The sequence below is a fragment of the Stegodyphus dumicola genome, chromosome 7 (assembly GCF_044657685.1).
Source record: "Stegodyphus dumicola isolate Sdum_Otavi_A_Nest chromosome 7, ASM4465768v1".
NCBI classification, from domain to species: Eukaryota; Metazoa; Arthropoda; class Arachnida; order Araneae; family Eresidae; genus Stegodyphus; species Stegodyphus dumicola.
In genome coordinates this window covers 1,777,007-1,914,996 of record NC_140774.1, presented here as the reverse complement: position 1 = coordinate 1,914,996, position 137,990 = coordinate 1,777,007, and the positions used below count along the sequence as shown (strand labels likewise).

Genomic DNA, 137,990 nt, shown 5'->3' with positions numbered 1-137,990 from the left:
CAACACGAGTTACACCACTTTAGTCTACAAATGGGTTGAAGGACTTCAGTTTTGATTTTGAAACTAATTCCTCGTTGTTCTTCAATGCCCGTATTTCATTTGTGAAATTTAATAAGTTTCTGCCATCTCCAATTCGGTAACCTGCAAACATCCTGATAATTTCGAGGTATTTTTAACATTGTAGATGAACCTTAAGCACTACGCAGTGATTCGGTAAATTCGATGTAAATTGCTGTAATTTTGGGTTTTAAATAAATCTTCGGACGGTTCGGTAACACACGAATTTACGAAAACTTCCTTTGATGTTTGTTTTCTTAGTTCCTTGTTGGAATCTTCAATGTTCTTTGTGGAACATAAATTCGGTTTTGGCCAGTGTTCTATTTCTTCCTTTAACAACGTGGGCCTTTCCAACCATATGCTATTCTGCTTCAGATGTTTGACATTTTCACCTCTAGTTAGCAAATCAGCTGGATTATGTTCACCAGGCGTATATTTCCAGTTCAAGACATCTGAATTCTTCTGTATTTCCTTCACTCTGTTCTGAACGAATGGCTTCCACCTTTTCACATCACTTCGAATCCAGTGTAACTAGAATCAGTCCACATATATACAATTAAATCAATGTCTGGAAGTTTCTTTTGGATGTATTTTGACAAGCGGGAGCCTATCACAGCACCCATTAATTCCAATCTGGGAAGTGATAATTTTTTCAAAGGTGCTACTCGTGATTTTGATGTAATAAAACTTGTATGAATGACTCCATTTTTCGAATAACGAAAATACAGAACAGCCCTATAGGCCTTCTGACTCGCATCTGCGAAACAGTGTAACTGTAAACCATCCTTTATATCCCTTTTCCTAGCACCTGCAAACTGATGTCTTGGTATTTTCAAACTAGAAATATGAGCTAATTCCTCACACCAGTTTTGCCAATTCTTTCTGAGATTTTCTGGTATTTCACTGTCCCATGCTATCTTTTGTTCCCATAAATCTTTCATTAAAATCCTAGCTCGAATGGTGTATGGATTTAAAAACCCCAGTGAATCAAAGAAACGTCCTACAAATCTCAAGATTTCCCTTTTAGTGGGTATGTTATCTATCCTTTTGGCATCTTTTACCAAATCTTCAATTTCTATCAAAAATGTATCATTTGACCTATTCCATATGTATCCCAATACTTTAGAACAAGTTGAATCTTGTAAAAAATCTTCTTCATTCCATACTTTTTGTAAATTCGTTTCATTTGTTTTCCACTTCCGCATGTTAAATCCACCTTCTTTTAGTATGCGTTTAATATGTTCCGATTCTTCGAATGCTTCTGATTCTTCATCTGCTCCAGCGATTAAGTCGTCAACATACATATTTTCAGTTAGCATGGAAAATACGCTCGGATACTGTGACTTGTATTTGTCAGCGTGTACATTAAGAGTTGTTCTGAGAAGAAACGGACTAGATGTTGCTCCAAAAATTACCCTTGTCATGCGCAGAGCCTTTATTTTGGTTCCATTTAATTCACCATCGTTCCATGGAAACTTTTCTGTCTTCATCAGCAACAGAAATCTGCAAGAATGCTTGTTCGATGTCAGCTGTAAACGCAATTCGATTTTGACGGAACGTAAGACGCAATTCCAGTATGTCTGGACACATCTTGGACCTGAATGTAAACAGTAATTTAATGACAAACAATTCTCCGCATGTGACGAAGCGTCAAAAACGACACGGAGTTTTGTAGTTTCCTTGTTTTCTCTAATAACGGCTTGATGTGGCATAAAATACGTTTTTGGTTCAATTTCAATGTTAGTCTCTTCGGCGATTCCTTCTTTTAAGTACTTATCGGTTACTTCGCAATATCTGTCGTAGAACTGTTGGTTATTCTGAAATTGTCGTAATGATTATTTCGTTGGTTGTGGTGGCAAAAGTTTATGTGACATGTTATGATAAACAGGAATATAGTGGCAACTTACCCCAGAACAAGATTCAGGTCTATAGCCCGCTGTGACAAGAGAGTGACAAACACGTGAAAACAGATTTAATTCTTGCTTTATTGGATACTAACAATACTGAAGAAATATTCCTTTTTTTTTAATCCGGTATGTCACATGACGATATGAGGCCTCCTCACTCAGAACAAAAAAAAAAAAAAAAAAAAAAAAAAAAAAAAGATAGATCAATCCTTCCAGACAGCCCTTCGAAGACTTGGTATATTTCAGCTCAAACACATGAAGATACTCTTCATCGTGATGCCGGGCGAAAATGCCAAGCCCAGAAAAAAAGTAGATTAGCTTAAATTTTGCAGCTACAACATCAAAGAGAAAGACACTCGCTTCCTTCATACACACTGGGAGACCAAAGAAAGCTTGCACGATAAACTCCCAAAAATTTGCATTTTTACCCCACTCTTACTGACTTTCTCTATGCAGCATCTCCATCTCGTACCTTCACAATCTCATCCTTCTCCTCCCTCCTCTTGGACAAAAAATACCGCCTTTTATAAAGTTCCACAGTTAAGTTTTGCCGCCAATGAAAAAAAGGATCCAACGTCAGAAGGCAACCAATCGCAAAATACCTTCAGCTACCCAGGCAAACAGAAGTGAAGACGCTAGTTGTCTGACGCAATACTTTCCTCCGCTTACAACAGTTGTCTGATGCAGTACTTTCCTCCGCTTACAACAGTTGTCTGATGAAATCTGTTCCTCACCTTACAACACAAGTTGGCGAACAAAATGAAACTGTCACCAAAGGAATCTGATGTAAATATCTAAATATTGCCATAACGTAGTAAATAATTAATTCAATGTGACCTCGTCACAGAAATCTACGATTTAAACTCTTAAATCTAATTTTAGCAAACTCCACATTATCTCCTAGCTCATTTGAATTATGATTCCAAGGAAGGCGCAAAATATAACGATTGTTTTCAAATTTCACAGATATTTTGAAATTATCGAAAACTCAATTATCTTCTAATTCGAGTTCCTTATCCGAATCATAATTTATCCCCATACATTCTTTAGCAAACTAGACAGTGATTCGTTCTGTGTATCTTTATTATTATGAACACAACTTTCATAGTATTCACATTAGTTGATGAAATTCCGTAAGCCATTTTTGTTCCACTAATGGTCCAACCCAATTTTGTTTCAACCGCTACTAAGGAATTAGACAGTCTGTGAACCTTACCCGTAACTATTTTCCAATAAAAATCCGCTCATATCAGTAAAGAGGAGGTTTACCGCTGGATCACGAAAGCTGGAGGCAGTGTCTAAACAGAGCTCCGAAATTTTTAAATAAGTGTTTCAGTAAAGGTTTTCAACTCTCTAAAAAAGTTTAATGCACCTTTCCTATGCAATGTCTCATTCATCAAATTGAAAAAGGAAACTTCACTTCTTCGAAACTTCAAACATCTTGTTCGCTGTTTACTATCAACACGAGAAATCCAAAAAAAAAACCCTGACACGGAATATTCAGATAAGTAACATTCTGTTCTCTATACAATATCTTATTCTCTATCACTAAAGTGCCATTAAATTTCTTTATTTATTATTTTCATAAGATTCTAACATTATACAATAGTTAGTAATAGTAGCAAGTCATGTGGTTCTTTTCTTCGTAACTATTCCGTAGAGACGCCACATTCCTTATCAGTAGTCCGTTCTTATCAGCAATTCACACCCTTCGGAGGCCCCCCCCTTCTTCCTGCTTAGGAACTTCTTGAGAGGGGAAAAAATGGGGATCTCTTGACCATCGATGAGTATAGATTGTGATTTTTGTAACTAAGATCCCCGACTTTTTTTTTTTTTTTTTCAGGTCTCTAACTTAGAATTATGAGCAAATATAAATACAGTGCGACGGAATTTGTTAAACTTGTACTATAATAAATTACAAAGGTTAAATTAATAAATTAATTTTATATTTAACTAATATTTAAGAAAAATAAACTGTATAATTTATTTTTGCTGATATGCTCTCACACTGTGTATGGATTTATGATTTTGTCAATTATTGTTTTTCTGAAATATACATGAATTTTTTGGGAACGGTAATAGTTAATGTTAGTATAGTTAAAATATTATGTACATCTCTGTGATGATATATATCTTTTCTAGTTAGGTCTCAAGATAAGGGCATACACATTAACATGTAGGAATTCATTATTATTATTTTTTTTAACTTAGCTAAAGTTTTCTTCTTAAAGACACTAATTTTTGCAAATTAACTCCTTTTAACTACACTCATGGACACAATCGTATTTTAGGATATTTTCTACTTCTTTTCCTTTTCTTTCTATAGGCCTTTTTCTTTTTTTTTTTTCCTTTATTATTTTTGGGCCATTTTTTTTTTAATTTTATTTTGTCCCATCTTTCTTTCTGGCATTTTGAACTCGTATAAAATGTACGAAGTTCCTTTTTACTCTCCTCAAATACGAAAAATTGCCCCGCTTTCTATATACGTTTCCTTCGCACCTATGCTTGATTTTTCGCCCATCGGTGCAGAAAGACTTAGCGGGTGCAAAACAAGACATCTGTCTACTTTGTCTGTCTGTCTATCAGCAAAGAAATTTTCGGCGGTTTTTTCCCTTGTCCCCATTCATCGGTAAGTTGTATGCCCTGCTTTTTTTAATAAGATTAACTATTTCATTTCTAGGGGAATGAATATGTGATCCATTAATGACAGGAATAATTAAAGCTTTTATTTTGATTTCCTATCGATACTTCGGATTACGCAAAATCGAAAGAGAATATTTTTATTTTTTCTTCTCCAATAACCGGAAGTTTTAATTTCTTACAGATGTCCTCACTAATAAATGTTTGCTGCGATCCTAAATCAAACAAGAGGCGAACGCTTTACTAGCGCCAATTGCCTGTGTTTATAATTTCAGTTCGTACTGTCAGCAGAAATGTATTATTTATTGTTGCGCAATCGGAAACAGAACAGACTACTGCACCTTGGACAGGACTCTTGTCTGACGCATTCGTTTCGTCAGAGTATGTCAATGTATGATGTCGTCGATCACATATACCACAAGTTAGTTTCGATTTGCCCTTCCTCGCTAAGTGATACCTTTTGAGACACACGAAACAAATTCCACTTCGCTTTAACGCTTCGTTTTTTTTTTCTGGCACAGTCTTTTGACATGATTCTGACGTATGATTTTCAGAACAGAATAAACAGCTATTAGAAAGTGATGTGTTTAACGCTGCCGCTAAAGGAATTCTACTATTATATTATTATTATCTCGATTTCTTTCGTTGTCTCGAAAACGTTCTCGAAACTGCCGCTTATTTTCTAAATGGGATTTCTTTTTAGTAACTTCAGAATCTGTTGGCTTAATTAAAAATCCTGTACAGTTCTCGACTTTCTATTTCTTTTCTTAGAAAATTTAGCAAATTTCTAATTTTTGTCTGGTTATCATCTTCATATTTCCTATTAAATTCCAGTGCTAAATCATTCGGAATCACCTTTATTAATATCGGATACAATAAGGTACTGTTACGAATCAGGTAAAATATTACACGATTCTAATCCACTAATTTGTACTTCACAACGATCACATAATTTTCGAAATCCTGTCACATCCCAAGACCTTTCAACCGGAGTCAGAGTTAATAATATGTTCATGTGGGTGTCGATTATTAGTTCTTTGCGTCCGAAGCGATCTTTTAATATTTTCACAGCCTTTTCGTAATTTTCCGCTGTTAACGTCAACCCTTGTATTGCAGTTTCTGCATCGGAAGTAAGAATTGACCTTAAATAGTTAAATTTATCTACTGCATGTAGACTTTCGTTTTCGTGTACAGTCGTCTCAAATCGTGGCCAAAACCCAACTGCACACATCCTTTCCCGAAAACGTTTGCTTTAAGCAAAATCTATTAAATTTCAGTTCAAATTCAACCCAATGGCCCCACGTTATGGCGCCACAATATTATTATTTATTTATTTCCTTATCGTTATCGTTACTTCTAACTAGTTCATCAAGGTAAAACAAAACTGCTTACCTGTTATCTAATCTACTCATACAAAAAGAAAATATCGGCTTATTTAAAAATTTCTGTCTTCGAAATGTGTGACGTACAGAATTCCGTAACAGCATGGAAAATCTATTTAAAATTGTCTAAATTAGAATCTGTATACTGCTGTCGCCACATTAAGTTTGTCGACAAATGTCTGCCTATTCTTTCAACATAAGGAAATTTAGCTGTATATTATCACACAAAAATAAATGCAGTGAAGTACTGAAATGACATATTTTATCATATTATTAATAATTATTTGCCGAATGTCACTTTTGTTTTTTTAGCGTTTTTTTCGATTAGTATCAATATTAAAAAAAAAGGGTGCCACAACTCCAATTTGGGCAGATAAGTCACTTTTCTTTTTTTTTGGGGGGGGGGAGCATTTAATTCTTCTGCATTAAAATGGTTAATTGTTTACCTCAGGAAACGAAGTAACATTTACAGATTCACCATGACACAAATCATTCATCAAAATGTTATTTCTACTGCACAAAATGTACACATACATCTATTACATTCAAGTACTTTGCAAACCTAAAGGTTTCGGTAACGTCATTGCACATTTTGCCAACTAGGAAACTTGGCGAATCTTTTCACGCCTGAGTGCCGTCTGCAGAGTTGAACAGGTTTTGTATGTAGATACCCCCTGTCTGAAGCAATTTAGGAGAAAACGTTGAATGTTCTCAGCCAATCAAGCCAATAAAACGTTGAATGTTCTCAGCCAATCAAGCCAATAAAACGTTGAATGCTTTTAATCTGTAGAGTCTGGAAATTATAACGAGTCAGTGGATTCAATGAAAAATTTCTCAAGCGCAATCTTTGGGTCTCCGATAAATATAATTCAAATGATAAATTAGTTGACAAATACTGTTAATAAATATTTAGCTAAAGGTTATGCGAGAACATGGAAAGATCATTCAATATTTTTTCAGAGAGCGCTAGGGATATCTTTAAAACTGCCTCAGTTACTAATTTTGAACCATTCTTCGTAAAATCTTGAATGCTGAAATGGTATTTACTTTGGTGTAATTTACAGAACTTAATTCATAGAAAAAGAATGCGTTCAAATTATACTTATATTTTTTGAATAATCTCATTATACACTGACTACCAATAAGTATTTGGACACCTATGCAAATGACAATATCGGCGGTTTTAAGTTACGTCACGGACTCCGCCGGTATATATCGTGTAGGAAACAGCATCGGCTTTAGTCGCATGCAAGATGCCTTGCAGTTCGGACCTCTCTGATTTCGAGAAAGGTATAATTATCGGGTATCACAAATGTGGCCGATCCTTAAGGGACATATCTAGCGATCTGAAGTACCCAAAATCGACAGTGGCCTATGTGATTAAGAAGTGGAAGGTGAGCGGTGGTGGTCGGAATGTGCCCCCGAGTCGGCAGACCAACGAAACTGGGAGATAGAGACCGATGAGTGCTGTCCAGAGAAATTTGGAAGAACCGCACCCAACCGATGGCCCACATCCGCGAGGAGTTTCAACAGGCATCCGGGAGTATTGTTTCAATGAATACCATCCGTAAGGAAGCACATCTGCTGGGTTTTCATGGTCATGCTGCTGCCCATAAGCCTTTGATCACAAAGTCCAACCGCGCTGCTCGGTTAATGTGGTGCAAAGCACATCGAAATTGGACCGTAGATCAGTGGAAACGGGTTCTTTGGAGTGACGAATCAAGGTTCACCCTTTAGGGTGCGGATGGCAGGGTCTGGGTCTGGCGTCTACCTGAAGAACGTCTCCTGCCTGAATGCATTGTGAAAACAGTCAAGTTCAGCGGAGGTGGAATTTTGGTCTGGGGGTGTTTCTCCTGGTATGAGCTGGGACCCTTGGTCCCCATTCATGGTAAGTTCAACTCCGATGCCTATTGCACTACTTTGGATGACAATGTGCTTCCTACGTTGTGGCAGTTTTACGGGTTGGACCCCTGTTACTTTCAGGACGACAATGCCAGTTGTCATGTGTTGACGTTAACCAAGGCTTGGTATGGTGCCAATAGAGTTCATCGAATGGACTGGCCTGCCCAGAGTCCAGACCTGAACCCTATCGAGAACCTCTGGGACGAGTTGCATCCCCGAATTCAGGGGTGCACTACCCGTGCAAAATCGGTGAAGGAACTTCTATGTCTTCTCCAAGCCGAGTGGAAGAAAATACCACTAGTTGTCATACAAAGACTTGTGGAAAGTATACCCCGGAGGTTCCACGCTGTAATTACCTCTTGTGGAGGCTCTACCAACTATTGATTTTGAATAAATTTAGTTTTTGTTTTCTATCACAGGTGTCCAAATACTTATTGGTAGTCAGTGTATATTAGGTCAGCACTTCATTGACTGCGTTGAAATTAGGCATAATTAAAACGGATTTAAAATAGTCTTCAAATATTAGGGATCATGTGTTATTTTATATAAAGATTCGTTAAAGTAAATTTTGCTTCTTCAATTATTCTTAGATTATGACGGTTCTTATTGAATATTTCAATATTATTTTATACATTACTTAGTGAGCGTCGCTTCAGTTCCGTCAAGTTTCTAATTAAGTTTAGTTAAAACGGAATGGCAACACTTTCTAGTCTCTGCGAAGAACGAAGTAAACAAAGTTTCGTATTATATCATGTGATTTAACGTGCACGTAAAATGTAAATAAATTTCATGAATAAAAGTATCTATAACTTCGCAAGGAATAAAATATTGATTCTATTGGAGTCAGAGAAGTGTTATTTTCCTATATTTGCATACGTGACACTTCATTTAGTATAAGTTATTTCTTCGCGGGAAGGATGCCATAATTAAAAAAAAATCTGATGTGTACACCACATGACTTCCTTGTAACGGAATATTAAATTATATGCATTTTTTCTTGCATTTCATTTAAACTTATTGGATTGAATTAAATCTACTTCGCCGACAGCGCATAAACCACAATAGAATAAATGCATTCTTTAAAATTCACTATATTTTTTTACTATAGCGACACTCTGGAGCTAGGTTCACTTAACAGTATTATATTTCATTCATATTATAACTATGTCTATGTCTATGTCTTATCACTTAGTAAGAGGCAATCGACCATTAACGGCCTTTACCAATAAATGATACTTAACTTTTAAATGCTTGAAGAATCGAGTAAGTTGTATCCAATAATATGGAAGTACTTGTACACATGCTGTGCTAGAACTCAGAGATTACTAGCGACGGAGGCTCCTGTGCCGCCGTCTGTAGATAAGCAAACTTTGAACAAATGAAACTCGTGTGGCGCCATCTATTAGTAGGGATCAAAAGCATTTTAGTTGACTGGAGCTCTGTTTGCGCCATCTCTTGCAGGATGTACTATAAGGGATTTTTAAAATTTCATAAAAAATATTCTTCTGATAAGCAATAATTGGTAAGTAAAATGATGAAAAACATAATTTGCAGTACATTGAAACGTTTCACTCATATTATAACTCAGAATGCACAAAATTTATATCATTTAAAGAATTATCTAATCGTTGCCACATGTTCTATTCAAATACTATAACAAAGCTAGAACGATGTATAAAAGAAATTAAGCAAACAAAACAAAAAAGGAAACAGTTTTTCACAGACGGTTGAGTACTTCTCATTCAATTAATTCAGTTCTCACTTCGCGACAAGGCAAAAATACATAAAGAGTCAAAATATCTGTATTAAAAATTACGAAGTAAATCTTATACATTTATTTCCTCGAAAACATTCCAGAAAGGATTCAGCATGATTTAATTCGCAATAATAAATGAAGGTGACAGGTGAATGCAGGGCCCGGACACCCGGACGGCTTAATATGACAAATCGGGTGTCGTCCGGTACCCGCACCTATTTAGAACAACACAACCCTGGCGACTTCCTGAAAGGGCTGCATCGGAAATATATTAATGGAGAATACGTGGTATTGATGTGGCCAAACAAGGGCGTGTGCATATATATGCTTCAGTATACAATTAATAAAAAGTTTCATACATAGGTACATTGGATACATATGTATATTGGTCTAAGGGGTTAATGAGATAGGCAAACAATAAACACTTATACATTAAAAGAAATGAAACACTGACGCAACTGGCGCAATAATGCAGAAGATGACAATTAATGAATACACGTAATCGTGTGTCATCCTATATGACTATACATAAACTACTAGAAATGATATGCATAAACACATACAAATGATGGCGATAAATGAAAACACATAATCATACATTATTCTACTGGACTATACACACATCAATAAAAATGATACATACACACCTATACGTTGACAGAAATGATACACTGAGAATGAAAATTGTGTATCAGTGTGAACGATGACAATTAAACGTTACACATATTCGTGTATTACCTTACTTGGCTATACATATATATTAGTACAAATGATACACTTAAAGACTTATACATTAATGGAAATGAAATACTGAAAATGGCACTTATACATTATACGATAGATGAAGAATAATGGTAACACGTAATCGTGTATCATCCTAAGTGTCTATACATACAGTAATAGAAATGATACACTTATATATTAATATACATTTACATAAAGGATAGGGTTGTGGTTAAGCCGAATCACACAAGTCCTGGCCTAATGCTTGCAGTCTGTCCATAATAATAAATGAAGGCGTTATCTCTGTTCTTGCGAAGCTAAGTTTCTCTAGATTGGCAACCAATACACTAGTCTCCTGTTTCAAATGTAAACATCAATGGCCGCCATTAAAAACAGGCTCAGCGGCAATTAAACAACTTTAAAATTGCTGTTAATTCTAAAAATATTGCACACAGATTTACTAAATTCATAAAATCCTTAACCGGAAGATAAAAACAACATAATTCAATCATTTTTTAAAGCAAAAAATGTACAATTTACAAACATATAAGAGTAAAGACACTGAGATCACTCAGCCGGCTAACAGAGTGGATATATATATTGTAAAGTTGCGTGCTTCCAACCTGCACGCAACAAAGTGGTGACTGCAGAAAACTGGAAATTAGACAGAGTCTTGAGAAGGGTTTAAGTCCCTTTTTATTCAACTTTAGAAATTACAATTGCGTGCTCTTGACGCTCACAAACTACGCCGACCCGGCGGTAAAATAAAAATAAGAAACTGAAAAGAGATAATAACGAGTGACAAACTACGAAGCTCTCTAAACGTAACTAACCTCACCGCGTTCTAAAATACCGCTGATACTTCAGAAAACTCTGAATATCACGTTGAAAGATTAACAATTTGCCGAGGCAAGCACACAGGCCGAAACGCGTGGTTCTTCAATTTCTGACTAACTACCTCCGCGCTCGTGAAGTAAGAAAAGCACACTTCGAACTCGTTTCCTTTCTATTTAACTCAGAATATTTAAGCTGATAATTTGAATCCTTGCGCGTTCTACTAAAATTTTTATACTCTGGCATTGGCAGTTCCAGGGAAAAGTAAGGCTTGACAGGAAAGATAGTTTAAACTTAAAATAAATGTTAGTTAAAATAAACATAAACCCTACATTTGCCGCTGCAAGAATTTGGAAAACTTGGAAGCAGGTCCTACAAACGACCTGTTGAAAGGTTTCTACAATTCTGAACTAAATTTTAAGTCTCGTTTACATAAAAAAAATCTTATCTCACAAAAGGTATAATAAAATTTCTGTGTATACTTAATTAAATCTCTCTTCTTACAGCAAATTTTCCTGGACTTCAGCAATCAATCTTGTTCTTTTCTTTCCAGCATCTGGAAGGAATAAGTATCAGTATCTTTCTAAATACATTATAATTTACACTTTCTTGAGACTGAATAAATTTTTGTTTTTAAACGATTTATTTTCCTTAGTTACTGCTTAATTCACATTCATTCAAGTATTCAAACATTAATTTAACTTTACCCTGGCTCTCCACCATTTGTGGTGTCAAACGGGAATATTCGTGTTTTAGTATTACAACACTTCCCCTAACCACAATGATTCAACGACCAAATAGACACACCTTACTCGACATTCTACAACTCGATGAGCTAATTTAACATTCTTAAAATTCAAATTTAGGTGGAGAACCCTACAAAACACATTCATTCTAACTTCCCCCTCATTCATCTTTAGACATGCAGGCTTTCGCTCTAAAGCATGATTTTATCTACAGTTTAATGCTTAAATTTGACTTCATTGCTTTTGAGCATTTACTTTTAGCATCTAAAATTTTATGCTTCTAGACTAAATTCTACTTTTACATAACTTTCAAGTATTTACGTATGTTTACAAAATTCTAATACATATGATTTTTACAATTTACCATAAAATGAATAAGAGAAAAATAAATTTTTACTTTACTCATTCTTCGCCAAGCTGGCGGCACTGAAACTAAAGTTCTTATTAATACAAGGATACGAAGTTATTTTTATCTTCGGCCAAATTTTGGCTTTACCTTAACAGAATTAGTCTTTCGTCCAACAGAAACTGCTTGTTCTTAGATTTTATACTGAAAGAAAATAATGCTTTTGCCTTAGCTAAATAAGTAAAACAAAACTAAGTCTCAACCGAGACGCATTGACTTCCGTCAAAACATAGAACTTCATATTTACGCATAACATTTCGGAACAAAAGAAAAAAAAATTATAGAAGATTTTAACTTATCTTTGAGTTTTCGATGATTGGAACTCCGTCATTCTTTTCTGGCAGAACTGTTCCCACGTTATAGGTTTCATGGACGTCAATCTTCTCCTTAATAACCTCCGAGTGTCGTCCATATTAATTTTTCTTTTTCGTCCTCTGCATGCTGGCCTCTTGGAGTAGTAGTCGTCTGGTTGCTGTCTTTTTCGTTTTTCCCCTGGACGGCTGGTCTTGGCGTCCTCCGGTCTGGAGTCATTCTTGAATTTCTTCTGTTGCTGCTGGTCTTTTCGTTTCTCCTGCTGTCTTTTTATTTTCGGGAACGGCGGCCTTGTTTGCAGCTGACTCTCTGGCCCTGGGAGCGTTCTCCTTGATGTAGAATTTATACTGCGGTGTAGGTAGTGTAGTTGGTTGTAGGTGGTGTTGTAGATGGTGTTTTCCTCTTTACCAAGGTTTCTTTACGCGGCGGCTTTGCGTTCTTGTTTTTCTTAAATGCTGGAGTCTGAAAGTTTTCGTTTTTTCTTTTCGGTACCGTCGCCTGGGTTGTAGAAGGGCTAGGTCTCTCTTCAGTTCTCTGCTTCTTGGGTGGTGGAACGGGTGACGTTATTTCTGGACCTTCTACTTCTTTTACGCTTGAGTCCTGCAAGAAACTTTTAAGGATTTCAAAACCATTTTGATTATAGTATTTTTTCACCTGGTCTGGACTTGCTTTACAGATTTCCCCTCTCTCGTTCTTAAGGTACAATACGACTCCTTTGATTTCCGGAATTACATAGGGGCCTTCAAATTTTGGAGCTAACTTTGCAGTAAAATTGTCTGGGGCACTTGATAAAGAAAATTCCGCTTCAATACTTTATCCCCAACTTTAAAATCTGTTTCACGGCGTTTTCTATCGTAATATATTTTTTGCCTATTTCTTGCCGTATCCGAGCTTTTAAGCGCCTGATCAATAAGTTTTCGCACATCTTTCTGTTTAAATTCTTGCTCTCTTTGTTGCACAAAAAATAATTTATCTAAAGGCGTAATTAACTTTCGGCCTAAAAATAATTCTGCTGGAGTTTTTCCCGTAGTATCGTGATTTGCCGTTCTTAAAGCATAAGCTAACTCATTTATGTAGCCATCCCAGCGCTTGTAATGTGTGCTAACGTAACTGCGAATTATTTTTACAATGTTTTTATTAACTCTTTCTGCTATGTTTGCCTGTGGTCTATACGGAACCATTTTGATATGGCGTATGCCAAGTCCAGTGCATATGTTTTCACATATTTGACTAATGAATTGTTTACCGTTATCGCTAATGACTTTTATCGGTGCACCGTATTTTAAAATGTATCTGTGTAAGAATGCATCTGCGACTGTTTTGGCTGACGCGCGTTTAAGTGGAACAATTTCTGTCCATTTTGAAAAATGATCTACAATTACTGAAAGAAAACGATTTTTATTTAACTCACTCTGGGGGAAAGGACCAAGAATGCCTAAAATTTCATTGGGAAATGTAGCGCGAATGCTATTTAAGTACCCGGCCGGGCTGTAATTAATATCATTTATTAACTGACATTGATTGCAGGACCTGACATACGCAGTTACTATTTTGTATAATTGCGGGAAATATACCGCCTCGCGTACCCTTTTTAAAGTCTTTCTCACCCCTAAATGACCCGCTGTTTTCGCGTCGTGTAATTCCTTCAAAATGCTTAATCGAAGCGAGGCTGGGATGACTGGTTTGTACTCGAGATTTTCGTTTGTTGTTTTCGTATAAAATAATAAATTATCTATTATTTCATAGTTTTCTGCTCTATTTCTTATCGCATCGATATCTGTATGTTCAAAGCTTTCGGGGTCTTTCAAATATGCATAGATACTTCCAAATTCAGGATTAGCTTTCAGTTCAGCGATAATTGTATCTCTAGAATCTAAAATTTTTGAAGTCAACACGGCGCATTCAAGTTCATTACCTTCATCGTCCAGTTTTATACGAGAAAGTGCGTCAGCTACATTGTTTTCCTTACCCGGTTTACATTTTATTATTAGATTATATTCTTGGAGTTTTAAAGCCCATCTTATTAACCTGGGCGTTAGGTTTTTCCCCGAGTAAAGTCTACCAACAGCCGCATGATCCGAAAAGACTGTTACTGGCGCTTTTCCGAAATTTGTGTACAGCCATTAATACGGCTAATATTTCTCTCTCTGTAGCTGTATAATTCCTTTGTGTATGATTCAACGTTTTTCTAAAAAATGCCAAAGGATGGCTATTTTGCATAAGAACCGCACCCACCGCATAGTCCGACGCATCTGCTGCAATTTCCAGGTTTTCGTCCCCCTCCGGGAATTTCAAAACAGGGGCATTGATGAGCGCTTCTTTTAATCTTTCAAATGCGGTATTTGCTTCCGCTGTCCACGTGAATTTACTTTTCTTTCTTTTAATTACTAACAGGTGTTCAACAATATTAGCGAAATCTTTTATGAATGACCGATAGCAAGAACATAACCCAAGGAAAGAAGAAAGTTTCTTGGCGGTGTTGGGAGGTGGGAAATTCTTGATTGCTTTTATTTTTGAATCTTGAGTTTCTATACCCTTTTGCGAAATTTTATAACCCAGATATTTAAGTTCTTTAGTTGCGAACTTGCATATTGAGGCGTTAATTGTAAAACCGGCCTCTTTTAATAATTTAAACACTTCTTCTAGATCTTTAATATGTTGTTCCAACGTACTACTCGTTATAATTATATCATCTAAATAGATTAAAGTTGATTTTTCTAGGACAGGCTTTAGAACAATGTCCATAGCTCTCTGGAATGTTGACGGGGCCCCACACATCCCAAAGGGCATGCGTAAAAATGCATAAGTGCCCGATTTTGTTATAAACGCGGTTTTATGTTTGTCTTCGGGTCTCATAGCTATTTGATAGTAGCCAGACGTTAAGTCCAAAGTAGTTATGTATCTAGTAGATTTAATGTTTCTAATAATTTCCTCTATAACCGGCAAAGGGTAAACTGGGAATTTAGTAATACTATTCAGTTTTCTGTAATGGATAGCAAACCTCCAAGCCCATATATCCAAAGGAGGAAACTCGTTCTTTTTCCTACATAGTACGACTGGACTCGCGTACTCACTATTTATGGGCGTTATTATTTTGTTCTTTAACATTTCCTGAATATGTTCTTCGATGATTAGGTCTTTTTGTTTATCATAGCGATACGGTTTAGTCCTACAAGGTTTGTCGGCAGTTAACTGTATCTGATGCGTAACTATTTGACAGCTACCAGGCCTTTCTGAAAACAAGTTTGAAAAAATACTCACCACTTGCTGGATAGCTTGACTTTCATGGTCATTCAAATGGCTAACGTCAACTTGCGGTTGTTCCACAGGTTCCAGCACCCTCTGGTCCATCTCCAGCACAATAGAACTGTTCTCAAAACTTCAATAGGAAACAGAAAAAGTCGTGATTTTTCTGTTTTCTATTCCAAGTTTTTAAGGCCCTCGCGTCCCTTAAAAACTCTATACCTGAAATAAGAGGATTTTGCAAATGCTTTACTACAAAAATTAATACTTTGAGGCTTTCCTCTTTTACCTGTATGTTTAATGATAAATTCCCGATGCAGTGACAGGTTTTTCCTTGCGCCGCTATAATTTCTGTGTTTTTGTTTTTAAATAATCGTAACGTATAAAAATTCTTTTTGAAGAATGTTTCGCTCATAAAATTACCTTCTGCTCCTGTATCGATGAGGGCTTCTACTGGTACATCGCCAACCAGGACTTGTATAATTGGTAGATGTGAGTTCTCTACGATGACCGTATTTAAGTGTCTTTTTGAGGGTTTTTTTAAAACTTCCGGGGTCTGGACCCTCGCTTTCACAGGCCCCTCTACTCGTTTAAAGCTTTCCTTTCAACTTCTGCCTTCTGGGTACACGGACGTTTGTTTTCAACATTCCTTTTTGGGCCTTGACCTTCGAGGTTCGATGAGTTAGCTTGATAGCTCTTTCCCCCATAAGAGCAGTTTGCATTTCTGGTCTGCTCATTTGAAGATTGCCTTCGGGTACTTTGAGAATACGATGCCCCTCTAGCTTTTTCCGCTATTCTGCGATTTGGAAACTTCACCGCCAATTCGAAGAGCTCCTGCAATGTGCTTGGGTTTCTAATTTCAAAGTAATCTTGAACAGCAGGTAACAATCTTGGTAAGATTATTTCAATAATCTCCGCGTCGGGTTTCTTCCCATACAGCATATCCGTCAGCTTAATTTTTCGCAGAATAAAGTCCGTTAATTCTTCTATATCCCGTTGATAGAAACTATATAGTTCGGCTTCTAGCCTTGCTCGATCTTTCACTATGGGGAAGGCCTTTAATAACGATTTTTTGGAAATCTTCAAATGTATATGTCTGGCCTCCAAATTCCCCTAATAAAAATTTGCCTATATTCTTCCACCATAGCGCGGCCTGTCCTCTTAGTGCAGATGTGGCGATGGCAACTTTTTGTCTTTCAGGCACAGGGTAGAGCTGAAAGTGATTGTCGAGGCTTTCTAGAAATATCGCCACCGAATTCTTTCCGTCGAAATTGACGTTTGGCTTGATTGACGCTCTCAACGTCTGGACCAGGTATCCAAATCCTTCCAATTGGCTTGCCATTTCTTGTTGTTGTCCCGCGCCTTCCACCCGATTTTCGGCCATTTGAGTTGGACAAGTGTTCGGGCGCCAATGTAAAGTTGCGTGCTTCCAACCAGCACGCAACAAAGTGGTGACTGCAGAAAACTGGAAATTAGGCAGAGTCTTGAGAAGGGTTTAAGTCCCTTTTTATTCAACTTTAGAAATTACAATTGTGTGCTCTTCACGCTCACAAACTACGCCGACCCGGCAGTAAAATAAAAATAAGAAACTAAAAAGAGATAATAACAAGTGACTAACTACGAGGCTCTCTAAACGTAACTAACCTCACCACGTTCTAAAATACCGCTGATACTTCAGCAAACTCTGAATATCACGTTGAAAGATTAACAATTTGCCGAGGCAAGCACACAGGCCGAAACGCGTGGTTCTTCAATTTCTGACTAACTACCTCCGCGCTCGTGAAGTAAGAAAAGCACACCTCGAACTCGTTTCCTTTCTATTTAACTCAGAATACTTCCGCTGATAATTTGAATCCTTGCGCGTTCTACTAAAATTTACATACTCTGGCATTGGCAGTTCCAGGGGAAAGTAAGGCTTGACAGGAAAGATAGTTTAAACTTAAAATAAATGTTAGTTAAAATAAATATAAACCCTACAATATAAATATATTTATATACGTTTGGTGCGGCCGATTGCAACCAAAATACGAGGTGCACATCTACATGTTATAGCAGTCCTATATACAAAAATTCAACGTTCTCAGGCTACTCGTTTTTGAGTTATGCGAGATACGTACGTACAGACGCCACGAAAAATTATCTTCAGAATTAATTTAAATACAGTTTTATATATATATTTTTTTTTTTTTTTTTTTTTTTTTTTGGGGAGGAAAAGAGTCTTTTATTCTGTCCTTACGTACAGATATCAGGCAAAAACATCGTTAAATTTCATTCGACAGCGGTCAAAATGTATATTTTCGTTGAAATATGCTGCCTGAAACTTTTCGCGATTACTTTTTACTTCGTACAAGGAAGTAATTAAGGAAGATCTCAAGAGATAAATCGTAAAATTCGGAGAATATTTCGCGCCCGAGGATTTTCACGTACACTTTCTTTCAAAGAACCTGTTAGATAATGACGCATTGAGTTAAATTTATTTTCAGACAGTCGAGCTTTGCCAGTGTTAACAAAACCGTTACAAGAGATCAAGATCTTGATTTAAGCTGATAGTATATAGTATAATTTAATACGTTATACGCCGAAAAGATGTTTTTTATTTAGTATCTGTTATCATCAGTGGTTTGGTTATTTATTTAATTACGGCAAAGAACACAAGGGCTATTTGCGTAAATGAGATGCCTTCTTTGAGGAATTTTTAAGTGAAACTGGCTTGTACCATGCTATACATGAGAAAAATCACGAAATAACCCATGCAACCAGACCATTTGTTGTTATTCGAACCGCGGTCGAACTAACAATGTTCAGTGATAACAGATGGCCCACCGGCACCCCTGGGTCGTAGGTGAGCTAAGCTGTTATTATGTAACGTGGTTTGTATTCGAAAATGGATTGTTCAAGATGCCGGCAAATATTAAAAGCATTTAAACATTGGAAACCATCTCAAAACTTCAATAGAAAACAGAAAAAGTCGTGATTTTTTTATTTATTATGTTGCAAAATTACGAAAAATCCTTAAAATTTGCGGAAGTTCGTCCCATAATAAAGTGGGTCTTGTGAAAGAATTCAAATAACGCGTAAAAACTTTACTTTGTAGGTATTTTGTCAGCTCCTTGATTGTAAATTATCAAATAATAATTAATCATAATGCAGATGTAAGATTCTTTACCTAGGTAAGCTAAATATCAATGATCATTTCGACTTGTCGCTGTACATATTAGATGTAAATACGTGTGAACAGTATTTTTAAGTATTATCATGAAATTTTTTAAGAGATTGTTGCATTTAACGGCTTCTTGGATTTGGATGTGTGTGTGTATTATGGCAAAGCCTCGAGGGCTATCTGCCTAAGAGGAGGGATGCCATCGTGGAGGACTTTCTAAGGGAAACTGGCTCGTATACACGTTACACATGGGGAAAACCACGAAAACACCCATGCAGCCAGCCCGTTCGCGGGATTCGAACCTCGGACCGAACTACCAGTGTTCAGCGACTTTACCGCTCGGCCGCTGGTGGGCTGGATTTGGATGACAACATGATGAAGGATGATGGTGGCATAATAACAAATAGCTAACAGAAGCAATTTGTAATAGTTTCAGAATAATGTTTTAAACTTCCTTAATGTTATTCCAAATAAAACCCTGGTATTTTTATTGAAACTGTTTCTTCTGTAGCTTTTAAACATTGCTTTGGACTGGATTATTCTGGTTACGGCAAAGCATACGAACGCTGTTTTTGCCTAAAGAAAGGAATTCCTGATAGGCTTTCTAAATGGAACTAGCTCGCACATTAGGCATGGAGAAAATCACGAAAACTCCCATGTAGGAACTTTGAAGATTTGAACAATGATCGATCAAACAATTTTCAGCTATTTAACCGTTTGGGCGCTAATGGGTCTTAAGCATTGCTTTAATTATTAAACAAATGCCAGGACATTGACCATCAGGCCATTATGCGACGAGCTCTCCAATACTTTTAACAGTGCAATAAAAATTATTTAATGCCGAATACTCGCCCAGATCAGCATCAGTTACGCCTTTTCTGAAGTCATACATCACGTATTCAGGTGAATTATTCAGTTAAAATCGAATCAAATAGGTGCTAAGGCAATTATATTCGTTCAAAAGTCCAAAGAGAACCACAGCGGCAGATCCGGAACACTGTAAGTACTACAAAACACGCTCCAGGGCCACCAGCAGCGATCACGGTTCCGATCCGATAATGAAGCGAGCATAAAAAAGGAGAAAATGATTTCAGAGTTCAAATCCTAGGCTATTTTCATTCTGTATGCTTCGCAGTGGATGGCAAGGGACTAAAGGCCTATCTAACACGAAGCGATTTTCTAGGCCGACTTTCTCGTAGAGCAACAATTTTAAGGATCTGCGCATGCGCCTAAAATCGGTCATGTTCTCTGCCGCGATTTCAGAACTGGTGTTCACTGCTCACTAGCGAACGATAAAATCGGAGTCTCTAGCCAATAAGATTGCTTTGAGTGATCACGTGCTTTTCTCTTCATTTGGAATAATAAACATGGCTGCATTTCGTTGAAGAGAAACTCAAATTTCTGAACTAATAGATTTCTATAGAGAAAATGTTGTATTGTGGGACACGAGTAATGTAAATTTTAAAAATAAAAAATTAAGGGATTCTCTTATTTTGGTAAGCTTTGTATTCCCCATTACTTTATATATTCAAATATTTTCTATTCGGGGTGATTACGATTAGAACATGTTAAATACGATGTTGCGGGATGTATTTGTTAGTGGGCTTAGAGATAAGCCTATTCTGGATAGAATTTTTGAGCAGGATAATATCAGTTTAGATGATACTTTAAAAATAGCTTTGGCAATGGAAAAAGCTTTAAAAGGTGCAAATGAAATAATTGGGAAACCAGTAGAAATTAAAAAATTTAGTGCCAGGAATAAAGGTAAATCTATGTCAGTCGCTCTGAAACAAAATGTTATGTCTGCAGGTGTGCGTTCAGTGAAGTGCATGACGCAACCAAAACAGACTAGTTCACGACACAAACATTTATTTCTAACTAACTCATAAGACAGCAGCGATCCGCTATTACGCAGTTACATTACATTCTCTTCTACTCTCGTTCACAGACGTTCTAGGGTATAAGAGTACTGATACTCTCGAAATCAGATGCTACATCCCTCCCCACTTATTTAGAGATTCAATCTCTGAGGAGCTTTGCGGATGCGCGAAGGTCGTCTAAGTCCAGGCTGGGGTTGCTGCAACTCTTTATCAGGATTCACTGGAATGACTGGCTCAGTTTTCCTAGGAACTGACGATGTTTCAAGTCCGGCTGAAGTTTGCACAGCTTCACTTCTTTGCTCGATGTCCTTGTCCGGAGCCTGTGGCTTCACGTTGCCATCTGAAGTAGCAGCCATACGAGGTTCATAGATTACCGGTGCACACGGAACCTCGCTCCCTATCGATCTGATCTGATCGACCTGCCGGCGTAGTAAAGTTCCCTGAACGTAAATGGTATAATGCAGCGCTCCATTATTATTTGTCACTCTGCCAATTTTCCATCGGGAATTTGCCGATCTATAATCCCGAATGGCAACCTTTTCTCCGATCTCAAAATTTCTGTCTTTGAAATCATAAGTATTCCTTCGGATGCGTTCTTCCCCTCTTCGTTAAGATTTGGAACAACTAAATCAATTCGAGTTCTAATTTCTCTTTTTAAGAATAACGTTGCTGGATTTAACAAGGTTGTCAAGTTCGGTGCTTTTCTATAATTCATGAGAAATATGGCCAGTTTTTGCTTAATATTTCCTGGATAACCTTGCATTGCACGTAATGCTTGTTTAACTGTGTAAACGTACCGCTTTGCTTGCCCGTTACTTGCCAGTTTAAGTGGAGCACACGTTTTGTGTTTAATTCCATTATTCTTATCAAAGCTTCAAATTCTCCCGATGTGAACTAAGGACTATTGTCACTCACTACTACTAAAGGCAGTCTGTATCTTGTAAAACAGTCTCTCAAACATTCAATTGTCTGAAAGGAATTTGTTGACTTTAAGGTATACACTTCTAGCCATTTAGAATGTGCTTCAATGATAATCAAGAACATTCGTTCAAAAATAGGGCCTGCAAAATCTATGAGAATGCGTTCCCAAGGCGCACTTGGATATTCTCAGTGATGGACCCTTGCCCTTACTGGATCTGATTTGAACTTAAAACAATCAACACAGTTCCTAAAAACTTCTTCAATATCATGATGAATTCCCTTCAAAAAAAAAAAAAAAAAAAGGGGGAAGGATCTGGCGATTGCCTTCATTTTAAAGATTCCTAAATGTCCTTGGTGTAACTCTTCGAGAATTTTAACTCGGAGTTTTTACGGAACAACTACCCTCTGACCACTCATTTTACAGTCATCTTGCAAGGTGTACTCGGCTTCCCTACCTTCCAAACTTTCTCCAGATTTTAATTTCCTATAAAGACTATTTAATTCTTCATCAGCTCGCGTTTCCCCAGCTACTCCTTAGCTGTTACCGGAAGAGTTTCAACTTGGGAGAGTTGGAATATTTTAACATCATCCTTAATGCTTAATTCTTCGGACTTAAAGAGGCAGACGCGACAGGCAGTCAGCATTACCGTGTTCCTTGGTATTTCGATACACAATATCAAACTGATATGCCTGCAATATCAGTGCATAATGTAAAAGTCGGGTTGCTGTGAGGATAGGAAGTCCTCTTTTCGATTTGAAAATAGCCACTAGAGGTTTATGATCTGTCACCAGAGAAAATCGTCTCCCCTTTAGATATAGATAAAACTTTTTGACAGCCCAAACAATTGACAGTGCTTCTTTATCGATTTGGGAGTATTCTCGCTTTGTGTTAGTCAGTGTCCTAGATCGAATGCTATAGGCCTTTCTGTTCCATCAGACAAAACATGCAAGCGCACTGCCGCAAGACCTACCGGAGATGCATCAGTAGCTAGCGTTAATGGTAATGTGGGATCGTAATGCATTAAAACTCTGTCTGAACAAATTTCCTTTTTAATTTTTTCAAAAGCGATTTGGCAGCTTTTTGCCCAACTCCATTTAACATCTTTTTTTGTTAAATTATTTAAGGGATGTGCCAAAGTTGCCAAATTAGGACAAATTTTGGCATAAAAATTCACTAATTCCAAAAAGCTTTTGATGTCTTGGACGCTTTTCAGCGTAGGGGCATTAGCAATTGCCGAAATCTTTTCATCCGTTTTATGCAATCCAGCGGCATCAATTTTATGCCCTAAAAATTTAATCTCATTTTGAAAAAATTTACTTTAAGTTTAATTTTAGGCCGTGCTGCTTGCATTTTTTGAAAAATATTTCCAATGCGTTTAAATGAGACTGATCATCCGGTCCTGTCACTCGAGCATCATGCATAAAAAATTTAATTCCTTCGATCCCCTGAAATAATCCCTCAACATAGCGCTGCCAAATAGCTGGGGCAGCATTTAATCCATACATTAAGCGTTTACAAATATACAACCCCTTAATGCGTGTTTATTGTTAATAATTGTTGGCTCTCCTGATGCACCTTCATTTGTAGATAAGCATGACTGAAATCAAGTTTCGAAAAATTTTTACCTCCATTAAGACATGAAAATATTTCTTCGAGTTTTGGTAATGGATGCTGTGGCACTTCCAAATTAGGATTCAGAGTCACAGAATAATCAGCACAAAGCCTAATGGAACCATCAAGATTTAACAATTGGCACAACTGGTGTTGCCCATTCTGAAGTCTCAACCCTCTCAATGATACCTTCTTTCTCAAGCCGATCAATTTCTGATTCAACTCTATTTTTTAATGCGAAAGGTACCGGTCGTGACCTACAAAATATTGGTTGAGTATTAGGTTTCAGATTTAGTTTTATTTCGTGATTGTTAATTTCACCTAATTTACCGTCAAAAATTTCCTTATACTCCTCAAGCAATTTTTAAAATTCAATTCACTAGAAGTTTTCAATGTTTTGATGGCATTCCAATTGAGATTGATTTTATACAGCCATTCTCAGCCTAAAAATGTATCCAAATTTTCCTTCACAATGTATAGATTTAAAACTAATTTTTGACCTTGGTATTCAACTTTAACAGGAACATATCCTAAAGGTACCATCTTATCACCCCTGTAAGTTTTAAAAACTAAATTTGTAGGCTGAATCTTTTATTGGAAATTTTTCTAAATTTATTTATAGACATTACTGAAACTGTTCCCCCAGTATCAAGTTCCATGCTAACTGGTTTGTTTTCAATTTTAACTTGAACCATTATTTTCGGTCTTTTTGGCTCTTCCTCTCTTAACATGTGCGTTCTGAAGTTAAATCTATTGATGGGGACCTCATTTTTCGAATCATAATCATTATTTGCCTCAACTTTCTTTTGCTTAACCTGTCGGTTTTTCCTAGACAAATAACACGCCTTTTAGATATGTCCAATTTTTTTTACAAAAGCGGCATTCACTTGTTGCAAATCTACAGTTGCTTTTATTGTGATTTGCTCCTAAGCAACGCGAACAAGTTTCATTTTTACCTTTATTACTCTTAGCAACAAAGTTTTGTTTCCGCGGTTTGGACTCATTTTTCTTGGTTTGAAGTACCTTCAGTTCTACGGAATGTCCTATAATCTCATTTGCACACTTAACCGCCTTTTCCATCGCCAAGGCTATCTTTAATGTTTTCTCTAAATCAATATCATCTTCCTGAAATAATCGATCTAAGATATTACGATCTCGTAGACCGCTAACGAAAACATTTCTTAACATTGTATTTAGCATAACCTCTTTATATTCATAAGGAATCGCTAACGAGCGTAATTCAGTGACATAACTACTAATTGATTCCCCCTCATGCTGTTTTCTATTAATAAACATGTGCCGACTAGGTATTATTAAAGCTTTAGGATTTAAATGATCCTTAAGAACCTTTTTTAGTTCGGTAAAATTTTTATCTGAAGGATTATCCGGAGAGAGTAAATTTTTCAACAAATTATACAATTTCGCATTCAAGCTTGAGATCAGAACTTTCCCACGCTTTGCCTCTGGAACATTTTGAATGTCCAAAAAAGCCTCAAATCGTTCTGTGAACGAATCAAAATTTTCTACCGTTTCATCACACTTATCAAAAGAAGCAGAAATTTTGTCTTGTTTATGTTTCGATTTCTCTTGCAATGCGACCATTAAAGCTTCATTTTGCTTTATTAATTCTTCAATTAACTTCTCCATTCTTTCAAAATAAAAATCAAATAACTTTCCTACTTGTTGTGTCTAGCGGTGTGGGTTCAGTGAAATGCATGACGCAACCAAAAGACACTAGTTCAGGGCACAAACATCTATTTCTAACTAACCCATAAGACAGCAGCGATGCGCCATTTACGCAGTTACATTACATTCTACTCTACTCTCGTTCACAGAGGTTCTCCGGTATAAGAGTACTGATACTCTCGAAATCAGATGCTACATTGCAGTTTCGGGGAATCCCCTAAATCCAAGTTTCGGTTTTGCTGCTACTTTACGCATGTAACCGAGTGCGCCGAGTCGGGAACGATTTTCTTCTTACACAGCCTCGTCGCCAATATATTATGTCTGCAGGTGTGGGTTCAGTGAAGTGCATGACGCAACCGAAACAGACTAGTTCACGGTACAAACATTTAGTATTTCTAACTCATAAGACAACAGCGATGCGCTATTTACGCAGTTACATTACATTCTCCTCTACTCTCGTTCCCAGAAATTTTCGGGTATAAGAGTACTGATACTCTCGAAATCAGATTCTACACAAAAGTTTAAAAAACAAACCTTCGCAGCTAAGAGTGCTAAAGTCAAATTGTGTTCGCGATGGTAAAAATGATAAAAATTCTTGTAAATTTAAGACAAGTATCTGCAGATTTTGTAAGAAAATCGGGCACATTGAAAGAGCATGCTACAACGCTAAAAACGCTGAAATAATGAAAGAGAAACAAAAACAATTAGATGTAGGAAATGAAAATACAGTTCCTATAAACAACATACCTTTCAGTGAGGTGAAAAATAGGAAACCGCCCATAATGGTCCAAGTAAACATAGAAGAAAAACCGGTAGCTATGGAATTGGATACAGAGGGTGCAGTATCGGTAATGAGTTTAAAAAAATTACGGCAAATTTCGAAAAACAAAATTAAAAATACAAGTCTGGTACTTAAAACATATAATGGAGAAAAACTAATACCTTTAGGATTTACTACAGTTAAGGTAGAATATAAAGGTTAAAATAAAAACTTAAATCTTTACATTGTTAAAGAAAACCTTGATAGAATATTCGGTAGAGAATGGCTTTCAGAAATAAATTTAGATTGGACCTCAATAAAGTCAATTTCTGTCTCTCAAAAGAATAGTTTAAATAAATTATTGGAACAATATAAAGAGATTTTTGACGGAAAATTAGGAGAGATAAAAAATTATTAGGTTCAACTTGAATTGAAGCCAAATGTTTCACCAAAATTTTGTAGAGCTAGTCAAGTACCATTTGCGTTAAAGGGCCGGATAGATGAAGAAATTGATTGCTTAGAAAAAGAGGGTATAAACGAAAAGGTTTGAAACGTCGGAATGAGCAACTCCGGTAGTACTAGTAGTTAAGCCGGACGGTTCAATACGACTGTGTGCCGACTACTCGGTGACAGTAAACCCAAATATTGTTACGCATCAACACCTTTTGCCGACCATAGAGGAAATATTTTCATGTTTGAGCGGGGAAAAGAATTTTTCAAAAATTGATTTTGAACATGCTTATTTACAAATGAAGGTATACCCTGAGACTCAAAAATTGCCAACAATAAACACACAGAAAGGATTATATAAGTGTAAGAGATTAATGTTCGGGTTAAATGCAGCGCCGGCAATCTGACAACGTTACGTAGACGGACTATTCTACAGAATAGAAGGGTTTAAGGTCTTTATGGATGATGCGCGGATAACAGGGATGGATGATGAGACACATTTAAATACTTTAAAAAATTTCTTCGAAAAATGTAAAACTAATGGACTGAAATTAAATTTAGAGAAAAGTAAATTTTTTCAGGATGAAATACAATTTTTAGGTCATAAAATTGATGCTAATGGTTTACATAAAACTGATGATAAAATATCAGCGATTGCAAAAGCCCCAAGACCCAGAAATGTCCAGGAAATTCAAAGCTTCTTGGGATTGGTTAATTTTTATGGAAAATTTTGCCCTAAATTAGCGATAATCGCAAATCCCTTATATCAATTAACTAAGAAAAACTCAAAATGCGTTTGGACGCAGGATTGTCAGGAGGCTTTTCTAAGCATTAAAAAGAATTGTGTTCACAAAACGTTTTGATGCATTATGATCCAAAATTGACCTTAACATTGGCAACTGATGCATCACCAGTAGGGTTAGGTGCGGTACTTTCTCACAAACTTCCTGATGGAACAGAAAGACCAACTGCATATGCTTCAAGAACACTGACTGAAACAGAGAAGAAATATTCTCAAGACGAAAAAGAAGCTTTATCAATCATTTTGGGAATAAAAAAAAAAAAAATTTGTACTTAAAAGGCAGAAAATTTACATTAATTACAGATCATAAACCTCTTGCTGCAATTTTGGGCTCAAAGAAAGGCATGCCAGTTTTGGTAGCAACAAGACTCCTACATTACGCTTTGGCTTTACAGTCATTCCAATTCGATATCATTTACGGGAAAACAAACGAGCATGGTAATGCTGACTTTCTATCACGATTGCTGACGAATTCAGAGCAACTATCTGTTCAGGATGATGTAACTATTTTTCAATTACAGCAGATTGAAATTCTTCCCATCACGGCCAGAGATTTGGATAAAGAAACTGAAAATGATGCAGAACTCAGTCCTCTGCTACGAATACTTCAAAGCGGCGGTGAATTAAAAGGAAGGGAGGTGGAGTACAGTCTCCAAGATGACTATATAATGTACGGTCAACGCGTTTGTATTCCAAAACGATACCGTGAGAATGTTTGAAAAAATTGCACCACGGACATTTAGGGACTGTAAAGATGAAAGCAATCTTACGTATTTTGGAATGGTATAGATAAAGATATCGAAAATACTTCCAAAAACTGTTCTGAATGTGTCTGAATGTTCTTTAAGAACAATGCAAAATTATCCAGGAACATCGAGACAAAAACTGAGTACATTTTTGATGCAGTATAGAAAAGCTCCGAATTTAACTACTCTGCAGAGCCCTGCAATGCTAATGCTGAAGAGGGAAATTCGAACAAGAATAGATTTATTGAAACCAGATCTCAAAAGGAGGGTGGAAGACAGAATTCGAAAAGGAACCTACGAGTTTGCAGACCGAGGATTTAGAGTTGGAGATAAAGTGGCAGTAAGAAATTATCGCCAAGGTGATAGACGATGGAGATTTGGTACCGTCCAATCCAAGGATGGACAGCTTCATTACACCATAAATGTAGACGGTCAACTCATGGCGACAACATATCGATCAGATGCGGTGATGAAGGAGCCATAACAGATGAGGTGTTTATACATCCACCTCCAGCTTCCGTGATTTCCAAAGAGCCTGATCAGAGTGGAGTTCCAGAACCATCCAAAAATAATAGCCACCAGGCAGATGAGTCTGTGTCGTCCTCCGAGTTCAAGGTTGTACCAGATGTTCCATAAACCGGACCTGTTGCTGATACAACCAGGTTACCAAAGAAACCTGCAGTGCCACAACCTTTGCGTCGGTCCAGTAGAATTCGACGTCCCCCAGATAGACTGCAGTTATGATAAAGGGGGAGGGATATAGTATATCGAGAATTATCAATGTGTATATCATAATCGGAATTTAAGCTGGCACAGTGCCAAGCATCGAAGCGCGCGCAGTAATTAGAAAAAGGACTGGAATGCGACTAGCTGTAATTATGAATAGCTGTTGTTCTTGCTGAAGATAGCTCGAACTTATTTAATGAAACTTAACTTCAGTAAGTGGACTGTAATATTAACAATAACAAATTTATTTTAACAAAAACAACGTTATTGAATACTAGCACACGCATGTGCTTATAGTTACCTATGTAACTTAGCTAAGATTGAGCAACCATATGCTCTTACATCAAGTCAGAAATCATGCATACTAATAAGACAAAAACGAAATAACTTTAGGGTTACACTAAAGCCAAACTCTGCTTGGCGTAAAACAATGCTGCCAAGCAATACTCTTTCAGATACCGAACATCCCGCCCGGCGTTGAAATATTAATTTCAATACAATACGTAAAATTCAAAAGAGTAATAAATGTTCATACAATACAAAATGATACAATGTAAATTAATGCACAAATTATAATACATCTAATTACAATGTGAAAAGAACAAATATGATGGATTACAATTCAAACCTTCAAATAAACATAAAAAATTCGTACATTATTTCTCAATTGGCAGTACAGCAATTTTAGTAACTGCTCGCTTATAAATATCATTTTTGGTTTTGAAGGATACAACTCGCACAAGGTTGTCCTTCCCATAAAACACATCTAGAATTCTCCCTAACAACCATTTGTAGGTAGGAAGATTTTCTTCCTTAATCACTACCATATCCCCTATTTTAATATTTTGTTTAGCAATCATCCATTTATTTCTTTGAATCAAAGTGCTCAAGTAATTATTAGTCCAGTTCTTCCATATATTTTGTACCATTTTTGTAGTTTTTTGCCATAAACTAAGTTTGTTATTATCTACTTCTGTTAAATTGGGTTCAATTATTGAATTGATCTGTCGACCTATAAGGAAATGACCAGGGGTCAAAGCATTTAAATCATCAATATTAGAAGTTAACGGTGTAAGAGGGCGAGAATTTAAGATTCCCTCTACTTGAACTGTTACTGTCAAAAATTATTCGTAGGTTAATACTGAATTTCCTACTGTTCGTTTAAAATGAAATTTAAAAGATTTTACTCCTGCTTCAGATAGGCCATTAAAATTTGGTGCTCTTGGGGGTATAAACTTCCATTGTACACCTTCCTCGGCTAGAAAATTAGCTAAAGTTCCATTGTGCTTTAGAAAAATACTCATTAATTTTTTAATTTCTGTATTTGCACTAACAAAGTTTTTTGCATTGTCACTAAATATTTTTTTGGTTTACCTCGTCGGGCAAAGAACCTCTTCAGACAAGCAATGAATGCTTCTGCGGTTAAGTCATTGACAATCTCTAGATGGATTGCTTTTGTCACCATACAAACAAAAATACAAACATATATCTTATGATAATTACCCTTGCGTTGCCCTTTGTACTTTATCAAAAATAGGCCGCAGTAATCAATAGCACAACAATTAAATGTAAAGTTAATATTAATTCTCTCTTTAGGTGTTAATTCTCCCATTAATGGTTGAGAAATTATTGGTTTTGCCTTAAAGCAAATTATGCAGTTTTGGACTACCTTCCTAGCTATATTCCTGCCATTAATGGGCCTATAAATTTGTCTAATCGAATTTAATAGTGATTGTGGACCATTATGAAAATCCTTTTTCATGAAAATAAATAAATATAAGTTCAGTTAACTTATTCTTGGCAGGCAAAATAATGGGATGTCTTTGACTATAACTTAAATTTGAATTCTTTATCCTACCACCTACCCTTATCAGACCTTCTTCATCTAAGAAGGTATCAAAATATTTTAACTTACTCCTTGATGTTATCTGTAGACCTTTCTGCAACAAAGAAATTTCTTCTGCAAAATACCTACCTTGGATATATTTAAGGAGTGTATTCCTTTACAGCTCCATTTCATCTATACTAATACTACCTGTTCGTTTCTCACTTGTGTTCCTAGAGTTGTAAATAAATCTGAAAAGTAAACTAAGAATTCGTATTAGTTTCAAGAAATCATTAGTTATTTTTAGGCAGTCATCAAAGAATGAATCAGTTTTTAAAGTCAACAAGGAAGTCGTAACTGGTTTCAGTTCTGAAGAATAAAGCTCATCATTAAGTCCATTTTTATCTTGAAAATTGTCATTGTTTAAAAAATCAGGACCTTTCCACCACAGCTTGTTAGACCCAAGAGTTGTAGCATCTGATCCTCTGGAAATGATGTCGGCTGGGTTAATTTCTGAAGACACATGTCCCCACTAATAGTTAGAAGTAAGTTGTTGAATTTGTGAGACTCTATTACTCACAAAGGTTTTCAAAAGACGTGGTGATGTATTGATCCAGGCTAAAGCAATGCTTGAATCTGACCAGAGCTTAACGTCATCAATTTTGAGTTTCAAAGCTTCTAAAACCTTTTGCATAAGTTTGGACAGGAGTAGACATGCTGATAGTTCTAATCTAGGAATAGTAACTTTATAGTGCAATGTAAAATCTTTTTGGAGTTTAATGCATTCCTTCAAATTCGAAGATCCAGTAAGACAGTTGTCTACGTAGAAATCTTCCAAGACCACTTTCGATGCTACAGGAAAATCCTTTTCTTCATCCTTCGCTAACTGTTGAAGAGTCCTTTGTGCCAAATATGGAGCGCATGCTGTGCCATAAGTTACCGTTTTGAGTCTGTATATTTCTATAGGCTTATCTTCATCTTCCTTCCAAAGTGTTTTTTTATATTTGGTCTGCGATGGCAATATTTCAATTTGTCGAAACATCTTTTCAATATCAGCAGTAAATGCATAAATGTGTTTTCTAAACCGTATCATGATGGAAAAAAGTTCCCCTTGAATCATTCCACCTTTACATATGTCGTTCAATGAACAACCGTTAGTAGTTTTGGCACTCGCGTCGAACACGACGCGTAACTTTGTTGTTTTACTATCAGGTTTCAGCACGCCATGATGAGGAAGAAAATATCCTCCTTCAGTTTCAGAATAGTCTTCCATCCTTTCCATATGATTTAACGTTTCATATTCCCTTAAAAATGAAACATAAAGTTCTTTCATTACAGAATCACTTGACAAACGTTTCCACAATTGATTCAGTCTTTTTTCAGCGATTTCCTTTGAATCCCCTAATTGTATGTTTTCACCAATATCTGGCTTGAACGGCATTTTAACCACATATCTTCCATCCGCATGTCGGTAAAATGAGTTTTCAAAAAGTTTATTGCAGTAATTTAATTCAGAATTAACTGTAGCTAATAAATTAACTGTAACAACTAATAACTCATTCATTAACTTCTTCAACTTCCCAGAATGATTTTACTAAGTTATTTAACAAATTAATCTCTGTTGACAAAAAAAAATAATTCAAGTCATAATTTTTTACATTTGGAATTCTAATGCTTCCGGAAACTAAAAAGTCGAAGCAGCTGTTTTGAAGAAGTAACTCATTATCTTCTAAACGTATTTTATCTGTTTTTAAAAATTCAAAAAATAATTCCGCTCCTAATAATAAATCTACCTTTTTGCTTTGAAAAATTCATCATCAGCTAACTGTATTCCTTTCGGAATATTTAATTTCGAAATATCAATAGATTTCGATGGTTTCATGTCAGTTATTTTTGGTAACAACTAATAACTCTTATCTCCCATTCATTTTCTTTTTCTGAGTTCGATAAACGTGTCTTTATTTGCGATTTAACATTCAAAGTAGTGTTGCCTATTCCACTAACTGGAATAAATGCTCGTTCTTTTTTTATTCCTAATGTGTTCATAACACCTACAGTACAAAAATTAGAAGTCGAAGCTGAATCAAGCACGACTCTAAAAGGAACTCATTCATCGTAAACATCGCGAAGATAAACAATCGCCGCATTTATTAACACAAATTTAGATTTATTCGCAGCTGCCATCAAAGTTGTGTGTGGGGAAAGAGGGGCAGTCCTCTTTCCCATTCACTGACGAAAGGTTCAAGGTCAATTCTTTTTCTTTCGATGATTCATTTTGTTTTTCGTTGTTTTTATGCAAAAGCGTATCATGTGTGTCTTTCTTACAGACATAACAATTGAATTTAGCCTTACACTGCGATGATGGAAAAAGGCATTTAATGCATAATTTATATTCCTTAACAAAATCATACCGCTCAGAAACAGAAATGCTCTTAAATTTCGAACAATGATAAATTGGGTGTGGTTCTTTACACATAATACACTTTCGAAAAGGGTTTGTTTTAGTTACTAAGGGTTTTGAATTTCTAGAGCGACTTAATTGATTTGATACTTTAGTACCATACCTCTCCTTAGGAAAACTAACTTTGTTTATTTCTTCAAGAATGCGAATTCTTTCTTCGAGAAATTCTAAAAATTCATCAAGTTTGGGAAATTCATTTGATTTTACGTTTAGTTCAAATGTTTTTCTAGATTCTCTATCTAATTTATGCAATAAAATATTTAATATCAAAACATCAGATAAATTATTTCTATCAAATTCTAATACACTTAAAGATCTCAAACATCTTTTAACATTATTTACTAGTGATTGCAACTGAGAAGGTGAGTCATTTATTCTTTCGAAGTTCAACAAATTATTAATAAAGGCATCAACTACTGCTCTTTTGTTTTCATATCTGCTTTCAAGTGCAGAAAATAGCGACTCAAATGTATCCTGACATGATTCTAACATTTTTGCTTCACATTTAAGTGATGCTTTCAAATAAAACAGTTTCTCAGTATCATTTAAATCATTATTATAACCAATCATAGACATAAATTGCACTTTAAATTTTTTTAAATCTTCATATTTACCATAAAACTGAGGAAGAGGTAAATCAGGCAGTTTAAAATTTGATTTAGAAACAGTTTTGGTTTCAAATTTATCTTTATTATTTGTTTCACAATTAGAAAGAAAAATTCTAAATCTTACTTCGAAATCTTCGATTCTTTCTTCCAATTCTTGCGTAATGCTTAGATCATCTTTCAAGTCAATTTCCTCTGGTAAATTGGTGTATTCCACTATGAGTTGTTTAACCCGAGATTTTAATTCCAACAAAGAATCCAATTTAGCCTTCATAATAACATCATTGGTTGAGTTTATTCTCCTCCATTTTATACTCATCAAGGAATTTTATCAAAGCTCCGAGTTTCGTTTTCACTACGCCGCGTTGGCGATTCAATGAAACAATATTAGTAGCCATTTTCTTCTCCGGCTAACTTGAGACCAAACTGTTCTTGCCGAAGATAGCTCGAACTTATTTAATGAAACTTAACTTCAGTAAGTGGACTGTAATATTAATAATAACAAATTTATTTTAACAAAAACAACGTTATTGAATACTAGCACACGCATGTGCTTATAGTTACCCATGTAACTTAGCTAAGATTGAGCAACCATATGCTCTTACATCAAGTCAGAAATCATACATACTAATAAGGCTAAAACGAAATAACTTTAGGGTTACACTAAAGCCAAACTCTGCTTGGCGTAAAACAATGCTGCCAAGCAATACGCTTTCAGACACCGAACAGCTGTAGATATAAGTGTGTATGCGAGTGATGATATATTTTGTATATATAATAAAAGTAGCATGTAGTTTAAAATAGTGTATCTTGTGAAATAATTACTCACTAAAGGATACACGTCACCTGGAAAATCACTTTATTGTGATGTTCAGGATTCAAGATTTCCACCTTATGTTCCCTCCAGGTTTCGCCATGCCATTTTTAGTCAGTTACATCGTCTGTCACATCCTGGCATCAAGGCTTCGAGGAAACTGATACAGCAACGTTTCGAATGGCCTAGCATGCAAAAAAACATAGCCAACTAGACACATTCGTGCTTGGAGTGCCAAAGATCTAAAATTGTCAGACACACCACCAGCCAACTTAAAAATTTTAATTTGCCCTCATCTCGCTTCAATCACGTGCACCTCGACTTGGTCGGGCACTTGTATTTATTAATAATAATATAATACATGAATACAATTAATTACTATGTATACATTTTTCTTACCTTGGATGAAGCAAATGTATCATTTACTTCACCAAAGTCGATCCTTTCAAATTTTTCTCTTTCCACACTTAAAAATGCTAGATCACTTAGGGGATCTTGTCCCATCACTGATTGTAAATATGTGAAAATTTATTTTAATTTGCTGAACGAACGTCCATAGCTAGCATTTGATAATGAAATAGTAAGTAGTATTTGAAATGCGACTCTTAGGTTTTGAAAAACATTTTCTCTATAGAGTTGTAGTGGAGTTTTAGGTTCGTTTTTTTTTTTTCTACTGCGGAGTAACATCATGCAGTCACATTCACTGCTCAAAACAGTTAGGGGATATTGTGGGTTCGGTATGAAATAACCATAACTTTTCTGAACAAAAGGAAATAGAAGAGATTATATAAAGAAAAATTATAACGTTTACAAAGTTGGGAATATGCAAATTTAGTCTGCGACGTCGAAAACTATGCGTTTTAGATAAGGAGTAAAGAGCGACCTGCAGTATTCCTTTTGTAATAGGAGATTAAAAACAATTGACATGCGTTGAATGTTTCGTAGCAGTGAATATACAATGTCTCAGCAAGATGACTTAGTTGAATCGGTAGCCAGGAAGGCCATCAGTCGTTTACAGGAGAGTCAAACGCAATACATTGTAGCGGAAAGTCGTGTTATCGTTTTAAAATAAAAAGCGGGAGATATACGTGCATTTCATTTTAAAAATTAAAAAAGATATCTCTACTTTGTAGAAATAAAGTGGTCAGAAAGAATGTTTTGGTTGACGTACTGCAAACATTTTATTACACATTTTATCAGACAAATCAAGAAAATAATTAATTATATTACAATAGTTATTAATTTTAAATATATTTTCCAGAAATCGATCAAAATAAAAACTGAAATTTTCCAGAAAATCTTGGAGACCATTTGGCGCCCCTCTACGAGCGGCACCTAGGGCATGATGCACCCCTCGCTACTCCACTGAGGTCTTTAACAACCGGCAGTAGGTTTTCTCAAGAAGAGGAAAAATTTAGTATTATGAACATCAAATACTATGTCACAGTACATATTTACCTCTTGCGAGAAAATCAGCGGTCATTGAAGTCATTGAAGCTCATACGAAGGACTCAATGTACAGCGCCGTGGCAGAAGAAAAAATAAATGGCAGAGAAACGCGGAGACAAAGATAATGATAACAGCTATAACTGATGGTGGATTGTGCAAGAGAAGTTATGGGCACGGATATAATGCTTCAGCAGGCATATCAGTTATTATCGGTATGGTCACTCAAAAAATATTATTTATAAATGTTAGAAATAAAGTGTGTTTTATCTGTAATTCAATTGTGTTTTATCTGTAATTCAATCGTGTTTCATCTGTAATTCAATCGAAATAAAAGCAAAAGAGCACTTTTGTTGGAAAAACTGGAACGGTCCTTCGACAGGAATGGAAAGTGATACGACACTAGAAGTACTTAGAAGTACTTGCAGTACTTAGAAGAAGTACATAATATTCGTTGTACTCGTTTAGTGGGTGATGAAGTTGCCAATACCATGAGGAAAGTGAGGGAGAAAGTGTCATATGAAGGCCGCGTTTTAAAAGTTGAAGGCGCAAATCATGCTGTGCGAAGATACGGACGAGCACTCGAAAAACTGCTGCTACGCAGCATCAGGTTTTCAGAGGCAAACGGTATTAAAGCCATAAAGATTCTTAAGAGCCGTATGTCAAGATTAATACGAGGTGGAAGGGCAACTATAAAAAATCATGCTATTTCAAACCATAAGCAACCAACTCAGGAAATAATAGATGCATTAGTACCGGAGTTGCGAAATTCACCAAACCATGTCTGTGGAAAGTACGATGCTTGTTGCGCAAACTTTCGGCAAATGAAAGTTTGCGAATCCAGATGAATCTGCTTTTGAGACAAAGGAGTCTTTAGGTATGCTGAAAACAACAGAAGTAGAAATTGGTCGTGTTTTAATAACATGTTCCAACACGCTAATCTGGAATGCTACAAATAACCCACAGAAAATTTTATGAGCCAGCTGTGCAAGACTTCTGGAGGAAAAAAGAATCGATTTTGCAAAAGCAGAAAGCATAAACAGAAGAGCAAACAAAGCTGTTATGGCATTTCAAACTCCTGCATAATAATGGCAGAGCGGTATTTATAAGGTAGTATCGAGCAGAAGTCTCCAAACCCCTTTATACAGATTTAATTTCCCGGGAAAAAAACGACATTTGGAGAGAATAAAAAGGCGCAGATTATTTGATATTGAAAAAAAGAAAAGAGTTCAGAGGAGATGTTTTCACTTTAAAAGTGGAGGAGATCATCATTACGTTATTTCTTCTCAAAAACCAGACATACCTTCAGAAGCACTGAATATTCTTAAAATGAGCCACATTTCATCTATTCAAGTTCTGCGTAAAGATGAATTAGAATTAGAAACTAGAGGGCAAACCTTATCAGAAACGTGAAGACAAGAAAGATCAAGACGAACATCTCCGTCTTTTTTCAAAAATATTAACCAGACGACAAACAACACGGAGTGCCAGCCTAGTGAAAAAAATTGTGTATGAAGACACGACGGCGAATGAGGCAATGCAGTGTGGTTTGGTTAATGAAGCTAAAGCTCGGGCGCAATATGGACATGACCAACAATTATATGTTCATAGATGCGGAATATTTATAGATCCCGTAAACCCTTTCCTTTACATTTCCCTGACGGTCTTAGTGGAGACATCGGATTAGTGGAAATACAATACCCCTACACAACTAGAGATTCCACTAATCTGCAGGAATTCTTCAGACAGAACAAAAAGCAGGGATTAAAATGGAATGCAGATAGCTCATTTTATCTTCCAAGTACACACAAATATTAAGTTCAAGGTCAATTGAATATTACTAATCGAAGTTGGTGCGATCTGTTTAATTGGTGTCAAGGAGATACATTAACAGTCAGAATCGAGAAGAACGAGAGATTTTGAGAAGATATTCTTCCCAAACTCGCTTCATTTTACTTGACTGTGTGTTACATTTTACTTGACGGTGTGCTACCCGAAATTTTAGATCCCCGGGCAACAAGGAATATGCCACTTCGGGAACCACAGTAAGTAATAGAAAAAATAAATAATAAAAAAAGACTGAGCTTGGAAAAGCTCAATATAGAAAAAAACTGAAACTAAACGCAAGCATAATGAAGAGCAGAAGAGTTGTCTGTACAGATGCACCTGAAAGTACTCAAACAAGTACATCCCGACCTAAGCGAATTAAATAAAAAAAAATTATATCTGATTTATAACAAAAAAAATGAAATTTAAAGATTAAAAAATAACTTTTGATTGAATATATTTTTTGTTTTGATTTCAATACATTAAATAACTAATGCACATCTCCTCTGCTTCTGAAAATGAAAGAATTCTGCGTTTTAAAAGAGGTGATGCCTTCTCCAGTATTCTCTGAAAATAAAGAATTTTATGCACTGAAAAACTTTTCATTTCTTCGAAAGTGCTAGAACGCAGTACTCTAAAGAAAGGATAGTTAATTTATTCTTTGAGACTTTTCTAATAAGAAAGGATATTAGTTCTTTTTAACTGTTCTTCACATTTTCATTACGAGCAAGAAAAATACTTATAATCTGACATTTTCAGTTTCTAAATCCTTACATCATGAGGTTTGATTGTATTAGGTAATGGGTGTATATATCATATGCTTCTGAAAATGAAGAAAACAACTCGGCGTTTCTTATAACAGCTGAAACTTTTTACAGTATGTGCTACAATAAAAAATATTGTGCTATGAAATACTTTGTACTAGAACTAGAACTACTAATGAAGTATTTTTACTAAAACTAGAATATATAAGTACTAAAGCGTATCTGTCAAATTGAGATATGGAAGATATCTGTTTTTGAAGTTTTTTCCACTGTTTCTTGTCACACGGAGGAAAATTGTTATGCGCCGTCTCATTATTTATTATTATGTCTTAACTGTTACAGACAGCAAACTTTGATTTAATGTTGAAGCAAATACATACAGAAAATATGTAAATTCCAGTGATCTGTTTGCCCTAACGCAGGGGTATTCAATCTTTTACACTTTGGGGAACCCCTTGAGCTTACTTTTTCTTGAAGGAAAAACAGAAAAAATAGGCTTTATCCTACTCAAATTTACAAAATTATTATCGCTTCTTTATTTTATCACAATACAAACATCTTAATAAGATAATGAATTGTAAGGTAGCTAATGGGTCTTTTTAATTTTCTAAAATAAATTATATGACTAATAAACAACAACAAAAAAAAAAAAATTAAACTATATTTATAAATTAAACTATTCCAGACATAAAAATACTTTGCAATAAAAAACAATCACAACCAAGTCATTAAAACGAAATTTTTTTAATGACTTGGTTGTGATTGTTTTTTTATTGCAAAGTATTTTTATGTCTGGAATAGTTGAAATCTGCAGCCTAATGCCATCTTCAGCATTCAATCTGTTTCTGTATTTTGTTACAGCATACAAAGAGAAAGATTTTTTTCATACATAAACAAACAAATGACACAAAAGACATTAGATGTTTAATGACATTAGAGGGTTCACAGCTCTTTGTCAATTTCAAGATATTCTTTTCTAATGTCAACACAAGAATGCATAATATCACCTTGACTCAATTTTAGTTTCAATTGAGTGTTGGTTAATATATCAATTTGTTGTTCTTTTTTACTTCCTTGTACGAAGTAAAAAGGAAGTATTGTAATCGCGAAAAGATTTAGGCAACATATTTCAACGAAAATATCCATTTTGACCGCTATCAAATTCAATTTAACGATGTTCTTGCGTGATATCTGTACGTAAGGACAGAATAATACTCTTTTCCCCCCCAAAAAATTATAAAACTGCTTTAAAATTAATTCTGAAGAGAATTTTTCGTGGCGTCTGTACGAACGTATGTACGTACGTGCGTACGTACCTACGTATCTCGCATAACTCAAAACGAGTAGCCTCAGAACGTTGAAATTTTGTATATAGGACTGCTATAACATGTAGATGTGCACCTCGTACTTTGGTTGCAATCGGCCGCACCTAACGTATATAAATATATATATATATATATCCACTCTGTTACCCGGCTCAGTGATCTGTTTCTTTACTGTTATATGTTTGTAAATTGTACATTTATTGCTTTAAAAATGATTGAATTGTGTTATTTTATCTTCCGGTTAAGGGTTTTATGCCTTTCGTAATTCTGGAAGCAATATTTGTACAATTATCAGCAATTTAAAAGCTGTTTAAGTGCGGTTAAGTTTTAAATAACATGGCAATCCCGGATCTCGCGGGGGGGGGGCAAGCCGGGTTTCTTGCCCCGGGCGGCAAATTCAAATATAACACTGGATCGTTTTGGTATGTTGTTGCCTAAAACAGCTCTCTAATTTTAGTACAATGTTAATAGTTTTAAGGCCAAGTTTAAAAACCTCTTTTAAGAAGATTTATAATTAAATACTAAGAACCCTTTTAAAGGAACATGAGTTAAAATAAAGTACAGCCGATTACAACTATATATACAAGATCAGAAAGAGGTCAAAAGAAGGACTCCAGGCGTTATTGATAGAATTAGACAGACCCTATCAGTAACATCTGAAGTCCCTGTATCATTTGCTCTCTGGGACCGAGTGTATTCAAATAAGAAATATAACAATAGCTTGTTGAAAAAGTCGCCTGTTTCCCATAGCAATGTCTGCTGGGAAATGGATAAGCATTGTAACTATTTTTTAAGAGCTAACCCCCCCAAAAAAAGAATAATAACCTTGGGCCATCCTGGACAAATGAAATAATTCAAATTAATATTCGTCGAGTATATACAAGACACAGCCATTATGTCTTCAAGATGAAGCAAGGAATTTAGATTTTTTTGCAGCCAGTCGGCAACTTAGGCTCATCTTTGGTTTGACTCGGAACAGTGGTGGAACGCATTTTGGATTTTAAAGCTAACTTTATGCATGCTTTTAATAGCCCGCACTATATTTAGCGAGATGCGACCATTTATTTAGGGCTGTTCAGTGTAATTATGTCAATTCTTTGTTATTTTTATTAAGGCAATTCATTTACATTAGTGAATTCATTTTGATAGTGAATTTCATTTAGATTAAAAGAAACCATCTGCGCGTCGAGGGGCAGAAAAGCGGAATACAGAAAACGAGTCAAAGAATAAGGCTAAACAGAGAAAACAAATTTTAGCTAAGATGAAAAAATAACTTCATGGAAGAAATAAACCGTCAGACCCTGCCGAAATTCCGATTATGCTGAGATTCTAGAGGGTATTAATATTGCTTGCAATTTGCACTAACAAACATGACTGCATATATCATCCTCAAACAATATACAAGTCAGCATTTGGAAAGAATAACCTTCTTCATCGACATCAAACCAATAGCTGGAGGACATGAAACCATAATATAAAAATCTCTTCATTTAGATGGGGGCGGGCAGCAGAAAGACGAAAAACTAAAAATTTTTGATTTGTTGGACGCATGCAATTGGCTGGTCATAGAAAAAAAATGAACGGTCATCAACAATCTTTCTTAAGCAGTCAGTCAGTATTATTAGCCGGTAAACATCCGGTAAAACATAAACCTCAATCCCATTAAATGTGATGGCAGACATTTGACATGTAATGCAGAACATTAGTAAATAATGAAAAGCTTAGATCTTAGTTTACATATTCTAAAAACAAGAATGCAATTTTTCGTACACCCTGCAAGATTTATCAGAAACATGGTGCTGCCGTTACACCATACAGCAGGATTCATTAATTGGAAAAACGTTTTATCAAGATTAACTGAGCGCGAAGCGTCTGGAATCCAAAGATGTTCATGATTAAGTAGAAAATTTGAGTACAACAAATAAAATCGTGACAAGGCATCGATCACGACACTGAGCAACTCATTTATACAGAGGAAGACAAATGAAGAAAAATTCTATATAGTCATGGATGCGGTACTATACAAACTGTAGTTCTTTTCTTGGGTCTGATGAAATCCCAAGTAGCCTGTTCACAAAGTGTCCTCGACCTAGCGAAGGAAATTTTTTGAATTTAATCTCTCCTCTTGCCAAACATAATTCAACTCTTAAGTACCAGTCAAAGAACATAACAAAGGGAAAGAAATCATATTTACCCCATATGTGTCTCATACAGAAAAAAAAAAAAAAAAAAAAAAAAAAAAGAACTAGGTGACTCAATACGTAAAAACGTATTGTAATTGTGTGAGATAACGGAAAATTTAATTGATTTCATAGAAGTTGGTGGAAAGATAGGAGAATGCATTTCTGAACGCATTGTAGAAAATTAGTGTCTCAATTGAGACTTGATGGTTTAGATAGTGGACAATGTCGGTGTCAGTCTTACGACAACGGGTCTAATATGGCTGGCATTTCTAAAACAGTACAGGCTAGAATCACAGAAATGAATAAGCTGGAGGAATTTGTGCCATGTTTGGCTCCCTCCTCGTATTTTGTCAGTATGCATTCTGCTTCTTCGTGCCTGGAAGCAGTTAATCTGTTTGGAATTAGTCAGAAAATACTTCGCTTTTTTGTCGGATGCACTACTCGACGGCATATTACGAAAAAATGTACAAAATACAACTTAAAAGGAAGCAGCCAGACGAGATGGTCGGAGAAATATGTGGCTGTGAAAGTCCTTCTGATGAATTTACCGGAAATATTCAAATATTTAAAAGAAATTAAAGATATTTCTCTTGATGCGGAATCAAAGCACGAGGTAGGTCATCTGGTACATACTGTGAAAATTTTGAATTTACTATCAACCTGAAAATTTGAGCTAATATTTTTCCAGAATTCAATCGAGTAAATATAGAAATTCAAAAGGAATTCCTCTTCCGCGTTCTGTGTAGTTAAAGAAAGAACTGACCAAAACTGAGGAATTATAAAGAGAATATCCTATGGAATATTGGATACAAGAGTTTAAAACAGTAGCCGAAAAACTTGCAGTTGAGTCTATTCTGACAAAGAAAGAATTCCGAAGCACAAAAAGCAATCTGCTGAACTGTATGAGGACATAATTCAACTCTTAAGTACCAGTCAAAGAACATAACAAAGGGAAAGAAATCATATTTACCCCATATGTGTCTCATACAGAAAAAAAAAAAAAAAAAAAATGAACTAGGTGACTCAATACGTAAAAACGTATTGTAATTGTGTGAGATAACGGAAAATTTAATTGATTTCAGAAACACTTCAACCTGTTCAGATCGAAGTTTCAGCAAATTAAAACATATTAAAAAATATCTACGATCATTGGTGAACCAGGAGCGTTTGTCAAGTCTCGCAATCCTGGCAACAGAAAATCAAACCGCAGATCAAATTATGACGATTCCACACACTTATTTACAGAATAAAAGCCTTACAGAGTAAAAGTTTAATTTTCGTTACTAATTCCGTGATATTTTAATAGCGTTAAGGCAGGTAAGAACTTAAAATTACTTATGAGATAGGGAGTATGAAAAACAAGACAGGAAGCACGAATACTCTCAGTAATAGCCCACGTTCTGTACAATCGTTTCAGAATACTTCCTTACGGCAATAGCCCATATTTTGTATGCAATAGTCCCATTAGTGGCTAAGCAATAAAAGCCGCTGAGCACTAGTAGTTCGGTCCTAGGGTCAAGCATAGGTTTAATGGGCTGGCTGTATGAGCATTTCCGTGATTTTTCCCGTGTGTAACATAAAGCCAGTTTCCCTTACATTATTTGTTTGTAAGTTGTTTTCACGGGATATTTCTCCTTTTCCATGTAAAGCCTAATGGCGAAACACATAGTAAATAATCAGACAAATGTCCTCAGCAGTGCCCGATTGAGTAAAACCACTGAATACTGGTAGCTCGACCTTGCCTGGGTTCAAATCTAAAAGAACGGGCTGGCTGTATGGTTTCTTTTGGTGGATTTTCTCACGTGTAATGTGAATACGAGCCAGTTTGCTTTAAAAAGTTCCTCCACGAAAGCACCTCTACTCTAAGCAGGTAGCCATCCTGTCTTTGCCATATTCATGTAATCTAACCCAACATAATTTAACTAGTAATGCAATAATACGGAATAGTGAGAAGCTTAGGGAATGTCCGTTGTCCCTAGAACAAAAACGAATGGTGGCAAGGACTGGAGGGCTAGAAGCACTCAGGATTAGAGTTAGGATTAGGCTTGAATCCGAAAGTAAGCTCAGCAGAAAGGCAATTCTCCTAGGAGGGGACGATTTTCTAATTATGTAAATTCGGTACGTATTTTTCATTTATAGTTAAAAAAAGGGGGGCACGTAAGGAATTTAGTATAAAATGGAGCTTAGGTTTTTACCTCAAACCCTACCCTATTTCTATATTTATTAAAGAAATTAAAACTTTTTAGAGAAACTTAAAGGATGATGAGTGAGGGAGGCAATTTTAGCTTTTGCCCCACATCAGAAAAATCAAAGATACGGCGCTGTAACATGGCGAACATATTTGTTTACATTTGAAACAGCAGAATTGTAGATTTGTTGCCAATCTAGAGAGACTAAGCTTCGCAACACAAAAATAACGCCTTCATTTATTATTGCGAATTAAATCATGCTATGTATTTTTGCCCTGTCGCGAAGTGAGAACTGAATTAATTGAATGAGAAATATTAAATCGTCTGTGAAAAACTGTTTCTTTTCTGTTTGCTTAATTTCTTTCATACATCGTTTTAGCTTTATTATAGTATTTGAATAGAACATGTCGCAACGATAATTCTTCAAATGATATAAATTTTGTGCATTCAGATTGTCGTTATGGTAAACAAATATAGTGAATTTTAAAGAGTGCATTTATTCTATTGTGGTTTATGCGCTGTCGACGAAGTAGATTTAATTCAATCCAATCAATTTAAATGAAATTCAAGAAAAAAATGTGTATAATTTAATATTCCGTACAAGGAAGTGATGTTGTGTACACATCAGATTATTTATTTATTTATTGGGAGTTCGGAGGTGTCACAGTCTTGAAGGGAATTTTGGATCTAAGATAATTTTTCGTTTTGAACAGGAAAATATTCAAGAAATGTTTTTTTGCAGATCTGATAAATGTTGAACCAAACTAATTTTTACATTTTTATCGAGGTTAGCATTACTGTCTACTAAAATATTGTGCAAATTAGGAAAGCATTCAGTATTATCTTTCAACATGAAATCTGCCCAAACTTTCAATTTTAAAAGAGTGGCGTGAATTTTACTTTGTACCTTGAAAATAGTGATATTTATTTTTTGCAGCGATGTGTTGAGCTTATTGAAATAAGTAGAAATATCTGTTAGATACACAACTGTATGACCCCAAACTGCATCATTTAATTTTTGAGCTATTGAGGTGCATGTTTAGATAAGAAAATTCTTATTTTATCTTTTAATTCGGAAAATCGCGCCAACACTTTTCCATAAAATAACCAACGGACTTTCGTCAGTAACAGTAGTTTTATGCAAACTTCCCATACTTTCACATAATTGAAAAGGCTAGAATTTAATAGCCTTGATTGGATGAAATCCATAATTTTAACACAATCATTAAATACTTCTTTGAAGCTCTGGTATTTTCTTCATTGCAAGAGCTTGTCCATACCGGCAAAAATTGTTTTTGTTATCGCAGGCCAGGAGTGGAGATAGATAGTAAAATCGTCAAACGTAAAACTGTCGTGGGTAAAATTCCATAGTATTGCCTAACTGGCATAGTTATCGCCAACGAAGCTTGTGAATAGTGAGTTAAAACGTCAACCCGGCGTAGTATTAATTTATTTTTTTGCCAAACTGGCAAAGGTGTTTAAATAATTCTCACCAATTGGTTAGAGTGAATTTCGTATTTGACACATTAAGCCTCGCCAAAATTTATATACTTTTAATGCAAGTTATATTTTTAAGATTCAATTTGAAAAGAAAGCCTATTAAAGGTAACTTGTTCAACATGTAATTCTCAGCAGCGTCGGATTTAGCACTTTTTTTAGGCGAGGCAAAAACTTAAAATTGCCGCCCTTACCCACCTTTCTTTAAGTTTCTGTAACAAATTTTAGTTTTTTTTAAATAAACACAGAAATAGGTAGTTTTCGAGATAAAATGTAAAATCCATTTTATAGTAAGAAATTCTTTATGTGCCGTTTTTGTTCTAAAAGAAATATACATAACAAATGGTTTAGTTTCTTTATTTATGGTAAAGCATAAGAGAGCTACCTGCCTAAGAGGGAAGATGTCTTCGCTGAGGTCTTTCTAAGAGCAATTGGCTCAGATACAAGTTACGCATGAACGAAACGGCGGAAACACCCATGCAGCCAGCTGATTCCCTTGATTCTAACCCCCCGACCGAACTACCAGAGTTCAGACTTTACATCTCAGCCGCTGGTGACTAAATATACATACCAAAAGTTACATAATTAAAAACCCGTGCGAACCTTCTTAATGCAGTTACTTCTCCAGTGCACTGAAATAATGAAATTTACATTTTCCCTGAAATGGGGATTTTTTTCAATATGTGCAATAGTACCTACTCACACTAATAAATGATTTTAATAGAAAACGATTCAGCACTAAATACTAAAATAGTTCAGCCAAGCGCAAAAATGGAAATCAGACATTACTAAATAATAAAAAATTTTATTTAAACAAATATAAGCAAATTACAAATTACTAATAGAATGGATTGAATAATTCTGAACCAATTTCTCGATACTGACAGTAACTTTAACCTAGCACGTTAAATATTCATTTCACAATAGCACCTTCATGTAGCCTTCTCAAGAACTCTACTATCGTCCTCACAAAGCCTGATAACATAATAAATATTTACATATTCATGCAAAAGACTATTTTTGTACTGTAATAATCATTTTCTCTGAAATACGCAATTTTGCAATATTTGCAACAATAATTAGCCAGACCATGGAGGTAACAAAGATAGGAGGGACCAACCCCGCACTGTGAGTGAAGCACTGCTCCGAGGGCTTCGGTCTCCAGATGGAGTGTTTTTGTTTACATTCAGAACCTCCTTTGACAACGCACTGATAGTAATTCGACACACGATACTTCCATACAAATTGAAAAACGGGACACTTCCGCATAAAAGAAACATTCATTGTGTGATGGATAATAGCAATTTGTATAGTTATGATTATACAAAATGTTAAGTTTAAAGAAGATTTTAGCAAAAATGTTACGTTTAAAGAATGAAAAATACCTTATGGTACCTTCAAAATTATATACGTCTTTCGATACACTTGATTATGCACTCGAAAAAAAAAATATCTTTAGTTACAAACAATAGATTACATAAGTTAGGACAATAGATGAGCTGATTAATTACGTAACTAACCTTAATTAGTTATACATAACAACAATACGGGTTACTGCTGAAAGGAAAAGGTTAGTATTTGTACTTCTTTTCATAATTTTTATTTCAATAATAATTTTAAGTTCTTACCTAACGCTCTTAAAATATTACAGAATTAAAATTTTACTCTGCGAGCCTTTTGTTCTGAAAATAAATCTATGGCATCGCATCGTCATAATCAACTTGATGTACTGTTGCGAGACTTGATAAACGCTCCTGGCTCATTGATGATCTCAGATAGTTTTCAATCTTCGCTTACAGCTTGCGGATGTAGTTGGAAGCATAGAGTAAATCCGCAGGGCAATACAAATATTGTGAAAGGCATCCTGAAAATCATAGGTGTAGATCTGTTGCAAGAGATAAAAAGCTCTAGCCTTTTTTTATGTCAACGAATAACACTGGTGTTTGTTCTTTAAAAACGGCAAGTTCCTGACAAAACTCAAATGTGTTTAGAGATCTCGCTCATATTTTCGTGCAAGATCTGCTCCATTCTTTTGCAGTTCTTCAGTTGACATATTCAATATTTCACAACCATTGAGAAATGGAAATTTGAATTTAGTGTAATAGCCCTGTTTACCCTCGTTTTAATTTCTGATAAGATTCGATTAAATACAACTTTCATTGCATTAGAAAGTAGCTGAACACAATGAAATGTTCGTGATTCGTCCTCGCACAATTCATCAAATTCCTTTTTGCGTTTTAGAATTAGTTTATTTGCCAGAATAGGTTCAAAGTGTATTTTTTTCGGCTGCTGCTTTAAATTCTTCTATCCAATATTCCTTATGAATTTCTCTCATTTTTTGAAAAGTTTTGGTCAGACCTTCCATTAATGCGAGGGAATGCGCAAGAATAATATCTTCCATTTGAATTTCAGTATTTATTCGATTGATTTCTCGAAGAATATTAGCCCAAATTGTCAGGCTGATAATAAATTCAAAATTTTTTACAACATGTAGCAGATGTCCTTTGATAGATAATTAATTTTGAAATAGTAATATAGTACTTTGAAAGATAATTAATTTCTTTCAAGGATTTTACGACTTCTGGTAAATTCGTTAGAAGGGCTTTGACAGCCACATATTTTGACGACCATCTCCGTCTGGCTGCTTCCTTTTCGGTTGGTTTTTGGACATCTTTTTTGTAATATCCCATCAAATAGTGAATCCCACAAAAAAGCTAAATATCTTCTGGATAATTCCAAAGAAGTTAACTTCCTCGGGGCAAGACGAGGCAGAAAGCACACAGACAAGATTCAAAGAGTGCGCCAAACATCGCACATATTCGGCCAGCTTATTCGTTTCTGTAATTCTGGCTTGTACTATAGGATCTAATATGGCCGGTAAGTACCGGCCATGTTAGATCCATTATCCTCAAATTGACCACGACATTGTCAATATCCAAACCATCAAGTGTCAGTTTTTCCACAATCCGTTGAGAAATTTGAATCACCTGTCTCATTTGTTCTGTATGCGACACATCTGGAATGCAATCGAACATTATTGTATAATATTTGGCTTCTTTAATATCATTTAAAATGTTATTGCGAACTGTTTTCGTCATTACATCAGTAATTTCATTTTGAATTATCATTGTTAAATATGATACTTGTTCAATTTTTAGGTATTCTAACTGGTACTTAAGAGTTATGTTTGGCTAGCAGAGTCATTAAATTAAAAAATTTGCCTTGACTAGGCCGAGGACACTTTGTGAGCAGACTGCCAGGGATTTTATCAGACACACGTAAAGAAAGACAGTTAGTTGAAAGATACAATACAGCATCCATACTCACTTGTAGGATCTTTTTCCCTTTTCCTTTTCTCTGTGTGAATTAGTCTCTTAATGTCATGATGCCTTGACACTATTTCATTTGTTGTAGTGGAATTTTCCACTTAATCATGCACTATCTGGGATTTCAGATATTTCATGTTCAGTTAACCTTTCTGAAGCTTTTTTCCAATTAGTGAATCATGTAGTACACAATGCTGCTGTAACGGCAGTGGCATGTTTCTGATAAATCTCACAGGGTGTAAAAAAATTGTATTTTTAGTTTTAGAATAAATAATCCAAGGTCTTTTAAGCCTTTCATTAGCTGCTAACGTTCTGTGCCACAATGAAGATGTCAAATGTCTTTCATCACGTTCAGTGTACCTAAGGTCTACGTTGTCTGGATATCTTTCGGCTAATAATACAGCTTGACTGCTAAGAAAGATCGTTGCTGATCGTTCATTTTTTCTGTGATTGGCCAACTACCTGGGTCCGACAAATCAAAAGATTTAAGTCTTCGTTCTGCTGCCCACACTCGCCTAAATGAGAAAATACTTTATATCCTAATTTCATGTGCTCTAGCTGTTAGTTTGGGGTATATAAAAAAGTTGTTCTCTCAGTTGCTGAAATAAAGTCTGTTTGAGGATGATAGATGAAGATTCTTCATCTTGGTCGTGCAAATTGCAAGAAATATCATTATCGTTTAGAATCTCGGCACCATCGGAAGTTGCGGCAGGGTCTGACGGTTCGTCTTTTCCGTGAAGCTATTTTTTTTTTTCATTTTAGCTGCAATTTTTTTTTTTTTTTTTTTTGTTCGGTCCTATCTTTTGGTCTGGTTCTATATTCTGCCCCTGAGAGTTTTTTCCTAAACCCTCTCATGATTTTTTGCACCGTAAATAATATACAGTATAATTTGCCTTAAAAAAAAGCTAAAAATTGACGTAATTATATTCCACAGTCTTAGGGCCGCGCAGCGGAAGCGCGTGCTAACTAAATGGTTGCGTCTCGCTAAATATGGTGAGGAATATTGGAAGCAGGCATATTAAAGAAAATGAGAGAACAAAAAAACCCTCCAAACTAAAATTTTAAAAAAAACTTTAAAAAACTAGAAAAATAATAAATCCATTTTTGAAACCTAAGTTGCCAACTGGCTGCCAAAAATCAAAATGCCTTACTTCATTTCTGTTGTATATTCTCGACGTACATTAATTTGAATTATGTCATTGGTTCAAGGTTAATTTGTATTGGGTGTTAGGAGAGTTACAACTTAAATGCTTCTCCATTTATTTCGCAAGAGGCGTTCGCAAGGCGCCTCTACGCTATCGTTCTGTTTTTCATTTGAATATTCCCGCCAGAAGAGAGGATAACAGAGGGACTCTAGGCAAAGAAGTTGAAAGGAAAGATATATAGATTCTTTGCTTTTGGCATCACTTGCAGGGACCAAAGACCAAGGCGTTTACGGAGTACCTTTGTAATAAAATTGCATGTTGGTTGGCAGAAAGACAGGGTACTTTGACTTTTTCAGCGACGCCTGGAGTTACTCTATTGTCCTCTCTCTGATCTTATTTTTAGAGTAGTGTTCGGCTGTACTTAGCTTACTTTTAAAACTGTTTGCTCCATTAAAAGGTTTCGAGTAATTAATTATAAATATTCATAAAAGAGGTTTTAAACCTGGCTTTGAAACTACTAATGTTGCATCAAAATTTGACAAAATTCCAAATACAATTCAGCGCCACTCTTGAATTTGCCGCTCTCAAAATTTCCCGCCCGGGGCACAGACAGCGGCTTACCCCCCCCCCTACATCCGGGACTGATTCTCAGATAGGAGTACGAAACAGGATTTAAAAGTATTAAAAGTACTGGCAGAAGAGTTAGGCTTAACCGTGAGACCTGAATTTAACATTGCTCAGTTGCATAAATTGATTACTGAAAGTCACAGTTATGATGAAGAATTTACTCGAGAATTACTGGCTGAAATTAGAGAAAAAAAGGAAGAATGAGAAAGAAAAGAACGCGAAAGAGCAGAAAGAGAAAAGGAACGCAAAAGGGAAAAGAGAGAAAAGAAGAACCAGAAAGAAAAAGAAAGGAAAAAACAACGTGAAAAAGAAGAGCGAATAAAAGCTTTTGGGCTACAGAAACTTCAATTGAAAGCAATGGCTGAAACAGAACAGCCCGTAGAAACTACGCAGCTATCTGAACAGCCTTTAAAAATCAAAATTCACGATGTCATGCTACGTTTTAACCCTCAGGAAGATGAAATAAGTTTATTTCTGGTGTTATTTGGGCGTGAAGCTAAAATTATGAATATACCTGCGGAAAATCAAGTGACTCAACTTATTTCATTGCTGTCTCCTGATACTGTTCAGCTTATTGCTACAGAGCCAGAAGAGCAGGCTTGCGGCGACAACAGGTGCAAGGTCGTGCGGCGCACGACGGCGCCAACTCAAAAAGGCGCCGGGCAATCATTAAAACAAGCAGTTCATCTCGCTGCCTGTCTGAACAGGAAAAGTCTTGTCTTATTTGACTCAGGTATTTGATCGGGGGTCGACTCAGGTAAAACCTGAGAAGCTACTGATTAGGATCTGTACTTAGGCAGTCTTGGCCACGAGTGTTTAAAATCATTCTCCACAGGACTGGAGTCACCACCGGCAACGCCTATTTCAGGCTCAGCAGGGACCATACCGTCTTGTCCGTTCCGTTGGTTGTGGTGGAACTATATAGTCAGATATTCATGAATCTCCAGGGTGAAACACCCCCGTCGATACAGTTGGCGAATTCAGCGAGCCTTTAAACTGCTTGGGGGCCACAAAACTGCATATTCATATCCTCCCTTGGTTCCCCCTGCCCACATCTGTATACGATGGCGTAGTGTTAGAAGGCCGGATTGGCGGCACGGTCAGTGTTTAAGTGACTTCGTTCTGCTGTCCGGAGTTGGGAGCCCTGTTTGACTGCAGATGTTTTTACCATCCCTCCAAAACAGGATCGTGGAATGCGAGTTGCTGAGTATTCCTGTCGTCTCAGCTCGTCTGCTCGACTGATAGGTTAGCGCCTCTTGGATCGGCTTTAAGAGTTGGGGCGTTTAACTGTGTTAAAGCAGCCTCGAGCTTGCCAGCTCTGAGTGCCTCTTCCTCCTAGCACACTATCTTATTTAACCGAAAGTTAAAACTAGGGCAGGAGTTCGTCTCTGGTGTTCTCTTATTTGAACGTGCAAATACTTGATGCCGATGCGTATGTAAAGGTAGACGCATTCGACAAATTGCTTAATCCTTATTTTGTGTCTATTGTTGCAAATGTAGTAATTTGTGCTATATTTATATTTTTTGTGATTGCTTTGTTCTAATTGTTTTTCCACATAAGAAAAGGTAAGTGCAGTTACATATTATGTTAAACTTAGGTTGACTTTTTAATTCGGAGAAGCAACGATTTGAGTATAATTACTCGAAAACTGTTTAACTCATGTTTGAACCATTGTCGTATTCTTGGCCGCGTAAATTACTAATATCCAAACTATTTTCCTATAAAGTCTTTAATAAGAACGTTGTACGTCTTCTACCGGTCGTATCTGTTGTAAAACAAAATACTAAAAATTATTCTTGAATACTCATGTCCCTATTTTCTAAATTAAGATACCTCATAGAAATCCATATCTGCTCTTGATGGCTGGCATCAGGGTTACAATCAAGTAAAATAGAAAAATACTTTGCCTGTTTGACCTTATCTAAAATGATTGCTTTGTATTATTCCCTAATAAGCTAATTATTTTATTTTGAATTTCATCTCCAAGGTAATAAAACATATTTTTTTAGTTTGAATTTTATTAATATATACAGATATGATAGGGTCAAATACTGTGATCATTTCCATACACTTTAAAAAATTATTCAATATAACAAATTATTGTATAATTATTTGTTACTGGACCTACGGAAGGCTAAGTTTTGTTTGGCTAAAACCTGCATTGCATAGATAATTCTTTCAATAACATCGCGCCAATGCTTAGTCTCTCTTTTTTTAAATAAAATTTTGAAATTCCGAATTAACAGGTTTATTCTTTTGTAATCGTTCTAAGAAATCGGATTAACTCTTTCGTTGTTTGGCAAGATTCGACATGGGTATATCTAAAAAAATTTACACCCGTTTTTGTCTTTTGGGAAACTGAAACTCGAAACCAAGTTTTGGTAATATCCAGGACCATTTTCTATTAAGGCTTGAAATTGAGATGGCGATGATGGACTTGGGCATAATCCGGAATCATCAGGCACAGGAAAATGCCTAGCTATTGCAGAAATGGTAGATTTCAATAGTATTTCTTCTGTTTTTTACGACTGCCTGCATTGAATTTAATGGTTATTCTCGGTTGAAAATGCTTTCTAAACTCTTCCTAATTATTAGGTTCTTTTGTAATTTCAATGGTAGCTGAGACGTTGATGGACAACTGGTGCTAGTAACGTGAGCGTGAGTATTCTTTGGGTTTTGGAAAAACTGAATAATTTTAAAGATCTAGTTTATTAAGTCTTTTTCTCACTTTTTTCTTCCTTATTACATTCTGATACTCAAACAGTTTTTTCTATTTTTCTTCCAACATCTGGGGGAAAATGAAAACAGAAAAAGTGGAAGTAACACTAAAATCAGAAAATAACTATTATAAGAAATATTGCGTAAAAACCTTCTTCTTAAAAATATTCGGAAAGCCACTGTTTGAAATAATTTACTATACTTCTGAAAAAGTAAGTATATCTTAAACCATTGCTTGGAAAATATATGAATTATTAGATCAATACCAAATAATTCAAGGAGGGGGTGGTACTCATTTGTTTAACAAAGTAAATAAATCAAATTTAAAGACGTAATGAAAATAACGAAACATTTTCCTTCGGTTTTCCGTACAGCTAAAAATCGTAAAATGGCCAATTTTTGATTTCAGAATACCTTGTATATTTTTACTTGACTTCATAAATTCAGTGATATTTCGTACATACGGCAATCCTTTCTTCTCGAAAGATAATAATTTTTAGTTCGATAAACAAATAGTTCATGTAAAAAAAAAATCGAGTAATTGCTCAAATCGCCGCTTTTTTGAATTAAAAAGCTAACCTAAGTTTAGTATACGTAACTGTACGTACCTTTTCTTACGTAGAATAACAATAACAACAAGTAATCACCAAAAATATTGCAAAAAAGATAGAGATTACTACGATTAAAAGAACAAAATAAGTAGTAGCAGTAGAACAAAATAAGGACAAAGCAATTTGTCGAATGCGTCTACGGCGCCCCTCTGTACTTTTACATACGCATCGGCATCACGTATTTTCGCTCACATATTAATGCAAAAAGCATTAACTGATAAAAATTTAAAGTGATTATAAATAACATAGATCTTATGCATGAACTGCAGTTTTTGCAAACTTTTGGAGGAAATGTAACATCGCCAGTCGAAACTCTAAGCTATATCGTTGTCAACAACATAGCAGTGTGCAGAAAAGAATTTTGGATATATCCTTAGAGCATTTTTTGTGCTCTGTTGTAATCACAGTTTGAATCTTGTCGTAAACTAAGCTGCGAACAACAATTTATTTAGTGCAAACGTATTAGATATGTATATTAATTTGTTTTTAATTTTAAGGTAATAAATAGTGTTCAGCAATATATTTGGTATGCAATGCGTTTAGTATATTATTTCGCTTCACTTGCAGTATTACTTTTCTATAACATGTTGTTGACTAAGGCTCACTTGTCTAGGCTATAGTCAGCCCAAGCCCACGAAATTTCTCGTGGCAAGGAGCGCAAGATACGGCTATCGTTGGCAACAGCCTTGAGCACCTTACAGGTGACAGTGCGATTTAGCTCAGTTTCACCCCCAACTTTGATGGAGAGCACCCTGTGGGAGCGGGTCCGAGCGTCTCCCACCCCTTTTCCCCTACCACCAACCTTTCAAAAGGGCTTTCGCCTTGCCTATTTAGAGTGCCCCCATGCCGCATGGACACTGCACATCTACAAACATCCATGTCTTTTCCGGGATTCACACCCGAGGCCTTCAGCACGGCAGTCATGAACGCTAAACAATGTACTGGTTGGACGGCTTTTTATAACGTAAATGAATGTACTATTCTTCAATGAATATGTTCGAGTGTGATTTTTAACAAAGCACAAAATGTTTGCATATTTAGACAAAAGAATATATATATATATATTGGTTTTTCATATTATTATGTTAATAATGCTTCATTTTAATCAGAAGCACCGTCCCTTTAATATCGTCACTATATAAAAGCGCTTGCTGGACATTTGCACGACGGCGCCGATTAGGCTTGGAGCGGGCCTACAGAAGAGGACGCGAAAAAGTATGAATATGTAAAAACTTTACTATTACAACATTTTAAATTGAGTGCAGAAAAATTTCGACAACTATTTAATAAACAGCAAAAATCTACTGAAAGTACTTGGTATGATTTCTACTATATGAATTACAGAATTACTATTTAGAAGGATGGCTTAACGGATTAGACATTAAAACTTTTGAAAAGTTAAAAGATCTCATGCTGGTTGATCAAACTGAAAAGTGTACTTCTCCTGAGTTCAAAGAACATTTTAAGGATGAATGGACTACCATCATTTCACCTATTGAGATGGTTAAAATTGATTCTGAAGACGTGAGAAAAACAATAACACCGAAATTTTCTGCCAAGCAAATTGACAGAATTAACAAAGGATCATTTAAACCTCATTACGAAAATTTTGTGAAAAAAATAGAGTCATTTTAAGCATTCTGATAAATGGGATGTTTCAAAATACCAGAAAGATCACAAAGATATTGACCACACGACAAGATGTCCGACAAAGAAATCAGTTCCAAAACAAGAACCAAGAAAATTTATATGACAAAAGATATCGACCACGTTGTTTCGAGTGCGGGTCATACGAACATTTTAAGCCTCAGTGCTCTCGCTTAAATCAAAATGAAAAGGTAAATTGCGTATCTTCGAATGATGATTTGTTAGAGACATATACAATTAACGGTTTAGTTAATGGGTATGAAATGCCTATTCTTCGAGACACAGAAGCCACAGTAGATGTTATTTCTCGAAAATACATAGATAACGCAAAAATGACTGGAAAACATGTCTGGGTACAACATACGCTGCTCAAAACAATTGAAGGATATTGTTTCAGGTGGATCTTGTGCCTGGGAAACTTTTTAGCTGATTGATACATGGTCGACAGACGTAGTAGGTTATATGTGAATAAATTACATATGTTTGGCGGAATAAAATGCATTTTATTGCGCATTTGTGTACAAAAGGAAAGAAACACAACTTGTGCATATGAGGAAAAAAAAAAAAAAGAAGAAGAAGAAGAAAAGGTGTTTTCTACAAAGGAAATCATTTTCAGTAAAGGGTATGGTTTCCACGGACGGTCAGCAACGCTAAACACCTTTGAGGCATGGAGTCAATGAGGCTATTAATCACAAGTTGGGGTATTCTGTCCCACTGTTCCAGAAAAGCTCTTTCCAGTCTTGGAGAGTTTGTGGGGGTGGTTGGCGGCCAGCAACTCGTCTTCCTAGAGCATCCCAAACGTGCTCTATTGGATTCATGTCTGGAGAACACGCTGGCCATTCCATTCGTACGATTCCTTCCTCGAAAAGGAAATCCTCCACCAGGTTAGCACGATGTGGCCTGCAGTTATCGTCCATTGAAATGAAGTCATCTCCGATTCCTGCAGCGTAAGGGACTACAATAGGTCTGAGGATCTCATCCCTATATCGGCGACCAGTCAGAGGTCCATCTCGAATGATGTAGAGGTCTGTGCGCCCGTCAATGGAGATGCCACCATACACCAACACTCTCCCACCGCCAAATCTGACACTTTCGTGCACGAACGCAGGATTATTCCTACTGCCACGGTCCCTCCAGATGAAAATACGCCTATTATCAGGATGAACAAAAAAACGGGACTCGTCAGAAAAAAGGACATTGCTCCATTCATTTCTCCTCCAGTTCACATACTCTGTTACCCACTCCCTGCGGTCGAGACGATGCCTTGATGTTAGTCTAACATCGGCGAGCATACAGACCTACACCATGGAGTCGGTTTCGGACAGTCTGAGTTGAAACCGTGGTGCCAGTAGCCGAGCGAAGGCGTTGTTGGAGAAGAGTAGCATTCATATTTCGGTGTCTCCAAGCCGTTAACACTAAATAACGATCTTCATTGGGCGTTGTTGCCCGTCTACGACCTTGCTCTGGTCTTCGGCCTGCACTTCCAGTTTTCAAAAAACGGTTCCAGATCCTGGAAATCACACTTTGTGACACTCCAATGGCTTGTGCTACTTCGGCTTGAGTTTGGCCCCCTTCTAACCTACCAACAACTCTCCAAGCTTCTGAATCGGTTAAATGACTTCGCTGAGACATCGTACTCATCGAAACAAAGCAGTCACTGAATGCCGATCATCCGTATCTTCATTGTCTTTTATTCAGTTGAAAGTCAAATTTCATTCGCTGCCGCTGAAGCGACGTTTTTGACGTTGAACTCAAAATTAGCATACTCCACAGTTTGAAAATCAGAAAAATTTGCATTTGTGATTCTCTTCTTCCATTTTCGGCAAACAAAATTTCACTTATATCTTTATTTTATATAAAACTTACAATATCCTTTAATTGTTTTGAGCAGTTTATTTTAAATGACTATTTAGTGTGTCTACCGTTAGCGGAAGTTGAACTTAATTGCAAACTTAGTCATATAAAGACAAAGGTAGCTGCTGTTACAAATGATCCCGGCAGATATGTATTTTGTAACAAAACTGCCCAATTGTTCAAGATATTTTACCACAAGCTGATGTGGAAGACAAGGAAATTAAGAACGTAATTAATGTTAATTCTAAATTAATTGAATCTCAACATCAAAGCGAAGGTCTAGCCTCATTGTTTTGTGAAGCTAAAAATGAAAATTCCAGCAAGACAAATGGTTTCGAAGTAAAAGAAAACGGGTTGTTGATGAAAAGGAAGATAGATAAAAATGAAAATGTAAGGGAATTGATTGTTATTCCTGAAAAATATAAGGATCAAATAAAATCCTCATGTCATGATAGCACATCTGGACATCTAGGCATCGTCAAAACTAAAGATAGATTAACAAGATACTTTTACTGGCCTAGTTGCTATAAAGAAATAGAAGAGTATGTTAAAACTTGCAAGCCATGTGAAAGAGTGGGAAAATCTAATGATAAAGGCAAAGCACCTTTAGCACCAATTATTGCAGAAGTATTTTCAAAAATTAACTTCGACGTATGCGGCCCTTTACCGATAACACCAAATGGCAATAGATATTTAATTACAGCTATTTGTTTAGCTTCAAAATATCTGGATGCTGTACCTGTTCCTAATATTTGCACAACATCAGTAACTGAAGCCATATTCCAAATATTTAGTAGAATAGGTTTCCCGAAAGAAATACAAACTGTTCAAGGTACTTCCTTCATGAGTAATCTAGCCGTTGAATTTGTAGAAAAATTTTGAATAAAAGTAATTAGAAGCTCAGTACACCATCCGCAAAGCAACCCTGCTGAAAGATTTCACCAACAATCAAACGAATTTTAAGTCTTACGTACCGAAGTAGCCCGAGTGGGAGAAGCAAGTTTCCGCAGCTCTATTTGCTTTCAGAACAATAAGGCACAAGAGTACGGGATTTACACTTGCAGAATTAGTGTAAGCCCGAAATCTTAGAATACCTGTAACATTATTATATGAACAATGGATGAATCCTGAAGACGATGGAAATAATGTTGAATGCGTTTTCCATTTGATAAATTTGTTAAAAAGATGCAAAGAGCTGGCTACATGTAAAACCAAAGGAAATGCAAACCAAAAGAAAAGTGTGGTACGATCGTAAAGCTATCAAATGAGAATTCTTTGAAGGAGATTTAGTATTAGTTATATCAATGAGTAAACCAAAGAGATAAGCATTTGAATGGAGAGGTCCTGGGAAAGATGAAAAGAAATTATCCGAAACGAATTATGTTGTGAATTTCGAAAGAAAAAAAAGACTATAATCAATTCTATCATGTTAACATGTTAAAACCTTATCATAGGCGAGCAGAATCGGTTAACCTTATGATTACAGAATATAAATCTGAAACTTATGATATGGAGGAAAATTTCCCAACAATTGACTCTGAACCAACATTGTTCGACTTTGAATAAATTAAAGAAAACAGTTCCTTGAATGATAAGCTAAATGAACAACAAATTCATGAACTGCATGATCTGCTGTTAAAATTTTCAAAAATCTTTTCTAATAAGCCTGGAAAAACGCATTTAATATCGCATGATATTCAATTGACATAAAACACACCGATCCACTGTAACTCATACAGAATTTCTCCTACACAAACAGATATATTAAAAACAGAAATTAGCAGGATATTATAAGCATTACATTCCCATATTCTCATCTATAGCAGCACCTTTAACCAAAACTTTGAAAGGAAATCTTAAGAAAGGGAAAATAAATTGGACAAAAGAGTGCATAAAAGCATTTGAAGAGCTAAAGGAAAAACTGTCTCAAAAGCCTATACTACATGCACCTGATTTCAATAAGGACTTTTATTTTGAAAACTGATGCTTCAAACTTTGGTATGGGTGTTATTTTAGCTCAGAAAGATGAACGAGACAATGAACATCCAGTATTATACCTCAGTAGTAAATTTACAGATACTGAAAAAAAGTACTCTACCACAGGAAAGGAAAGCGCCACCATAATATTCGGTGTAAAGAAACTATAATGTTGTTTAGACGGGCATACTAAATTCCTCATCATGACCGATCATAATCCCTTAGTTTCGCTAAAAAATAATGTCAGTCTAAATCCACAACTTATAAGATGGGCACTAGTATTACAACCCTACAATTACGCTGTCATTCATCGAAGTGAACCATAAAAATGTAGATGCATTAAGTCGTACTACCTGGTCTGATTAAAGAATTTGTTTCTTTATATAGTAGTAGATAAAAAAATTAATTTGTTCTTTCCTCTCTTCCTAACTGTATGTTATTATGTTATATGTTGTATATCAATTATGTATTGTGCTGATATTGTGTTGTTTCGGGAAAAAAATTGTACACTTTAATTTATAAAAATATATATTAAATAGATGTATGAAAAAATTATAGAGAAAGAAACTGTGATAGTAAGCTGGAGTGTGAAGTTGTAATGAATACAATTGTATTTAAATTATTTATCTTCATGAATTGAGAATAAAATTTATGTTTTACTAAGAAGCTCATCTGTTATTTCATTAAATACTACAGAAAAAGTTGATAATATTGAACTGTTGATGGGGTAACTGGTCTACTGTGGTTTTAACATGCTGGCTACTGAAGCTGAGATCGCTGTTGTTTAGTTTCTCCTAATTTTGAAGAAACCTCAGGGGATGGATCCAAGAACCTCCTATCCCCTTTCTCTACCATGAATTGAAAGAACTTTCGGCTCGACGGTATTCCAAGTGCCCCCATACCACAAAAACACTATATACTTACAAAAATTGATGTCTCCTCCTGAAATTGAATCCATGCTCAATGTTATGACAGCTGGCTAACTTACCAACATGTTAACAAGACAGTTGTTAAAGAGGTACTGAGGAAGTGATACTGATTTTCTAACTAGTGGGTTAGGTATGATGTTAGATGAAACACTTTCGAGAGACGAGCTTCTCTTACTTCTGGAGGGTTCTTAGCCAAAACAGACGTTGGCTGGAACTGATGTGTGGCCTATGTATGAGGAACATTTTGAAATTCAGGCAGAAATGTTTTGCTTGCAGCCGTGTATGCTACAAACATAATTTTTTAATCCAAAACAAAGAAAAATACATTGATTAAACACTGAGCGAATGACATTCAGAGACAATAAAACCAGGCCATAATGTCATCCTTGACAACTGCCACCTTGGCAGTCAAATCTCTAAGTTTGTGGTTATGAAAATTTTGATTAAATGTTGCTTCACCCTAAGCTCTAGCGAATTCAGTACTTTGTTTTGCTTAAGGACTTTCCAATTCTAACTGCTCTTTCTCACTTTCTTTATTTCACTGCAACATCTGAAATTCCCTCTCCTTGGCCTCTTATTCTAACTGTAATTCTCTCGCTTTAGTCTGTTTGTTTCTTTTTCTATCCAATCACTCATCATACTTTCTAGCAAATTTTTGACAAATTCTTCCTTATAATTTTTACTATTCTTTATTAGTTATTTTAAAATCTATTACTTTCATATCTTCTGAAAAATGCTTCCCCATGTTCTGTAGGGACAAGTTTTAGATTAGATTTTTTTTTTAGCACAGGAAAACTCAATACAGTCAAAAGTCGTTAATCCGAACTCGTCGGGACTTCGGCGATTCTGGATTATCGATTTTTCTGGATTATAGATCATCAGTTTAAATCTGGTAAGATAACATGCAGAAATTATAAAATTAAAAATATGAAACCGTAATTTAATAATACTTTCTTTTTAATTCTATATAAAGAGACATAATTTCTTGTTCAGTTACAAAGTTCCGCTTTTCAAGTCCTGTAATTGATGTGCCGAGACTACCGACTAACTTGTCAATCGAAATTTTTTCGTTTTCACTAACCTCTCTGTCACTTTCTTCATGCCTTTATCCATTTTTTGCAGCAATTCCACTTTTTGTTTGATGGACATCGAAACATACTTTCGCTTTGTAGATACTTTGGGAGCTCCAGAATCGGAAATTCTATTTGACATAATTGAAAGTTTAAGCTTACTTTTATAAAATTGCTCTAACAGTATGCAAAAAATAATATGCCGGATCCAATTCGAAGATTAAGGAACAACGCAATCTGCAACATCAACTGAAATAGAAAATTAGATAATTTTAGCTTATACCATTCGTTAAATGCGCATGCGTAAACGTATTATGCGCTTGCGCACACGCATATGAGCAGCTGTAAAGGTCTTACCCGCATGCAAAAACGGCTATGCGCACGCGTCAACGGGACACATGCGCAGAAAGTTTGTAGCTTTGAGGTCCAGATTATAGATTATTCCGGATCATGGGTGTCCGAATTAACGACTTTTGACTGTAAATAGAAACAGTTATTAACAAATAACACACAGATACACACAAAATAATAATTATAAAAGAGATTTATGAACAATTTTTTCTTTACAAAATTATGCACATTACAAATGAAAGATTACGAGAAATAGCAATTATTTTGCAATTTATTTCCACTTAACTAAACCGCAATGCATCCCAGAAAGAATAAACATAATTCACAGACATATTTACTATTAAATAATAATAATCAAAATAACAAATTCATCTCAACCAGTATCGTAAGCAAGACAAAATAAAATAAATAAATAAAATAAAAAGTTAACAAATAAATATAAATACTGCTTGTAATTTTCAATTTCACATGTATGCCATGGATTTACAAAATAACTACGATTCTTTCAAAATAATTTAAATTAGAACACTAAACTTTTTTATTTTCAAATTTTAAAATAAATGATAAAGTTACAATTTATATTACAGAATATGGCATCATATTATAATATAGCACTGATCTGTTTTCACGAGAAACAATGTGAATTAAATAATTTGTTTCTTTCAAAAACATTTGCTATTGATATGTCTTCCCCCCTTCAGGATAAAGACTTAAATAGAACTTAAAATTTCACTATAGCACTGATGTATTTCCATATACACACAAGAAATATACAGTTCACATTAAACCACAAGACTACATGTTTAGCAACATTTTAAATGTAAATGTTCTTTATTAATGGAAAAGAATTTTCCTATCATACTGCAAAAAACATACATGGAAAATATCTATGTATCTTATTAGATACATAAAAGCAACATCCTGAGTAAAATCATTATGCATTGACATGCTATCAAATGCAATGATGTGCTATTTTTACTTAGGGCAATGACGTCTGGAATTGATAAGCAATATGAAACTACGCTATATTTTTCAAGTCTGGAAATGAGTACTGTGAAGAGCACATATGTTATACCTCATGTCACACCAATCTCGGTATAACCTCCAAATTTTATTTCTTTATATCTGTAATATCTTCAGTTATCAAGTTCCAGACACAAAGAAGAGTCTACATTTATGCATCCTTCTTTATTCAGATTACTCTCACAATGCAAAATGATACAAATAAATTTTACATTACAAACATAGACACATATTAATTAAATCCCAAGCCAGTGACACATTAAGATATGACAAAAGCGGGCCATGATGGCATCCGTCATATCTGCCACTTCGGCAGTCAAAATCTCCACCTCTCTAGCTCATTGGTGGAGATCTAATCTCTTTTTCAAGTCAAAACTTGAAATACTCTGCCATTTGGCTGCTTAAATATATGCCAAATTCAATTACATTGTAGGGTTAAAATTTTAACTGCTAATTTAAAAAAAATGCTGCTGAAATTTTTATAAAACTTGACACTGGCATAATCTCAGTTGCAGAATCGAAATATAGGGAAAAACTGCCATGTCAATGCAGAATAAATCAGATTTTGTGTTAAAATACAAGACATGAAAAATGAAAGTTGAATTTTGTGAATTGGTCCAATAAAAGAGATACAGAACTGTCCTGCCCCCTTTTTTAATTGTCCTGTAAAAGAAATTAGATTGAAATGGATCATGGCCAAGCATGTGAAGGTTATCTGCTCATGCGGATTAATACCTTCGTGGAAGTCATTTTAAGGGATACTGACTGATAATGATAAGTTATATATTGACTCATCATATATATATATATATATCGACTCACCATACTTTTTAAGGGATATTGACTCATTATAGTCATGTTAATATAGGGAAAATCATGAAAACTCCCATGCTGAGCCTGGGTCGAACTACCGTTCTCAGCAGTTTTACTTCTTAGCTGCTGGTGGGCAAATGAAGATAGAAAAGAATTCATCTTGTAGCATTTACTGTAGCTATCAAAGTACACTTTTTAATAATAAATCACATGATATATCTGCAATAAATACTGAATTTCGTGTTCTTTTCTTTAGAGGATGCCATATTAAAACAAAAAAAAAAAAAAAAAAAAAATTATTACCTTCTTTACATGAAATTAAATGTTTTAAGCATATTATCATATAATAAAGAAAAGGACAATGTTTTATTCACAGCAATATTTTATTATATCTTGTTATCTACTAAAATTTGTAAAATTTGTATTTTTGCTTGTAATTTTTTTTCTTTTGGTATTGCATTTAAATCTGTTAATAAACTTAATAAAAATAGTTTATCACCTTCCAGTTCAGTAAGTGAGTTCTCACTCTTCTCAAGCTTTTCAAGATAGTTTGCTTCAGTATTTATTAATGGTGAAGAGCTTTCAGTTTCATCTTTCTTTTCTTGTCTCCTTCCTCCAGAAGTCTTTTCATGTTCAGGAGTTGAACCAAGAGACTCAGTATCAGTTTCTACACTAGAAGGAATTTCCCCATTTGGATGCTTTGGAAGTGACACAGTCGAAGACATGTGAATGTATGGTGGCATATCTGTAGATTCAGTTCGGCCTATCTCAATACCATCTGAGGATATGCTATTTACAGACTCTATTTTCAAATTGAGATTTGTAAAGTTACTCTCATTGTGTTTGGAACCTGATCTCAGCTTACTGAAAAAACATTAGTTACACATGAAACATATTTTGTAAAATAATGCAATAAAATAGCATTTATAAAACAGTAACTTACGATTACTAACAGTAACTTAGGATTACTACAGTAACTAACGATTATAAAACAGTAACTTACGATTACTACAGTAACTAATGATTACCTACCTATTAATTGCTTAGTAAAAAACATTTTCATATATTAATGTAATCATTTTATTGTTAATTATACATATATTATGTAACATAGCGAAAGGTGTAATTGAAGGGAATGTGATATTTAAAACTAATCATAATTAGGACAACTAAAAAGCAGTTGCAATGCTAGTATATACTTAGCTATTTAATGAACCTTTTAATGTAATAGTAAAAGTAAAATATTGCTAAAATTTTTATAAACACTTATTCCATTTTTATAAACATTTATTCCATTTTGGCTTACTATTAAAGCAAAATGGGAATATAATTAACTATTTATATTTCACCTTTATTTTACCTATTTCATACTAAAGATTTTCTCTACTTTTTAAAAATATATATATATATATACTATCCTTAAGTGCGCTATATTACACTGCTTTAAAGCATTCAGATATCCAATTTGACTATTCTTATATAACATATAATTATCCGATATATTCTTATATAACATTCAAATTTTCAATCACCCATCACAATCTGTTTTTAGAATGTAATAGCCTGCTATCTAAAATAATCTATCTAAAATAAAGCCTACACTTGGAACTGCATTTGATAATTTGCAAAAGTTTTTATTATGAGGTGGATCTTGTTCTACCTCACTTGTTCTGGCCCAGGACAAGTGAGGTAGAACATTCAAGTTAGATTTATTGAAACTTTAAAACCTGGTAATTAAATTGAGCATCTCATCAAATTACCACTAAATAAAAACACTAGCAAATATTGTATCAACTTACTGTACTGACAATAAAAAATAGATTACCGTATTTGACGGCATTTAAGACGCACTTTTTTTCTTAAAGTCTCAAAAAAGTTACCGGTGTCTTATACGTGAAAGACACAGTCTTATACGTGAAGGTAATTGCATTCAATAATTGTTTATTTGGCTTTTACGAAACGTGAGAACTAAAAGAAACCACGCTATTGAAACTTTTTTCCCTTGCGTATGGCCATCTAAATAAGGGTGCATCTTATATGCTGTCAAATACGGTAATCAAAAGCTAGATGGTCATAATTACACAACATAAATAGCCTATAAACTAAATTAAGTGACAATTACAATAAAGAGAGAGTAATAGTTTGTCCTTTCTGCTATGTATCTTTTCATTAGCTGACCTAAGGTTACTACAAGGTTTGCTCTTCTCAACCAACGTCAACCAAAGTGGCTACACTGATGTCTAACTTAAGCCCTGTTTCCCATTAATGTAATATGAATGCATTGCAATATGAATTAATGTAATATGAATGTATGTGCTGCTCCAATCAGCAAATGAAATGACTTTGATCAACATATGTGATACAGTGATATTATCGTCTAAAAAAAAGGAGGTTTGACCTTGTTAAAAAAAAAGGGGGTTTGACCTTGAAAGAACAAAATCCACTTTACTCTACTATTCTGTTCAAACCCTACTTCTTCTATAAAGAGAGTGAATAAATTTCTTTTAATTTTGAGACATAAAGTGACAATTCACAATTATTTTAAATTTATAGTAATGTAAAAATTTTTATAGTGTTTATGACTATAGTAAACAATCTTATTAATACTATTTATATTACTTTTATAATAAATCTTTTCAATTAGAAAATAGTTTAAGCAAGAATTTGAATACAAAATAACTTCCTGATCAAAAGTTCAAATTAATGATATAAAGAAAATTTTAAGAGCACATGGCAAAAATGTGAATATGCTTTTAACTTGCATGCATTTTTAGGTTGACTTTCACGGTATGCAATAAATAGATTAATCAAATAATATACATAAAACATACACAAAAGTATTATTATGAAGTACAGAAATATACACAAAAGTATTATTATGTAGAAATCATAACTCATTTTTTCCAAAACCAGACATCTACTGACCCTAAAATGCAATTTCTTAAAAAAAAGGGAAGGATAGTATTTTCCATAAGTCTGAGCTTTATGGATTTGGATTTATATTATTCAATTATGGCAAAGCACATGAATTTCTGCTTGAAGGGAGAGATGCCTTCATGGACGACTTTCTAAGCGAAACTGGCTTGTATACACATTACACATGAGGAAAACCATGAAAATGCCCGTGCAGCCAGACTGTTCGCAGGATTCGAACCTCGGACTGAACTACCAGTATTTACCACTCGGCTTCTGGTGGGCCCTGAGCTTTATGAGCATAGTTTGGTTAACCATTAAGCAAGCTTTATGAGCATAGCTTGGTTAACCATTAAGCAAAATAAGCACTTAACACACCAAGAAAAACAGGGGCACCACAAAAATTTCCTGTTGCCAGTTTTACCATGAATTGTATGTGCCACTGATACCAAAGATTACCAGTGAGATTGATGGTCAGTCCCTCACCTCCTATTACTTGGTTCCTCACAGGCCATGGACTGTCCTAATACTACAGAACGCTGAAACTATGAAAAGGTCGGGAACCCAAATCATTACATTTTTTAATGTGACCTTATCAGAGAATATCGCCTTCAAAAACTAGCATCACATAACTGGTCCAAATGGATTTAGAACCTAGTTCACAAGAGTGCAGCAATTACCAATTTGTGAATTCCATGAACATCTGCAAGCAAAATCATGCTAATACTTCACAAAGGTGCAAGGTAAAGAATGCATCAAACATTTAGGCACTCAGTAGCATGGATTTGTGTACCTATTTCCCAGATGCATTGATCTCGGGGTATCAATCTTGCTAACTCACATGTTCAGGACACATTCCATTCCCAACTACATACTTAATAATTCTTGTGTGTTTTTTATTCATCTTAGTGTACCTCTTTATTGTAACTTCAATTAGTTTACTCCAGTACTACATAATTTAGTGCATTATTATAGCTCTATACTGCAAAGTGTGTAATATATGCATTTAATATATTGTTCATTGTATTAGATATTATTATTATAATTAACTACAGTCAAAAGTCTTTAATCCGGACTTGTCGGGACTTGGGCGATTCCGGATTATCGGTTTTTCCGGATTATAGATCATCAGTTTAAATCTGGAAAGATGGCATGCAGAAATTATAAAATTAAATATATGAAATCGTAATTTATGAAATAAAGAACAATTATGATCTAAAGGTTATCAAAATTTACAAAAAAAAAAAAAAAAGCTTAATATTTATTTGTTTAATTTATTAAACATTTCTTTCAACGTGCGCATGCGTAAAGCATACATTACACATAGTTGAAATTAGAAAATTGCAGCCAGAAAACTATTTGTTGTATATTCATGATAATTATGACGAGGAATTTGATTTAAATCATATAAAAGACGGAGTACATCGAGATGAAATACTACATTTAGTAAGGAATTATAAGCTGAATAAAATAAAAACATCTGCCGTGAAGATAAGGATAGTGCTGACAGATCAACTTCCAGTACATTGCGCGCCGTAACGTTCCCCCCTCCCTGCATAGAGCAGCGTGAAATTGATAAACAGATTTCGGAATGGTTAGAGAAACAAAGGATATGCCTTTATCATTTTTTGCAGCAATTCCACTTTTTGTTTGACGGACATCGAAACATGTTTTCGCTTCATAGATCTTTGGCAGCTCCAGAATCGGAAATTGTTCTTTACATAATTGAAAGTTCAAGCTTACTTTTATAAAATTGCTCTAACAGTCTGCAAAAAATAATAAGCCAGATCCAATTTGAAGATTAAGGAACAAAGCAATCTGCAACATTAACTGAATTAGATAATTTTAGCTTAGCTTATACCATATGTTATACATTAAATGTGCATGTGTAAACGTTTTATGCGCATGCGTCAACGTGACGCATGTGCATGAAGTTTGTAGCTTTGAGGTCCGGATTATAGATCATTCCGGATTATGGACGTCTGGATTAAAGACTTTTGACTGTATATTGTATTCTATTAGTGCATTCTCATTTTGTAAATTAATTAACATAATGTTACGAGTTTGGTATTTAAAAAGCTAATGTTAGTTCAATTATAAATTAAATGGTTTTATTTCTTGCGCAGTGCAGCGCGTGACGAATATTAAAAGAAAGCTAAGCCAGAAAATTAAAAATACAAGAGCGCATGCATTAAATAAATAAATCTCTCTTTTTTGATTTCGAGAAAGTACTAGAAAATTCTAGCGCGTGATTTTAAAATCTTATAAAAGGAGGAAAACATCTCAGTTTGCTGTAGCTGCTTTGTTTGTTGTTGTTTAGAAAACTGCTCTTGTTGATTGTAGCGAATTCGCGGATTAGCTTTCTTTAGCTGTTTTGAATTACGTTCTATTGGACATTTGAGTAGTTAAAAGATAACTACTGTGAGATATTGTAATACTGCATGATAATTTGAGAAATTTTATGCATTTTTGTTGTGATAATAATAAATTTTTGATCATTTTTCATCGGACTTGTGCATTCATTTCCTAACGAACCTGTACGCACGCAACAATTTTTGGTGTCAGAAGTGGGATTTGAATGCCAATAACAAGAGCGATGGAAGAACAGTTAAGGCAGTTGATATCAGCATTTGCTTCGTTTAAAGAAGAAATAAAAGAAGAGATTAAATCTAATCAGAAAAGATTGAAGCGGGACAAGAATCCGTTAAGGAAGAGATGAAGGCCATTCAAGCTGGTCAATTAACTTTTAAAGACGAAATAAAAGCCGTACAAGTAAAGATTGAAGAAAGTCAATACGAAATGAAAAGAGAAATTGCCTGCATAATAGAAGCCAAATTCGATGCTATGGAAGGCAGAATAGATGTGGTTGAAAATAAAGTTGGGCAAATTGAAGAAAAAGTTTCTTCCGTAAAAGAAGAAATAGAAGAAAGAGTTTCTGCTGTAAAAGAGCATATAAAAGAGCGAGTTTCTGCCGTTGAACAACAAATTGAGGAAAGGGTTTCTGCTGCTGTTGCCGAAGAAATTGACACTTTAAAGAACAGCACAGCGACAGAAGGAAACAATTCTGAGGGTTTTAAATTCTTACCGATGCCTACTCGTCCATCTCTGAAGCTATCCACATATGATGGGAAGACATCCTGGCAAGTGTATAAAACACAATTTTCTATCGTTTCGGATGCGAATGGATGGGATTCCCAAACTAAGGCCTGTCATCCTGCAGACACTTCCAGAAAACCAAAGACTTGACTTCGAAGCTTTATCCAGCGCATTAGAGCTGCGCTTTGGCGAGAAATGTTTAAAAGACTACAGCAGGCTTCAATTAAAATCCCATCAACAGAAGCCCACCGAATCACTCCAGAAACTCGACACAGATGTTGAAAGGCTGTCCCACCTCGCCTTTACGATCCTGTCAATGCAGTACTTTATCGATGGCATACAGGATCTCGAAATACAGAAGGCTCTACGAATGGCAGATGTTAAAGATTTGAAAAATGCTTTAGTGTACGCCATGAAATTCGAGGCAGCCCAGAAAACCACTCGTCGAGACCGCCACCCAGTGAGAGCTGCTCAAGTCCAGCAGCCAGAGGATCAAGTCACCACTCGTCTAGATGATTTAACTAGACAACTGAACGCCTTGAGATGGAATATTGGTGACAAGAAACCGATCGTTAAGTGCTGGAACTGCGGTGCTAAAGGACACATACAACGAAACTGCAGAATACCCCAGGGTACGGATGTTAAGACCGCTTCTAACAAACAGCAGGGAAACTAATTAGTAGCCATCTCGCGGGGCGGAGGTTGCCAGATAATGAAAAGGCCCAGTTTAAAGTGCTTCAGATTTCTGCAGTGAGAGGCGGCAGTAACGGACTTTTTATAATAGGACATATTAATGGAGTTCCCTGCAATATGACTATAGATACGGGAGCCAACGTTACTATCATCCGAAAAGATTTGGCTCAACAATTGGGAAGCAAACTTATTTGGACACCGCCCTGCATTACACTCCAGACTGTGTCCGGTGAGAAGATTGATATTGCGGGGAAAGTAAACGTTAACATCACGTTTGGAAGTGTCGCTTACCATCACATGGCATATGTAGCAGACGTTACAGATCCTTGCATACTCGGATTAGACTTTTTAAGGAAATATAATTTTTCCTTGGACTTTAACCCTTAACTTCCCAATTTTTTAAATTTCTATGAAAAGATTATATCAGCTACTTCTTAAGTAATAATAAAAGGAAAAAATATTTTTTTAAAAAACTAAGCAGTTTTAAATTGAATTTTAGTCATTTTTTTGTTTGTTGCAGAAGTCCAACATTGCGCAGTAGTGCTGTAAAATTACAAAACTTTTTTTTATATGAGGATTTTATTATTCATTATTATAAATTGCTTTAGCCTTACATACAATGAAAACTTTTAAAGCAGTTATTGACTTTGTTGTAAAACGTCCCCTACTTTACACTTTTCACACTCAGTTTGAGTGTAGCTCTTGCAGTTTGGAAACTTGCACCGTATTCTTTTCTGACCATATTGGCCAATGATTTATACCATCTCTACGAATGTCCTTACATGGAACGGATTGATATGGAAGAAGGCGATGTCATCGAGCCTTCAGCAAGTTGATTTCCCTTTGCATCTTTTAGTCTGAGACATTTGTTCTATTGAAGTATTACTAGGTCTTCCTCTTTTAGCATTTCGATTGTACCCCATTTTGCATAAGCATGATGCAACTTCAGATTTGAATTTTTGTAAATTCATTAGATTTTTATTTTTTCAGATTTCTTCATTGTTTCTTTAATTTGATCAAATCCAAGCTCTTCTGACCAGTATGCTCTATAGTTTGGCAGGTGAACTAGAGATGCATAAATGTAAATACCCAAATATTGATTTATTTCATTCTCTGATATAGTCAAAGGCTTACTTGGATTCTTTTGAATAGCACACCGTTTGCTGTCTTCATAAATGTTACTTATGATCTCTTCCGTCCACAAATATTTAAAAAATTGGTACACAGTGTCCAAATCTGTAATTTCTCTTGGGAGCGTGTCATCTCCATGGAATTTTATTACTTCTTCAATCAATGAAATGTTTTGATTTTTCCATAAAATATTCTTTGAAAATGTTTTATTATTCTTAACAGTTAAATTTAAAAAAGGTTCTCTGACTGAAATACACCAGCGGTGAAGCGGTTAAAGTCGCTGAAACACTGGTAGTGTGTTTTCGTGGTTTTTCCCATGTGTAACTTGTATACAAACCAGTTTCCCTTAGGAAATCCTCCACGAAGGCATCCCTCCCCGTAGGCAGATAGCTCTCGAGGCTTTGCCATAATCACACACACACACTGACTGAAATATTTCTATCAAATTTATTATCATCATCATTGGATGTTTTTATATTCTGAATTGTATTTTGTGAAACAACACTATTTCACAGTCGCTATCCGAATCATCATTAGATAATACACAATCAGGTAAAAAATGAACATCACCAGCAGAATTTTCAAAACTATCCTCACTTAAATCACTCAATTCACCCAAATTATTCATAGATCTAGCAATTTCATCTTGGGTTAGTATACGCTTTTTGGCCATGTCAAAATGGTAACCAAAGACCAATGTTGCAGACCTGCAACATATAATTAAAATCAAATTTCTTTCAAAATTTTTCTATTAGAAAATCAAAATTTCTTTTAAATGAACATAAAATGTTTAAACTTTTTACCTGGTAATTTTTTTTCGTCAATAAACAAGAGGAAGCATAAAATATAATGGATTCTTTTTATAGCAAAAACACAGTTCTTGAGGAATCAGAGATTTTTATAATTGTTGCTATTTCTGGGGAAAATGTGCTGCTTTCTAGTGACAAATTTAGCATGTATTTCGTTACATTAACCTTTTTTTCTTAGATAAGTGATTTGTAGGTAATTAAAAAAATATTGAGTCTGTTAAATTAAAATAAATCATATGTTGCAGAAATGCAACAGTGGGAAGTTAAGGGTTAAAAATAACAAATTGCATTCTGCGTCTGAGGACATAACGTTATTTGGAATTAATAATGAAGAAGTTAAATCTGTCCACAGAATCATAGCACACGACAATATCATAATACTGGCAAGAACAGAAATTTTACTCCCTGGATCTATAGCCGAAAACAGAGATTTCCGCTACGGCATCATAGAATATCCCAATAACTGTAATAGCCCGAAAGGAGTACTAGTAGCCTCAACACTCTTCGACCTATCGAGAATGGTTATCCCTGTGAGAGTTGCCAATGTAACTGAGAAGGTGAGAGTTACTAAGAAAGGCGACGTGGTTGCAGCATGTACTCCAGTAACCAGCGTTGAAAGAAAGAGCAACATCCCAGAATCCGTGTCCTCAGAGAGCATTACATCGGAGTTATTGCAGAATGCGCAATTAAACGATGAAGAGAAGAATGCTGCCGATCGCGTCAGTTGTTTTCTTCTTCTAGTTGATTTCTCTCGTCTTCTAGTTGATTGAAAGATCTTCAAGATGTTTTCTCCCGCTCATCTTCTGACATGGGTCGAACTAGTTTGACACAACATAGAATCGATAATGGCGATCCTCCCCTGATCAAGCAACATCCAAGACGCCTACTGTTTGCTAAACTGGAAGAGGTACGAACACTTTTAAAGGATATGGAAGAAGGCGATGTCATCGAGCCTTCAGCAAGTCCATGGGCATCTCCCATCGTTCTCGTCAGAAAGAAAGACGGCTCAACAAAATTTTGCGTTGACTATTGCCGGTTGAATGAAATTACAAAGAAAGACAGTTACCCTCTTCCTAGAATTGACGACATTTTGGACACTCTTTCTGGAAGCAAGTGGTTCTCAACACTTGATTTAAAGAGTGGGTATTGGCAGGTAGAAATACAACCTGATGACCGAGAAAAGACGGCATTTACTACGGGACAAGGGCTTTGGCAATTCAGGGTGATGCCGTTTGGACTGTGTAACCCACTGGCAACATTCGAACGTCTTATGGAGACTGTTTTGAAAGGCCTTTCCTACGAAGCCTGCCTGATATACGTGGACGACATCATCATTGTCGGAAAGAGTTTTGAAGAAAATTTAGAAAATCTTAGGAAGGTGCTTCAGAAACTGAAAGAAGCCAATCTGAAACTGAGTCCCGCTAAATGCAAATTGTACCGAAAGGAAGTGACTTATCTGGGACATGCCATCTCTGCAAAAGGTGTACGCACGGATCCTGGAAAGGTATCAGCGGTTAAATCTTGGACATGTCCTGAAAATGTCCATCAGCTGAGAAGCTTCCTAGGGCTTTGCACCTACTATAGGAGATTCGTGAAGGACTTTTCTTCCATCGCAAGACCCCTTCACAAGCTGACAGAGAGCAAGCAAACGTTCTTGTGGACAAAAGAATGCGAGGATACATTTAACAACTTAAAGGAAGCTTTATCTCCTCCAATCCTGACATATCCTCAGCTCGACAGACCATTTATTCTCGACACGGACGCGAGCAATGAAAGTGTCGGTGCGGTTTTGTCCCAAGAAATAGACGGCCAAGAACATGTAGTGGCGTACTGGAGCAAGTGCCTGTCTAAACCGGAGAGGAATTATTGTGTAACCAGGAAAGAGTTGCTCGCCATAGTCAAAGCTGTAGAACATTTCCATCATTATCTATATGGCAGAAAATTCCTCCTCCGCACGGACCATGCCTCATTGGCCTGGCTTTTAAATTTCAAGAATCCTGAGGGTCAAATAGCAAGGTGGATACAGAAACTCCAAGAATATGACATCACTATCTGTCATCATAAGGGATCATCACACGGGAACGCCGACGCCCTGTCTAGAAGACCTTGCCCAGAAAGCTGCCGATATTGTTCCAGGGTGGAAGCAAAATACGAGCTGCTGACTCCGCAAGACAAATTACAACATCCACATCGGCTGATCGAGACCCGTGGAGTGATGATGAAGTCAGGAAAGACCAGCTGGAAGACCGTGACATTAAACCCATAATTGATTTAATGGAGTCATTAAACAGAAAACCTACCTGGCAGGACATTTCTATCTGTAGTCCTACAACAAAACAATACTGGGCACTCTGGGATTCACTTCACATTCGAAACGGCGTCTTATAACGGAAATTCGAATCGGATGATGGGAAGACGTTCCGATGGCAAATGATACTTCCAAGATCCCGGATTCCTGATGTCCTTAAAAAACTACATAACAGCCCTACAGGAGGTCACTTTGGAATAATGAAGACCTTGCAGAGAGTTTGTGAGCGCTTTTACTGGAATAATGCAAAGGATGCTGTACAAAAGTGGTGCCGATCATGCGATGCCTGTGCAGGTCGGAAAGGACCGAGGAAACACAGCTGAGGCAAGCTGCAACGTTACGACGTAGGTGCGCCGTTTGAACGTATCGTCTTTGACATCTTAGGACCTCTGCCACGAACTGCTGATGGCAACAAATACATACTCGTCATTGATTACTTCACCAAGTGGCCTGAAGCGTATCCCATTCCTGATCAAAAGGCTGTCACAATAGCTGAGGTGATGGTACAGCACTGGATTTCCAGGTTCGGAGTTCCTCTTCAGTTACATTCCGATCAGGGAAGGAATTTTAACTCGGTAGTAATCAAAGATCTATGCAAAATACTCGGCATTGACAAAACCCAAACGACGCCATTACATCCCCAGTCTGTCGGCATGGTAGAGAGGTTCAATCGAACCATCCTTAATAACCTCTCATTAGTGGTTTCCAGAATTGGATTGGATTGGATTATTGTAATTTGGCACAAAACCTGTCTAGGTTATCTGCGCCAGACAAATGGTAACAATGCAATTAGTCATTTGTAAAAACTTCCAGCTTAGGTAAGAGACAGATTACAGTCTATGATAAGAGCTCATATCTTTAAAAAAAAAAAAAAAAAAAAAAAAAAAAAGGTTAAAATCTATTATAAAAGCCAATATCTTTTAAAAACAGAAACAGATTACGATGATGTGCTTTTCCAATTAAATTTTTTAGGTCCAGTTCTGAACTATTAAAATTTTTTGGCGAAAATAATTAAAACTCTGGCATTCCACCAAGATATGATGAACTGTCAGATCTGCGTTGCAGTTTGGGCAGCTGGGCTTCTCTTCTCCCTTCAGAAGATACTCATGGGTCAGGCGACAATGGCCAATTCTCAGTTGAGTCAAGAGGACATCTTCCTTTCTATTAACCATACATGGCCAGTATCCAATGGTGGGTTTTACATTTCTCAGCTTGTTACATACTCTGTCATCCCATTGCTTCTGCCATTTGCTGAGGATTTTGCTTTTGACAAACCCTTTGATGTCTGCTAGTGGAATCTGAAGATTGTACATTGTAGTTGCAGTTTTAGCTGCAATATCTGCCAATTCATTCCCCTTAATGGCAACGTGTCCAGGGATCCACGAATATAGAATCTGGTATCCCCGAATTTTTAAAGAATGATTCAACTTTAGGATTCTGATTGCAACTGGATGAGTACATTGAGCGTGATTTTTCAATGACATTAAGGCACTCATGGAATCTGTGTAGATAATAAATTTTGTGTACTTGTGTTTTGAAAGGTAAGTCAAAGCCAGATGGATTGCAGTAAGCTCAGAAGTAAGCACAGAGCAAACTGTATGTAATCGAACCCCTACTATTGTTTTTTCTGTGACGAAAGCAGCGCCAACATGATCCTGGGATTTTGATCCGTCTGTATATAGAGGGGTATATTTCCTATATTTGTTTCTATGTTGAAAAAAAATCTGCTTGTAGATGATTTCATTAGTTTGTGATTTATTCCAGTGTCGAAAAGTATCCAGAGAATGGATTCTCCTATCCTCCCAGGGAGGAATTCCAAAAAAATCCTCCATCTGTATATCTATATTAGATAAATTATACTCCTCCACCAGAGCACTCATCCGCAAGCCGAAAGATGGGACACATGATGGTCGTGCCTGATATAAACGGGAGTATTGGTCATTAAGCAATATTGACCGTGTAGAATTTTCGGTTTGTGATAAGACTTTAAAATAATGCTTTAGACAAAGATTTTCACGTCTTAACCGCAGGGAGGTCTCGTTACTTTCCACATATAAGCTTTCCACTCGAGAAGTTCTAAAGGCACCAGTGCATATCCGAAGTGCATGGTGATGTATCGGATCAAGTTTGGCTAATACTGAAGGCCTTGCCGACCCATAAATGATTGATCCATAATCTAGTTTCGAACGAATGAGAGCTCTATATATAAGAAGCATTGAGCTTCGATCAGCACCCCAAGAAGTATTTGACAGTACTTTCAGAATATTCATAGTTTTTAAACATTTCTTTTTTAGATATGTAATATGGGGGAGGAACGTAAGCTTATGGTCAAATATCATTCCTAGGAATTTTATTTCCTTTTCTACAGGAATCAGCACATCTTGCAGATAAAGTTCGGGGTCAGGATGAAGACTTTTCTTTCGACAGAAATGTACACACACAGTCTTTTGAGTAGAGAATCTAAAATCATTTTCCTGTGACCATTTAACAATTCTATTGAGAGATGTCTGCAATTTACATTCGATGTCTTTCAGGTCTTCTCCCTGGCAACTGACTTGCAGGTCATCAACATAGAGCATACCCTGGACTGCTAGAGGCAGTTGTTTTAAAACAGAATTAATTTTTATACTAAATAATGTAACACTTAATACACTTCCTTGCGGAACGCCCTCTTCTTGATGGAACATGTCAGAAAGTGTATCGCCTATCTTCACATGAAACTTCCGATCCTGTAGGAAATGTTTAATGAATATCGGCATGTTTCCTCGTAAACCATTGTTATATAGGTCACGAAGGATACCGTATCTCCAGGTGGTATCATAGGCTTTCTCTATATCAAAGAAAATGGAAACATAATGATTTCTTCTAACGAACGCTCTACGGATACCTGTTTCTAAGAGTAGGATATTATTGATAGTTGCTCTTCCTTTTCTAAAACCGTTCTGATAAGGGGAGATACAGTTATTTGTCTCTAAATAATAAACCAGACGAGTGTTGACCATCTTTTCAAAGAGTTTGCAGAGGCAGCTAGTAAGGGCGATGGGACGGTAATTCGACGGATTAGTAGGGTCTTTTCCTGGTTTAACAATGGGGATGACAAAAGCTATTTTCCAGTCATTTGGAAAGACTTGTTCCTTCCATACTCTATTAAAGAGAAAGAGGATGGTTGCCAATGACTTGGAAGGAAGATGTTTCAGCATAGGATATGCAATATCATCTGGACCAGGACATGAATTTTTTGTCTGCAGCAGAGCTCTTTTCAGTTCAAGCACAGTAAAATCCTGATTATATGGTTCAGTATTGGTAGAGTTGAAATTAATTAGTTGTTTTTCAATGCATTTTTTTGCGGAAAGAAATTCAAGAGGGTAGTTACTACTGTGTGAGACGGCTGAGAAACTCTGTCCAATAGTGTTGGCAATTTCTTCCCTACTAGTAACTGTTTCGCCACTTGTCTTTAAAATGGAAAGTGTGTGCTCTTTGTAGATACCGGACGCTTTCCGGACTCTCTCCCACACCTTCTTACCCGAAGTTGAAGAGCTAATCGAAGACACATACGAGATCCAAGAATTCTTCTGACTTTTCCTTCGCACCTGCCGAGCTTTTGCTTTAGCCCTTTTGAATATTACGAGATTTGATTCTGAAGGATATCGCCGAAAAATGCTCCAAGCTTTTCTTTGTTTTCTGATGGCGTCCTGGCATTCAGGATTCCACCAGGGCTTTGGGTATTTTGGCTGTTTACCCAACGTTTTTGGTATACATATATCAGCTGCTTGAATAATTTTATCTGTAATGATCTTCACAGCCTGATCAATGTGCACATTCTTTATTATTTCTTCAGTAAAAAGAGCATAATGTAAGAAAGAGTCCCAGTCGGCTTTGTCCAACAAAAAGCGTGGTGTTCTAGGTATAAACACACTCCTATTTCCTGTAATGCTTATGATAATAGGAAAATGATCGCTATTATATAGATAATTCTCGACATTAAAAAAACAAAAAGGCAAAAGCTGTGGAGAAACAATAGCAAGGTCAATGGAATGGAAGGTCCTTGTTGGCTGATGAAAATAAGTGTTTTCTGTGTTGTTAAGGATACAGAGACAGTGGTCGTGGAGTAGCTGTTCAATTTGCTTTCCTCGTGGGTTGGTGTCTTTACTACCCCACAAGGGATTGTGTCCATTGAAATCACCGACTAGAATAAATGGAGCTGGTAACTGGGCAATTAGATCCTCTAAATCTCTTAAGTTAATGTTCTCATTAGGTGGGATGTAAATACTGCAGACAGTAGTCAGTGTTCGAATGCTCAACTGTACTGCAACTGCTTGGAGAGGAGTATCCAAAGGGAGAGCACTCGAAGGGCAATTAATTGAGGTAAGTAGACAAACACCACCACTTGCGCGTTCACTGAATGTCTTATCCTTTCTTGTCATCGAGTACCTACGTAGCTTTGCAAAATTACCAGGTTTGAGGAATGTCTCTTGTATCGCTATACAAATAGGTCGATATTTATTAATAAGTTGCTTAATACCATCAATACCCTGATAGAAGCCCCGGCAGTTCCACGAAATGAGAGTAGCCATTAGGAATGTTTATTGCTTCGATGCTGTTTCTTTGTTTTGTGAGGTAGAACATTTTTCGAGAGATCTCCGCCTCCATCTGTTTCCATCTCAGATTCGATAAAGTCTGAAAAGGTCCCTTCAATAGAGCTTCGGCTTGAGCTTCTCTTTTCTGAGCTTTTGATTTTCTTTTTTGAACTCTCTGTTTCTTGTGTTTTTATTTCTCGACTTTCTATTGTCTGTTTGGGAGGAGGTAGAAGAAAGACTTTTTCTTTGTTATTTGTTTTTGGTTCATGTATCTTCTTCTGTGTGCTATGCGATGTTTGTGTACTTATTGACCGATATGATTTAGTGGCTTGTGCATAGGAGACATTTGCTTTTGACTGACCCGTGCTAAAAAGTTTCTTAGCTTCAGGATAGGAGATTTTTCTTGTAGTCTTAATATGCTGTATTTCTTTCTCTTCTTTCCACTTAGGGCAGTTTCGTGAGTATGCTGGATGATTGCCATGACAGTTTGCACATTTTGGATCAGCTACACAATCCTGACTTTCGTGACCTCCTGCAGAACAGCGAGCACATGCCAGGTTTCCCCGGCATGCGGCCTTCGCATGGCCAAACCGTTGACACTTGAAGCAGCGCAATGGGTTCGGCACGTAAGGTCTGATGGGGCAATTTAGGTAACCTGCCTTAATGGCTTTCGGTAGCTCTGGAGAGGAGAAAGACAGAATAAGATGTTTTGTGTTGACGAGTTGCCCGTCTCTACGGACTTTTATTCGGCGGACGCCACATACATTTAACTCGGCGAGTTCTTTTGAAAGTTCATCCTCAGAGACTGATATCAAGTCTATTTCCGAAATGACACCTCTTGACGTGTTCAAAGACTTATGTGGGGATACAGTAATAGAATGTTCCCCCATTTTGGTCATTTTTTGGAGAGAGGAAGATTGTGCATCAGATGTAGTCTCGATGAGCAGAGATCCTGAACGGAGCTTTTTTATGTGTTTTGGCTCGCCTACTGAGGCCGCAATATGCTTATGGATGAAGAATGGTGATAGATTTTCTAGCTCACCAGTGATAACTAAGAACTTTGGATATTTGTTTGTGCTAATTAAGGTCGAAGTACAAATTCTTTTAGCAGCTCCAGAATTTTTCGTATCCATATGGTTAGGAGAAGAAGTTAAAGTATTCATATTGAAAAGAGAAAAGGTTTCGGGCCCGACCGCCCCACCCACCATGGAGCCCAACAAGGGAACACAGATCCCTGTGTTAGGGCTAGCCGGGCCTATACGCAAACTGAAGCCCCCACAGTCGGCTTTCCCAAAAGCGGAGACTTCCGAGAGCTTATCCCCTAGCCACTGACCAATAGGACTAGTGGCCAGCCGATTGACACTAGCGGGGACAGCTAAGTGCCTCCCGTTTTAAGTAGAAGCAGAGGCCAAAGCAGTGTGTTGGGGACAGTACCTCGCCCCTCAACTGCCAGGATCCTCCTTTCCCACCCTACGGGTCACCATGCACGGCAAACGCATAGGCGGTATTCTCACCATGGTGAGACAGAAACCAAGAGTAGTAGCTGCATTTCACAGTGAGCCCCAACCTCCAGTAGAGGAAACCACAAAGGGAGGAAAATAGGAGAGAGAGCTAGACAAGGGGAGAGGAAAGAGAGGAGGAAAGGTCACTGGGGCCCCGGGAGTGTGATACCCGATCACCAAGACGGCAATCCCCTGAGGGTTCTTCACCTGCTATGCTTTAGCTGGGCATGTTGGAACAGCCTTCACGCCTAGGGTGGCCCTACCAGGAGCTATGCTCCTGACGTACTTCGCCCGTTCCGCCCAGTGACACCCCCCCGCCACGTTGAGGCAGCATAGCAGGACTTTGGGGGGGGTGGTTTCCAGAAACCAGCAGGACTGGGACAAAAAATTATCGCTGTTTCTACTGGCTTACCGCAGTGCTGTTCACGAGACTACCGGCTATTCCCCATCATAGATGCTCTTCGGTCGTGATCTATTATTTGGTCGCTCTCCGGATGCTCCTTCATCGTCTGAGGAATATATTCAAGATCTTCAGGCCCGGTTTGAAGTGATGCACAACTTTGCACGAGAGCGAGTCAACTTGGCGACGGAGAAGATGAAGACCTGATACGACACAAGAGCTACTGAACATCAATTCCACGAAGGAGACAAGGTGTGGTTGTGGAATCTGACTCGACAGAAAGGACTTTGTCCGAAATTACAGTCACCTTGGGATGGTCCGTACACGGTCCTAAACAGGCCGAAGGACGTCGTGGTTCGGATCCGTAAGTCTTCGAACTCTAAACCTAACGTCGTTCATTACGACAGGTTAGCTCATTACTATGGCCATAGTACATAATGTAAATAATTGTAAATAGTATAAGACCATGGTCCTTTTTGTTTTTAAATGTATATTTGATTTGATTTGTATTTTGTATTTGATTTGTATTTAGCATTTGATTTGTTTAAGTTATTTATTGCATTTATTGTTCATGTTGTTTGATATTGTAATGTTTATGCCTCAGTTATAAGTTTGGCTTCCTGTCCAGGGATTGCACTACCCGGGACGGGCAGTCCTTGGGAAGTGGGCAATGTTACGAATTTGGTATTTAAAAAGCTAATGTTAGTTCAATTATAAATTAAATGGTTTTATTTCTTGCGCAGTGCAGCGCGTGACGAATATTAAAAGAAAGCTAAGCCGGAAAATTGAAAATACAAGAGCGCGTGCATTAAATAAATAAATCTCTCTTTTTTGATTTCGAGAAAGTACTAGAAAATTCTAGCGCGTGATTTTAAAATCTTATAAAAGGAGGAAAACATCTCAGTTTGTTGTAGTTGCTTAGTTTGTTGTTGTTTAGAAAACTGCTCTTGTTGATTGTAGCGAATTCGCGGATTAGCTTTCTTCAGCTGTTTTGAATTACGTTCTATTGGACATTTGAGTAGTTAAAAGATAACTACTGTGAGATATTGTAATACTGCATGATAATTTGAGAAATTTTAAGCATTTTTGTTGTGATAATAATAAATTTTTGATAATTTTTCATCAGACATGTGCATTTATTTCCTAACGAACCTGTACGCACGCAACAATAATTTTGTATTGTAAAATTCAGTGCTTTAGTATATTCATGTATTGCAAACTACAGTAACATATCCGTGTAGTGTATTTAAGTATGTGCCACTGATTGTGATTTTAAAACTCATAATCAAACACTACAATAAACTAGTCGAAAAAACTAGAATACATTTATTAGTAACTAAGATCTTTTAAAGTTTTGTATAACTATGTACTTATATAACAATATAATTTCTATAATCATGTATATTTGTGTATAATGTATATTTATATACCTGTGTAAAATATATACAGTCAAAAGTCGTTAATTCGGACTCGTCGGGACTTCGGCGATTCCGGATTATAGATCATCAGTTTAAATATCGTATGGCATGCAGAAATTCTAAAATTAAAAATATGAAACCGTAATTTATGAAATAAAGAACAATTATGATCTAAATGGTATCAAAATTTACAAAAAAAAAAAAAAAAAAAAAAAAAAAGCTTAATATTTATTTGTTTACTTTATTAAACATTTCTTTCAATGTAAGTTGTTTAAGTTGCTTCGTTTTATGTGATAATACTTTCTCCTTTAAGTCTATAAACAGACATAATTTCTTGTTCAGTTACAAAGTTCCGCTGTTCAAGTCCCGTTAATTGCTGTGCCGAGAATACCGACTAACTTGTCAATCGAAATTTTTTCGTTTTCACTAACCTCTCTGTCACATTCTTCATGTCTTTATCCATTTATTGCAGCAATTCCACTTTTTGTTTGTTGGACATCGAAACATACTTTCATTTTGTAGATTCTTTGGAAGTTCCAGCATCGGAAATTCTATTTGACATAATCGAAAGTTCAAGTTTACTATACCTGTTCAAGTTTACTATAAAATTGCGCTCTTATAGTCTGCAAAAAATAATAAGCGGGATCCAATTCGAAGATTAAGGAACAACGCAATCATTAACATTAACTGAAATAGATAATTAGATAATTTTAGCTTACACCGTCCGTTATACCTTAAACGCGCAGGCGAAAACGTATTCTGCACTTGCGCACACGCATATGCGCAGTAGTCAAGGTCTTACGCGCACGCGTAAAACGCCTGTGCGCACGTGCCAACGCGGCGCATGCGCAGAATGTTTTTAGCTTTGCGGTCCGAATTAACGACTTTTGACTGTATTTGTATTATTAAGCAAAAATTTCAACTCCTCCGCTTTAAACAATGGCCCTGTATGTCCATGCAAAGTAGTATTTTCAATTCAGATATACAAATTTCATCGAAACTACTGATCCACCATGAAATGCGATTACTCTACTACAGTCAAAAGTCGTTAATCTGGACCCGTCGAGACTTCGGAGATTCCGGATTATCGATTTTTCCGGATTATAGATCATCAGTTTAAATCTGGTAAGATGGCATGCAGAAATTATAAAATTAAAAATATGAAACCGTAATTTATGAAATAAAGAACAATTATGATCTAAAGGGTATTAAAATTTACAAAAAAAAAAAAAAAAAAAAAAGCTTAATATTTATTTGTTTACTTTACTTTCTTCGCTATCGGAAGCGAATTATAATGACGACGAATTTGATTTAAATCATATCAAAGACGGAGTACATCGAGATGAAATACTACATTTAATAAGGAATTATAAGCCAAATAAAATAAAAACATCTGCCCTGAAGATAAGGATAGCGCTGACAGATCAACTTCCAATTCATTGCGTGCCGCGGCGTCCCCCTGCTGCAGAGCAGCATGAAATTAATAAACAGATTTCGGAATGGTTAGATAAACAAAGGATATGCCTTTATCCATTTTTTGCAGTAATTCCACTTTTTGTTTAATGGACTTCGAAACATACTTTCGCTTTGTAGATCCTTTACATATTAGTAAATATATATCGGAAATTCTCTATTTGACATAATCGAAAGTTCAAGCTTACTTTTATAAAATTGCTCTAACAGTCTGCAAAAAATAAAAAGCCGGATCCAATTCGAAGATTAAGGAACAACACAATCTGCAACATTAACTGAATTAGATAATTTTAGCTTAGCTTATACCGTCCGTTATACATTAAACGCGCACACACGCATATTCGCAGCCGTAAAGTTCTTACACGCGTGCGTCAACGCGATGCGTGCGCAGAAAGTTTGTAGTGTTGAGGTCCGGATTATAGATCATTCCGGATTATGGGTGTCCGAATTGACTACTTTTGACTGTATTAATCAGTTGGCTTGTGTGTCTCAGATCATTGTCTCTTGAACTACTCTAACTGTATTCCAGGTAATTTAATTATAAAACTGTCTAATTTCTTTGCTGTACACAGTATCATGTTTCATTGCTGTAATCATTATCAGGCATCCGTATCACACAGTACAGTATGTAATAATTGAATGTAAAACCTGAGTGGTGTGTATGTACATAGATAGATAGTGTGATAAGGTCGCATAGATGTTCTTTGTCTGGTTTGTGCAGGGGGATCGAATTTCAAAGGCAATGGTATCTCTTTCACACCAGAGGAGAAATCCTGTTCCAATGAGGCCCCTTAGTTAACTATTCTGGTTTCACCTTCGAAGGTCAGTCTGGCCAGAAATAAAGAAGTCTTTTAGTGGGGTTGGAATGTGGGTACCTTTGTTTTGGACCAGGAGAGGAATCCCCTCCGGAGTTCAGCAGAGATAACAACACTGTGAGTGAGAAAAGTTTTGGCAGAGATAAAAAGAAGTTGGTTTTCTGAGAAGAGCCAGGACCTTCCTGCTGGAACTATGACTCTGCGTGTATGTCGTTGATCACACAAATTCCTGTTTAGTAAATTTCTGAAATTATGAGAGTTTATGTATCCAAGTCCCACATCAACATGAACCCAATTGTTAAATTTTTTTTTTTTTTATTACAATTCATGTTATTGTTAGAACTTGAATTAGAAGTTCATTTCAACACTGTATTTACAACCACGATTTGTGTAGTGGTTTCGGCCACTATACCACAATAGGTAAATTTTAAAAAGTCTATTTTTTAATTTATCTATTGTAGTATATAGTCATTATTAATTAAACTTTTTAAAGTCAACTCCTGCTGAGATGGCAAATAGCCTTAAATAGCCACTATCTGGATGAAGTTCAGCTAAACCAAGATGAAGAGAGAATGAATGGCAAAAAAATTTGCGTAAAAGGTATGTGGGGGCACCAAAATCTTTTAAGTGCTCAGAGGCCTGGCTAAAAGTCATAATCTGCTCCTCTTTAAAAACTCTAAATATTTTAACTATAACTACGTAAGACAATACAAAGCTAATGAGACAAACATTTACTGTCGTTCACGACTTCTTGCAGTGGTGGGTTATTTAAATAAAGGTTCACAAAACAAATTTCAAAAATTAAATAGGCAGATATAATATAACTTAGAAGTTAAGGAAAACGATGCAACTAAAAGAAAACAAGTTCATTGTAGCATTAATGTATAAATACTGTTTTATTTTATATTTATTTTAATAAATATATTTCTTAGTTTTATTTTGGGGATCCATAAATTCAAGTCCATAAACAGAGAAGCCGCCACTGACTTCTAGCATGATTTGTCTTCATTTACAAAAAAAAAAAAAAAAAAAAAAAAAATATTAAAAAAATTCTTTTCAGCACACTGATTGTAGAACTGCCTTAAAAATGCTTATGATTGGAATAATTAATTTACTCCTGCATTTCTTCATGCTAAGAATATAGGCTTGCAAATAAACAAAAGCTTCCCGTATACAAAAGAACATTGCGACACTGTACTAGAAATATAGTACAGGAATATTATGAGGTACAGAAAAATTAAAAGAAGATTCTTAGGGCTGAGAATATAGAATACAGTTTTGCAAATAAACAAAAGCTTGTCGTATACGAAAGAACACTACAACACTGTACTAGAAATATAGCACAGGAATATTACGAGGCACTGAATTAAAAGAAGATTCTTAGGGCATAGAAAACAGCTTGAAAATAGATTTAAGGACATGAACACCTGAAGAAGACCAATGAGTGCTCTGCATTCTATCAGGAGGTCAGCTACTGTATCCAGGGAACTGACATCACCAAGTTTGCAGAAAACAGTATCTGCTGTTAAGGAGCTTAAAAACTACAAGGCACCTGGAATCGAACTCATACAGGCAGAGCTTCTAAAATATGGAGGATCAAGTGCTACGGAGTTTTTCGATAGAATCATTATGAATGTTTGGTCAAGTGAGAAGATGCCAGACAACTGGCACATAAGTGTTACATGTCCAATCTACAAACGAGGGAGACTCTGGTTTGTGAAAACTTTAAAGGGCTATGTTTACAGTACAAGCTTTCTCCAAATTACCACACAAGAGACTTGTTCCTTATGTGAACAGAATTGCTGGTGACTATCAATGTGGATTTTGTACAGGTAAATAAATCTACTGTCAACCATATCTTTGGCCTTAGACAAATTATAAAGAAATCCCATGAATTTAATATTGATTTGCATCTCTTGTTTATTGATTACAAAGTGGTGTATTGACTGCAACAAATTATTAAGAGTAATGCAAGATTTTGATATTCCCTTAAAACTGCTAAAATTCGTAAAAATTACACTTAGTGTGATTTTTGCAGGGTTATGATTCAAGGTTACATTTCTAGTGGCTGCCTCATTGCTAAGTGACAAAGAGATGGCCTCTCATGCCTTTTATTTATAACATGGATTAAAGCATTTACCAGATCTAGCTTTTTATCTGGAAAGACGAAGGTATTATTCTACAAGACACTAATCTGTCCTGTCCTGATATATGCTTCGGAGACCTGGACTCTGAAAGAGGTTGGGATCTTGGGTACTTTTGAATGCAAAGTTGTAAGAAACATTTTTGGAGGAATTCAGGAAAATGGTACCTGGCATAGAAGACGCAACACCGAAATAATACCGAATGTTCAAAGACCTAGACTTTTTTCATTACATTAAATTAAGCTGCCTTGATTGGGTTGGACATGTTATCCATATGAACAATAACATACTAAAAAAAATGTTTTCAGCTAGACCAGGTAATACAAGAAGAAGAGGAAGACCTAGAATTCTATGGATAGATGCTATAGAGAAGGATTGTTTAGTCGTTAAAACTAAAGACTGCAGGGGTTTGACTGTTAGTAGAGGTGGTTGGAAACCTCTAGTTCCAACCATTGGCTGTTGTGCCATGGATGATGATGATTTCTTGAAGCTGAGCATTGTTTTTAATATAGTACAAAGTTCAAGATCTGCAGTAGTCCGGACTTTGGTGGTTCCAGATTTTTCTTGACATTAGATCATCAGTTTAAATCTTAAAAAAAATTTTAAGTTAAAAATATGAAAATGTGCTTTATTAAATAATGAAGCATTTATGAGGAATTTATCCCCCCCCCAGAAAAAAAAGAAAAAGGGCTCAACATTTATTTGCTTGATTTAGTAAACATTTATTTCAATGTAAGTTGTTTAAGTAGCTTCTTTTATGTGCTAATACTTTCTCTTTAATTCTACAAACTGACATAATTTCTTGTTCAAGTGTTCTTGTGTCGAGATTTCCCACTAAATTGTCAACTGAAATTTTTTCATTCTCAGCAAACTTCACTATCTCTCGTAATATTTTCTGGATTTACAACCATACCAAGATTTTGTCATTTGTTAGTTGATTGAAGATTCAGGCATTATCATTGCAATAAAATATTCTGTTACTTCACCTTCATTTATTACTTTGCCATGTTTCTTCACAAAATCTATTAATTGAAAAATTTTGCTTTTTGTTTGCGTTATCTGAAAATCTTCAAATTCACTGCTACTTCATAAAGCTTAGCTAGAGTCATCTACACACTATTGGTGACATATCATGATATTGGCAGCTAAAGATATGTTGTTCTGCTAAAGTTTGTTTTAATTCTATCACACGCTGTGCAATCAAGCCCAACTTTATTAGTTTAGTTATTTATTATGGTTACACATATTTCCCATACATGTTTAAGGCTTATCCGAGTCCCCTATAAACAAATTTCTACACATACTTAAGGATTATTCAAGGCTTGCGCTAGGCATTTTGCAGTCTTTGCGAGTCCTAAATTCTGCTGCCAAGCACCTCCTTATATTCTAAAAATTTTGCATCCCAGTACTTTTTCTAAATTCTAAAGATTTCGCCATTCTTTACTTTTGTTGCTTAATGTTCTCTAAATTTTAAAATTTCACCTACCCTAAATTCTGCTTTGGCCCAGTCCTCGGCTTACCTGAATAAAAATTCAGTTACTCTCAATTTAAACAGCACAAAATATAATCTTTCGCCTATAACTTAATAAAATCTGTTTTTTGCTTATGAAAAGAAAGTTTGTTAAATTTTTATTTCTCAATCTACTCAATACTTTGCAGCACAGTTAGCTGAAGTCTGTAATCATCACTAAGCATAATGTTAACATAAACAGTTACTATGCTTTTTTGTATTCAATTACTAATTTTTTTTAAAGTTTGTGTAGATATCACTTGCTTGATAGTTACACAGTGGTGAAAGTAAAAAATAATGACTAACGATTTGTCAGGTTGGCATCATGGATACAAATTATTCAGTAAGTGTAATAATAAATGACTGCTTCTTCAGGATGGTGGTATTTTATGTAGTGTCGAAGTGAAATTAAGAATTGGGACTGCTCACGTCTTTTATACAAAATACCAAATGCACACTTATAAAGCATATAAAAACACTTTATAAAAAAAAAATGTTGCTAGTGGTTCAGATGTCTGAATTATAGATACTAATGTCTAATATCCAGATTTCTGACTTTATACTGTATACCACATTCACACAGAAATTGTTCAATTCTGTTCAACTTTGTGGGATAGTTATGATTAGCTGTACCTTTTTGCATTTGTTTCGACATGAGTGTTTTTAAGAGTTTTACAAAAAATACTCAAAATAATCTTTGAACTCTTGAAAATTTTTCCTATGGATGGGACATAAGAACCGTAAGACCTTTTTTAAGATTTGAAATTGGTTGGCATGCAGATCACCATTATCCATGGAACATCAAATATTCACATAGCATCCATCAAGAACTTCAACCAAAGATGGTATACAATAAAAATATTATCTTTATTGCAAGACTTCAAAATGCCCACCACTCAACATACTGAACTCGGTTATCTGCACTTCTCCTTCGGGTTGCCGTAAATTTCAGCAACAATGCAGGGGCATCACGTTCATTTATCCCTACCATGACACATCACAACATTACTCCTGCATTTCTCTCATTGTTTTAAAAGTTTATATACCACATATGCATAGTTATTGATGTTTCATTCTGTTCAGCGTTGTCGACTAGTCTGTTCTGGTTTATTTTAACATGGATGATTTTTCAAGAATTTTATGAAAATATTAAAAATATCCTGCCACGGTTGTGACAATTGATCCTGCAGAATTCTGAAGGACTTAATGCCTCTTTATTTAATGAAACAATCAGCATTCCACCCACTACGCTTTTGTACTTTGTAAAAAAGCTTTCATTGATTTCTACTATTTTGTTAGGCACTCTGATTTTACTGGAAACTGTTTAAAATACAATAAGCATAAACATTTCACAGGTAACTATTCCAAGCTAACTGTTTATAATTGTATAACTGTTTTATCAACCATATTCAGCTAAATACACGTCTGTGCATTAATACACACTTTTTTGATGGTATGCTAACATAACTTTGAATAGAGCCCACTGGTTATAAAAAGCAGATTCTAAACTTATATATATACAGTCAAAAGTTTTTAATCCGGATCTCAAACGCGGTGCGCAATGAACAGTTGACCTGTCAGCTCTATCCTTATCTTCATGACAGATGTTTTTATTTTATTCGGCTTGTAATCCCTTACAGAATGTAGTATTTCATCTCGATCTATTTCATCTGTACTCTGTCTTTGATATGATTTAAATCAAATTCCTCGTCATTATAAATATCACAAATACACGTCAAATAGTTTTCTGGTTTCAATTTTCTAATTTCGACTATGCGTAATGTATGCTTTACGCATGCGCGCGTTGAAAGAAATATTTAATAAAGTAAACAAATAAATATTAAGCTTTTTTTTGTAAATTTTGATACCCTTTAGATCATAATTGCTCTTTATTTCATAAATTATGGTTTCATATTTTTAATTTTATAATTTCTGTATGCCATCTTACCAGATTTAAACTGATGATCTATAATCCGGAAGCCAAAGCTCCAATTAAAGACTTTTGACTGTATATATATTACAAGAAAAAATAACAGTACTAGCAGATAATTTACATTCTTGTTCATAAAATCAAGCAATGGCTTATCGAGAATCAAGGCTACATCAAAGAAAAGTGAAGATGTTATGAGTATGTTGGTGCATCATGTTTATCCATAATAAGTGCTAAATCATATATCCATAATAAGTGCTGCTTGCTGTCAGCTTCACAGTTGATGAGATAATAAATACATTAGTACTACTTGGTTTCTAATACTTACTTTCTGCTATGGACACAGGGTGCTAAAAATGACATCTGTGACGTCAGATACCAATCCTTTACAGGTTCTCCTCTTCTAGATTTAGTTTTTCTCCTAATGTAGCTCCTGCGTAAGTTTTGCCACCGATAGACGACATCTTGGACTGTGAAACAGAAAAGGCTGGTATAAAGATATCTGAAGATGCATAATGGGAATTACACTGCCCTCCAAAAGCTAAGGAACAGCATGTTTTCTGTGTCTAATTTGAGAATGAAGCAACATAGAAACAAAAAATTTAGAGGACATTTTCATTAAATAACTCTTTAATGAATGTGACATGTTTATTAAGTTCAACACAAACATAAATTACAACAAAAATCTGCACTCTTAGCAGAGAAATTCAGCCTTGGAGAAACAGTACATCACAGTTCTTCTGAGGAGAAATGTTGTGGTAACATTATAAAAATGGGTTCTAATAAGGTGTATATCCACCCTAGCTGCAACAGTTTCATGCCATCAATTAAGTTGTCTGTCAGTGAAATGGCAAGGACCAGACAAGGTGTAATCCTTGTTCAAGCTCATCTAACAACCGTGGAGAAGGATTTAAAGCAGCAGTATGTCTTCCAAGGTAGTTCCAAAGATGCTCTATCGGATTCAAATCTGTGATTGAACTGGTCAATCCATTCACTCTATATGTAACCAAGCTATTCTTCAGCAACCCGAGCTCAGTAAGAATGCTCATTGTGCCCATCAGAAAAAATCCAGGACCAACAGCAGCGGCATATGGGCAGACATATAGATTAAGGATCTCGTCTTGTTACCTAACACTGGTCAAAGTTCCTCCTTAGAACATATGCAGGTCACTCTGACCATCAAAAGAGTTCCCACCCCAAACCATTATTCCACCATCTCTGTACAATGTGGGATCGGTTTATCTGTTGCATTGTTCCCTCTAGATCAGTTGACAAGCTGAATCAATCTCCAGTATGAGCCAGGACTAGTCTATGAAGAGAATTTCACTGGTTATTGACTAGTCCAGGTGATGTGCTCTTTTGCCCAATACAAACGGGCAGCTTTCTGTGCTCGGGTCAAACAGCTGGTTATCTTGCATACAGACGTCTGCACACTATAGTAGCTGAGATATTTGTTCCTGTTGTCCCTAAATGATATGCCATGAACTGAGGCACAGTTTTGTTACTCCTTCTTCAGGCCAAAAGAGGTAAATAATGGTCTTCCGCAAGTCTTGTAACTCTTGGTTTGCTAGAGCATGCCTTCTAGACATAGAATTCTCAGATTCAAACCGATTCCATAGTCACTGGACCAGACTACAAGAGACATTGAAATGTAGCAGCATCAGCTTGCACATACCAATTTCCATCTATCCTATTACTTGCCACCTCAACAAATTGGGGAAAAACTTCTGCTAGACATCGAGACTCTCCTAGATTCTGTCAACGAAATTGCTAATAACAATTAAAGATACACTCGTGAAGACAACTTAAAATTTTTACATTTTTCTCCAACTCCTATACAAGTATAAACCTCTATAAAAAAAGTAGTAGTTATTGTTTTTGCATATATTTTCTTAAATTTTGTTACTATCATGCATATACACTGCTCAACATTGAAAATGCAACACCAAGAAGGAGTGGTCAGAAATTTATGCAAATTTTACTTTCACGTAAATTATGCACGTCACTGAGTTATGCGAATGATGTGAAATGTGGAGCTCTCCGACGCACGTGAAGTCAGATATAAGGGAAGGAACATGCAGAATGGGCAATACTCGTGTCGTTATTTCTGCCAAAAGAACTATTGAAGAAAGTTGGTTTTTGTCCCAGAGGATACATGTAATAGGAGAGAATGCCAGGCCGACGTCAACGAAGGCACTTCCAGCAGATAGACGATTTTACGAGGGGTATGGTGATCGGACTGAGAAGGGCGTGTTGGTCCTTACGTCAAATCACAGCTGATACCCACATGGATACGAGCACAGTGCATCGGCTATGGCGAACATGGTTGAAAGAAGGGAATGTGGGAAGAAGGAAGGGTGCAGGTGCAGCCAGAGTAACGTCAGCATGCATGAATCGACGCATCCGCTGACAAGCTGTGGAAGTCCTGCGATTCTGCAGCACATGCAAGATACCTTGGATGTTTCCGTGTTGACCAGTTCCCGTCGATTGGTTGAACATGGCCTGCACTCACGGCGTCCGTTAAGAAGACTGCCATTGACCCCACAACATAGACGCCAACGTTTAGAATGGTGCCAGACTGGAGCAATGTGGATGACAGATTGGCAAAACATCGTATTCTCAGATGAGTCACGCTTCTGTTTATCCAGTGACAGTCGGCACAAACTTGTGTGGCGTCAACTTGGAGACAGATCTAATCCTGCAGTAACTGTGCAATACCCCACCGCGCGACAACATGTCATAATGGTTTGCGGTGCTATTGCCTACGATTCCAGGTCACCTCTAGTTCATATTCAGGGCACTATGATGGCCCAACGATACTTTGATAATGTACTGCAGACAGTGGCAATCCCCTACCTTCAGGGGCTGCCTAATGCAATTTTTCAGCAGGATAACGCCCAACCACACAGTGCTCGTATCTGCCAACATGCTCTGCAAGGTATACAGATGCTTCTCTGGACACCATACTCTCCCGACCTTTCTCATATCAAACATGTGTGGGATGTGATTGGATGCCAATTGCAGACTCTGCCCCTGCCTCGTTCAGAAGACGAACTGTGGCAAATAGTTGAAAGGAAATGGAGAGCCATCACTGTCCACGGTGGCCCTACATCCTATTGAGCCGACGCTGTTCTCGTTCTGTATTCTATCTGTCTGTGTCTTTTTCTAAATTTTATCACTTTCTGACCACTCCTTCTTGGTGTTGCATTTTCAATGTTGAGCAATGTAATTTAAATGTTCCTGAGATCATTGTAATGGTGAGCATTGAAAAACATGCTGTTCCTTTGACTTTTGGAAGGCAGTGTACTTTAATAAAACTACATTACTGAGCTGTCAACATTATATTAATATCATATGAAAATTGCTAGAAAAATATTTTATACACATGTGACCAAAAATTTTTAGGTTACAGTCTAAAATCTTAGTTTACCATTAAAAATTTTTCAGAATTAAAGCATTTAAAAACTTATCAAAATTCTGAAAATTGTAATTTAATTTTTGCATTTAGATTCCAGTTTAAAATCTGGAATAGTAATATGCTAAACAGTTATGAAAGACTAATTAATTTAGAAACTAATCCCCAGAAAAAAAAATGCTAGAAAACATTAGGTCATGTATTTAAGACTACATAAAATAGTGATTCTAAATAGTATAAAAGAAACTTGCTACGATTACAGTCATATGATTCTTAATTTGCAAAAGGTTTTTAATTTTGCTTAAGTGACATTTTGTCCCTTTTCTGTCATTGTCATTCTGAGTGTAAATTAATATTGTTGCATGCGTATGGGTTCATAATAGATTGAATGCACAAGTCCAATAAAAAGTTAATAACATTTATTCTTATTACAACAGATATAACACTATTGGAATTTTCCTGAGAAATATTCTTATAAGTGTTCATAATATCAGGTAGTAATAATCAGAAGAACACAAACACGTAAAATGGAATGCAATACAACCAGTAGCTATAATTTAAACTACAAAAAATTTTAAAATACAACGCAGTTCAAAGAGAAAGCTAAACAAATCGTATTAACAGTAACTAAGCAACTGAGCTGATATGTCTCTCTCCAGCTTTTTAAAGCTTTCAATCAGTCGTGAGAGAGTTCTAGTAATTTCTTTGCTTCTGGAAATTTCTGAAAGCCCAAAAGAGGATGGAATTATGGTTACAGTTAACACAGTAGTCAATTACATTTATTCAAATTAAATATAAATTAAAGAGAGATCCATTTATTCAATGTTAAATGCACATGCTCTTATATTTTTACTTTTTCAGCATAGCTTTCTCTTAAAATATGTCTCATGTCCACAGGGAAATAAAACACTTTTAATTATAATTCTACTAAAAATATCTAATTAAATACAAAATTCGTAACAATATTTTGGATAAATATGGAATTCAAAATACATGGCTCATAAACAGGGCAGGTGCTAGAGTTTTTGCCACATCGTGCAAATTCTGCGAATCTACACTTCTGCTGCCCAGTTCCTTCCCAACTTCTAAAAATTTTGCTGCCACCAAATTCTGCTGCCCAACCAGCACGTGTGCACCAACTGCCAAGCTCTCGTACCAGCCCTGCTTGTAAAAGAGTTTCAGGATGCCTGATTGGCTATTCATCAAACCTTTCAGCATTTGTCTTTTCTTAAGTATACTGTCTGCATTAAAAAAAAAATATCTGAAAGGTTTTTTTAGATTTTAAATTACGTCCAAAGGGGCTTCATTTTATTTATTTTTTTTTAACATTTTGTGTGTTACCTTTATTTATTAAATATAATGTTCTTTGCAGTTACGTCATAAAATCCAGTTCAAGAGAATTATTGCAAAATAATTTAAAAATAAGCATATCTTTAGAACTTTCGAAACACAGTCTTACACGCTGGAGATAAGAACGTTTTCTCTGTACAACGTTGCCATTGCTTGCTTTGAAATCTTCCGAGTTTATCAAAAATTCATTAAAATTTTACAAAATATGAAATCGATAATAAAACAAATTCCAAATTTAGGCTTCCAGATGCCCATATATATATTCACAGGAAGATTACATTATTCAAAATCTGATGGCTATAGGTACCGTTGTTTTATCATAATGTGAGAAACATACATACATTTATGCAGATTCTTAATTATTTAATTTCTTTAAATCTAATACAGGGCAATAATATTTGGTGGCAACAATCTGAAAAGTGAACTAACGCTTGTAGTGAATCAACGCAAAATGCCAAAACGAAATTAATAGTCCCTCTGGCCAAATTGTCCCTTTGGACTAAAATTAAAAATTAAAAAGAGAAAAAAAAAAGTTTCTTAGACTTTGATCTTACCACCATAACTTAACCTACTATTATGACAGTGCGACCTTCTAGATGTTTGAAGCTCTAAGTTCATAAAGGTCATACTTTTTCCCACAGTTCTTGATAAATCTACAAATTCTTCAAGGATAAGGTTAAAAGATATAAATATGGCTCTTTGAAAAAGGAGATCTTCTGAAAATATCAGTTGGTATCAGAACACACTAAATGTTAAGAGGAGCACATATTTATACAAAATGTTCAAATATTGCAGCTCTAGCACTTCTAGAAATGATGGGGAATATACAGAATATTTCTTTGTAGAATAAAATGACCATTTAAGTAAATAAATAAAGAATAATCAAACATGATGGTTGGTTGGTACAACAATTTTTTTACCTTCGAAGTTTCTAAGAAGATTTATAGCCCTTGATAGATGGATAAAAATTCAGAGAGAAATATTTGATGAATTTACCTTAATTGTTTCGAATTTTTTATGAAAAGCCAGGGAAAATGAAGTTATCTAAACATTTTTGGTGGGGAGGCAGGTTCCTCCCCACCAAAAATGTTCCACACTATTACACCTCTATTACTTAAAAATAGTATCAAGAGCCTTATAGCCTTAAATTATACCTGCAAACTAGTAGCCATCAAGGGTGCTTTAGATATTTTTTACTCCAAAGCAGTTAAAAATTCCAGTAAGTTCATAATTTTCTCTTATTTTAAATCTGTGCTCCGAATGATCCACAGGGTCAACTCTCATCCTACCAGGGCATTTTTGTGCTCATAAACACAATAATAGCTGTCCCAAAAGCCTGCACCCTACATTGGATTCTAGTGCATGCCAATATTTTTGGTAACGAACAGGCCGACTACCTTGCCGAAAAAGCCCGAAATGGTACTCAACTTCCCACAGTTTAACGCTTTCTGATCCATATGTGATAGCCAGCCAAAGACTCATTTCCTAACAAATTAAGAAAAATTCTATTCTTTAGCTAAACTGCAACCAAATTATTTCATCTACCTTAACCAGATTGAGAACAAAAACACTTTAAAGGACTGAAACTATCACTTAATGGTCAGCAAAGTTATAATTGCTGCCCTCACTATCCAGGTATACAACTTTCTCCCGTACACATCTTTGACAGACCTGCTATACTGGCCAGATTCTTCAGAATTGATTTCATCCCCTTAGAGTGCCAGCTCCTATATTCTTCAAGGATCGTCGATGTCGCTAGGGCTGTTTTAGATACTTACTGCAGATATTGCAGACAGTTTCTTCACAATAGCCAATTTACCTTTCTGCACTAACTTTTGGAAACACAACAACTCTCTCGTGCCAAGTGACAAACTTATTCAGAGCTTATCTCATGATAGACTAATAATGATCACTAGGAAAACGATAATATTAATGATCATTGGTGATAGGAAGACTGATAGCCATTTGATGATCAGTTTAAAAAAGATCAGAGTAAGTTTGATAATTTGGCACAGTTCAATAATCAGAGAGCTCTTGATAACATTTAAAGAACCATAATAACAATGAAGTATACAGTCAAAAGTCGTTAATCCGAACCTCAAAGCTACAAACTTTCTGCGCATGCGTCAACACACAGGCGTTTATACATTCGCGTAACACCTTTATGCATGCGCATATGCGTGTGCGCATGCATATAATACGTTTACGCATGCGCTTATGTATAACGGATGGTATAAACCAAGCTAAAATTATCAAATTATCTATTTCAGTTAATGTTGCAGATTGCATTGTTTCTTAATCTTCGAATTGGATCCGGCTTATTATTTTTTGCAAACTGTTAGAGCAATTTTATAAAAGTAAGCTTGAACTTTCGATTATGTTGAATAGAATTTCCGATGCTGGAGCTCCCAAAGGATCTACAAAGCGAAAGTATGTTTCAATGTCCATCGAACAAAAAGTGGAGTTGCTGCAAAAATGAATAAAGGCATATCCTTTGTTTCCCTAACCATTCCGAAATCTGTTTATCAATTTCATGCTGCTCTGCGGGAGGGGGGGGGGCGGACGTCGCAGCGTGCAATAAACTGGAAGTTGATCTGTCAGCACTATCTTTATCTTCAGGGCGGATGTTTTTATTTTACTTGGCTTATAATTCCTTACTAAATGTAGTACTTCATCTCGATGTACTCCGTCTTTGATATGATTTAAATCAAATTGCTCGTCATTATAATTCGCCTCCAATAGTGAAGAAAGCGACATAGAGGTTATTGAAAACGAAAAAATTTCGATTGACAAGTTAGTCGGTATTCTCGGTACAGTAATTACAGGACTTGAACAGCGAAACTTTGTAACTGAACAAGAAATTACGTCTGTTTATAGAATTAAAGAGAAAGTATTATCACATAAAACGAAGCAACTTAAACAACTTACATTGAAAGAAATGTTTAATAAAGTAAACCAATAAATATTAAGCTTCTTTTTTGTAAATTTTGATACCCTTTGGATCATAATTGTCCTTTATTTCATAAATTATGATTTCATATTTTTAATTTTATAATTTCTGCATGCCATCTTACCAGATTTAAACTGATGATCTATAATCCGGAATCACCAAAGTCCCAACGAGTCCGGATTAAAGACTTTTGACATCAAGTGTCCTCTTGACATATTTCTTTTCTTTATTTGCTAATCTTTTATTTTTGTGATCTTCCATTACTCAAAAGTATGAAAATATTGCAAAAATGATTATAGTCTTGTCATATCAACAAGCATTCATGGATGTTAGTAAATGCACTGGAAATAGATTATTTTAGACTCATATTATCTGGCATATAAGGACACACATTGTATCCTTTTTTTAAGTTTTCCAGAGTTATTCTCAATACTGAAATTAGATTGGCAAAATCATTGTTATGTTCTTGATAAATACAGTTTATCTGCACAACAAAAAATTGTAATTAAATCTTAAAATTCAGAGATGATGAGAGAAATTACTTAAGAAAAAATACTGGTTACTTAACGGAAAAGAAAGTTTTCTGCCACACCACATTCTACCTGGCAGAGGCAAATTTCACACCATGAAAGAATAATTGGAAATAGACTTTATCTGTTTAATAGATAATCAGGCTCTTAACAAATGATTTAATTTTTAAAAATGTACAATGTCAAGCTACTTAGCTGTATAGGACACCAGTAACATGCTGTGGCCCCATTTTGGGCAATATGTTCTTGAACACCCTTTATACTGCATTGAGTGAGCAGTGAAGTTAGGTCTTGTAGCATCATTCACCATACATCATTGATGTAATACCATAATTCATTTGTGGAGGAGGGAAGACATTAATCAAACTCAATTATTTTCAATAAATACTTGATTAGTGAGAAGATCAAGGTCAATCAAGTGATTTGTATACCTTGCAGTGCATTTAGAGTAAGTCAAGTAATATGTGGTTGGTATTATCCTGTTGAAAATGTTACTTGGAATGCCCTGAAATACACGACCAGATATGGCTGCAACATATCATCATCATAATAGGATCTTATTAATGTGCTTGTAATGCATACTACAGATAAATGGCTATTTAGACTAATAGTACTTTAAATTTATATTCCACATTGACAGGCCATGCATCACTTGAAAATGGGATGGGCATTTACCTAGTGCTAGATTGTTTCCACTTCTTCACATGCTAATCGTTCGTTTATTTCACTTAATGTTTCTTAAGTGAAACATGACTTATCTGAAATGCTCTGCTGTAAATTACTACTACTTTATGAAGGTGATACCATTAACATAAAATTTTACACCTTATCCCATTTTTCAAAAATTTTGTGTATCAAAAAGCCAAGTTCATCATCTCTTTATTCTCATTCCTCTGCAGACAGTTTCTTCACAATACACACACACACACACTTCACAACACTTTCTTTTGCTGCTGCTTCTGAGAATGTTTCAATTCTTTCCTGTTGAAATTGCTTTTTTGGGGAGGGAGGCTCTGGTAACTTCTCCACGTCTTCATTTTTAATTTCCAAGCCCAAAAGTTTTGCCTAGAAACCCAATATAATAAATAATCAAAATACCCTTAGACTCAAAGCTTCAAAAACACTGCAACACAATCTGGCCATAATTTCCTCCAATTTAGCAAATAGCAATAGGCCAATGGCTGTCCTCAAGTATATAATGTAAATTTGTAACTGCCTATGTCATTCTATTTCTATGTTTCTAGCCAAATCACCAGCTCAAACTGGCTTTTCTGGTCTCTAAATGCAGGGTGTTATCTCATGTTCAAATATCTAATTATTATTATATCTCTGTAAATTCAGTCAGCTAGAATCTCTTTTTAGTTCTCTTTCGTACAATTAGGAAAGTTAAACTGTTCTACATGGGGTACGACCTTCAGCCCAGGTACTCAGGTGCCAACGCTACTCCTAGACTCTGACTGCGAGTCAAATTCATGATCCTGTAAATCACTTGCTGCGAGATTTTGTTAATGAGGGTTAAATTATGGAAAATGTTAAAATGGTGTTTTTAGAAGTCCCTGGGAATTAATTTTATATCAGAGGTCATCTCAAAACACCATGAAAATCATTTGTTGCCAACTTGACTATTCAGAACTCAAGATATCAATCATTATCCAAGACTTTTTTCTTTTGTTCAGAGATAAACGTTCAAAACACACCTGTATATTTTTTTCTGTGGATTGCTTATACAAGAGAACAGCAAAAATATTTCCCACAAATGAAGAGACAATTTCAATTTTGCTACACATAAAATTTAAGATGTGAAACACTATACCATCTTGTTATAGGTGTTGAATAACTGCAAGTATTCTTATGAAAAGAAATGTATATGAGTAGATGAATGATGCAAACTAAAACATCACAGTACAGTATACAATTCAAGAGGGACTTTTGACTATCCATTTCTGCAGAGAATTGACCCTTTAACAATTTTTTTTAAAAAAAGGCTTTTCTAAAAAATCAGCAAAATGTTTCCATCTGAATGCTATAGTGCCTGGCAGGTTTGATGTACTTCAAAGGAACTGTAACTGACATTAAAACAATTGCTTCACTGACTAATTGGCTAAAAAAAGTTACTTCTTATTATGTTTTTATTGCACAAATGATTTCATTATGGCAAAATTTTTAGAATTTAGAGAACCACCAAACAGCAAATCTTTTTTTATTTGGAGAAGGTGCTGCAAAGTAGAAATTTACAGTAAAGTTTTAAAATTAGGATATGTATCAAGCAGCAGAATCTAGGACCAACAGAGGTTGCACTACGTGACAAAATGCCTAGTGCGAGTTCAGTTTTGCAATTGAATCTGAAGATTATGACGAGGCACAGAAAGCCACCAAATATTATTTACACGAAAACACTCTTCTTCTCAGCAGATAAAGATTTAATAAACAGGTATATTAAGTGTCTTAATGTCCATTTGTAGAACTAATAAATTGTTTTAATAATATCTAAATTTTTGTACCAATAATTCTGGGAATCTGATTTGTAACACACATCAAGGAAAATGACTAAAAATCCTTCCATATTATAACTTTCTCTGAACTATAAACTTCTTATACTTATTCTTGAACTATAAACCAGTTTGAGCTGGTGATTTGGCTAGAAACATAGAAATAGAATGACATAGGCAGTTACAAATTTACATTATATACTTGAGGACAGCCATTGGCCTATTGCTATTTGCTAAATTGGAAGAAATTATGGCCAGATTGTGTTGCAGTGTTTTTGAAGCTTTGAGTCTAAGGGTATTTTGATTATTTATTATATTGGGTTTCTAAGCAAAACTTTTGGGCTTGGAAATTAAAAATGAAGACGTGGAGAAGTTACCAGAGCCTCCCTCCCCAAAAAAGCAATTTCAACAGGAAAGAATTGAAACATTCTCAGAAGCAGCAGCAAAAGAAAGTGTTGTGAAGTGTGTGTGTTTATAGTTCAGAGAAAGTTATAATTTTTTTAACTACAGAATCGAAAATACTAGATATTGAAAATGCAACTGAAAGGTTAAAAATGTCATATTTTTAACTATATGCAACTTTTAAAATGACTACTGTATTTTCAAAGTATATTTAAGAGTTTCTTTCAGAATTTACATATGACTTGATTTATTAAAACTGAAGATTCTATATATACATTCATTGCGTGTTTGTTATTGACCAAAAGTCAAATAATATAAAACCAGCAGTTAAAACCAAGCAATTATATAAATCGCTGCTATAAGCATGATTTTTAATATATCATTATTAAAATTCTTTCTTACAATCTGATATAGTGCACTGACAAAGACTTATGAAACACTGAAGAACTATTAAGATATATGAGTATTTGCTGCAAAATGCAGAATATTATGGATTGTTTTCAGAGTGAAAGTTTACAATTGGGTACCCCTTGTTTCTTGGCGATTCTTTTTTGACGCCAAGATCGGCGCCAGGAGAGCGCAATTTCAAGATGGCCGCTAAAAACCAAATTAAGAAGTCAAAGAATTGCACAAACTCTGTGTCCATGTAAACATCGATCTGTTTTCACTTAAAAAAACATCCTAGAATTGCACAAACTAGGCACTGCGCACTGCCTTAAATTTGTCCATGTACACATCAATCTATTTTCATTTAAATAAAATCAGGAAGCTGAAACAATGTTAAAACTATCGTGGTAACCAGAATTGAGGTTTCATCACCAAAATTTAAAAAAAAATTGTTGCTAATCGAAGGGGCACCCAATTCTACACTAGAGCCTGGTCTTTCAGGAGTACCATTTTAACGAACAGGAAACATAAGACATTAATATTTAGTTGAATTGTTTGGCATTACTTAACGACATCAAATTCCCGTACAAATGTGGGCGCTTGGTTTACGTTTGTTGCGTTGAGCAATTCTAGACTGAATAAGAGAATGAACAATATTACATTTGGAAACTTTTAAATCAATTTGTTCTGGTAATAAGTTAAGTTACTGTTGTGAACTGTCACCTGTAACAGAAAGTAGTAGTTGAGATTTGATAAATTTCCATATAAGGAATAATCAAGCTTTTGCAGTTCAACACATTCATGGAAAAAATAAGGCATACAATACCATTCCTGTTAAGCCTGCTGGCTATAAGTATCCAAGCAGCACCTTGCCCAGTTTTTAATCTGTAGCTCTTCGTTCTGTTATCCCATAAAACAGGCTGTTGCCGTACTTCATCAATTAACCTAATATCGTTTATTGAATCTTCTGCCATACTGTTTACTACGGCCGTCATCTTCAAAGACAACTTAACATACTACCAAAGAATCTGTAAGGAAGATTCTTTGCATACTACAGTATAAATCGCATATTGCTACAAGAAGCCAGACTCCGCGCTGTACGGGCGGCTAAGACCCGCCGGGAACTGGAGAAATTCAACCAATCAGAGAGGACCATTGCGCCAGGAACTTTTGGCTTCATTTTCCGATCGCCAAACGCAATTTTTGTGCAAAACTAGCATACAAGAAATGCACTTGTTAATGTTATGGTAACTTGTTTGTACTTCTTGGGTAGAAGTAGTTTATTTGTTTTGGTTATTTTGTGGTACGCTGATATGATTTCATATTTAATTTATTGTAGGGGCGATAAGTGAAGTATGTAACTCTTAATTTCGAAAACAAATACAACTTTATATTCCACTCAATTTGCTATCTCGATACCGAATAACTTTTTGATACGCTTTGAAATAAAGCGTAAATATAATAATTGATAAAAATTATTGCATTGCGAAATTTCATGGCTCTTTGTGTATTTGAAAATGCTTGGTGATATCTAAGTTCTTATTATTTCATGTACTGTAAACATCGTAAAATTCAATAAAGAAAAATATTTTAAGAATACGTCTTTTTTTATTTAAACTACTTTTAAAACTTTAAGAAATCTATCTTTTGCGTATTTTTCCGTAGGCAAAACTATACTAACAAAAGCTCCTAGTAAAATATAAAAAGTACAATGATTATTCAGAGAATCAATATATTAAAATGTTGATGTGGGATAACTCATCAGGTAACCCAGTAACTCCCAAAAGAAAAAAATAATTCAGAAATTAACATGAAACTTGTTTATGCATTATTCTTCATCTAAATAATTCTATTTCATTTCATTGTGTTATGTAAAAATAAAGATGTATTTTTTGAAGTTTTGCAACATTAGCGTAATCAAGTAATTTATATTCATGACGAGTCTGTGGAGCATTTTACACTTGTATGTGTTGCTATATACATTATTTTCTTTTACTGTCAAGATTTTTCTGAATAATATGTCATAATTTATCACCTTAACTAGTCCCCAGAGTTTGTAATTATATTTTAAGAAATCACAGTCTTTAATCTGCAATTTTAATTCCATTTGCTTATGATTTCAGATGTCATGTATTAATCCCTAGCCGAAATTCTGTAAGTTTTCTTGAAATCCAAAGCATTTTCTTTTTCTATATAAATAAAATATTCCAATAACAGCTACCAGCATTGGATGCCTCTAATTTTTATTTTGTAAGGAGTAATAAATTTTATACTGTTGCCTACACATCTACTGCCTATGTTCCTATAATTTGGTATCATTTCCGATTGTGGAATTATGGTGAATTTTCATGATTCTGTATTCTTTCAGTAGAACTATAAATATCAAAAAATAAATTTGTTGTTTTTTGATAAATAAATTTTTTGTACTCATAAATCAGAATATGCATAAAAATATTACAATTGATAAGAGACTGTACGATTTTTTAAAAAAGATTCTTGAGTTTTATACCAATGGTAGTAAATGAGAATGTTTCTTTATCTACTTAATTGATTATTACAAAGCATAAAAACAGTATCTTCTTGAGGGTAGAAGACTTTCATGAAGTATATTTAACAGAAAATGACTTTTGTTCATGTGACACACGAGAAATATCCCATGCAGCTAGCCTGTCCACTAGTGTTCAAACTACCAATGCTCCTTAATCTTATCCACTTGTCTGCTTATAAATACTAATTATGAAAGATGGTAATAATTTTTCTCAGTGTGAAATCTTATCACAAAGAATAGGCTAAATAGATTTTACGGTACTCTTCTGTTATCGGGATTGGATTCAGAAATGTATGTGCGTTCATGTCTGCATGTATATATACGTATGTGTATACACACTTGCATATATACATACATTTCTGAATATGGTCCTGATAACAGTAAAGTACTGATTTTACTTATATATCAGATCTTATTAAATATAGATCTTACTTGTATATCAGATCTATATTTCAATAAAGAAAAATATTTTAAGAATACGTCTTTTTTTATTTAAACTACTTTTAAAACTTTAAGAAATCTATCTTTTGCGTATTTTTCCGTAGGCAAATCTTACTTGCTTAATCTTACTTAATCTTAGATCTTACTTGTATATCAGATCTATAATTCAATAAAGAAAAATATTTTAAGAATACGTCTTTTTTTTATTAAATTACTTTTAAAACTTTAAGAAATCTATCTTTTGCGTATTTTTCCGTAGGCAAAACTATACTAACAAAAGCTCCTAGTAAAATATAAAAAGTACAATGATTATTCAGAGAATCAATATATTAAAATGTTGATGTGGGATAACTCATAAAATAACCCAGTAAACATTTTAAGACGCCTAGACAAATTTTGAGATACTTTCAGCTCAGAACTGTTCAGTGGTTATCTTTCCACTGTGAAACTAATGGTGATGAAAAAGGTGATTTCCTCACCAGTAAGAAATAGAAACCTGATGAAAGCATTAGCTTCGACTTTCTAAAGCTTTTGATTATGATGAATGCCTACTTTCGTAAGTATTAAGATATGCCTGCTCACGCAGCTGAATTTTCTTCGCCCACGGGTATTGGTACTTCCCTAGTACCATTTATTTGAAAATATCTTTGCCTAGTGCACTTTAATGCGATCTACTGGCGAAAACTCTTTGGTAGTTAATGACCAGAAAAAAGTAAGTCATAAGTCAAAGTCAAAAGCTTTTGAATTTGGATGACTGTTTTACTCCCACTTATTTTCGAAGAATTATCTAAAAATGCTAAAGAATCATAAGCACGATAATCTTGTGACCTAACATTTGGAAAATAAATGTGCATCTTGAAATGTTTGTATGTATCAAATGGTTTAAAAATGAAGTACCTCTGTTTTCATTATTTTAATATTATTCAAATAAATGGGTCTGTTCTTGCTTAAAACTGTGCTAACCCTCTGAGTACTGAATTATTTGAAGATTTTTATGCCCATGGGATGGATTTAATTTGTCACTATATGGATTAATATGTAAAAGTAATACATTTTATTTGGAATATGCTTATATTGGTGATATAAATATATTTTTGAAACAACATTTTAGTTACAAAATATAACAAATGAACAAATACATGAAACAAAATTGAAATCTTCGCCCAAGTAAGCAGATGACAAGTCTCTCTAATCAATTTGATGAGTACCCAAAGGGTTAAATATATTTATATATGTAGTAATTAAATGCATACATTATAATAATGCTATAGCAGTTGCTGAATGCATAATTTTTTAATGTAGTATTTTAATCATGACAGATATTAAATCATAATTTGCCTTTAAATATTTTTTTTATAACTTTATCTCTTTAGTGTACACATAGATATGAGAATAAGAATAATTCTATACAGTGGCTCATACACTACTCTTGGTTTTTAAACTTTTATTTCTGTACGCATATAAGCAGTAAAAAAAAAAAGAATATATAGCAATAAAAATAAAATTATACATATAGCAATTATACAATTTCTAAACACATAATTTGTATACAGTAACTGAAATTATGCACTATGAATTACAGTTATCTTATACTAAATAATGCAACATATTTTTTCAAATATTAAAACACCTCAGAAAAGAAGTTCAATATTCGTATCTCCTGTTTCAACTTTCACCTTCACTGTTGCACATGTAACACAAATAAAAGAATGGTACTCTTTTGATATCAGGACTGGACTCAGAAATGTGTGTATGTATACATACATAGATGCATGCATGTACACATACATTCATTTATATAGCATGCATACATACATCTTTGAATCTGGTCACAAAAACAAAAGAGTACCAAATGAATTTATAGAGAAAACAATCCTAAGAAAAAAATAAATATGCAGCTACTATTATAATATTTTTAAAAGCATGGAATTAAAATTACATAATATAATGATCAATATAATACAGGTGCTTATATACTATATTTTTAAACACCAATTTTTATATGTAATAAAAATTGCAAATTATTTGGTTTTAAAATTTTTTAATCTTTCAGATCATTATGAAATCTGGCTATTATGCTGCTAAAATGCAAGCACAGAGCAGCAGAAATTTTAATTTTTCTACACCACAGGATGTATTATGATGATCTTATTCAAGGGCATAATTAAATGTTAATTGGAACATAAATCCATTTATACCACACTTGCTTTCACTTAAATGTCATATTTGTTCCTATACTATATCAAGAGAACAATTTTTTTTTAAAAAAAAGGGGGAAGTATATATTAGATGGAGACAATAGATCATTCCAGTTACTGGACTTCTGGATTTGAGATTTTGTACTATTAATATATATGATCATTTCCAAAATTAATGACAGGGTCACCTAAAAGTACTTTTTGGAAATCATAACTTTCACTGGTAGAAGGTTTAGCTAATTTTAAATGTTTTTTTTTTTTTTTTTAACTTTGCTTTTTTACTGAGTAAAAACGTTTCTGTGGGACTATTTTTTTTTGTTACTTGGTTCTGAGGGAGAAACTATATCTTTAGAAATTAGTGTAGCATTTTCTTCATCTATTCGTAGAAGATTTTGAATTGCATTAACATGGCCTAATACACTTTTGTATACACAGGGTTGAATGTCTGTTTTGTTATTTAAATTAATTATTATTGAATTTAATTTATCTTTCAGAATCTCAATTTTATTTTCTTTAACTGAAATATTGTTATTTTTTTCAATTGTATTATCATTTACTGAAATAGCGCCTTTCATTTACGTTTTCTCGAAAATTTGCCAGTGAACCTGTGTACAATACATTGGCACCAACACTTTTATTTTCAGAAATTAAAACAGCATGAATGTGTTTACACATGTTGTTTTGAATTGTATAATCTGGACATGAACAAGTAAATGTACCCACACATTCATTACATGACCTACAAAATATTACACATTTACCAGTACAATTGTGTTCTGAATTTTTTTTAATATAGTACACTGTTTCAGATTGTGAGGACTTAATTTTCCAATTGTTGTCATTCAGTTTTACACAATTTGAACTCAATAGCATACCTTCTTTGTGTCTTTTTAAAGAAACTGACAATTTTTTTGTCATCTTCCTTTTATGGTATTTTAATAACCGATCAAAATTTTTATCTTCCAAATAGCATATTAAGCTTTTTATAGAATTATCCACACGCTTACTTTTTTTTTCCCTTCCAAATATATATATTTTAAAATTTTGTGGACGGCTTCTACATGCATATTGGTATTTATACGGGCATATTTCCTATAACAATAAGCCCACATTTCTGCCCGATTTGCATAATATTTTTTAAAATAGACATAAAATTCTTTTGTGTCGCTATCTTCTTCTAACTCAGTAAGAAATTCCATCAGCATAACAGTAAACCTAGTTTCATCTAATTCATATAAAATAGTTTTTAATGCTTTATATACTTTATTTTTCTTTTCTGTATTACCAATGCTGTTCAAATGGCCTCGCCATGCCCTGTCTACATGCCAAGCACATAGTAATCTGCACATTGCTGCACCGAAGACACTTTCCCAAGCAATATAGAAAACTGGTGCATCATCAGACATGAAAATTTTACAATTAATGTCACCAACTTCAGAATGTACAATTTTTAAAAAAAATGACATTGTTTCAAAATTTACAAATGATGTAAAACAAAATACAACAGGGAATCCCTCTTCAAACTCATCAATCACAAGTAAAGTTACCAGCTCAAAATTATAATTTTTAAGCCCATGTGTAGAGTCAATACAAATTCTATCTCCACATCCAAATACCTTAAGCATATGTTTTTGTACAGGAGTCATGATTATCAGGAGAAAATCATTTTCATTCAGATGATCATGCTTCATTCCCTGTTCTTTATAAAACAAAACAACATTGTCTGCCTTTTCTTTCATGCCCTCAACCCATGACTTTACACTAAGAGCATTGTTTTCATTATGACATCCGCTTAATGTATTTGAAATCCCAAATTTATGCTTTATGTTACTCAAGTCTTTCCTTGAAATGAGGTTTCCTCTTTTCAGTTCTTCTTCAGGTACTCTTATTTCTTGGAGAATTTTTGTTGAAGTCACCCCATGTATAAGTTTGCCTAAAATACACACACATAAAAACGAAATTGGTTATTACTAAAGCACATAATTTATTTTTATTATTTAAATTGTGCATGTAAATTTTTAAACAAAAGATGTAATTCAATTTCTTAAAAATCTGCATAAATTTAAAAATTAATGTAAATTGTGATATTTTCTAATTAGACATATCCCCAATTTCAACATTTGGTAAAACTGCCATGTATCTGGTGAATTTTCAGGTATATACACAACAGCCAAACCATGTAAACATGTATTACATATATGAGTACATGTAGATTTGGACAAGTTATATTTAATCGTCATTCAATCGACGATTCAATTCACTTATAGGTGGCGCTCTCACTCATTAGTGTGGCAGATAAAAACCGGTATTTTGATTTGTGATCCGACTTCGTACATTCAAAAATGAATTTGCTTAGCTTTTCCGAAATGTTTAATTTTGTTCAAGGAGGTGTAAATTCTCACTGTATTACTGAAGTAGAGAGAATTTTAAAAAGCAGATCATTTGGTAATGCACGGAATTTTACTAGAAAAATCCAATGTACAAATTTGGCTTGCTATTTAAGGATAAGTTCTATTGCATCCTGATCGCATGAAATTGAAGGACATTTCATTATTGAAAAAGGAGAAAGAAGCAAAAAGAAGAGGGTTTTGTTATTCTTAGCAATTTTTATATGTACCATAATTTTCTTAGTAAAAGTGCTGTAAAGTAAAACTTTTATTTTTATATGTGCCGTGCTACAAATTTTCATTTAAATCATTGCTAACATGAACTGAAACAGACTTTAAATTCTGCAGGTAAAATATGCATGAAAACCTAATTGTATACGTATGTGTATTAATAATATTTAAGAGATCAATAAGCTATAATGATTTATACTTCAATACACAAATATGCATGTTTACTTTCGAAAAGTACACATACGCATTTATACAGTCAAAAGTCGTTAATCCGGACTCGTCGGGACTTCGGCGATTCGGATTATGATTCCGGATTATAGATCATCAGTTTAAATCTCGTAAGATGGCACGCATAAAATCTAAAATTAAAAATATTAAACCGTAATTTATGAAATAAAGAACAAATATGATCTAAAGGGTATCAAATTTACAAAAAAAAAAAAGCTTAATATTTATTTGTTTACTTTATTAAACATTTCTTTCAATGTAAGTTGTTTAAGTTGCTTCGTTTTATGTGATAATACTTTCTCTTTAATTCTATAAACAGACCAAATTTCTTGTTCAGTTACAAAGTTCCGCTGTTCAAATCCCGTTAATTGCTGTGCCGAAAATACCGACTAACTTGTCAATCGAAATTTTTTCGTTTTCATTAACCTCTCTGTCACATTCTTCATGTCTTTATCCAATTTTTGCAGCAATTCCACTTTTTGTTTGATGGACATCGAAACATACTTTCGTTTTGTACGATCCTTTGGGAGCTCCAGAATCAGAAATTCTATTTGACATAATCAAAAGTTCAAGTTTACTTTTATAGTATTGCTCTTACAGTCTGCAAAAAATAATAAGCCAGATGCAATTCGAAGATTAAGGAACAACGCAATCATCAACATTAACTGAAATAGATAATTAGATAATTTTAGCTTATACCGGCCATTATACATAAAACGTGCACGCAAAAACGTATTCTGCACTTGCGCACACGCATATGCGCAGTCGTAAAAGGCCTTATGCGCACGCATAAACGTCTATGCGCATGTGTCGACGTGCCGCATGCGCAGAAAGTTTTTAGCTTTGAGGTCCGGATTATGGGTATCCTAATTAACGACTTTTGACTGTCTATACATATACACGAGAAAGAAATTTTGCATTTATATAGAAAACGAGAAAAAATGTAATCAGTTTTTTAAATGCTTAGAACGCACTTTCATTTAACATCCAACTTTCTTTCCAATTCAAAATATGTTAATCCACTACTTTCTTCGTTTAGCTATCTTGCTTGATATTTTTTGAGCCAAAAATACGATGCAAGCATAACTCAGGTTCCTTCTAAGCTCATGAATTACACTGGGATACACAACAAAACGTGTGGTCTGTATTTCTAAGTTATACATAATGCCCACAACAATAAAAAATAAATGTTTAATTACTTTTCATCACAACACGCTTCGCAAACTACATAGTACTGTCGAACATAAATACCATTTTTTTATGTTTCCACCTTTTAGCCACTAGATGGCGTATCAGAGTGCTGGAACCGCGGATTGTCTGTAAAAAGGTAACTATCAGGCCAATAAATATTTTTATTTTCTCAAATTTTAATTTTTAATATTTGCTATGAGATCTCTCTCACATCTGTTAATTTAGACAGATGATGAAATAGATTTTTTGTTCATACCAATAATAAAAATAACAAAATTATTCAGAAAGACGACAGGGGGGGGGAAATTTAAATAAAGAAAATAAAAATCTTAAAAATTGAGTCTACATCACCATAAAAACAGTGTGGCATGCTAGCTATATAAAAGCACCTGATAGCCATCACTAATCCACCGTTTACTTATTTCAGATGCTGTTTCTAGTACTGCCATAAAATACAGTACTGGACAAAAAAGCAGTACAGCAAGATATCCTTCACAGATGACACCCAGAATTATAGGATAGCGGTTAATGTAAACGACAGTTCTGGATATTGACGTATCTGGTAAGAGACAGGAATGCATAATCATCTCATAAATATCCCTGATTATGATTACTTTTATAGGAGGTGCCTCATGCTGCAAGCATATATGGAAAATCAGATACAGTAATTCATGAGTAGTATTGTAACCTCCTACACAGCTGTTAAAAAATAAAGATACTGGAATGGCCTATGCATGTATACATATGTAGAAAGGCCTACATATTCTCAAAATCTAAATCTGACTGAACACATATAAGATGCTGGAAATGTCTTGTGGTACGTATCAGAGTCGTAGCTAGCATTTTCAGCATCCGGGGACAGCTGAAAATTTCGTACCACCTTGGGTTTACCAAGAATTAAAACATTTCATTCTAAAATTTTGTTATTTCAATTTGGCGTTCCCTGGATACTGCACCAGAGCATAGATGTTCCCCTCTAGCTATGCCATTGGTCTAAATCAGTCACAAAATGTTCAACAGTTCAAGATGGTATTGACGGAGGAATGGGAAAGGAAATCATAATAACTTATTGACAACAACATAACATTCTAAGGTGACAACATCCTTTACTGAATGTTATTTTATTGGTTTATTCTACATTTGGACATACAGCGTCGGTATACTAATATGGACCACTCATGTATGAAAGTACCATTCTTTTATTTATGTATCTTTCATGCTTTATTGAAATATAATATTACATTCATTTACCTAGACAACCTTTATTGGACACCACTTGTGTTAACTTTAACAGACCAATGTATATATTATATATTGCTTTGAAATATATATAAAGAGTCATGTTATGGAATTTAAATTTACTTATATATATATATAATTTATAAAAACAAGTAAAACATTTTCTTACCAGCAATTGCTTGTTGATCTTGCTCTGCAATTGGTAAGTGGCCCAGAAGATTATCATGCTTGTAGTGACATTTATTATAAATGACATGAACATGCATGTCAAAAATTTTCACTGTTATACCAGCCGTACAATAAAAGCCAATCTTCCTTGTACCTTGAAATTTTAACTGGCGTTTACCAGTACTCCCAGATATGTATACCCCACTTCTGTTGCAAATAAATTTAACTGTTGAATGATTTTTGAATTTTTCTTCTCCTCTAGGCAATATATATGAAGAATTTGTTGCTTTTTCTTCTTCAGCAAGCCATTTATAAAAATCTATAAATAAAAATTTTCATTCAAAATATTTTTTAGTTTCTTGTAATACACAATTTTCAGAATTAACATATTCCTAGCTTATACCATTCATCAGAAAACACAGTGTTAATTTTATAAAAGTAATATTTATAGAGAAGTTTTGTACAACTCAGTATGAATGATTATTTAAAATTTATTCATTAATATATTCAGTACTATTAATGAGAGTTAAAATTTCATTCTTATATTAATACACTACAAATGCTAAATACTGTGTGACAGAACAGGAACAAGTGGGCAGACCACCATAATTTTATCAACAGTTCACAGCTATAGTTCCATCTCACTAACTGTACAGCTCTGCCCCAGTTTTGATGGAGAACACGCTAGGGGTCAAATCAGAAAAATCCACATAATCTTTTAAAAGAACTTTTGGCTCCTTTCATATTTGCAGTACACACAGGGAACATCTTGAAAACTGTCACTCAAACAGTACATTTGCTAGGATTTAAACCAAGTCTCATTAACAGTGTCCAGCTGTGTTACCGCTCACGAGACTCTTTTTTTTTTTTTTTTTTTTCATGAGTATAAATTCCTAGATATAATAAGTTACGAGGTAGTTTTCACATTTTGCATTCCTCACATTACGCTACTGATATTTTTTTTAAAAAGTCTACCAACCCCATTACATACATTAATCACTGATACATCTGCTATGCTTGCAAAAATATTGTACCTAGTCCTCTGTGAGAAAATATTATAATTGTGAAAAAAAATGTGATACACTTCTGTTATCAGGACTGGATTCAGAAATGTATACATACATGCATGTATGGATGGATGAATGTGTTTCATGTGTGCATGTATATAGTGCATATGCATATATATATATACATTTTTTATTCCAGTCAGAGCTGTAGATAGGGTTTTCTGAACCTGCGGACAACTAAAGATCTTACGCCCCTCTTGTTTGCCAAGAATGGAAAACATTTCATTCTAGAAATTCATAACGTCAGTTTGGTGCCTCCTGGATGCTGCGCCCAGGGACAGATGTTCCCCCTTGCTCCCACTCTAGCTATGTGCCTGAAAACCAGCAATATAAATCAAGTATTTTAATTACATTAAGATTTAAATAAAAAAGTTGGAAGACTTTTTGAACACACTATGCACATTTGTTATGAGTTAAAATTGGAAGGGTGTTCTGAATATTATTAGATAAATAATAAAATTTTAAAAAATTATACTGTAAACTTTTCAGCCCACTAGGAGCAGAGTGGTAAAGTTATTGAATACAAATAGTTCAGTATGAAATTCGAAACCCAGTGAACGGGCTGGCTGCATACATGGTTTCGGGAATTTCTCCATGTGTAATGTGTTTATGAGCTAGTTTCCCTTAGAAGTTCCTCCACGAAGGCATCCCTCCCCTTAGGTAGATAGCCCTAGTGTGCTTTGCCATTATCAAACAAAGCAAACCATACCAGTGAACGTTTCAAAAGAACAATATACTGAAATTTTGCTATCATGTTACACATAAGGGTTAAAATTTCTTCAAAACTCAACAGCATAAAAAAAATTTAAATTAAAAAACGAAATTAAAATCATAATTTATTAGTATCTGGAAACCTTCTGAAATAATTAAAAGTTTATTAAATTAATAAAAATGCTAACCTTCCATAGACGTAAACTTTAAAATGACTTTTTCATGTGCATTTGCTACGTCGTGATCAGAAAATAAATGTTGTCTGTAATTTTCAACACTAAAAAATGAAGAAGAACATTCGATACATCGAACAGTTTTTGATTTTTCTGATGAAACACCGTGAACAAGTCGAAAGTGTTTCACTTGTATCTTTTTTGTCTTAAAACTTTTATCACACATTTCGCATTTTACACGAGTATCCTCCGAATTCTCCATATTCATTCTGTTGCCTTTAAAAATAAAGATTGCAAAATTCTCTCTGATCTAAACAAATGAGATAATATCAGCACAAACATAAACAAAAACTTGCTTTGTTTTTGAGCGCTTGAGAAATGAACAACTTTTTCGATTGTTGGCGTAAAAAATTGATCGCCAAAAACAGTCTCCAGCGGTGTCTAATTCTGATTGGTTGAATTCCTTCAGTTCCCGGCGGGTTTTAGCCGCCCGTCCGCGGATCAAGGATCAAGGAAGTGCAATTTACGGAGTTCATAGGCAATTACGCCTTTACCTCCACATCTTCAAAGGAAATTAAATCATCCGAAAGAGGGGACAGTCAAATAGGGTAAAATTTTGATAAGCCGAATGACTTGGAGTAAGTGCCTTCACACTGAGTTAAAAAAAGGCAAAAAACTCAGAAGGTCTTAATTTTGCGCCGAAAAAGGGCCAGAATAATTTAGATAGGGGCAGCCATAAAAATTTTGACTATAAAAATAAAAGGTGAAGTTTCCTTGAACCTTGATAATCATTTTCTTTACATACGTCAGATGAAGAATACGCAGGGGAATTCCGATGCGCGTTCTTCGAGGTGGGAGGGAGGGGGGAACCTGTTTACAGGTCCAAAAAGTAGTTCTGCCAGTGATCAGCTGGGAGGGAGAAGTTTCATTTTTGACCGCTATTCAATGCGGTTTTTAAAGGTCAAAAGGACGCTGTTAAGCGCCTAAGAAAGTTCCTTTTTAAAGGAAGAGAGAAGCTATAGTTTAAAAAATCTTTTTCAGTTTTATTTCATTTGATAGGTTAAAGTATGTTAATCAGTCCTATTTGACTGTGATTTTCTTATTAAAGAAACGTTAAAGGAGGTTCCTCGAGTTAATGCCGTGTGCATTAAAGAACTTTAGAGGCAGGGGGGTAAGGAACGAGAGGTAGTTAGTCACGCGGCTATCAGTGTGCTCATATCTAGCCCGTTTAAATGGCAGAGCTGAATATTCCCTGTTAAGAACCGCTCTGGGTCTTTTCCGGGAAGAAGCAACAGCAGGATCGTATACGGGTAGCATATGAAGCACAAGATTTGCAACACGTTGAATATTTTTGAAAAATTTTTCCGAAAGTCGCTGTATATAGCGATGAATTGGCATAATTTTAAGGTCGTTATGAATCTCTTCGTTCCGTACAGTCGGTCACAACAGTATTCGAACACCGGCACCCATTCAGAAAATTTACTTTTCCGTTGAGAAACAAAATTGTCTCCAGAGTCCATCTTGGTTCGATAGAAAAAAAAACAAAAGGATGGCTCATGTCCAAAATTGGCTAGGTGCATGAAACAAAATACAACATGACCTATCTGGGTGAGATGGGAAACAAAATGGCTGCTCACGTGATCCATTATTGCGCTCAGAGAAAACGCAAAGTGTCGCTGCGGCTCGTCTCGTTTCGCGAAGAGTGAAAACCCAAAAGGGTCTGCAGTGTCTATCTTTGTTGGATGAGAAAACAAAAGGAAGGCTCATGTCCAGTTTATTTAGGTGTGGGAAAAAATATAACGTGACCTATCTGGATGAGATGTCTCCAGCGATCCAGTATAGACTTTTTCCCCATCTGCAATAGGTGACATCTATAAACAATTTTATTGAAATCTCCTCGAAATATAAGAAACAGCTAGCTCGTGAAATTGTAAGGTATTCCCAAAGAATTCCACTTCTTGAAGAAGGAAAAACATCCTAGCTGCAGATGAGGTAGAGAGAGAGAAAAAGCATGTTGCACTATGGAGAGCCCGCACGGTTCTGAACAGAAAACGTGGAATGCTTTTACAGAAAAGAGTTGAAAGTGAAAGTAAAAGCCGATTGGAAATTTTTCACTTGGTTGCCGACTGGGAAAAAATTTTCAGAGCTCAGAAAAAAAATTTTGAGATGTAAAAAAAAAAAAAAATAAAAAAAAAAAAAAATAAACTTTTTGTTAATTTTTATCATGTCTTCTAGACATGATAAAAATTAACCCTACCCCCCTTTTGTGTGGGAATGTTGTCTCACTGTTTCTAAAAATAGACCATTCTAGGAATTATATGTTTTAGAAAGGATGAGTCATGGTCTTTGGGTTTCTCCATTCCAAAGTAAACAAAGTGAAGACATCAAATTAATAGAAAAAAAGGAAGAGGTTTTTTTTTTTTTTTTTTTTCAGCTCTGGAAATATTTTTCCCATTCAACAGCCAAGAAATATTTCCAGCCAATACAATTTCATTTTTACTTTCACTTTCAATTCATTTCTTATATCTATAAGAACATTTCATGTTTCTGTTCAGATCAGTGTGGGTTGTTCAAGATGCAGCAACTCTACTCCATGGAATGGATTAAAAATAAATTCTTTCATACATTTTTAAAGCTCAAGCGTGTTAGCTGTCATGGAAAGAACCTTTTTTTCCCTGAGCTCTAAGAAAATATTTCCCAGCCCACTCAATCGCTGAAATGGATTAAAAATAAATTCGTTCCTACATTTTTAAAGCTCAAGAGTGTTAGTTCTCATGGAAAGAGCCTTTTTTCCCCTGAGCTCTAAGAAAATGTTTCCCAGTCCACTCAATCGCTGAAATGGATTAAAAACAAATTCTTTCATATATTTTTAAAGCTCAAGCGTGTTAGCTGTCATGGAAAGGGCCTTTTTTTCCCCAGCCCACTCAATCGCTGAAATGGATTAAAAATAACTTCTTTCATACATTTTTAAAGCTCAAGCGTGTTAGCTGTCATAGAAACTGAAATTTATGTCATGGTTTGTGTCTCACACGTCGTCAACGGTATGGTTTGAGGTGTCTTTCAATATCATGACATCTTTCAAATAGGAGTTTCCTTAAACTATGTTGAAATCTTGTTGCATCCAAACCACGGATGGGAAATTCTGATTCATGGATGGATCATCCAATTTCGCTAGAACCTGATAAACGGTTGCTGATGAAATCCAAACGAGGGGTCCTAGCTTTTCAAAAGGGAAACATTTTCCCCTAAACAGAAGAATGATTTCTATTCTGTGAGACATTAAAAAGTGGAAAGAAACTTGTGTTCACAGAAGCTCTTTCTAGAAGAATGTTCCTGGGTCCAGATGAGATAGAGAAACAGAAAAAGCATGCTGCACCTTGGATAGCCCGCACGGTTCTGAATAGAAAACGTGGAATACTTTTATAGAAAAGCGATGAAAGTGAAAGTAAAAGCCAAATCGTCTTGGCTAGAAAATTTTCACTTGGTTGCCGACTGGGAAAAAATTTTCAGAGCTCAGAAAAAAAAAATCTGAGATGTAAAAAAAAAAAAAAAAAAAAAAAAAACTTTTTGTTAATTTTTATCATGTCTTCTAGACTGATAAAAATTTTTATCATGTCTTCTAGACTGATAAAAATTAACCCTACCCCCATTTTGTGTGAGAATGTTGTCTCCCTGTTTCTAAAAATAGACCATGACTCATTCTAGGAATTATATGTTTTAGAAAGGATGAGTCATAGTCTTTGGGTTTCTCCATTCCAAAGTAAACAAAGTGAAGACATCAAATTAATAGAAAAAAGGAAGAGTTTTTTTTTTTTTTTCCCCAGCTCTGGAAATATTTTTCCCATTCAACAGCCAAGAAATATTTCCAGCCAATACAATTTCATTTTTACTTTCACTTTCAGTTCATTTCTTATATCTATAAAAACATTTCATATTTCTCTTCAGATCAGTGTGGGTTGTTCAAGATGCAGCAACTCTACTTCATCCCACAACCAGGAAGAAAAAAGATGTTCTTTCATGAGGAATTCTTTTGGCTTTCATGCATTCAACCTGGAGACACATTCCCTGAGCTCTAAGAAAATTTTCCGAGCCCCCTCAATCGCTGAAATGGATTAAAAATAAATTCTTTCATACATTTTTAAAGCTCAAGCGTGTTAGGTATCATGGAAAGAGCCTTTTTTTCCCCCTCAGCTCTAAGAAAATGTTTCCCAGCCCCCACAATCGCTGAAATGGATTAAAAATAAATTCTTTCATACATTTTTAAAGCTCAAGCGTGTTAGGTATCATGGGAAGAGCCTTTTTTTCCCCTGAGCTCTAAGAAAATGTTTCCCAGCCCCCTCAATCGCTGAAATGGATTAAAAATAAATTCTTTCATACATTTTTAAAGCTCAAGCGTGTTAGGTATCATGGAAACAGCTTTTTCTTTCACAGCCCACTTAATCGCTGAAATCGATTAAAAATAAATTCTTTCATACATGTTTAAAGCTCAAGCGTGTTAGCTGTCATGGAAAGAGCCTTTTTTTTCCCATTTCTATTCTGTGAGACGTCAAAAATTGGAAAAAAGCTTGTGTTCACAGAAGCTCTTTCTAGAAGAGTGGTCCTGGGTCCAGATGAGGTAGAGAGAGAAAAAGCATGCTGCACCTTGGACAGCCCGCACAGTTCTGAACAGAAAACGTAGAATACTTTTATAGAAAAGTGTTGAAAGTGAAAGTAAAAGGCCAATCGTCTTGGCTGGAGAATTTTCACTTGGTTGCCGGCTGGGAAAAAATTTTCAGAGCTCAGAAAAAAATTCTGAGATGTTAAAAAAAAAAAAATCTCTTTGTTAATTTTTATCATGTCTTCTAGACATGATAAAAATTAACCCTACTCCCTTTTGTGTGGGAATGTTGTCTCACTGTTTCTAAAAATAGACCATGTATACTAATATACTACAAACGGACTTGAACGCCTGTTCTCAGTATGTAGCTATACAAATTTGAAGGTAAAATTAAAAAAAAGACATCTTTTTGGGGAAAAGGGAGTAAATTTGTATAGGAATATAGTACAAACGGAATTTAAGGCCTGTTTTCAGTATATAGCTATACAAATGGGAAGGTAAAAAAAATGACATCTTTTTTTTTCGGGGAAGGGAAGGCAGTGAATTTGTATAGGAATATACTGCAAACGGACTTTAAAGCCTGTTTTCAGCATATAGCTATACAAATTGGAAGGTAAAAAAAAAAATAAAAAAAAGACATCTTTTTTTTCGGGGGGGGAAGGCAGTGAATTTGTATAGGAATATACTACAAACGGACTTTAAAGCCTGTTTTCAGCATATAGCTATACAAATTGGAAGGTAAAAAAATAAAAAAGACATCTTTTTACTGGGAAATTAAGTGAATTTGTATAGGAATATACTACAAACTGACTTTAATGCCTGTTTTCAGTATATAGCTATACAAATTGGAAGGTAAAAAAAAATAAAAAAAAGATATCTTTTTTGGGGAAAAGGAGTGAATTTGTATAGGAATATACTACAAGAACATCAAGAAAAGAACATCATGGGTCCAAGAATTGAAACTGAAAGTCCAAAAACGAAATGTTAACGACTGGGAAGAAAATTTTCAAAGCTGAAAAAAGATTTAAAAAAAAAAAATTTCCTTTTTCTTTCTTAATTTGATGTCTTCATTCTTTTGACCTTGTAGGAATAAAAAAAGTGAAGACATCAAATTAAGAAAGAAAAAAAGGAAGGTTTTTCTTTTTTTTTTTCTTTTTTTTTTTTTTTTTAATGTGTGAAAATTTTTCCAGAGCTCTGAGAATTTTTCGCAGTCGGTTTCTAGAAGCAACTCGTTAATTTATTTAAACCACTCGCGTTTCAGTTTCAGATCAGTCTGTGCTGTGCACTCAACGTGGATACACGCTTCTCACTCTCCTGGGAAGAGCTTCTGTGAAGGTATGTGAACATTTTTTTCTTACTCTTTTGTATTTCATAGACTACAAATATTTATTGAGTCACCCATTTTATTGAAATGTATTCTTATTTCCTTTCAATACTTTGAGGTAGGGTAATATTTTTCCCCCTGCTACTGTTTTTGTTTTTCAAGGCTAGAAATGTTTTACTCAATAGCTGTTTTTATAGAAAACATGCTATTATTTCATATACTGATATATTATGTGAAACTTTAACAAATTCCTTTCAAGAAGCCAAGATCTCGTGATCCACAGCTGGCTAGATACGTCAGTGTAATCGGATCACGATTGTTCCATCATATACTGATATATTTTGTGAAACTTTAACAAATTCCTTTCAAGAAGCCAAGATCTCGTGATCCACAGCTGGCTAGATACGTCAGTGTAATCGGATCACGATTGTTCCATCATATACTGATATATTTTGTGAAACTTTAACAAATTCCTTTCAAGAAGCCAAGATCTCGTGATCCACAGCTGGCTAGACCCGTCAGTGTAATCGGATCACGATTGTTCCATCATATACTGATATATTGTGTGAAACTTTAACAAATTCCTTTCAAGAAGCCAAGATCTCGTCATCCACAGCTGGCTAGATACGTCAGTGTAATCGGATCACGATTGTTCCATCATATACTGATATATTTTGTGAAACTTTAAAAAATTCCTTTCAAGAAGCCAAGATCTCGTGATCCACAGCTGGCTAGACCCGTCAGTGTAATCGGATCACGATTGTTCCATCATATACTGATATATTTTGTGAAACTTTAACAAATTTCTTTCAAGAAGCCAAGATCTCGTGATCCACAGCTGGCTAGATACGTCAGTGTAATCGGATCACGATTGTTCCATCATATACTAATATATTTTGTGAAACTTTAACAAATTCCTTTCAAGAAGCCAAGATCTCGTGATCCACAGCTGGCTAGACCCGTCAGTGTAATCGAATCACGATTGTTCCATCATATACTGATATATTTTGTGAAACTTTAACAAATCACTTTCAAGAAGGCAAGATCTCGTGATCCACAGCTGACTCCATTAGTCAGGAAAAACGGATCACGACTGTTCCCTCGTATACTGATATATTTTGTGAAATTTTAACAAATGACTTTCAAGAAGGCAAGATCTCGTGATCCAGAACTGACTCAATCAGTCAGGATTAACGGATCACGATAGTTCCATTGTATACTGATATATTTTGGGAAACTTCTTTAACAAATGACTTTCAAGAAGGCAAGATCTCGTGATCCACAGCTGACTCAATCAGTCAGGATTAACGGATCACGATTGTTCCATTGTATACTGATATATTTTGTGAAACTTCTTTAACAAATCACTTTCAAGAAGGCAAGATCTCGTGATCCACAGCTGACTAGACCCGTCAGAATTAACGGATCACGATAGTTCCATTGTATACTAATATATTTTGTGGAACTTTAACAAATCCTTTTCAAAAAAGGCAAGGTCTTGTGATCCACAGCTGACTCCATCAGTCAGGATAACGGATCATGATTTTTTTCAATCGTATACTGATATATATTTTGTATATTTTGTGAAACTTTAACAAATCCTTTTCAAAAAAGGCAAGGTCTTGTGATCCACAGCTGACTCCATCAGTCAGGATAACGGATCACGATGGTTCCACCTTATACTGATATATATTTTGTGAAACGTTAACAAAAGACTTTCAAGAAGGCAAGATCATGTGATTCAATAGAATTGTTCAATCGTATACTGGTATGTTCTGATAAAACAACAGAATGATCCAATTTTGAATACGATCCCAATATGTTTTTATAAAATCCATTTCATATTTTGTAAAACGTGAACGACTGACTTTCAAGCTGGCTGCATGGGTGTTTTTTTTCGTGGTTTTTCCCCATGTGTAACGTGAATACGAGCCAGTTTCCCTTCCAATGTCCTCCACGAAGGTATTTCTTAAGGCAAATAGCCCTCAAATGCTTTTATCGTCATCCGAATCGACTTGACCTCTCTCCAACTTCCACGGTGTCATTTGAACGATCGAGTCGGCTGTTGGAAAAAAATGTCTGACAGTTGAAAACAATATCTCCACACACCTTCACAAAACCTCTTTCCAGGAGGAAGGAACGTGTATTCAGCTCCAGTGCACAGCACAGACTGATTTAAAGCTGAAACGCGAGTGGTTTAAATAGATGAGAACCCTCTATAGAAATAATTTGAATATATCTGGTTTTGTGAATCAAGCCGACTGGGAAAAAATTCTCAGAGCTCAGAAAAAAATTCTGAGATGTAAAAAAAAAAAAAAAAAAAATCTTTTTGTTAATTTTTATCATGTCTTCTAGACATGATAAAAATTAACTCCCTTCTCTTTTTGTCTGGGAATGTTGTCTCACTCTTTCTAAAAATAAACTATGACTCATTCTTGTGGAATTCTGTTGGGCTTTTACTTTCGATTGGGTTTTGAATTTGTTTCAATTCCCCAGTTATCTATAAAAGCATTCCGCGTTTCACTTCAGATCCGTGTGGACTGTGGAAGAGGCAACACGTCTCTCTCTTTACCCAATCTCATGATATTCTTTAAGAATTTCTTAGCTAATTGTCAAAGAAGGGGACTATAATTGAAGAATTTATGAATTTGTGAACATGTCACCCATGGCAAATCTAAAATCTTGGAAGTGGATACTGGAAAGCCCCGCTCTGATTATAATTCTGAGTTCTAGCATGGGACATTTTTTAAATCAATAAGCTAAACTATTCCGCGTTTCACTTCAGATCCGCGTGGGCTGTGGAAGAGGCAACACGTCTCTCTCTTTACCCAATCTCATGATATTCTTTAAGAATTTCTTAGCCATTTGTCAAAGAAGGGGACTACAATTGAAGAATTTATGAATTTGGGAACATGTCACCCATGGCAAATCTAAAATCTTGGAAGTGGATACTGGAAAGCCCCGCTCTGATTATAATTCTGAGTTCTAGCATGGGACATTTTTTAAATCAATAAGCTAAACTATTCCGCGTTTCACTTCAGATCCGTGTGGGCTGTGGAAGAGGCAACACGTCTCTCTCTTTACCCAATCTCATGATATTCTTTAAGAATTTCTTAGCCATTTGTCAAAGAAGGGGACTATAATTGAAGAATTTATGAATTTGGGAACATGTCACCCATGGCAAATCTAAAATCTTGGAAGTGGATACTGGAAAGCCCCGCTCTGATTATAATTCTGAGTTCTAGCATGGGACATTTTTTAAATCAATAAGCTAAACTATTCCGCGTTTCACTTCAGATCCGTGTGGGCTGTGGAAGAGGCAACACGTCTCTCTCTTTACCCAATCTCATGATATTCTTTAAGAATTTCTTAGCCATTTGTCAAAGAAGGGGACTATAATTGAAGAATTTATGAATTTGGGAACATGTCGCCCATGGCAAATCTAAAATCTTGGAAGTGGATACTGGAAAGCCCCGCTCTGATTATAATTCTGAGTTCTAGCATGGGATATTTTTTAAATCAATAAGCTAAACTATTTTTCTAGTCTCATATTCTCTCGTGACTAGGGTTCCAGATTTGGGTAGAGAGAGACATGTTACCTCATCAACAGCCCGCACTGTTCTGAACAGAAACGTGGAATGCTTTTATAGAAAAGTCAAGAGTTGAAAGTGAAAGTCGAACAACGAAATGGTATCGGCTAGGAAAAATTTCTCAGAGCTCAGAAAAAAAAATTTTGAGATGTAAAAAAAAAAAAAAAAAAATCTTTTTATTAATTTTTATCATGTCTTCTAGACATGATAAAAATTAACTCCCTTCTCTTTTTGTCTGGGAATGTTGTCTCCCACTTTCTAAAAATAGACCATGACTCATCCTTTCTAAATAATAGAATTCCAAGAATAGATTGGGTTCTGGTCTATTTTTAGAAACGGTAAGACAACATTCCCAGATAAAAGGGGGATGAGTTAATTTTTATCATGTCTAGAAGACATGATAAAAATTAACAAAAAGTTTTTTTTTTATTATATTTTTTATTTTTTTTTTTTACATCTCAGAATTTTTTTCTGAGCTCTGAAAATATTTTCCCAGCCGATCTCATTTCGTTTTTCGACTTTCACTTTCAACTCTTCTCTTTTCTATAAAAGTATTTCGAGTTTCTGTTCAGAACACTGTGGGCTGTTGAAAGGGCAACACATCTCCCTCTCTACATTAATTGGGAATCCAAGATGTTCTAAAGAAGAATTCTTTGAGAATCTCTTAACCTTTCTAAACTTTAGACGAGCTAGCTGGATATTTCTTCATTTCTTTTTCAAGTATGGGTTCAAAGGATTCTTTGAAATAGTTGCAAGTAAGACGTTGTATCATTTTCTATTGATCGTGAATCTATTAAAAAATTTCAATGCCTAGATTTAGGGCTACCTATACCCGCATGATTCATATGTTTTACTCTACGTTTTAGATAGACCCTCTCTTAAAAACACGATTTTCCTATTCAAAGTTGAAATGAGTTTCTAAAAGCATGATTCTTTTAAAAAAACATGTGTCTTTGTGCAGGTGTGGTGGGACGGTTAGATTTCTTCTCTTTTGAGATAGTCATCTCCACCCTCTCGTGGTTGCTGAAATCTCGTGATGGCTCAAGTGAAAAGGGTTCGTTTATTTTGACTCACAACCACGTTATATTTTTTTGGATATCTCCTCCAACGACTCGTGGAACTCTTTTCCCTGAAATCAGGTATGTTTAGCAGTGCACGCCCTCTGAAGTGAAGCTCGGAATACTTTGACAAATCCTGTCGAGTGGATTCTGAAACCATTTTTAAAGGACCTCAGAGAAACACCCATGAAGACGATACCAACGTGTCGTTTTTCAGAAAGCATGAATGTGGCTCATGGTGAGAGATGAGGTGGTAAAATAGTTTTTTTTTCTTAGAAAGTTGAAAAAATGGAGAGTAGTAAGACACAGTGTCTTTTTTCGAAACTGAGTAGGAGGGTCATTTTGAGAATATTTTCTGAGAGATTTGAAAAAAAAATTTTAAAAATAAAAAATATCTATATTATATAATATATATATTATAAATACTTTTTGTTTATTTTTATCATGTCTTCAGACATGATAAAAATGAACGACATCTCTCTTTTTTTCTTTGAAACCTCTCTCAACCTATCTCGTCCTGTTTTTCAAGTAACATTCCTTTCCTGAAAAGCTAATTTCTTTAGAAACCTAAGACAACTCCTTTCCTGAAAAGTTAATTTCTTTAGACACGTAAGACAACAGGTAGAGACATCCTTCGAACCAAAAAGAGAGTAGAGATCCTTTTGAATAATATCGAATAGACAAAACACGAGTAGCCATTTCAGTTCTATACTTTTTCCTAGGGACGATCCACAAAAGGGTCCTCTTTTGTTCACGAAGCGTGGTTCACCCATGAATTAAACACGTAGGCTCGAAACTTTCTAACATCTCTACCTCCACGGTGCAGTTTGAAAGGAAGGTGACCCACCCATCACCCCAGCTATGAAATGAAACGTCAAAACAGTGCACACGTTCTAGAATAAGAACCCTTGTAGACATTTGGGGGGCTCTACAGCACAGACTCAACAGAAACAAAACGATAAAAACTTTCATAGATCCCAGAGAGTGGATGCTTAAAAATAAGGTGATGTCTCGTCGATCAAATCAGCTGTAAATAAATGTCTAAGAGCTGTGAAGAATGGATGGCCTACCTTCACAAAAGCTCTTTCTAGGAGGGAAAAGTATGTATCCAAGCAGAATACACAGCACAGACTGATGTTAAGTCGAAACTGTACTGATTTCAATACACAAGTATGAATTCGTTCAAATAACGCTTTAGATAGGTCTTGTTTGACAAATCGAGTCGAGGGAGAAAACATTGACGTGTTGCTTTTCCAACAGCCCACACTGTTCTGAACAGAAACGTAGAATACTTTTATAGATAAAAGAAGAATTGAAAGTGAAAGTAAAAAAACGAATTTTCTTTTTTAATTTGATGTCTTCACTTTTTGACGTTCTACAAGGTCAAAAGAGTGAAGACATCAAATTAATAAAGAAAAGGAAGAGTTTTTTTTTTTTTTTCAATCTCATAATTTTTCCTGAGCTCTGAAAAATTTTTCCCAGCCGATCCCATTTTGCTTTTTGACTTTCACTTTCAATTCTTCTCTTTTCTATAAAAGTATTCCACGTTTTTGTTCAGAACAGTGTGGGCTGTTGAAAAGTAACATGTCTCCCTCTCTCTTTACCCAAATCTGGAACCCATGATAACCTAAGAAGAATTCTTTAAGAATCTCTTACGATTCCTGAACCTTAGAGAAGCTGAATGTTTCTTTTTCGTATTTCGAAGCTATTGATGGATCAAAGAAGAAGATTTCAATGGAATGACTTCATCGTTCTAGGATAGAATATTTTTCGAAATCTCTTCCTACTTTCGTCTACACAGTAATGCTTTCAACGAAAGTTAGGTCCTCTTTTACATTTCCTTTTTAAATAGTTGTTCAAAGGGATTTTCGTTCTGCTGATTCAGGTTTCCCGCGCTTCACGCTACCCATCCTCACCCATTCCTAAAGGATCTCAGCGAAAATTGAAAGGGAGATCGCGAAAAAGAAATACCCTCCAGTGAACACAGTTCCAACGACAGTGGATAGATTTTTTCGGTCCTTCCAGAGATATCCCCGGTGACCGATAGGTTGTTCAGCCACATGGGTGTCACGAAAAGGCACACCATGCCTGTTTCCCTCCCTAAAATGTTTCTTCGGAAAAGGGAAAGTTTTTTTCCCACCCCTTTGGAGATTCCTTTTCCGAATCGATACCCAAACCCATCGGCCAGAAAAATAAATTTTTTTAAGAACTTGCCGTTTCTGAAATATATTACGAATATACGTATTCATTCTAATATTGTTAACAAATTGGATGAACTAGTCTGTAAACTCTAAATTTCTTAAGTGATTCCAACAACATGAGACTTTAGTGTTATTTCATCAATCTTTTAAATACTATTTGTGTCTTGTCAAATCCTTTTTATTTGAGATGGATCATTGCTAAACAAAATGGTTGAAATAGCATGATAAGAAGGAAAGGAAACACGTGTTAGCAAATATTTACGTGACATAAATATTATCTAATTATTTCCACGGATCCAGCTAACTCAAACTGCCTATATATAAATTGTTTTGGGGAGTTAAACTCATCTTGTCACAGGCTTTAGCTAAATACACAATGTATTAGAAATTCCTTAGAAACTTTAAACAATATGGTTGTAAGAGGTTAGAAGAAAGAAATAATAATACGGTTCTTCCAAGCTACTTTACGTAAGATTCACTAAGCATTGTAAGAAACAATAAATAACCTCTTAAAATACATGTATGCATAATTTATTAAAAATATTAGAATGAATACGTATATTTGTAATATATTTCAGAAACGGCAAGTTCTTAAAAAAATTTATTTTTCTGGCCGATGGGTTTGGGTATCGATTCGGAAAAGGAATCTCCAAAGGGGTGGGAAAAAAACTTTCCCTTTTCCGAAGAAACATTTTAGGGAGGGAAACAGGCATGGTGTGCCTTTTCGTGACACCCATGTAGCTGAACAACCTATCGGTCACCGGGGATATCTCTGGAAGGACCGAAAAAATCTATCCACTGTCGTTGGAACTGTGTTCACTGGAGGGTATTTCTTTTTCGCGATCTCCCTTTCAATTTTCTCTGAGATCCTTTAGGAATGGGTGAGGATGGGTAGCGTGAAGCGCGGGAAACCTGAATCAGCAGAACGAAAATCCCTTTGAACAACTATTTAAAAAGGAAATGTAAAAGAGGACCTAACTTTCGTTGAAAGCATTACTGTGTAGACGAAAGTAGGAAGAGATTTCGAAAAATATTCTATCCTAGAACGATGAAGTCATTCCATTGAAATCTTCTTCTTTGATCCATCAATAGCTTCGAAATACGAAAAAGAAACATTCAGCTTCTCTAAGGTTCAGGAATCGTAAGAGATTCTTAAAGAATTCTTCTTAAGGTTATCATGGGTTCCAGATTTGGGTAAAGAGGAGGGAGACATGTTACTTTTCAACAGCCCACACTGTTCTGAACGAAAACGTGGAATACTTTTATAGAAAAGAGAAGAATTGAAAGTGAAAGTCAAAAAGCAAAATGGGATCGGCTGGGAAAAATTTTTCAGAGCTCAGGAAAAATTATGAGATTGAAAAAAAAAAAAAAAAACTCTTCCTTTTCTTTATTAATTTGATGTCTTCACTCTTTTGACCTTGTAGAATGTCAAAAAGTGAAGACATCAAATTAAAAAAGAAAAAAGGAAGGGTTATTATTATTAATTTTTTTTTTTTCTGACTCAGAATTTTTTCTCGGCTCAGAAATTTTCCCAGCCGATCCGATTTCGTTTTTTTACTTTCACTTTCAATTCTTCTTTTATCTATAAGAGTATTCTACGTTTCTGTTCAGAACAGTGTGGGCTGTTGGAAAAGCAACACGTCAATGTTTTCCCCCTCGACTCGATGAGTCAAACAAGACCTATCTAAAGGGTTATTAGAACGAATTCATACTTGTGTATTGAAATCACTCCAGTTTCGACTAACATCAGTCTGTGCTGTGTATTCTGCTTGGATACATACTTTTCCCTCCTAGAAAGAGCTTTTGTGAAGGTAGGCCATCCATTCTTCACAGCTCTTAGACATTTATTTACAGCTGATTTGATCGACGAGACATCACCTTATTTTTAAGCATCCACTCTCTGGGATCTATGAAAGTTTTTATCGTTTTGTTTCTGTTGAGTCTGTGCTGTAGAGCCCCCCAAATGTCTACAAGGGTTCGTATTCTAGAACGTGTGCACTGTTTTGACGTTTCATTTCATAGCTGGGGTGATGGGTGGGTCACCTTCCTTTCAAACTGTACCGTGGAGGTAGAGATGTTAGAAAGTTTCGAGCCTACGTGTTTAATTCATGGGTGAACCACGCTTCGTGAACAAAAGAGGACCCTTTCGTGGATCGTCCCTAGGAAAAAGCATAGAACTGAAATGGCTACTCATGTTTTGTCTATTCGACATTATTCAAAAGGATCTCTACTCTCTTTTTGGTTCGAAGGATGCCTCTACCTGTTGTCTTACGTGTCGAAAGAAATTAACTTTTCAGGAAAGGAGTTGTCTTAGGTTTCTGAAGAAATTAGCTTTTCAGGAAAGGAATGTTACTTGAAAAACAGGACGAGATAGGTTGAGAGAGGTTTCAAAGAAAAAAAGAGAGATGTCGTTCATTTTTATCATGTCTGAAGACATGATAAAAATAAACAAAAAGTATTTATAATATATATATTATATAATATATATATATTTTTTATTTTTAAAATTTTTTTTTCAAATCTGTCAGAAAATATTTTCCAGCTCATCTCAAAATGACCCTCCTACTCAGTTTCGAAAAAAGAGACTGTGTCTTACTACTCTCCATTTTTTCAACTTTCTAAGAAAAAAAAACTATATTACCACCTCATCTCTCACCATGAGCCACATTCATGCTTTCTGAAAAACGACACGTTGGTATCGTCTTCATGGGTGTTTCTCTGAGGTCCTTTAAAAATGGTTTCAGAATCCACTCGACAGGATTTGTCAAAGTATTCCGAGCCTCACTTCAGAGGGCGTGCACTGCTAAACATACCTGATTTCAGGGAAAAGAGTTCCACGGGTCGTTGGAGGAGATATCCAAAAAAATATAACGTGGTTGTGAGTCAAAATAAACGAACCCTTTTCACTTGAGCCATCACGAGATTTCAGCGACCACGAGAGGGTGGAGATGACTATCTCGTAAGAGAAGAAATCTAACCGTCCCACCACACCTACCCAATCAGACATGTTTTTTTAAAAGAATCATGCTTTTAGAAACTCATTTCAACTTTGAATAGGAAAATCGTGTTTTTAAGAGAGGGTCTCATCTAAAACGTAGAGTAAAACATATGAATCATGCCGGGTATAGGTAGCCCTAAAACTAGGCATTGAAATTTTTTAATAGATTCATGATCAACAGAAAATGATACAACGTCTTACTTGCAACTATTTCAAAGAATCCTTTGAACCCATACTTGAAAAAGAAATGAAGAAATATCCAGCTAGCTCGTCTAAAGTTTAGAAAGGTTAAGAGATTCTCAAAGAATTCTTCTTTAGAACATCTTGGATTCCCAATTAATGTAGAGAGGGAGATGTGTTGCCTTTTCAACAGCCCACAGTGTTCTGAACAGAAACTCGAAATACTTTTATAGAAAAGAGAAGAGTTGAAAGAGAAAGTCGAAAAACGAAATGAGATCGGCTGGGAAAATATTTTCAGAGCTCAGAACAAAAATTCTGAGATGTAAAAAAAAAAAATAAAATAAAATAAAAAAATAAAAAAAAAACTTTTTGTTAATTTTTATCATGTCTTCTAGACGTGATAAAAATTAACTCATCCCCCTTTTATCTGGGAATGTTGTCTTACCGTTTCTAAAAATAGACCAGAACCCAATCTTTTCTTGGAATTCTATTATTTAGAAAGGATGAGTCATGGTCTATTTTTAGAAAGTGGGAGACAACATTCCCAGACAAAAAGAGAAGGGAGTTAATTTTTATCATGTCTAGAAGACATGATAAAAATTAACAAAAAGATTTTTTTTTTTTTTTTTTTTACATCTCAAAATTTTTTTTTCTGAGCTCTGAGAAATTTTTCCTAGCCGATCCCATTTCGTTTTTCGACTTTCACTTTCAACTCTTCACTTTTCTATAAAAGCATTCCACGTTTCTGTTCAGAACAGTGCGGGCTGTTGATGAGGCAACATGTCTCTCTCTACCCAAATCTGGAACCCTAGTCACGAGAGAATGTGAGACTAGAAAAATAGTTTAGCTTATTGATTTAAAAAATATCCCATGCTAGAACTCAGAATTATAATCAGAGCGGGGCTTTCCAGTATCCACTTCCAAGATTTTAGATTTGCCATGGGTGACATGTTCCCAAATTCATAAATTCTTCAATTATAGTCCCCTTCTTTGACAAATGGCTAAGAAATTCTTAAAGAATATCATGAGATTGGGTAAAGAGAGAGACGTGTTGCCTCTTCCACAGCCCACACGGATCTGAAGTGAAACGCGGAATGCTTTTATAGATAACTGGGGAATTGAAACAAATTCAAAACCCAATCGAAAGTAAAAGCCCAACAGAATTCCACAAGAATGAGTCATAGTCTATTTTTAGAAAGAGTGAGACAACATTCCCAGACAAAAAGAGAAGGGAGTTAATTTTTATCATGTCTAGAAGACATGATAAATATTAACAAAAAGATTTTTTTTTTTTTTTTTTTTTTTACATCTCAGAATTTTTTCTGACCTCTGAGAATTTTTTCCCAGTCGGCTTGATTCACAAAACGAGATATATTCAAATTATTTCTATAGAGGGTTCTCATCTATTTAAACCACTCGCGTTTCAGCTTTAAATCAGTCTGCGCTGTGCACTGGAGCTGAATACACGTTTCTTCCTCCTGGAAAGAGGTTTTGTGAAGGTGTGTGGAGATATTGTTTTCAGCTGTCAGACATTTTTTTCCAACAGCCGACTCGATCGTTCAAATGACACCGTGGAAGTTGGAGAGAGGTCAAGTCGATTCGGATGACGGTAAAAGCATTTGAGGGCTATTTGCCTTAAGAAATGCCTTCGTGGAGGACTTTGGAAGGGAAACTGGCTCGTATTCACGTTACACATGGGGAAAAACCCCGAAAAAAAACACCCATGCAGCCAGCTTGAAAGTCAGTCGTTCACGTTTTACAAAATATGAAATGGATTTTATAAAAACATATTGGGATCGTATTCAAAATTGGATCATTCTGTTGTTTTATCAGAATATACCAGTATACGATTGAACAATTCTATTGAATCACATGATCTTGCCTTCTTGAAAGTCATTTGTTAACGTTTCACAAAATATATATCAGTATAAGATGGAACCATCGTGATCCGTTATCCTGACTGATGGAGTCAGCTGTGGATCACAAGACCTTGCCTTTTTTGAAAAGGATTTGTTAAAGTTTCACAAAATATACAAAATATATATCAGTATACGATTGAAAAAAATCATGCTCCGTTATCCTGACTGATGGAGTCAGCTGTGGATCACAAGACCTTGCCTTTTTTGAAAAGGATTTGTTAAAGTTCCACAAAATATATTAGTATACAATGGAACTATCGTGATCCGTTAATTCTGACGGGTCTAGTCAGCTGTGGATCACGAGATCTTGCCTTCTTGAAAGTCATTTGTTAAAGAAGTTTCACAAAATATATCAGTATACAATTTAACAATCGTGATCCGTTAATCCTGACTGATTGAGTCAGCTGTGGATCACGAGATCTTGCCTTCTTGAAAGTCATTTGTTAAAGAAGTTTCACAAAATATATCAGTATACAATGGAACTATCGTGATCCGTTAATCCTGACTGATTGAGTCAGTTCTGGATCACGAGATCTTGCCTTCTTGAAAGTCATTTGTTAAAATTTCACAAAATATATCAGTATACGAGGGAACAGTCGTTATCCGTTTTTCCTGACTAATGGAGTCAGCTGTGGATCACGAGATCTTGGCTTCTTGAAAGAAATTTGTTAAAGTTTCACAAAATATATCAGTATATGATGGAACAATTGTGATCCGATTACACTGACGGGTCTAGCCAGCTGTGGATCACGAGATCTTGGCTTCTTGAAAGGAATTTGTTAAAGTTTCACAAAATATATCACTATATGATGGAACAATCGTGATCCGATTACACTGACGTATCTAGCCAGCTGTGGATCACGAGATCTTGGCTTCTTGAAAGGAATTTGTTAAAGTTTCACAAAATATATCACTATATGATGGAACAATCGTGATCCGATTACACTGACGTATCTAGCCAGCTGTGGATCACGATATCTTGGCTTCTTGAAAGGAATTTGTTAAAGTTTCACAAAATATATCAGTATATGATGGAACAATCGTGATCCGATTACACTGACGTATCTAGCCAGCTGTGGATCACGAGATCTTGGCTTCTTGAAAGGAATTTGTTAAAGTTTCACAAAATATATCAGTATGTGAAATAATAGCATGTTTTCTATAAAAACAGCTATTGAGTAAAACATTTCTAGCCTTGAAAAACAAAAACAGTAGCAGGGGGAAAAATATTACCCTACCTCAAAGTATTGAAAGGAAATAAGAATACATTTCAATAAAATGGGTGACTCAATAAATATTTGTAGTCTATGAAATACAAAAGAGTAAGAAAAAAATGTTCACATACCTTCACAGAAGCTCTTCCCAGGAGAGTGAGAAGCGTGTATCCACGTTGAGTGCACAGCACAGACTGATCTGAAACTGAAACGCGAGTGGTTTAAATAAATTAACGAGTTGCTTCTAGAAACCGACTGCGAAAAATTCTCAGAGCTCTGGAAAAATTTTCACACATTAAAAAAAAAAAAAAAAAAAAAAAAAAAAAAAAAACCTTCCTTTTTTCTTTCTTAATTTGCTGTCTTCACTTTTTTTATTTCTACAAGGTCAAAAGAATGAAGACATCAAATTAAGAAAGAAAAAGGAAATTTTTTTTTTTTTTTTTTAAATCTTTTTTCAGCTTTGAAAATTTTCTTCCCAGTCGTTAACATTTCGTTTTTGGAGTTTCAGTTTCAATTCTTGGACCCATGATGTTCTTTTCTTGATGTTCTTGTAGTATATTCCTATACAAATTCACTCCTTTTCCCCCAAAAAGATATCTTTTTTTTTATTTTTTTTATCTTCCTATTTGTATAGCTATATACTGAAAACAGGCATTAAAGTCAGTTTGTAGTATATTCCTATACAAATTCACTTAATTTCCCAGCAAAAAAGATGTCTTTTTTATTTTTTTACCTTCCAATTTGTATAGCTATATGCTGAAAACAGGCTTTAAAGTCCGTTTGTAGTATATTCCTATACAAATTCACTGCCTTCCCCCCGAAAAAAAAAAGATGTCTTTTTTTTTATTTTTTTTACCTTCCAATTTGTATAGCTATATGCTGAAAACAGGCTTTAAAGTCCGTTTGTAGTATATTCCTATACAAATTCACTGCCTTCCCCCCGAAAAAAAAAGATGTCTTTTTTTTTATTTTTTTTTACCTTCCAATTTGTATAGCTATATGCTGAAAACAGGCTTTAAAGTCCGTTTGTAGTATATTCCTATTCAAATTCACTGCCTTCCCTGCCCTGAAAAAAAAAGATGTCTTTTTTTTATTTTTTTTACCTTCCAATTTGTATAGCTATATACTGAAAACAGGCCTTAAATTCCGTTTGTAGTATATTCCTATACAAATTTACTCCCTATTCCCCAAAAAGATGTCTTTTTTTAATTTTACCTTCAAATTTGTGTACCTACATACTGAGAACAGGCGTTCAAGTCCGTTTGTAGTATATTGGTATACATGGTCTATTTTTAGAAACAGTGAGACAACATTCCCACACAAAAGGGGGTAGGTTTAATTTTTATCATGTCTAGAAGACATGATAAAAATTAACAAAAAGATTTTTTTTTTTTTTTAACATCTCAGAATTTTTTTCTGAGCTCTGAAAATTTTTTCCCAGCCGGCAACCAAGTGAAAATTCTCCAGCCAAGACGATTGGCCTTTTACTTTCACTTTCAACACTTTTCTATAAAAGTATTCTACGTTTTCTGTTCAGAACTGTGCGGCTGTCCAAGGTGCAGTATGCTTTTTCTCTCTCTACCTCATCTGGACCCAGGACCACTCTTCTAGAAAGAGCTTCTGTGAACACAAGCTTTTTTCCAATTTTTGACGTCTAACAGATCATTCCTCCGTTTAGGGGAAAATGTTTCCCATTTGAAAAGCTAGGACCCCTCGTTTGGATTTCATCAGCAACCGTTTATCAGAGTCTAGCGAAATTGGATGATCCATCCATGGATCAGAATTTCCCATCCGTCGTTTTTATGCATCAAGATTTCAACATAGTTTAAGAAAAATACTTCAATCCTATTTGAAAGGAGATGACATGATATTGAAAGACATTTTCCCATGACGGACATTGAAAGACATTTTCCCATGACGACATCTCTCTATCCCACACCTTCTTCTAAAGTGAAGTTAAAGAGATTTTTCATACCGGGTTTTCAATTTTCACCTCAAATCATACCGTTGACGACGTGTGACACACAATCCGTGACATAAATTTCAGTTACCATGACAGCTAACAGTCTTGAGGTTTAAACAAATGTATGAAAGAATTTATTTTTGATCCGTTTCAGCGATTGAGTGCGCTGGGAAGAAAAAGGCTCTTTCCATGACAGCTAACACGCTTGAGCTTTAAACATGTATGAAAGAATTTATTTTTAATCGATTTCAGCGATTAAGTGGGGTGGGAAGAAAAAGGCTCTTTCCATGACAGCTAACACGCTTGAGCTTTAAACATGTATGAAAGAATTTATTTTTAATCGATTTCAGCGATTAAGTGGGCTGTGAAAGAAAAAGCTCTTTCCATGATACCTAACACGCTTGAGCTTTAAAAATGTATGAAAGAATTTATTTTTAATCCATTTCAGCAATTGAGGGGGCTGGGAAACATTTTCTTAGAGCTCAGGGGAAAAAAAGGCTCTTTCCATGATACCTAACACGCTTGAGCTTTAAAAATGTATGAAAGAATTTATTTTTAATCCATTTCAGCGATTGAGGGGGCTGGGAAACATTTTCTTAGAGCTCAGGGGGAAAAAAAGGCTCTTTTCATGATACCTAACACGCTTGAGCTTTAAAAATGTATGAAAGAATTTATTTTTAATCCATTTCAGCGATTGAGGGGGCTCGGAAAATTTTCTTAGAGCTCAGGGAATGTGTCTCCAGGTTGAATGCATGAAAGCCAAAAGAATTCCTCATGAAAGAACATCTTTTTTCTTCCTGGTTGTGGGATGAAGTAGAGTTGCTGCATCTTGAACAACCCACACTGATCTGAAGAGAAATATGAAATGTTTTTATAGATATAAGAAATGAACTGAAAGTGAAAGTAAAAATGAAATTGTATTGGCTGGAAATATTTCTTGGCTGTTGAATGGGAAAAATATTTCCAGAGCTGGAAAAAAAAACTCTTCCTTTTTTCTATTAATTTGATGTCTTCACTTTGTTTACTTTGGAATGGAGAAACCCAAAGACTATGACTCATCCTTTCTAAAACATATAATTCCTAGAATGAGTCATGGTCTATTTTTAGAAACAGGGAGACAACAGTCTCACACAAAAGGGGGGTAGGGTTAATTTTTATCATGTCTAGAAGACATGATAAAAATTAACAAAAAGTTTTTTTTTTTTTTTTTTTACATCTCAGATTTTTTTTTCTGAGCTCTGAAAATTTTTTCCCAGTCGGCAACCAAGTGAAAATTTTCTAGCCAAGACGATTTGGCTTTTACTTTCACTTTCATCGCTTTTCTATAAAAGCATTCCACGTTTTCTGTTCAGAACCGTGCGGGCTCTCCATAGTGCAACATGCTTTTTCTCTCTCTCTACCTCATCTGCAGTTAGGATGTTTTTCCTTCTTCAAGAAGTGGAATTCTTTGGGAATACCTTACAATTTCACGAGCTAGCTGTTTCTTATATTTCGAGGAGATTTCAATAAAATTGTTTATAGATGTCACCTATTGCAGATGGGGAAAAAGTCTATACTGGATCGCTGGAGACATCTCATCCAGATAGGTCACGTTATATTTTTTTCCACACCTAAATAAATTGGACATGAGCCATCCTTTTGTTTTCTCATCCAACAAAGATAGACACTGCAGACCGTTTTGGGTTTTCACTCTTCGCGAAACGAGACGAGCCGCAGCGACACTTTGCTTTATCTCTGAGCGCAATAATGGATCACGTGAGCAGCCATTTTGTTTCCCATCTCACCCAGATAGGTCATGTTGTATTTTGTTTCATGCACCTAGCCAATTTTGGACATGAGCCATCCTTTTGTTTTTTTTTCTATCGAACCAAGATGGGCTCTGGAGACAATTTTGTTTCTCAACGGAAAAGTAAATTTTCTGAATGGGTGCCGGTGTTCGAATACTTTTGTGACCGACTGTCTGATTATACTGTTACAACCACGAAATCTCGAAATGGATGGGTTTTACAGTTGACTACGGTAAGACGCAGGGAGACCTGTCATCCCTACCTCCTCCTAGGAATTCTGAAGATACTATTACAACTCCAAAATCTCAAAAATGATAGGATTTACATTTGACATCGAGTCCCGAAACCAATCGAGCTGACCCTAGAGAGATTGGAAAGGAAGATGGATTCAATGGGAGGGAGATTATTCTTCTTTCGGGATGGAAACAATATTCGTACTATTTTTCTTTCAAGAGGGAAAGGGGCATCCAATCCGACAACCTGTCGAGTGGACCCTAGAGAGGTTGAAAAGGCAGACAGATTCGACTGGGGTCGGTTTCGGGTTAAAAAGAAGAGCCGTTCCGCTTTTCTTCCAACATGGAAAAGGGTATCTAGTCTCACAACCTACAAACGCATCTTCTTTCAAAAAGTTAGAAAGGATTTTAAAATAGGTTGGA

The 137,990-nt window shown here is 35.2% G+C and overlaps 1 protein-coding gene across 3 annotated transcripts; it reads right to left on the bottom strand.

Moving 5' to 3' along the window:
* Positions 1 to 62,018: 62,018 nt before the first annotated feature.
* Positions 62,019 to 114,917, bottom strand: LOC118203529 (uncharacterized). Of its 3 annotated transcripts, XM_085819805.1 has the most exons (4): positions 114,519 to 114,889; positions 112,554 to 112,871; positions 90,727 to 90,868; positions 62,019 to 64,543 (listed from the first exon to the last, which is right to left on the bottom strand). In XM_085819805.1, exons 1-4 carry the CDS (start codon positions 114,769 to 114,771, stop codon positions 64,066 to 64,068), a joined length of 1,191 nt encoding a protein of 396 aa, XP_085675931.1. In that variant the 5' UTR covers positions 114,772 to 114,889; the 3' UTR covers positions 62,019 to 64,065. The 3 variants fall into 3 exon arrangements, with proteins under 3 accessions (XP_085675931.1, XP_085675929.1, XP_085675930.1); XM_085819803.1 differs by lacking the exons at positions 62,019 to 64,543; positions 90,727 to 90,868 and adding an exon at positions 106,340 to 109,041 and having other exon boundaries at positions 114,519 to 114,915; XM_085819804.1 differs by lacking the exons at positions 62,019 to 64,543; positions 90,727 to 90,868; positions 112,554 to 112,871 and adding an exon at positions 106,340 to 109,041 and having other exon boundaries at positions 114,519 to 114,917.
* Between the last annotated feature and the right edge of the window lie 23,073 nt (positions 114,918 to 137,990).

Coding starts and splice junctions, on each gene's coding strand:
- LOC118203529 (XM_085819803.1), bottom strand. CDS start 114,771: ATGAATATGGAGAATTCGGAGGATACTCGTGTAAAATGCGAAATGTGT. Junction 112,872..114,518: donor AAAGTTTACGTCTATGGAAG/GTTAGCATTTTT, acceptor TTTTATTTATAG/ATTTTTATAAATGGCTTGCT. Junction 109,042..112,553: donor AGATCAACAAGCAATTGCTG/GTAAGAAAATGT, acceptor TGTGTATTTTAG/GCAAACTTATACATGGGGTG.